General features: G+C 42.2%; 2 protein-coding genes across 5 annotated transcripts; one reads left to right on the top strand and one right to left on the bottom strand.

Moving 5' to 3' along the window:
- Window positions 1-71,886: 71,886 nt before the first annotated feature.
- LOC118398366 (sorting nexin-3-like) lies at window positions 71,887-105,884 on the top strand. Of its 3 annotated transcripts, XM_035793632.2 has the most exons (5): window positions 71,888-72,305; window positions 102,486-102,581; window positions 102,709-102,833; window positions 104,154-104,236; window positions 105,059-105,884. In XM_035793632.2, exons 1-4 carry the CDS (start codon window positions 72,144-72,146, stop codon window positions 104,206-104,208), a joined length of 438 nt encoding a protein of 145 aa, XP_035649525.1. In that variant the 5' UTR covers window positions 71,888-72,143; the 3' UTR covers window positions 104,209-104,236; window positions 105,059-105,884. The 3 variants fall into 3 exon arrangements, with proteins under 3 accessions (XP_035649526.1, XP_035649525.1, XP_035649524.1); XM_035793633.2 differs by lacking the exon at window positions 104,154-104,236 and having other exon boundaries at window positions 71,887-72,305; window positions 105,166-105,884; XM_035793631.2 differs by lacking the exon at window positions 104,154-104,236 and having other exon boundaries at window positions 71,902-72,305.
- Window positions 105,885-107,112: 1,228 nt separating this feature from the next.
- Window positions 107,113-119,933, bottom strand: LOC118397772 (nuclear receptor subfamily 2 group E member 1-like). Of its 2 annotated transcripts, none has more exons than XM_035792650.2 (9): window positions 118,966-119,933; window positions 116,302-116,447; window positions 115,657-115,744; window positions 115,159-115,394; window positions 114,643-114,789; window positions 114,335-114,431; window positions 113,941-114,090; window positions 112,639-112,747; window positions 107,113-109,060 (listed from the first exon to the last, which is right to left on the bottom strand). In XM_035792650.2, the coding sequence occupies exons 1-9, from the start codon at window positions 119,021-119,023 to the stop codon at window positions 108,898-108,900; spliced, it is 1,194 nt and encodes a 397-aa protein (XP_035648543.1). In that variant the 5' UTR covers window positions 119,024-119,933; the 3' UTR covers window positions 107,113-108,897. The 2 variants fall into 2 exon arrangements, with proteins under 2 accessions (XP_035648543.1, XP_035648544.1); XM_035792651.2 differs by having other exon boundaries at window positions 112,639-112,744.
- Between the last annotated feature and the right edge of the window lie 24,246 nt (window positions 119,934-144,179).

Raw genomic sequence — 144,179 nt, 5'->3', positions numbered from 1 at the left:
GGAAGTTTACATGAATTAGTTTTAATGACTCCAAACTAAGTGTTTCAACCACTCCACAAATGTCTTGTTAACAAACTATAGTTTTGGCAAGTTGGTTAGGACATCTACTTTGTGCATGACACAAGTCATTTTCCCAACAATTGTTTACAGACAGATTATTTCACTGTATCATAATTCCAGTGGGTCAGAAGTTCAGATACACTACATTGACAGTGCCTTTAACCTGTTCAGGATACCACGGTTTACTGCCCCTTCTGGAGGATTTGGGTACCCATATAAAACATGATACATTTTTGTCAAAAGTTGCTAATATATGCAAATAAAAAATATTATCGAATAGAAAACACTCTAAAGCTTTTAAAACCGTTTAAATTATGTCTCTATGTATAGCAGAACTCTCAAAATCTGCATTTTCCCAAAATATCTCTTCTCATCTGAAAAGTTGGGTCACCTTTGACCTCATCGCAAACACCCTTCCGAAACAGTCACAGCACCCGGAAGAGTCTCCACGTGTTCAGCGTGATCTCAGCTTTCAATGGGACTTCTCATTGTGAGAATCGCCTGCTAGCAGTTTGAGCACACGGTAAGCTCTCAGTCACTCAAAAAAACCTTTGCGCAATGGTCAAGTCCTCTCTCTTTTCCAAGATCGATTGAACAGTGCTTGTGTTTCTGTTTGTTCTCAAAATTGCTGTACACCTTTATAACATGTTAAAGCTTGATTATGAAGTTAGTTTGACAAGTTTACTCGACATATTATATATTCTTTCGAAGTTTTGGTGCGCAACCACTTCAATTTTGACTACATTTTTACCAAAATCAGGCTATTTTGAGAACCGAAAGACGCAGACTTGAAAACTGAACGCTAATTTGGTGAGTATAATCCCTTACAGGTCGTTTGATGGAAGAATAACAAAGGTAAGGGAATATTTAATGTATTCATTTTGGGTTTCTGTCGACTCCAAGATAGAGGAGTCATTATGCTACTGTGGGAGCGCCGACTCCATATTATAGTCTAGTCAATGCAAAATGTAACGTTAAAATTAAATGTAACAATGCAATTGCATTTAGAAGAAGTGTATCTTGCTATACATATGTAAAACATGCATATTTAGTCAAAGTTTATGATGTGTATTCCTTGTTAGCTGACGTTATCTGCCGGGGCTATCGTCATTTCTCAGGACATTTGGGTAGCATTTTTTGAACGATGCATCATTGTAAACAGAGATTTATGGATATATATAGCATATTATTGAAAAAAATGAATGCACTGTGTAACATGTTATATTACTGTCATCTGATGAAGATTTCAAAAGGTTAGTGAAATGATTTTTCTTTTAATCCTGCGTTTGTTGATTGCATATTTTTTCCTACTTGGCTATGCTAATGAGCTATGTCTGCGGTGGTGGTTTGACATAAATATGTGCTATGTTTTCGCCGTAAAACATTTTAGAAATCTGACTTGCTGGCTAGATAAACAACTTGTTTATCTTTCATTTGAGCTATTTTACTTGTTAATGTGTGGAGGTTAAATATTTTTAGGAATATTTTTGCGCATTGTGCGTTATGGTAATGAGCTTGAGCTGTAGTCACGCTACCAGCAGAGGAATAAAACTCCCGAGCTGGTTAAACAGATTGGAAAATTCCAGAATATGATGTCATGGCTTTAGAAGCTTCTGATAGATGATTTCAATTAGACTGAGGCAATTGGAGGTGTACCTGTGGATGTATTGCAAGGCCTACCTTCAAACTCATTGCCTCTTTGCTTGACATCATGGGAAAATCAAAAGAAATCAGCAAAGACCTCAGGGAAAAAAAATGTAGACCTCCACAAGTCTGGTTCATCCTTGGGAGCAATTTCCAAATGCCTGAAGGTACCACGTTCATCTATACAAACAATAGTACACAAGTATAAACACCAAGGGACCACGCAGCCATCATACCGCTCAGGAAGGAGACCGTCTTTGGTGCGAAAAGTGTAATCAATCCCAGAACAACAGCAAAGTACCTTGTGAAGATCCTGGAGGAAACAGGTACAAAAGCATCTATACAGTATCCACAGTAAAACGAGTCCTATACGACATAACCTGAAAGGCCGCTCAGCAAGGAAGAAGCCACTGCTCCAAAACTGCCATAAAAAAGCCAGACTGGTTGCAACTGCACATGGGGACAAAGATCATACTTTTTTGAGAAATGTCCTCTGGTCTGGTGAAACAAACACAGAACTGTTTGGCCATAATGACCATCGTTATGTTTGGAGGAAAAAGGGGGAGGCTTGCAAGCCGAAGAATACCATCCCAACCGTGAAGCACAGGGGTGGCAGCGTCATGTTGTGGCGGTGCTTTGCTGCAGGAGGGACTGGTGAACTTCACAAAATAGATGTCATCATGAGGAGGTAAAATTATGTGGATATATTGAGGCAACATCTCAAGACATCAGTTAGGAAGTTAAAGCTTGGTCGCAAATGGGTCTTCCAAATTGACAATGACCCCAAGCATACTTCCAAATTCGTGGCAAAATGGCTTAACCTCTTGCTCCTACCTGACACGCAGGCGTCGCATCTAGACATCTGGAAATGCAAATGCGCTACGCTAAATGCTAATAGTACTAGTTAAAACTCAAACGTTCATTAAAATACACATGCAGGGTATTGAATTAAAGCTACACTCGTTGTGAATCCAGGCAACAAGTCAGATTTTTAAATTGCTTTTCGGCCAAAGCATGAGAAGCTATTATCTGATAGCATGCAACACCCCAAAAGACCCGCAGGGGACGTAAACAAAATAATTAGCATAGTCGGCGCTACACAAACCGCACAAATAAAATATAAAACATTCATTACCCTTGACCATCTTCTTTGTTTGCACTCCTAGATGTCCCATAATCACTATTGGGTCTTTTTTTCGATTAAATCGGTCCATATATAGCCTAGATATCGATCTATGAAGACTGTTGTCACGTTCTGACCTTTATTTCCTGTGTTTTGTATTTAGTTAGTATGGTCAGGGCGTGAGTTGGGTGGGCAGTCTATGTTTGTTTTTCTATGATTTGGGTATTTCTATGTTTCGGCCTAGTATGGTTCTCAATCAGAGGCAGGTGTCATTAGTTGTCTCTGAATGAGAATCATACTTAGGTAGCCTGGGTTTCACTGTGTGTTTGTGGGTGATTGTTCCTGTCTCTGTCTTTGTACCAGATAGGACTGTTTTGAGTTTTCACATTTCTTGTTTTTTTGTAGTCAGTTGTTCATGTGTACCTTAACGTATTAAAAAGAACCATGGACACTTACCACGCCGCGTATTGGTCCTCTGATCCGTTTCGCCTCTCCTCTTCGGAAGAAGAGGAGGAAATTCATTACAACTGTGTGATAAACTGAAAAAAATAGCGTCTTATAACGTAACGTCATTTTTTTTAATTAAAAAAGTTGACGATAAACTTTCACAAAAGACTTCGAAATACTTTTGTAATGCAACTTTAGGTATTAGTAAACGTTAATAAGCGATCAAATTAATCACGAGACGAAGTGTATTCTATAGGGGTACGTCTGGAAATAATGTCCGGGTAAATCTCAACCAAAATATCCGGTCGGAGACCTGAAGAAAAAGCCTGTCTCTTGTTCGTTTGACCAAGAAACAAAGACTAGGCAAATGACAAGACTGTTGACATCGTGTGGAAGCTGTAGGTACTGCAACCTCAGCCCCATTTAATGTCGTTCGCCTATAACAATGGGTTGAAGTGGCGGATGGATATATTTTTCCATTTTCAGTGATCAGATTTTCCTGCACTTTTCGATGAAACACACGTTCTGTTATAGTCACAGCCGAGATTTAACCAGTTTTATAAACGTCTGAGTGTTTTCTATCCACACATACCAATCATATGCATATACTATATTCCTGGCCTGAGTAGCAGGGTGCTGAAATGTTGCGCGATTTTTAACAGAATGTTCGAAAAAGTAGGGGGTAGGAGTAACAGGTTAAACAATGTAAAGGCAATGCTAAAAAATACTAAATGAGTGTATGTAATCTTCTGACCCACTGGGAGTGTGATGAAAAAAAAAAAAAACTGAAATACATCATTCTCTATACTATTATTCTGACATTTCACGTTCTTAAAATAAAGTTGTGATCCTAACTGACCTAATACAGGGAATATTTACTAGGATTAAATGTCAGGAATTGTGAAAAACTGAGTTTAAATGTATTTGGCTAAGGTGTATGTAAACTTCCGACTTCAACTGTATGTGGACCTAGCTCGAGGCTAGCTCAAGGCGAGTTGGTGCTTGCTTCAGGACAGAGGAGTTAGCTAACAGTAGCCACTCATTTGCAGCTAGGTAGCTGCGATGATCCGGTGTAATGATCCAGAGCGTGAAAGTGAAATTAAGATATACACGAAAAAGACCAGCTATTTACATGGGATAAGACACGGGATAAGACAACGACAAACACACATGTCCTACTGCTACTCCATCTTGGATCATAAATCAACTTTTAGTTGATTAGCTTGAACACATGGTTACAATATACTCTATTCCATTCTAAAAGATAACAGAGAGGTGAACTCTCAATTCATATAATGCACATGCATATATTAAGCATCCTATCAAGTCAATTGACCAAGTAGTGAACATAAATCATTACTACGTAGAATTGCAGGATTTTCTTTGGTGTGGTGTATTCATGAATCTCAATAAACTATAACCTAAATGCATTATTACCTCCAACTTGTCCCAATTCACATTTTCAATTGCCCACCCTGACATACCAAGCTAGAACAGGCCCTGCATCTCAACTAATAGCCAATTTAGGCTAAATATCCCAAGCGGGGCTACAGCAACTTCCAGAGAGGGTCAGTCTCCTCGGACTTTGCAGTGGCCGCTCTGGTTCGGCAGAACCAAGTGGTCTCACTTCGTTCTGGGTTCCACTGTGCAAGAGTAGAGAGAGTAGAGAGGGGGGCAGTAGAGTTTTATGAACATCAAGGCAGAGACACAGTGAATTTAGATTGTTTTTCTGTGTTCTGAATTGCCAAAATGGTCAAGCCTTCGACAGGCCTCCGCAGTGTCAACACATAGACATAGCCTATATAGTTCTTCATCATTCTCGCCACGGCCGAAGAGAAGACGATGAAGAAACGACCATTTACCTACCTCTAGGCTGCTATACATATTTATTTGGTTTGTCATTGTAGACAGTTGCTATGGCGCCAGCGAGAAACCTTGATGAGACCGCACTTCCTGCTTGCCTACAGACTTTCTCTCCCTGCTTGACCACCTCCATCAAATGACCACTCAAGCCATTAACTTTCTAATGACTGTCCATCTCATGATGTTGTTTTTCTAAATTACTTTTTTTGTGTGCTTTGAAGAGCTGAGATTCTTTGAAAAGCGCTTTATAAGTTGAATAATAATAATAATGTATTATACTATATTGTGTTTCATGGAATTTTAGTGCTAATTAAATATATATATAATTTATCAAAATATATTTTCCCAAAATAATTTTACCAGCTCCGTGTATTCTCAAATTGAAAAAAGTAAGGGAGAGCCGCTCTTGTTTGTGTGTGTGTTTGTGTGTGCGTATAGGTCAACACATGACAGCTGATTAGCGTCTTGAGTCATTTCTATTGTCTCACCCTGGCCATGGTCATGGTCATGGTCATGGTCACGCAACGCACGCACGCACGCACGCACGCACGCACGCACAACCATCATCAACAACAATCCCTCGAGGTTGAGGATGATCACTTCTTCACAGGTTTTTTGGGTGGCGTGCTTGTTGTGGATCCTGCTGTGGTTCAGCAGGCCGATAGTGGAGCCACAGTAGTCGCCAGGTGGATCTGTTTATGGAGTGGAGTTCCCAGTTTGTGTTTATGTAGCATTTTTTTAGGTTCGATTTCAAGGTGTCTTTTTATCTTGTCTTTTGTCCTCCTTGTGTCCCCTCTGCCAGTTGGTCACAGATCAGTTGTTTGGGCAACCTTGAGTCACGCTCGCACACACCACTACACCTGACTGCAAATGGTCACAATGCGGATTTCTGTCGAGGATAAGTAGCTAAGCCAACGTGGTGAAGCTGAGCTAGTCAATTAAACAGACTGAGTGAAGATAACGCCAATAAAAGCGAGAGAACGAGAGAACGAGAGAATGAGACAGAAAGAAAAGAAAAACAAAAAATGTAAGCAATATGAATTCGAACAGGGGCCACAATGGCAAACAAAGCAACTCCACAGATGGCCGCACACAGGTGTCTGAAGTGTGTGTGATTGTGTGTGATGGATGTCACTTTGTGAAGAGGGCCCTGACAGCATTATTGTCCACGAGCTGCTGCTGGCCCACGCAAGTACTCTACAGTCATTATCTATTAGCACTATGGAACAGCTGCCCTTTCCAGCTCCAACACTGAAAACTGCATGGCAGTACAGTGAATCAATCAACGCATCATGTCAAGAGGACATTGACAAACATATGAGCAACTGATTGAATGACTATCTTGCCAAAGAGTAAAACTGTACTGTATTTCCATTCCCCCCAATATCTCTATGATCATTATAATCCATCTCCTTGGTCAAATCCACTCTAATGTATTTAATTAGGAATGAAGAAGTCCATGTAGAGAATTACAGTAGGGTTGATGAACTTGTTGTGGATAAAAGGAAGGGTATTCCTTTCATCTTATGGTCCCCCCCTCCTTTACTGTCCCTCTCTTTTCCTCTCTTTTACTTCTCCGGTTTCATACAAACACTTATGACTGCCATACCCACAGCAGAAGCTGCCTTTCTTAGCCTGGAGTGTCTTCCGCTTTCGGATGATAACCCCTCTGCCCTCTGCCAATAGTACATTAGCATCTCAGCTAAAGCCTTGATTTTGCTACAGGGCAGCAAGGGGCACTCTCCTTACAGCAAATTAAGGTGTGTCTGTGTGTGTGTTACATCCACATAAAACGAAGGTGCTGGGCCCTATATACTCACTGAATAGGCCTAATTTCCTCCAGCCGCTGTTTTTTATTTTCATTTCAAAAGAATCATCTAATTATAACCTTTTATCAAACCTGTATTTGTTTATTCATGGGCCCTAAACACACCGCACACTCCAAGGGCTGATTTTGATTGCTGAATATGAAGAGAGAGAGAGAGAGAAAGGTTTCCAAGAGAAAAAGGGGGGGCATACAGCACTTGTGCAACAGAAATTTGGTGTGACTGCCGCCGTAACCGCTGTCGATATTTAAATGAGCATCCAATTACTCTAGCGGGGAGTCAGTTTACTGCAACATCGCACTTGGGTGCCAAATTAAGCTTCTTTTGATCTTACACCCCTTTACGTACACAACAACACAACCTATAAGTAAATTTCACAAATAGGCCTCACTGACTGGGGGTCTGAGACAATAAAAGCCTGAAGCGCTTTCTTCCCACTCTCTCACTCTTTTGTCTCTCTTCTCGGTCTCTTTCGCTCCATCTCTCCATCCCTCTCTCCATCTCAGGCCTCCTTCTCAATGGACAGTATTCATTAGGGAGACTTGGAGGGGGGCAAAAGTGGGGAAGGCTACAAATTACTGATAATGGCGCGGTGCTAATGAAGAGAATGCAGAAATGTCATTAGCATTTAAGAGGATAAGATCCATCTGACCTGCTGCCGCCGCCAGTCGCTTTCCAGTGCCACTCACTTAAGGAAGCAGGAGAGTGAGACTGATACCCAGATAGCCTCATTTGCATGGCTGAGTGGAGGAGGATGCTGATTGGTATGGACCCTCAACCACCCCACCTTGTTCCCCCCTCCTTCCCTCCCTCTCGCCATCCTCTTGTTTATGCATCACAAACAATGTCACACGTGTGCGTTGTCCATATTCGCTGGTAGCAACTGTCGACAAGCAAAGAAAGCAAAGCAGGATGCAAGAGAAGAGAGAGAGAGGAGCTGCATGTGCGGCAGTTTAAAATGTGAAAAGGCAGAACAAAAGGAGATGCTCTTGATCCACACAGATGCACCCTGAGAGTGATTAGAGAGACAGTGCCTATGGTGACCTTTGACACCCCATCCTCCATAAGGATGAATGAAAGTAATATTGTCACTCACTGAGAAGCAAGGCTATATGTCTCTCAATGTAGATGGAACCTAGCTAGCATGTCAATGAGCTAAAGAGCAGAGTTGTGATCTTATTTGTCCCAGTGAATAAATCATTACTGTTAGAATTGTTGGGAAGGCAACAGCAGTTATTTTAATGCTTTTAAGAGGTGCACATGATCCACAGTGAATATGTGCGGTTGCAGCTTCCTTTATATAATGAATAGCCATGTTAAAGGAGCAGTGCAGTCAAATAAGCAATTGTTCTGTGTTTTCCCCCTACACCGTGTCCCTGTTTCCCCCCCCCCCCCACACACTGTGACATTATGATAATGCACTTTAGGTGTAAGAGCTGTTTGAAAATACTGCCTAAAGTTTCAGCTTTTTTGGCTGGCTGGGATTTTGGACCACCTGTTGATGTTAATATACCAATAACAAAGTTGGTCCTCTTTTCTGCCAATAACAGCTAGTTTTCAGGTTACACATCCCTCCCATTAGGCTCCTCCAATTAGCCCCCTCGCTCAGACCACTCCCAGACAGCCCTGGCAAAATGTTTGCTAAGAAACTTTTTCTGGTTATTTTTTTACCCTTTTAATTGAAAACAATCACAGTAAGGTACTTAATTGTTACTCAGAAATGATGTGATATTGAGATAAAAACAGCTGCATTGGACCTTTAAACATCTCTGTTTCAGTGCCTGGTTGTGCCTGAGTATGTTCTCACACGAACCGCTAGGTGGCTACAGACCTGTTTATGTGAGTCTGAGGAGAACCATTACTCAGCCCTCAGATGGCTCTGTAAGTAACAGGAGAACATGAAAACATGCTTCAGAGCCATTAGCCTGAGTATTATAACCTCCTGTTCATTAGTATAAATGAGATGTTAATGTTTTGAAGGATCTGACAATTCTGTCTACATCATCCCCAATAAATGGCACATAAAACTCCACAGATGAATTCTTATTAGTTTGTGCAGTTCATAGTTGTGCTGTTTGTTACCTACTATATAGCTTGTGTCCAAAAACACCTGCTTGAGTTACCTCAAGTCCTCCTTCACACACACATGCGAGCTCACCTGAAACTGTTTAAACACAAGAGGCAGGTTTCATTGCTGATCTCCATATGGTAACCGGCTAAATGGGGTCATAGGTGAAAATTTTCCCTAGCCTTTGTTGAGGAGTGCTTCGGTGGATCCCTTTTTACCATGCTGCATAAGCGTCAGACAAACATCTTAAAGCACACCTGCATCTGAAACGTATCTGCGGCAATTTAATTTATATGCACAATCAGAGTTAGCTAGGTTACTTTCTAAATGTAATACACTACAGTTACTAGTTACCGGTCCAAAAGTGTAATCCGTAATGTAACTTTTGGATTACATTCAGTTACTTTTAGATGACATTCCCCTTAAGAGGCATTGGAAGAAGACAACAAATTATGTTACCAATTGAACAACATCTGTTGCAAAATAAATCAAATCTAAAGTTTACAAAGCTGGCCGTATATGGGATGTAAAATTTTACTTTATGGGTTGGTTATGTAGGCTTCTTCTAACCCATCGCTTTCTACTACATGTAATAATATGATTAAATTATATCTTTACATTAATAACCAAAGTCTATCAGAATTCCAGTCATTCCAATAAATGTTATACTCCTTGATCTTCAAGAATAGGATTTGGAAATATGGAAGTATAGATTAACCAAATTGTTTTACCTGACCATGACCCCAAAACTAAGGACTTATTAGCCAGCTCTACTCTGTTGTTTATGATTTTATTGTCATGGAGGACTGACTGGGCTCACTGATTCGAGTTCAAAAATAAATGCTGCTCTCATGGAATGGCATACTTTGAGCACTACTGAAAAAGTGCTATTTACATGTGAAAAATGAAAGTAATTTGATTTAGGACTATTGTTTACCTTTTTGTTGGTGACACTTTGATATATTGACAATATACAGCTATTTAAAGGGCAAATCCACAGATGAAATAATAAAAAAATGTTCGCCCCACCTCTGTTTTGGTAAAAAGCTGAGGAATGGGTCTGGAGAAATATTACCACTCTCAGATTAATAGACAGAGCTATGGATGCAAGGACTGACCATCCATGATATCAAAATTATAGTTTTAACCATGTTTTGTTTGTTTGCATTTACTTTGTTTACAAACATTGGAGTAAAAAAAAGCTAAGATTTTGGGTTCTCGTGGAGAACTAAGCTCATGACGATTTTATAAGTTACTTTCGTCAAGAATCAATGGATATATATATATATATATACAGTACCAGTAAAAAGTTTGGACACACCCACTCATTCAAGGGGTTTTCTTTATTTTTATTATTTCCTACTTTGTAGAATAATAGTGAAAACATCAACACTATGAAATAACACATATGGAATCATGTAGCAACCAAAAAATTGTGAGATTTAAAGGAATTTTAATTATTAGACTTCTGTTGTTTTGAATTTGGCGCCCTGCAATTTCACTGGCTGTTGGAGAGGTGGGACTCTAGCATCCCGAACGATCCCAGAGAGGTTAAGGAGTGAAAGAGACTGGGTCCTCCTAGGCCTGGACTAAAGCATCCGCCAACTCCTGGACAGTCTGTGGTGCAACGTGGCGTTGGTGGATGGAGCGAGATATGTGGTCCCAGATGTGCTCATTTAGATTCAGGTCTGGGGAACGGGCGAGCCAGTCCATAGCATCAGTGCCTTCCTCTTGCAGGAACTGCTGACACACTCCAGCCACATGAGGTCGAGCATTGTCTTGCATTAGGAGGAACCCAGGGCCAACCGCACCAGCATATGGTCTCACAAGGGGTCTGAGGATCTCGTCTCGGTACCTAATGGAAGTCAGGCTACCTCTGGCGAGCACATGGAGGGCTGGAGGATGTTGCAGGCAGCAGAATGTTCTCCACGACGTCTCCAGACTGTCACGTCTGTCACATGTGCTCAGTGTGAACCTGCAGAAGGCCTTAAGAGTTTGTTTAAATCATTAGACATTTTATGTGGTTTTATTTTTAAATAAATGCACGTTTGATGTCGTCTTATTCTGGAATGGAATTCTAGAATGGACGAAAGGAAGGGTCACAAAGAATTGGTATAGGGCTTACCAAACCTAAAATGAACCTATACTTTTTTGTATGGTGTGGTGGTTATGGAGAACATGGGGAAAAGGAGACCAGTGAATCGTTAGAATCGGAGGAGAGACACTGTCGCTGTGTTGTGGGATTTGTTGGATGGGATCTTTTCAATTCAGTTAAATTGGGTATGCAGTAGGATGGAAATGTTTTGAAGAGCTATTTGAAGGGCTTCCGAAGGACAGGAAAGGGAAGGGAGAGGAAATATTTTAATGGTGTAGAAAGTCCTGAATTCAAAAACGTCCTAATGAGAAATGATCACCGTCATTAGGAATTGACAGAACAGGGGGATTTCATTATAAAATTAATGAGAAACACCATTCTCTATCCAAATTTTACCATTACTTTAGGATATTATTATTATTTCCATAGGGAGTTATGAAGAGTTGTAGTTCTAAGTTGATTAGTTATTTGAATGTTTACTTTTTGATGTAACAGGTTTTTGTTTAATCACGTGTTTGAAAGGGGGAAAGTACCACTTCCCTGAGGTCCTGGTCTTCGGGGTACTTATACAGTGGTACTGTTTTCAGGCTACAGAGAGAAAGGAAATATATGTTAATAAAGGATGACTGTTACTTCAAATGGATTGTGATATATGTATTGCTGATTTCAAATTGTGTTTTTATTTTTTAGAAAAATATCACCAGATTGGGATCCTGAAGTGGGAATTCTGCGAGGGGTTAGAGTGCTATCTTCAGGATCTGGTAACTCTTCCTAGAGGACGCCAGTAGAATACGGAGTAAGGAATAATTTAGAATATGGGTTTAGCAGTAACAGTATGTTATGCTTTTTGACATTAGTTTTAGAGATGTTATTAAGAAAAGGTTAATGACATAATTCATCATATTGTCAATGTTAGTCTGGTTCGCCTGACACAGAATGTAAAGACCTTAACTTCTTGGTGACGGGGCAATATTTTCACGTCCGGATGAAATGCATGCCCAAATTCAACTCCCTGCTACTCATCCCCAGAAGATAAGATATGCATATTATTAGTATATTTGGATAGAAAATACTCTAAAGTTTCTAAAACTGTTTGAATCATGTCTGTGAGTATAACAGAACTTATTTAGCAGGCAAAACCCCGAGGGCAAACCATTCAGATTTTTTTTTGAGGTTACTCTTTTTTCAATGACTTTGGCAGTGGTTAAGGGCACTGTACCGCAGCGCCAGCTGTGCCACCAGAGACTCTGGGTTTGCGCCCAGGCTCTGTCGTAACCGGCCGCGACCGGGAGGTCCGTGGGGCAACGCACAATTCGCCTAGCGTCGCACCAGCGACTCCTGTGGCGGGCCGGGCGCAATACACGCTAACCAAGGTTGCCAGGTGCACGGTGTTTCCTCCGACACATTGGTGCGGCTGGCTTCCGGGTTGGATGGCATTGTGTTAAGAAGCAGTGGGGCTTGGTTGGGTTGTGTATCGGAGGACACATGACTTTCAACCTTCATCTCTCCCGAGCCCGTACGGGAGTTGTAGTGATGAGATAAGATAGTAGCTACTAAATAATTGGATACCACGAAATTGGGGAGAAAAGGGGTAAAATTCAACAACAAAAAAGAAAGGCAAAAGTAAGCACTGAAGTCAGTCATTCTAAAATTTGGGTTGGATAATTTATAAAATGTTTTAGTTGTGATTGGGATACAGGGAGAGAGAATTGTTAAAGCACGATCAGGGGTGGATGTGCTGCTAACATTTATTTGGAAGAGAGAGTCTCCAGAAACGTATCTCTAATTGTCATCCTGAGGAGAGGTGGTTTGTTTGGAGGAATCACTGGATGATAGTTTGGGACAACCATGAAAGTTTTTTTTTTGTTTTACCCTGTATTCAGAGTTTTTATGTTACATCGCATCAACATATGGTGCTAAGTTATTGTACATGTACTTTGTTTCTCTGTTCAAGTCAATATATTTTTAGGTTTCGTGGAACATTGTTCCAGAGGAGGGAATGATGTATATTGACTAACTGATTTGCGAATGTGTTAGTATGTTTATAACTGTACAAAATGCATTAGGAGTATAGTGAGTTATGGGTTAGATGTAATGAGAGAGGAGTATCATTCCCAGAGACTGTATATTTACATTTACATTTAAGTCATTTAGCAGACGCTCTTATCCAGAGCGACTTACAAATTGGTGCATTCACCTTATGACATCCAGTGGAACAGCCACTTTACAATAGTGCATCTAAATCTTTTAAGGGGGGTGAGAAGGATTACTTTATCCTATCCTAGGTATTCCTTAAAGAGGTGGGGTTTCAGGTGTCTCCGGAAGGTGGTGATTGACTCCGCTGTCCTGGCGTCGTGAGGGAGTGTGTCCCACCATTGGGGAGCCAGAGCAGCATATATATAAGCATACATATAAGTATATTGTTACAGGAGAGCAGCTAACTGTACACAATATGGTGATTTAGTTGACCATTACACATACCTAGATCATGGTAAGAGTAGCAGAGATAGTAGTGGTATTTCAGACACTATGGTAAACTTTCAGGACACCCTGTGAATCAGAGTTTTGTTATCCTTTTACGGCTGCTGTCCTTGTACAGGGACCAAATCAGCGGAAATTTCAGAGCGCCAACTAATAGTACTCGATACAACTCAAACGTTCATTAAAACACACATGCAGGGTACTCAATTAAAGCTACACTCGTTGTGAATCTAGCCAACATGTCAGATTTGTAAAATGCTTTTCGGCGAAAGCATGAGAAGCTATTATCTGATAGCATGCAACCCCCGAAATAACCAAAGGGGACGTAAACAGAAATAATTAGCGTAGCCGGCGCTACACAAAACGCAGATATAAAATATAAAACATTCATTACCTTTGACGAGCTTCTTTGTTGGCACTCCTATATGCCCATAAACATCACAATTGGGTATTTTTTTTTATTAAATCGGTCCATGTATACCCAAAAATGTCAATTTATGAAGCATGTCTGATCCAGGAAAAAGCACCTTTTCAAAACGCAACATTATTTTTTTTTTATTAAAAAAGTTGCCTATAAACTTTGACAAAACACTTCAAACTACTTTTGTAAACCACCTTTAGGTATTAATAAATGTTAATAATCGATAAAATTGATCACGGGGTGATCTGTATTCGATAGCAGCAAGTCTTGAAATCCTCGTCCATTTTCTCCCTTTCATAACTTCCTTCGGTGTACCCCAAGACAGGAAGTGCCTATTCGTCATCCCACCAAGGATAAACGAGAACTGAATTGCCAGTACTGGCGACATCGTGTGGAAGCTGTAGGCATTGTAAACGGGACTCTATCTATTTTCCCTGGCCATAGACAATTCAGAGACTGGCGGATGGATATTTTTTTGTGTTTTTTGTGAACAGTTTTCCTTGGGATTTTGACTCCTAAACACGTTCTGTTATAGCCACAGACATGATTTAACCAGTTTTAAAGACTTCAGAGTGTTTTCTATCCACACATACTAATCATATGCATTTACTATATTCCTTGCATGAGTAGCAGGATGTTGAAATTTTGCGCGATTTTTAACAAAAAGCTGCGAAAATTTGCAGCCTCCCTATTCCCAACTCATACATTTTTCTTCAATTTCTAATAGCCGGCGATCATTTGACAGATTACATGCAGGAAGTATTCTCACAGCAGAGGCTGTAGGGACAGTTTTTCTTTTTTTATTTTATTTTACCTTTATTTAACTAGGCAAGTCAGTTAAGAACTAATTCTTATTTTCAATGACGGCCTAGGAACAGTGGGTTAACTGCCTGTTCAGGGGCAGAACGACAGATTTGTACCATGTCAGCTCGGGGGTTTGAACTAGGCTACCCTGCTGCCCCTGCCGCCCCAGTAACTGAAGGAGCAGTATTAGTAGCGAAGGATGCTATATTGATAGCATGTAATTGGGCTACTGCGCACATTAGGGGTATTGTGAGACTATAGTTATGGGCCATGTTAGAAGTAGCAATGGTTACTAAGTAGCAATGGTTACTTTAGTAGTATTGTTGGGATATCAGTTTATGACGACTCATGTCACACGGATTGGTAACTGGTAACTGGGGGACCGATAGGAAGACAAGGGCTGCGGTTATTCAAATATCACAAATTATGTTGTCAGGAAATGACCCATGTTTTGCGGGGTGTATATCCTCAGGTGGAATCAGAGATATAACCAAGGGCACAGCCTGAATTGTGGAGATTGAGTGTACATCAAGAGACACTAAGTGGGGGTGTTGAGACACTAGGCGGGGGTGTTGGGACGGCATTGGTTTGGGACACACACTACTACGTACAGTACCTGCAGCGGTAAAGATCGCCATGTCTCTACTTGGGGGGTGCATAGTTCTCACGTGAAGTGAGGTCCAGCGACATAATGGGTGAGTAAAGACACCATGACAAAGGAAGCGGAGTGAGAGAGAGAGACTAGATTCCACTGTAAGACATACAGATGGGTTGGGTCTGAGAGCTACTATAAACATCATAGTTGGGGTTAGCTGCATCATATGATAGAGGATAGAAGGGTCATTGTACTCTGAGCAAAATGTTGAAGGCATTGATGTGAAAGCATATACAGTGCTGAGTTACCTCAAGAGGATGTAATGTTGATTAGGGATACTCACTTGCATATCAGGTGACATGCCTATCAGGTGAAATGGAGGAGATGGGGAACCAAATGAAAATGACATGACTCTCGGAACCTGGGGCCGAAAGACTGGGCGTAAGCATGAGGAAGCTTTTTATAGCTTTAATTTTTTGTGGTACTCAGCAGGAAAGTATCCGGGAGGCATAGAGTCAGGTGAAGAGAGAGTGGGAATTTTCAGGGTCTCAGATTTTGGTTTTCATACATATATAGCATGCATAGCTTATCACAGTGTTAATACTGTTATGTTTTGTGTGTTTTTTTGTTGCTTTCCAAGTCTAGAACCAAAAGGGGGAAGTGGAGAAACCAAAGCCGCTCCATCTGACATTGAACGAGACCACAGATTCAGCTGGAATGGCATTTTGTTGTGTGATCATAGTTCGGAGGCCATAAGTCTCTGAATTGGTACACCTCGCGGTGACTGTTTATTCATTTGTTTGTTTGTTTAATTCTTGTTTTATAATCATTTGTTCATTTTTTTAAATTCATGTTTTATTATAATTGTTTATACATTTATTAGTCATTTCCATGTTTATATGAATTGAACATTAGGATGCTATTGTTCAAGAGGAGGGACTGTTGGAGTCGACATTTTGAACATTGAGATATTAAAGACATGATAGATCTGACGCATAGTATATTAAGGAGTGAAAGAGACTGGGTCTCTGTAGAAAGACAGATAGCTGTAGAATGTATTGGGTGACAAGAGGAGAGCGATGTGTTGATACAGGGGAGACAGATGGACATCTGTGGATTAGATGAAGGAGGGGTTGAGGTCAGGAGTTGAGGACAGATTCTCTTAAGGGAGTAAAAAAGATTTGGTATCCTATTACCTTGTTTAGTCTCTTCCTGTAGAACCATAAAATGTAAGGATTGGAGAGAAGGAGGAGTGTCTTAAGTGGGATATATATATATGGATGGGAGAAATGTTGAGTTGTCTGAATTACAGCTGTACAGAACCTCTGGGAAGAATTAAACTTGGTTAAAGCTTATCTAGTGTCCATGAGTTATTTACTCTGAAAATTAAGAACCTAACAAGGCCTATGGACTTTTTTGTTATCAGCATAAATAAATGCCCCACTTTTATTCCAAAGGCATGGATCCAAACTATGCAGCTGTTGCAAGAGCGCATTTTTTCTCTGGCTGTCCACTGGTTTCAAAAACAATGATTGATAAGCAGCTTAAACTTCTTGAATTCAACCGTTATTGGGTTCAAATACACATTTAAACAACCACAATCCGCAAGGCGTAAATAGCTAAATGAGAGAGCACTTCACATCAATGCGCTTTGGAGATATCAATAATAAGTGATATCCGTATCGCCGTAGACTACACCACTGCTGTAATCCTTTCCTCCAAGCGTTTACACATGACTGTAAGTCGCTTTGGATAAAAGCGTCTGCTAAATGGCATATATTATTATTTATATTATAATCTTCTGATGCCGACAGCAGTCGCACCATTGGAATACATAGCTTGGACAGTAGCCTAAAAAAGTGTCAAAGATTTTGCAAACATTCTATCTGAAATTAAAATTAATTGTCAAAGTAATCATCTAGTTTTTCAAAAGTATCTGTAATCTGATTACAATATTTTTGCCGGTAACGTAACGGATTACAGTTACCGGTTTTTGTAATCCCTTACATCTATTTTTATTATTTGTATTATAATACTTCACCTTTATTTAACCAGGTAGGCCAGTTGAGAACAAGTTCTCATTTACAACTGTGACCTGGCCAAGATAAAGCAAAGCAGTGCGACACAAACAACAACACAGAGTAACACATGGAAAAAACAAACGTATAGTCAATAACACAATAAAAAAATCTGTGCAAATGAGGTAAGATTAGGGAGGTAAAGCAAAAAATAGGCCTTAGTGGCGAAGTAATTCAAATTTAGCAATTAAACACTGGAGTGATAGAGGTGCAGAAGATGAATGTGCAAGTAGAGATACTGGGGTGCAAAGGAGCAAAAATATAAATAACAATATGGGGACGAGGTAGTTGGATGGGCCATTTACAGATGGGCTATGTACAGGTGCAATGATCTGTGAGCTGCTCTGACCGCTGATGCTTAAAATTAGTGAGGAAGATATGAGTCTCCAGCTTCAGTGACTTTTGCAATTCATTTCAATCATTGGCAGCAGAGAACTGGAAGGAAAGGAGGACAAAGTAGGAATTGGCTTTGGGGGTGACCAGTGAAATATACCTACAGGAGCACGTGCTATGGGTGGGTGCTGCTATGGTGACCAGTGAGCTGAGATAAGGCAGCACTTTACCTAGCAAAGACTTATAGGTGACCTGGAACCAGTGGGTTTGGCAACGGATATGAAGCGAGGGCCAGCCAACGAGAGCATGCAGGTCGCTGTGGTGGGCAGTATATGGGGCTTTGGTGACAAAACGGATGGCACTGTGATAGACTGCATCCAATTTGCTGAGTAGAGTGTTGGAGGCTATTTTGTAAATGACATCAAGGATCGGTAGGATGGTCAGTTTTACGAGGGTATGTTTGGCAGCATGAGTGCGAAATAGGAAGCTGATTCTAGATTTCATTTTGGATTGGAGATGCTTAAAGTAAGTATGGAAGAAGAGTTTACAGTCTAACCAGACACCTAGGTATTTGTAGTTGTCCACATATTCTAAATCAGAACCGTCCAGAGTAGTGATGCAGGACGGGCGGGCAGGTGCGGGCAGAGATTGGTTGAAGAGAATGCATTTAGTTTTACTTGCATTTAAGAGCAGTTGGAAGCCATGGAAGGAGAGTTGTATGGCATTGAAGCTCGTCTGGAGGTTAGTTAACACAGTGTCCAAAGAAGGGACAGAAGTATATGGAATGGTGTTGTCTGCGTAGAGGTGGATCAGAGAATCACGAGCAGCAAGAGCAACATCATTGATGTATACAGAGAAAAGTGTCGGCCTGAGAATTGAACAATGTGGCACCCCCATAGAGACTGCCAGAGGTCCGGACAACAGGCCTTCCAATTTGACACACTGAACTCTGTCTGAGAAGTAGTTGGTGAACCAGGCGAGGCAGTCATTTGAGAAACCAAGGCTGTTGAGTCTGCCGATAAGAATGTGGTGATTGACAGAGTTTGAAATCCTTGGCCAGGTCGATGAATATGGCTGCACAGTATTGTCTTTTATTGAGGGCAGTTATGATATTGTTTAGGACATTGAGTATGGCTGAGGTGCATCCATGACCAGCTCTGAAACCAGATTGTATAGTGGAGAAGGTACGGTGGGAATCGAAATGGTTGGTGATCTGTTTGTTAACTTGGCTTTCGAAGACCTTAGAAAGGCAGGATAAGATAGATATAGGTCTGTAACAGTTTGGGTCTAGAGTGTCTCCCCCTTTGAAGTATTTGGGGATCTAAGACAATAAGAAAGAGGGGTTGAACAGGCTAGTAATAGTGGTTGCAACAATTGCGGCGGATAATTTTAGAAAGAGGGTTCAGATTGTCTAGCCCAGCTGATTTGTCAGGGTCCAGATTTTTCAACTTTTTCAGAAAATCAGCTATCTGGATTTGAGTGATGGAGAAATGGGGGAGGCTTGGGCAAGTTGCTGTGGGGGGTGCAGGGCTGTTGACCGGGGTAGGGGTAGCCAGGTGGAAAGCATGGCCAGCCGTAGAGAAATGCTTATTTAAATTGTCAGTTATTGTGGATTTATCGATGGTGACAGTGTTTCCTAGCCTCAGTGCAGTGGGCAGCTGGGAGGAGGTGCTCTTATTATCCATGGACTTTACAGTGTCCCAAAACGTTTTGGAGTTTGAGCTACAGGATTCACATTTCTGTTTGAAAAAGCTTGCTTTTGCTTTCTTAACTGCCTGTGTATATTGGTTCCTAACTTCCCTGAAAAGTTTCATAGCGCTGGGGCTATTCAATGCTAATACAGTATGCCAGAGGATGTTTTTATGTTGGTCAAGGTCAGTCAGGTCTGGAGTGAACCAAGTGCTATATCTTTTCCTGGTTCCATTTTTTGAATTGGGCATGCTTATTTAAGATGATGAGGAAAGCACTTTTAGAGAATAACCAGGCATCCTCTACTGACGGAATGAGGACGATATCCTTCCAGGATACCCAGGCCAGGTCGATTAGAAAGGCCTGCTCGCTGAAGTGTTTTAGGGAGCGTTTGACAGTGACGAGGGGAGGTCGTTTGACCGCGGACCCATTACGGACGCAGGCAATGAGGCAGTGATCACTGAGATCCTGGTTGAAGACAGCAGAGGTGTATTTAGAAGGCAGGTTGGTCAGAATGATATCTATGACGGTTTACGGATTTTGGGTTGTATCTGGTAGGCTCATTGATAATTTGTGTGAGATTGATGGCATCTAGCTTAGATTGTTGGACGGCCAGGGTGTTAAGCATGTCCCAGTTTAGGTCACCTAACAGTACGAGCTCTGAAGATAGATGGGGGGGAATCAATTCACATATGGTGTCCAGGGCACAGCTGGGGGCTGAAGGTGGTCTACAACAAGGTTGAATCCGGCTCGAATTGATTGGGCACAGCCCTGGATAGCATGACAGAACTCTGCAGGCTATCTCTGCAGTAGATTGCCACTCCGCCCCCTTTGGCAGTATTATCTCGTCAGAAAATGTTATAGTTAGGGTTGGATATTTCAGGATTTTTGGTGGCCTTCCTAAACCAGGATTCAGACACAGCTAGAACATCCGAGTGGGCAGAGTGTGCTTAAGCAGAGAATAAAACAAACTTAGGGAGGAGGCTTCTAATGTTAACATGCATGAAACCAAGGCTTTTACGGTTACAGAAGTCAACAAATGAGAGTGCCTGGGTAATAGGAGTGGAACTAGGCACTGCAGGGCCTGGACTAACCTCTATATCACCAGAAGAACAGAGAAGGAGTAGGATAAGGGTACGGCTAAAGGCTGTAAGAACTGGTCGTCTAGTGCGTTCGGAACAGAGAGTAAAAGGAGCAGGTTTCTGGTGCGCGGAAGAATATCTTCAAGGCATAATACACAGACAAGGGTATGGTAAGATGTGAATACAGTTTAGGTAAACCTAGGCATTGAGTGACGATGAGGTAGGTTTTGTCTCCGGAAACACCATTTAAACCGGTTGAGGTCACCACGTGTGGAAGTTGGAACAAAAGGCCTAGCTAAGGCATATTGAGCAGGGCTAAAGGCTCTACGGTGAAATAAGACAATAATCACGAACCAAAACAGCAATGGACAAGGCATATTGACATTAGGGAGAGGCATGCGTAGCCGTGTGATCATAAGGACCAGTGAGTAGCTCGGCGAGCTGGAGACACAGCGATTCAGAGAGATAACCAGCTGGGGCTAGCAGAAGGGCCTTAGGGGGACGTCACAACGGAAGAGCCTGTTGAAACCCCCTCGGGCGGATTACATCAGTAGACCAGTCGTGATGGATCGGCGGGGCTTCGTGTTGGCAGTAAAAGGGGTCCGGGCCAATTGGCAAAATAGGTATATTTTGTAGCCCAAGGAGTGGCTGATGGATCTCTTCAGCTAGCCGAGAGATGGGCCTAGCACGAGGCTAGTTCCAGGCTAACTGGTGCTTGCTTCAGGACAGAGACGTTAGCCAGGTTCAAAGCATGCGGAAGGAATCCGGAAATGTGTAGATTTGATGGAGAAAAAGCAGTCTGGTATGCTCTTGTTTGAATCCCGCTGTGCAGACTGGCATTAAGTTGACCGGGCTAAGGTTAGCTGATGACTGCTAGCAGTGGCTCACTGACTACTAGCTAGTAGCTAGTTAGCTGGCTAGCTTCTGTTGGGTGTTCTGGTTTTAAAGTATAGAAAATAGCAGATCCATACCACATGTAATCCGTTACTTCCCAATCCTGTTTATAACGGTACACAATTTTAGTATTACATTAGGACCAACAGAGAGTGAGGTAATGATAGAATACAGAATGCATGGGAGGTGATTGACTTGCTCAAAGTCAAGCCTCTGATAGCTGTATATGATAGCTGTATATAATGAGATAGGAGGTAATATACTAGGATAATAAAAACGTTTCTGGATGTCCAACATGAATCTGTTGAAATGGACCCTTTTCTTACAACCATTATCCACATGAGAGTAGAACATATCCATGAGCATGGTCTTTCCTGTCCCTGGAATTCACCTAAAAAAAGAGACAAGAAAGAAACATATGGATCATAAAATATAGCTAACAATATCTGAAGAAAGCATGAAACAACATGGCAATAACACAAGTAGTCAGTAGTCACAGGGTCAGCATCAAACAGAATGTAAGTAAGTGTTAGAACTGTCAGATAATGTGTTATAACCTGTAGATAATGTTTTAACTGGCCGATAATTTGTTATAACTTGCGGATAATGTGTTATAACTTGCAGATAGCTTTTTAACTGGCAGATAATTAAGTGATATTTCCCGAGAAGCCGGTGTTTGGAAGATATATTGGAACAGGTGTTGTTAGGTCTGAGCCGAAGGCTCAGTCGTTTTTTTCTGCATCTATAGACGAGACCCAGTCGTTCTGTCTTTTTGTTCTGTATCTGTTGACACAACCCAGTTGTTCGCTCTAAATGTTCCATTGCCATGCTGGCTGGCAACATTCTTGTCCCTTGGTTGCTAGCTAGCCAACTACGGGTAAATTACTGTCACTTTAAACAGTGCAGCCAGAATAACAGCAAAGTAACTGCATTTTAGTTTGTTTAAGCTGTTTTCTAGTGACATTTATTTGGATACATCCATAAATAGAGCTAATGAGGCACTATTTTGCCTAGCACAGAAAATGTGCTCTCTCGTCAGGACACTATTGTTCAGAGGAGCTAGTTAAGAACACAGCTAACACAATGACTTCAAATTGAAGCTGGAAATACAGCAAACTTGCTGCATTTCATTCAGTTTAACCTGTTTTGTATTAATATTTCTTTGTATATATCCATAAACATTATGTTGATTCATGATTTCGACTGGCTGAAAAAGCTGCCTGCCTGCCTGTCTCATCCCGACTCCTGACACCTTCATTACTATGTGACAGCTGGAGATAGAATTTGAATATTGAAACAATGTGGCAAATGTTGGAGACAGAAAGCAATGTTTATACAAATCTCCGCTGTTGAAAAGTCAATGTTAGTCTAAAAGAAATGTGAGATAATGTCTAGATGCTTTTTATAGCGGAGATCAAGTTTATAAATTGCCTGGCTGCAGCTGGATTGCGCAGTCAAATGGAACAGAGAAAATAGGCATTTTAACATCATAGATTTAAACAGTGGTAATTTGTGGAATAGATGGCTAGAATGCGGCTTTAACCAATCAGCATTCATGATTAGACCCACCCATTGTATAACGTGTTATAACTTGCAGATAATGTGTAATAATGTATCTTACCAGCATCACCATGGATACAGAACCCTCTGGGGGGTTTGAATGAGAAGGGTCATATCGAGAAAGGGGATCACTGAATATATGAATGAATGAATTATTGTTTAATCAAATTACATTAATAATTATAGGCCTATGTGACATAGACTATTCATTAACATATCATTGTTTTTATCCATAATGAGTCAGGGCATAAAGCCACTGACTACTAAAGTATGGATTCCAGTTCTCTAGACAACTAGCCAACTGCAGCTGAGCAAGACAAAGGACATCTAATCAACAAAACAAGACAGGTTTCCCATGAAGAAAAGCATCAGCAGAACAATTGGGGGATGTGTCAGACAAAACAGGGTTTGGACTGTAGAGAGAGGTTAATATGAGGTCTAGTGGACTTCAACAAACTCACTGGGTTGAACTGGTTAATTGTGATACTATGTTGAAGTGGTGTGACGGTGGCAGTTTTCAGTCATTCCTGAATTGTCAGGATTTTATCTAACAATCCCATAGTAATCAGCCCACCATTAATTTGTCACGATGTCCCTGTTTGGTACTAGGTTGTTATGAAAAAAATAGATTTTGTTGTCCTCAGTAAACTACCTCATAGATAAATAAAGTTCCTTTTGACCTGAAAATGGTTTTGGAGTGGATTGAATTTTGTCTGCAATTCAGCAGCTACATTAGTCTGTGTCAACCCTCCCTCCGTTTCCTCCACCTATTTTCACCTGGCCCGTTCTCATCCTGCACCGGCCCTGGAGTGGAGATTAGCTCACGTGCAAAGAGTACACGTCAACACATTAGTGTCGGAGGTTGGGCTCTTTGTTGTAGACCCTGTTTTTACATCAATGAGGAATTTTATAATGGTTGGAACAACTGGTAATACTAACCAAGGCCTAGTAGAAAGGACAACCAGTCCACGAGGGCCAATCTGACTTCAAAGGGGGTGGATCCTTCATAAAAACACTGTGCCATTGATTGCCACTACAAAAAACAAGACACATTGGGTCAATACTAAAGGAGAATGGAAATACTAGGATTTAGAACAGCAGCTAACAAACTGTAATTTGCCAGATTGGCATTGTTACATCACTGGCAGGAACAAACATTTTGGAACTCCTAAAAATGGCTGAATTTACCGAGTAGCTCCGAGTCTGAGAATGAGTTTATTACAGGGAATTAAATCATGTTAGTTAGGGAGCCAATAAACCTACTGAAGCCGTTCATGTTTGAGCCGATCATTGCCCCAGATCAAAGAGTTCGTTCTAGTAGCAGTAACAACACAGACATGCAGCCTGAAACACCTCAGCTAGAGGGTCGGCATGTGTGTTGTAGAGAGATGGTGGCGGTACAGCACAAAATCCCAGTTGATGGTGACTATATTACATCCAGTCAGAGGCTCCTGTTAGTCTGTCTGGATGGCAATGTATTTATTGGAGGTGTCACTAATCCTCATGAAGGACTTCTTGGTAGAAGAGGTTACTCGACCGGTCAGCAGCCAATATGCCAGCTAAATAATTGGTAACATTTTGCTAGATTATATATTGTTTAAGGTTCAAATCAGTAGTGGGTATACAGATGAAGTCGGAAGTTTACATACACCTTAGCCAAATACATTTCAACTCAGTTTTTCACAATTCCTGACATTTAATCCTAGTAAAAATTGCCTGTTTTAGGTCAGTTAGGATCACCACTTTATTTTAAGAATGTGAATATGTCAGAATAATAATAGAGAGAGATTTATTTCAGCTTGTATTTCATCACATTAGCCTATCATCACGTATTTCATCACATTCCCAGTGGGTCAGAAGTTTACATACACTCAATTAGTATTTGGTAGCATTGCATTTAAATTGTTTAACTTAGGTCAAATGTTTCTGGTAGCCTTCCACAAGCTTCCAACAATAAGTTGGGTGAATTTTGGCCCATTCCTCCTGACAAAGCTGGTGTAACTGAGTCAGGTTTGTAGGCCTCCTTTGCTCGCACATGCTTTTTATTTTATTGGATTGAGGTCAGGGATTTGTGATGGCCACTCCAATACCTTGACTTTGTTGTCCTTAAGCCATTTTGCCACAACTTTGGAAGTATGCTTGGGGTCATTGTCCATTTGGAAGACCCATTTGTGACCAAGCTTTAACTTCCTGACTGATGTCTTGAGATGTTGCTTCAATATATCCACATAATTTTACTTCCTCATGATGCCATCTATTTTGTGAAGTGCACCAGTCCCTCCTGCAGCAAAGCACCCCCTCAACATGATGCTTGGTCATTATGTTCATTATGGCCAAACAGTTCTATTTTTGTATCATCAGACCAGAGGACATTTCTCCAAAAAGTACAATCTTTGTCCTCATGTGCAGTTGCAAACCGTAGTCAGGCTTTTTTATTGCGGTTTTGGAGCAGTGGCTTCTTCCTTGCTGAGCAGCCTTTCAGGTTATAGGACTCGTTTTACTGTGGATATAGATCATTTTGTACGTGTTTCCTCCACAATCTTCACAGGGTCCTTTGCTGTTGTTCTGGTATTTATTTTCACTTTTCGCACCAAAGTACATTCATCTCTAGGAGACAGAATACGTCTCCTTCCTGAGTGGTATGATGGCTGGGTTTTATACTTGCGTACTATTGTTTGTACAGATGAACGTGGTACCTTGGAAATTGCTCCCAAGAATGAACCAGACTTGTGGAGGTCTACAATTTTTTGGGGCTGATTTCTTTGGATTTCCCCATGATGTCAAGCAAAGAGGCACTGAGTTTGAAGGTAGGCCTTGAAATACACCCACAGGTTCACCTCCAACTGACTCAAATGATGTCAACAACCTCTCTCTCAACGTGATCAAAACAAAGGAGATGATTGTGGACTACAGGAAAAAGAGGATCGTGCACGCCCCCATTCTCATTGACGGGGCTGCAGTGGAGCAGGTTGAGAGCTTCAGTTTCTTTGGTGTCCACATCACCAACAAACGAATATGGTCCAAGCACAACAAGACAGTCGTGAAGAGGACAAAACCTATTCCCCCTTTAGGAGACTGAAAATATTTGGCATGTGTCCTCTGATCCTCAAAAAGTTCTACAGCTGCACCATCGAGAGCATCCTGACTGGTTGCATCACTGCCTGTATGCCTGTATGGCAACTGCTCGGCCTCCAACCGCAAGGCACTTACAGAGGGTAGTGGGAACGGCACAGTACATCACTGGGGCCAAGCTTCATGTCATCCAGGACCTCTATACCAGGCGGTGTCAGAGGAAGGCCATAAAAATGGTCATAGACTCCAGCCACCCTAGTCATAGACTGCTCTTTCTGCTATCGCATGGCAAGCGGTACCGGAGCGTCAAGTCTAGGTCCAAGATGGCTTCTAAACCCAAGCCATAAGACTCCTGAACATCTAGTCAAATGGATACCCAGACTAGTTGCAGTTCCACCCCCCTCACCCCCTCTTTACACCACTGCTACTCTCTGTTGTCATCTATGCATAGTCATTTTAATAACTCTACCTACATATACATAATACATCAACTAATACCAGCATGGGCTGATTCAAACCAGTGTAATTGTATAAGAAGTCTAGTCAGTGTGTATGTGTGTGTGTGTGAGAGGCAGACTGAGAAAGGATGAAGATGAGATGGAGTAATGGGAACCCAACACCCTAGAATGTTCAGTCCAGAATCAAAAGAAAATAGGGGAAAATGTACTATACAAAATGTACTAGACAATGCACTAGATTCCTTCATTATGAGAGAGGGAGCAGAGAACCGGGGCCATCGAAAACATCTCATCCTATCCTGCTCCACCATCCCATCCTAAAAAAACACAACTGCATTTCACACAGACCAAACACACACACAAGCTATTTCATGATCGGACAATGGCGATATATAACGGTGTATGACTACACCTAATAATGGTGTTGTGTCACTGTCACAAAGGTGGCTCTTCTCCCTGGTCGGGCCTCTCCCTGTTTTTTGTTTGTTTTGTTTTTTACCTTTATTTAACTAGGCAAGTCAGTTAAGAACAAATTCTTATTTTCAATGACGGCCTAGGAACAGTGGGTTAACTGCCTGTTCAGCGGCAGAACGACAGATTTGTACCTTGTCAGCTCGGGGGTTTGAACATGCAACCTTCCGGTTACTAGTCCAACGCTCTAACCACTAGGCTACCCTGCCGCCCCGTTTGGGCCCCATGGAGTTAGGAGGTGCTGCAGCGTGGGCGATCGGAGGAGGAGCCTGCACTGTGTGGTCGGAGAGGGCACACTGCCGACCGGTGCTGGAGGACCACGGACCACGGTGTCGCGCATAGGTTAGGGATTCCCCAAGGTTCAGATGGACAAACCATTCCATGTGCACTCCCTAGATAGTCGACCATTAGGGTCAGGGGTAGTCAGGGAGTCCATGGCCCCACTGGACATGGTTACGCAGGAGGGTCACGAGGAGAGAATTAGTCTTTTCCTCTTGATTCACCTGTGTTTCCGGTGGTGCTGGGGTTTCCCTGGTTGGCCCTTCACAACCCCACCATTACGTGGCAACAGAGGGCTCTAAAGGGGTGGTCAGAGGAGTGCTCAAGTAGGTGTGTGGGAGTTTCCATCGGTGTGACGACGGTGGAGAGTCCAGACCAAAGCTCCACCGTGTGCATTCCCCCAAGTATGCCGATTTGGCAGTCGCTCTCTGTAAAAATAGGGCAACCCAATTACTACCCCATCGACGAGGGGATTGCGTGATAAACCTCCAGGTAAACGCCGCACTTCTCAGGAGTCACGTGTATATCCTGTCACAGGAGGAGACGGTGGCTATGGAAACATATGTCTCTGAATCGCTGAGGCAGTGGTACATTCGGTCCTCCACCTCACCCGCCTCCTCAAGTTTCTTTTTTGTGAAGGAGGGAGGTCTGCATCCATGCATTGACTACGGTGGGGTACAGTTACCCGCTACCTTTCATCGCTACGGCGACTGAGTCATTTCACGGAGCACGCTTCTTCACAATACTGTATCTCAGGAGCGCGCATAACTTGGTGCGTATCCTGGAGGGAGATGAGTGGAAGACAGCGTTTAGTACCACATCCGGCCTTTATGAGTACCTCGTCATACCGTATGGGTTGAAGAATGCCCCAGCAGTCTTCCAATCCTTTGTAGATGAGATTCTCAAGGACCTGTACGGGCAGGGTGTGGTGGGGTATATCGATGACATGTTGATATATTCCGCCACATGCGCCGCACATGTGTCTCTGGTGCGCAGATTACTTGGGTGACTGTTGGAGCATAACATATACGTCAAGGCCGTCTCCTTGTGTGAGTGTGATTGCATTGCAGCCGGTCGTAATTGGCCGACTCCCACCACGGTAAAGGAGGTGCAGCGGTTTTTAGGGTTTGCCAATAACTACCGGAGGTTTATTCGGGGTTTTGGGCAGGTGGCTGCTTCACTGTTCCGTCTGTATGATACAGAGGAGCGGTCCATCGATCCCACCCCTATACTTCCGGCATCTTGTCTGGTGGCGCCGGTGGTATGGGAGGTGGACGCAGACATCGAGCGGGCATCTCGGTCAGAGCCTACCCCACCTCACTGCGCAGCTGGACGTAAGTACGTCCCGCTTGGTGTCTGTAATAGGTTGATTCGGTGGGCGCACACATTACCCTCCTCTGGTCATCCGTGTATTGATAGGACGGTGCAAAGCCTTAGGGGGAAGTACTGGTGGCCCACTTTAGCTAAGGACGTGAGGGTTTATTTCTCCTCCTGTTCGGTGTGCGCTCAGTGCAAGGCTCCTATACACCTGCCTAGAGGGAAGTTACAACCCCTCCCCGTTCCACAGCGGTCTTGGTCACACTTGTCTGTAGACATCCTGACTGATCTTCCTCCGTTCCAGGGTAACACCACGATCCTGGTCGTTGTGGATAGGTTTTCTAAGTCCTGTCGTCTCCTCCCTTTGCCCAGTCTCCCTACGGCCCTACAGATTGCGGAGGCCCTGTTTACTCACGTCTTCCGGCACTACGGGGTGCCTGAGGACATAGTTTCTGATCAGGGTCCCCAGTTCACATCCCGGGTGTGAGGGCATTCATGGTGCGTCTGGGGGTCTCGGTCAGCCTGACCTCTGGTTTTCACCCGAAGAGTAATGGGAAGGTGGAGAGAGTAAACCAGGATGTGAGTAGGTTTCTGCAGTCAGGACCGGCCAGGGGAGTGGGTGGGGTACGTGCCATGGGCAGAGATTGCCCAGAACTCACTCCGCCACTCCTCAACTAACCTTTCGCCCTTTCAGTGCGTGTTGGGGTATAAGCCAGTCCTGGTACCGTGGCATCTGAGCCAGACCGAGGCTCCTGTGGTGGAGGCCTGGGTGAAGCGCTCGAAGGAGATCTGAGGGGCCGTGCACGAGCACCTGAAACGGGCCAAAGGGCAGCAGAAAACTAGCGCTGACTGCCACCGCAGTGAGGCTCCGGTGTTCGCACCGGGGGACCGGGTCTGGCTCTCGACCCGAAACCTGCCCCTCCGCCTGCCCTGCCGGAAGCTGGGTCCGCGGTTTGCGGGGCCATTTAAAGTCCTGAGGAGAATAAACGAGGTGTGTTATAGGTTACAGCTCCCCAGTTATTACCGTATTAACCCCTCGTTTCACGTTTCTCTCCTCAGGTCGGTGGAGGCTGGTACGGGAGGTGGAGCTGAGGTACGGGAGGTCCCTCCGCCACCCCTGGACATTGAGGGGGCTCCGGCGTACACAGTACGATCCATACTGGATTCCAGGCATCGGGTGAGGGGCCTGCAGTACCTTGTGGATTGGGAGGGGTACGGTCCGGAGGAGAGATGCTGGGTGCCGGTGGAGGACGTCTTGGACCCATCTCTGCTGAGTGAGTTTCACTGCCTCCATCCGGATCGCCCTGCTCCTCGTCCTCTGGGTCATCCTCGAGCTGTGGGAGCCGCGCATCAGGGTCGGGGGGGGTTTACTGTCCCGACTTCCACCGAAGGTGGCTCCTCTCCCTGTACGGGCAGTGCCCGGCAGTCGTCGTCGCCAGCCTACTAGCTGCCACCGATCCATTTCTCCTTTTCGTTTGTGTCTGTCTATATTGTTTACACCTGTGTCTTGTTAGTTGATTTCGGTTGGTATATTTACCTCCGCTGCCTGCGAGTCTTTGTGCGGGATTGTTTTCTGTGGTGACGTTATTTAGGGGTGCATGTCTGCACCACAGGGTTTCTTTTCTCACGGCAGTTGTACCGTTTTGGTATGGAGTTTAATAGTAGAGGTTTCTCCTCCGTGTGTGTTATGCTTTATTCCCTGTGTGTGTGGCAATCTCGTTTTGGGCGTATTTATGTCCCATGTTGTAGTTGTGTTGGGACTGCTCATTAAACTTTTGCCCCTGGGATTTCTTTGCTCTCCTGCTCGTGATTCCTGCACCTCCCTCTGTTAAGAGGCACCTTAACAGTCACGTGTATAGTATTTATGGATCATTGAACCAAGGGTAGTTCCATTTGATTTCAATCACTTTTTCACCACAATCATTTTGATTTGAACTAAACTTCCCATACATATTTTCCCATGATAGAAGTGGTCAGAAAATGTTCTTTTTGTACCCGTTGTCAAAACATTTAGCAGATATGGGTGCTCAAAGTTTACCCAATTTGCATACCCCACCTCACCATGCGACATCAATTTTTTACTAGGGCCGGGACGATACCAGTATCGCAATATTTTTTCTATGGCAAACATGAAAACATGAAGCATACCAAACTTTTTGGTCCTTTAAAATATTTTTTTTAATAAAAAATATTGTGTGCTATAGCTTGGACCTGTGCCGTTGCTATCTCGCATAGCCAGTCCCATTGTTTAGAATTCCTCCTCATTTATGGAAAGAGTTATGGAATATTAGAATCCACTTAACCTTTGTCATCTTCATCCTAGCTTTGCTCCAATGGGACACTCAAATTGGCTGCCAGTTCACCCATTACGCCACCATTGACTTAAATAGGGATGTCCATACTAATTCATCCTATTTCTGTGGTTCCAAGCCCGTTCTAACAAAAATATAAATGCAACATGTAACGATTTTACGTAGTTACAGTTCATATAAGAAAATCAGTCAATTGAAATAAATTAATTAGACTCAAATCTATGGATTTCACATGACTGGGCAGGGGCACAGCCCTGGGTGGGGCTGGGAAGGCATAGGCCCACCCACTTGGGAGCCAGATCCATCCACTGGGGAGTCAGGCCCAGCCAATCAGAATACGTTTTCCCCACAAAAGGGCTGTATTACAGACAGAACTACTCCTCAGTTAAGACGTCGAACTGCAGTCAGGTCAAGACCCTGGTGAAGACGACGATCACGCAGATGAGCTTCCTTGAGACGGTTTCTGACAGTTTGTGCAGAAATTCTTCAGTTGTGCAATCCCTCAGTTTCAACAGCTGTCTGGGTGGCAGGTCTCAGACGATACCACAGATGAAAAAGTTGGATGTAGAGGTCCTGGGCTGGCTTGGTTACACATGGTCTGTGGATGTGAGGACGTACTGCCGAATTCTCCAAAACGGCATTGGAGGCGGCATATGGTTGAGAAATGAACATTAAATTCTCTGGCAACAGCCCTGGTGAATCAAATCAAATCAAATTTATTTATATAGCCCTTCGTACATCAGCTGATATCTCAAAGTGCTGTACAGAAACCCAGCCTAAAAGCCCAAACAGCAAGCATTGCAGGTGTAGAAGCACGGTGGCTAGGAAAAACTCCCGAGAAAGGCCAAAACCTAGGAAGAAACCTAGAGAGGAACCAGGCTATGTGGGGTGGCCAGTCCTCTTCTGGCTGTGCCGGGTGGAGATTATAACAGAACATGGCCAAGATGTTAAAATGTTCATAAATGACCAGCATGGTCGAATAATAACAAGGCAGAACAGTTGAAACTGGAGCAGCAGCATGGCCAGGTGGACTGGGGACAGCAAGGAGTCATCATGTCAGGTAGTCCTGGGGCACGGTCCTAGGGCTCAGGTCCTCCGAGAGAGAGAAAGAAAGAAAGAGAGAATTAGAGAGAGCATATGTGGGGTGGCCCGTCCTCTTCTGGCTGTGCCGGGTGGAGATTATAACAGAACATGGCCAAGATGTTCAAATGTTCATAAATGACCAGCATGGTCGAATAATAGTAAGGCAGAACAGTTGAAACTGGAGCAGCAGCATGGCCAGGTGGACTGGGGACAGCAAGGAGTCATCATGTCAGGTAGTCCTGGGGCATGGTCCTAGGGCTCAGGTCAGTTGAAACTGGAGCAGCAGCATGGCCAGGTGGACTGGGGACAGCAAGGAGTCATCATGCCAGGTAGTCCTGGGGCATGGTCCTAGGGCTCAGGTCCATCCTGAGACAAGGCTGAGTATAGCCCACAAAGATCTCCGCCACGGCACAGCCCAAGTGGTGGGGGGCGCCAACCCAGACAGGATGACCACAACAGTGAATCAACCCACTCAGGTGACGCACCCCCTGCAGGGACGGCATGAGAGAGCCCCAGTAAGCCAGTGACTCAGCCCCTGTAATAGGGTTAGAGGCAGAGAATCCCAGTGGAAAGAGGGGAACCGGCCAGGCAGAGACAGCAAGGGCGGTTCGTTGCTCCAGAGCCTTTCCGTTCACCCTCCCACTCCTGGGCCAGACTACACTCAATCATATGACCCACTGAAGAGATGAGTCTTCAGTAAAGACTTAAAGGTTGAGACCGAGTTTGCTTCTCTGACATGGGTAGGCAGACCGTTCCATAAAAATGGAGCTCTATAGGAGAAAGCCCTGCCTCCAGCTGTTTGCTTAGACATTCTAGGGACAATTAGGAGGCCTGCGTCTTGTGACCGTAGCGTACGAGTAGGTATGTACGGCAGGACCAAATCAGAGAGATAGGTAGGAGCAAGCCCATGTAATGCTTTGTAGGTTAGCAGTAAAACCTTAAAATCAGCCCTTGCTTTGACAGGAAGCCAGTGTAGAGAGGCTAGCACTGGAGTAATATGATCAAATTTTTTGGTTCTAGTCAGGATTCTAGCAGCCGTATTTAGCACTAACTGAAGTTTATTTAGTGCTTTATCCGGGTAGCCGGAAAGTAGAGCATTGCAGTAGTCTAACCTAGAAGTGACAAAAGCATTGATTAATTTTTCTGCATCATTTTTGGACAGAAAGTCTCTGATTTTTGCAATATTACGTAGATGGAAAAAAGCTGTCCTCAAAATGGTCTTGATATGTTCTTCAAAAGAGAGATCAGGGTCCAGAGTAACGCCGAGGTCCTTCACAGTTTTATTTGAGACGACTGTACAACCATTAAGATTAATTGTCAGATTCAACAGAAGATCTCTTTGTTTCTTGGGACCTAGAACAAGCATCTCTGTTTTGTCCGAGTTTAATAGTAGAAAGTTTGCAGCCATCCACTTCCTTATGTCTGAAACACATGCTTCTAGCGAAGGCAATTTTGGGGCTTCACCATGTTTCATTGAAATGTACAGCTGTGTGTCATCCGCATAGCAGTGAAAGTTAACATTATGTTTTCGAATAACATCCCCAAGAGGTAAAATGTATAGTGAAAACAATAGTGGTCCTAAAACGGAACCTTGAGGAACACCGAAATTTACAGTTGATTTGTCAGAGGACAAACCATTCACAGAGACAAACTGATATCTTTCCGACAGATAAGATCTGAACCAGGCCAGAACATGTCCGTGTAGACCAATTTGGGTTTCCAATCTCTCCAAAAGAATGTGGTGATCGATGGTATCAAAAGCAGCACTAAGGTCTAGGAGCACGAGGACAGATGCAGAGCCTCGGTCCGATGCCATTAAAATGTCATTTACCACCTTCACAAGTGCCGTCTCAGTGCTATGATGGGGTCTAAAACCAGACTGAAGCATTTCGTATACATTGTGAACATTCCTGCAGTCGGTATGCAAATTGTACGCTGTGGCATTGTGTTGTGTGTCAAAACTGCACATTTTAGAGTGGCCTTTTATTGTCCCCAGCACAAGGTGCACCTGTGTAATGATCATGCTGTTTGATCAGCTTCTTGATATGCCACACCTGTCAGGTGGATGGATTATCTTTGCAGGGGAGAACAGGGACCTAAACAAACATTTTAGAGAAATAAGCCTTTGTCCGTTTGGAAGATTTCTGGGATCTTTTATTTCAGCTCATGAAACATGGGACCAACACATTACATTTACATTTACATTTACATTTAAGTCATTTAGCAGACGCTCTTATCCAGAGCGACTTACAAATTGGTGCATACACCTTATGACATCCAGTGGAACAGCCACTTGCATCTAAATCTTTTTTTGGGGGGTGAGAAGGATTACTTACCCTTACTTACCCTATCCTAGGTATTCCATGTTGCGTTTATATTTTTGTTAAGTATATTTCTATGGTTTCATCAACATTCTTTCCAAAGCACATAGGGCCATCATGTTTTGAGGTCAAGGCAGATGTCAGGAACATTATAATCAAGTCACTAATTGTTTCAAGGGCTTCTGAGTGGAGCAGCAGTCTAAAAGTGCTAGAGGTGTCTCTACAGACCCTGGTTCGATCCCAGGCTGTATCATGATCGGGTTAGGGGAGGGTTTGGCTGGGGTAGGACGTCATTGGTTTTAATTTTGATATTCAAAATAACGCTACGTAAGATCTCATGGCCTTGCAATACAATAAGGAGAACCATTCAACACACAATTATGTGTTGCATTAGTACATCAATCAAGTGATCCATACCGCCCCTGTGTAATCATCTTCCCCTTCCAATTTTCTCAGTTTGGGTTCTTTTACTTTATGTCGCTTTGCGTTACTATCTTTTGCCTCCACTTTTGTCAGGGTGGGGTCAGGTAGATGCTGGAATAGCTTTTAAGGGTTTTCTGCAGTTGCCCCAACTGATGTAGAGCATCTCTTTGCTGAGTGTCCTCCTTTCGCGAGCCACAGTGGATGAGACTATCATAGTGCTGGCTTGGTTCAAGGGGGTCAATGGTGACGCAGATGGATTACCTGTGCTTGTTGAGTAGCCAATTTCAAGTTTCAAGGGATAGGAATAGTATACATCGTCCAACGAAATGCTTACTTTTGGAAGTTCCTTCTCGACAATGCAACCATAAGAAACAAGAAATGTTAAGATTACGAGCATAAAGTAAATGGCTCAGTGGAATAGAATAAACATTTTAGCATAAATATAGTTGACTGTACATTTGTTTATTGCATGTGTAACTTTATGTTATTGTTTGTGTCGCACAGCTTTGCTTTGTCTTGGCCAGGTCGCAGTTGTAAATGAGAACTCGTTCTCAACTAGCCTACCTGGTTAAATAAAGGTGAATAAAAAATACAGGTGGACAGTCCAGTTAAAGATTTCAGCAGTCTGATGGTTTGTAGATATACCTGTTGGTATCAGACCTCATGCTCTGATACAGTCTGCTTGATGGTAAAGGAGAGAGCAGCTTGTGGCTGTGGTGTGTGGAGTCCTTGATGATGCTGCGTGCCTTCATCAGGCACTGTTTCGAGTAAATGTCCTAGATGGGTGGGTGGGATGCACTGGGATGTTTTCATCACTCGCTGGAGGGCCTTGCGGTCATGAACAAAGAAATCCAAGGAACAGGCCATGATGCAACCGGTCAGGACGCTCTCAATGGTGCAGCGGTAGTATTTTGAGAATTTCTTCAGCTGCTTTAGGAAGTAGAGACACTGTTGCGCCCTCTTAACAAGAGTGGTGGTGTTGGTCAAGTCCTCAGTGACGTGGACGCCAAGGAACTTAAAACTCGTGACTCTCTCTACTGTAGTCCCATTGCTGTGGATCGGTGCATGTTCCCTCCTCTGCTTCCTGAAGTCAACAATCAACTCCTTTGTTTTGCTTATGCTGAGGGAGAGGTTGTTGTCATGACACCACAACGCCAGTTCACTTACCTCCTCCCTATAGGCTGAATCGTCATTGTTGGTCGAGCAAAGCCACACAGTTGGTGTTGTGTAAAACCACGCAATCGTGGATGAACAGGGAGTACAGACACACCCCTGGGGTGCCCCTTTGTTAAGAGTCAGTGTGGAGGAGGTGTTGACGCCAATCCTTACAGCCTGTGGTCTGGTAGTCGAGGATCCCTTTACATAGGGTGGTGTCCAGACCCAGGGATCTTTTTTTTTGCGGGAGGGTAGATCGACTTTAATATTGTAGATAGATTGTAGATTATATCCATGTAATTGTCTGAATCACTTCTAAATCCTCATATATGTTTTTGTAAATATTTATAAAAATACACAACCGGTAAAAGTATTAGAACACCTACTCATTCAAGTTTTTTTTTTTTTACTATTTTATACAGTGTACAATAATTGTGAAGTCATCAAAACTATGAAATAACACATATGGAATTGTGTAGTAAACAAAAATAGCCACCCTTTGCCTTGATGACAGCTTTGCACACTCTTGGCATTCTCCCAACCAGCTTCATGAGGTACTCACCTGGAATGCATTTCAATTTACAGGTGTGCCTTCTTAAAAGTTAATTTGTGGAATTTCTTTCTTTCTTAATGCGTTTGAGCCAATCAGTTGTGTTGTGACAAGGTGGTGGTGGGAGGGGGTATACAGAAGATAGCCCTATTTGGTAAAAGACCAAGTCCATATTATGGCAAGACAGCTCAAATAAGCAGAGAAATGACAGTCCATAATTGCTTTTCATCATTGTCAGTTAACACAAAAAAAATTGGAACTTTTAAAGTTTCATCAAGTGCAGTTGCAAAAAACCCTCAAGCGCTATGATAAAACTAGCTCTCATGACGGCCGGGACAAGAATGGAAGACCTAGAGTTTCCTCTTTGCAGCGGATAAGTTCATTAGAGTTACCAGACTCAGAAATTGCAGCCCAAATAAATGCTTCTCAGAGTTCAAGTAACAGATACAACTCAACATAAACTGTTCGGGGGAGACTGTGTGAATCAGCCGTTCATGGTCGAATTGTGCAAAGAAACCACTACTAAAGTACACCAATAATAAGAAGAAACTTGTTTGGGTCAATAAACACGAGCAATGGACATTAGACCAGTGGAAATGTGTTCTTTGGTCTGGAGTGCAAATTGGAGATTTTTGGTTCCTTAAAACACATGCAGAGATCATTCCTCTCCTTCAACCACGCTGCGTCTCACAAAGACACAGCGTGGTAGAAGGGATGATCTCCGCATGTGTATTTCCCACCGTAAATCATGGAGGAGGTTTTATGGTATGGGGGTGCTTTGCTGGTGACACTGTCTGTGATTTATTTAGATTTCAAGGCACACTTACCACAGCATTTTGCAGCAATACACCATCCTATCTGGTTTGGGCTTAGTGGGACTGTCATTTGATTTTCAGCAGGACAATGACCCAACACACCTCCAGGCTGTGTAAGGGCTATTTGACCAAGAAGGAGAGTGATGGAGTGCTGCATCAGATGAGCTGGCCTCCACAATCCCCCAACCTTAACCATGTTGAGATGGTTTGGGATGAGTTGGACCGCAGAGTGAAGGAAAATCAGCCAATGTGGGAACTCCTTCTAGACTGTTGGAAAAATATTCCAGGTGAAGCTGGTTGAGAGAATGCCAAGAGTGTGCAAAGCTGTCATCAAGGCAGCAGTTAGCCTAGTGGTTAGAGCGTTCGGCCAGTAACCGAAAGGTTGCTAAATCAAATCCCTGAGCTGACAAGGTAAAAATATGGCACTTATGCCCCTGAACAGGGCAGTTAACCCACTGTTTCTAGGGTGTCATTGTAATAAGAATTTGTTATTAACTGACTTGCCTTGTAGAATAAAGGATAAATAAAACATTTAAGGCAAAGGGTGTTTGGATGGTGTTCTTTGGCTTGCAAGCCTCCCCCTTTTCCTCCAAACGGTTATTATGGCCAAAAAGTTACATTTTTGTTTTCATTTGACCAGAGTAAATTTCTCCAAAAAGTACAATCTTTGTCCCCATAAGCAGTTGCAAACCGTAGTTTGGCTGTTTTGGCTGTGGCTGTTTTGGAGCAGTTGCTTCTTCCTTGCTGAGCAGCCTCTCAGGTTATGTCGAAAAAGGACTTGTTTAACTGTGGATATAGACACTTTTGTACCTGTTTCCTCCAGAATCTTCACAAGATCCTTTGCTGTTGTTCTGGGATTGATTTTCACTTTTCGCACCAAGTTACGTTCATCTCTAGGAGACAGAACGCATCCCCTTCCTGAGCGGTATGTCGGCTGTGTGGTCCCATTGTGTTTGTACTTGCGTACTATTGTTTGTACAGATGAACGTGGTACCTTCAGGCATTTGGAAATTGCTCCCAAGGATGAACCAGACTTGTGGAGGCCTACAATTATTTTTCTGAGGTCTTGGCTAATTGTATTTGATTTTCCCATGATGTCAAGCAAAGTTTGAAGGTAGACCTTGAAATACATCCACAGGTACACCTCCAATTGGCTCAAATTATGTACATTTACCTTTCAGAAACTTCTAAAGCCATGACATTATTTTCTGGAATTTTCCAAGCTGTTTAAAGGCACAGTCAACATAGTATATGTAAACTTCTGACCCACTGGAATTGTGATACAGTGAATTATAAGTGAAATAATCTGTCTGTAAACAATTGTTGGAAAAATGACTTGTGTCATGCACTAAGTAGATGTCCTAACCGACTTGCCAAAACTATAGTTTGTTCACAAGAAATGTGTGGAGTGGTTGACGAATGAGTTTTAAATGGCCTCCAATTATTTAAATGGACGAGATCTTTCTTTTTCCCGCTTGTATCCTATTTCAGTAATAATGAAATCAGACCTTGTTGAGTATCTGATATCCACCATTTACATAGGAGTGGTTAAAACATGCGGTACTCTGAGTATATGCGGTACTCTGAGTATATCAAACAATGTTTACTATTAAACAAAGTCTGGAGTTTCCCAGACTTAAAGGCTTTAATTGCATCAAGAAATTTCTTCTCTGTGTTTACGCCTTGACATGGTCTTTCTGTACGGCTGTTATTTTTACAGTATTAATAGAAAAAAATCCAAACAATTAGCTTTGTTTGGAGGTGTTGGAGGAGACTGAAATGAAAACATATGTTTCCTATTACAAAATATAATTTGGGAATCATGGGTGACTCCGTAATTTGTTTCAGTAAATTATTTTTGGTTGCATTTCTATGTTCAAGATTTTTTTTTAAATGTGCGCATTTTTCCCCATATTCCCATCCTGTTTGTTTAATTTCATAATATATTAAACTTGATCTTTCTTGAATAAGTTCCTCCATTTCTTATTGTTTTTCCTCTAGCTTATTCTGAGGCTCTATGTTACAGTTTATTTATTTATCTGTTCTGTTAGACCCTCCATTTCCTTTGTTTAGTGAATGCACCAATTTGTAAGTCGCTCTGGATAAGAGCGTCTGCTAAATGACTTAAATGTAAATGAACTCTTGACCTAAATTGCTCTTGTTTTAGAGATGAGTACTGAATGGCCTCTAAAGGAACATTTAAAAGTGTCTCATACAATAAGAGGATTTTCTGTACCTATGTTATGTCTGAAAAATTTATTTATAAAGGTCTCTGTCCTAGTTAAAAACAAGTTATCATCCTATAGGCTTTGATAAAAATAAATATTTAAAACATGGTTCTACAGCTGCACCATCAAGACCATCCTGACCGGCTGCATCACTGGTATGGCAAATGCTCGGCATCTGACCGTAAAGGCCCTACAGTACATCACTGGGGCCAAGCTTTCTGACATCCAGGACCTATATACTAGGCGGTGTCAGAGGAAGGCCCAAAAAATTGTCAAAGACTCCAGTCACTCAAGTGCTTTTACTCGCTGTAACTATGCATAGTCACTTTGCAAATTACCTTGACTATCCTGCGGGGGTGCACATTGACTCGGTACCGGTACCCATTGTTGTTATGCAAATGTATGTGCTACTTTTTGATTGATAAAAAAATATATACTTTAGTTTATTTAGTAAATATTTTATCAACTTTTTTAAAGACTTTTGGTGCCAACGAGAATGGCATAAGAAAGTAGCCAAGATGACTAGCTTGATTGAGCCTCCACCATGTATATCTCACTAAGTCAGGATATTTAAGCCTCCATGTATCCACTAGTTCCAATATATATATGACATTCATGATTTCCTTAAGAGCATGAGGGTGATAGTTTGTAGTGTGATTTCCTTTACATTGAGGTATTAATTAAAACAGTATCATAATCTCCCACCATAATAATAGTCTTGTATTGCTTGCAGGGTTGATAATTTATTATATATATTTTCAAAGAAGCGTGGATCATCACTATTTGGACCGTATAGGTTAATGAGCCATATCTGTATATGGTCCAATAACATATATAAAATCATCCATCTTCCTTGCAAATCTGTTTGGACAATTTGCGCATTCAGATCAAAATTACTGTTAATTAATATCATCACCTCTTTTGAGTTTCTTTGCCCATGGGAGAAGTATATTTCACAACCACCCCCAGTCCTTTTTCCACACAACTTCGTCTAAAATGGTTGATTGAGTTTCCTGTAAACAATAGATATTATATTCCTTCTCTTTGAGCCAGGTAAATATTGTTCTTCTTTTCTTGTTATCTGCTAAGCCATTACAATTATAACTGGCTGTACTTATTTCACCATTTACCATAAAGTTTCAAATCTATTTATCATAATATATGTTTGTAAATGTACCATTAAAAAGTAGCATAGTGATTGAGTGTCCATATAGCTGTACCATGATATTTGCATTGCTACTAAGTAACCCTCCAATTGTTCTCCACTATCCCACCTGCTAAAGCCCCTCCCCATCCCCAGCTGGGTTGTCATCCCAGTGACCGGCAGACCCCTCCCCCCCCGTCCCCCGGATACCTAGGCCTCCCGAGAGGCCAGGATCAATCCTTTGAAAAGAGCACACAATGCCACCCACTGAACAGAAGCAGATCAACTGCTAAAAGTATTTACAATGCTCTCCCCTCAAATTGCTATATATACAGTGGGGAGAACAAGTATTTGATACACTGCCGATTTTGCAGGTTTTCCAACTTACAAAGCATGTCTGTCATTTTTATCATAGGTACACTTCAACTGTGAGAGACGGAATCTAAAATCAAAAATCCATGATTTTTAAGTCATTCATTTGCATTTCATTGCATGACATAAGTATTTGATACATCAGAAAAGCAGAACTTAATATTTGGTACAGAAACCTTTGTTTGCAATTACAGAGATCATACGTTTCCTGTAGTTCTTGACCAGGTTTGCACACACTGCAGCAGGGATTTTGGCCCACTCCTCCATACAGACCTTCTCCAGTTCCTTCAAGTCTCGGGGCTGTCGCTGGGCAATACCAACTTTCAGCTCCCTCCAAAAATGTTCTATTGGGTTGAGGTCTGGAGACTGGGTCTGGAGACCCAGACTAGGCCACTCCAGGACCTTGAGATGCTTCTTACGGAGCCACTCCTTAGTTACCCTGGCTGTGTGTTTGGGGTCGTTGTCATGCTGGAAGATCCAGCCACGACCAATCTTCAATGCTCTTACTGAGGGAAGGAGGTTGTTGGCCAATATCTCGCGATACATGGCCCCATCCATCCTCCCCTCAATATGGTGCAGTCGTCTTGTCCCCTTTGCAGAAAATCATCCCCAAAGAATGATGTTTCCACCCCCCATGCTTCACGGTTGGGATGGTGTTCTTGGGGTTGTACTCATCCTTCTTCTTCCTCCAAACACGGCGAGTGGAGTTTAGACCAAAAAACTATATTTTTGTCTCATCAGACCACATGACCTTCTCCCATTCCTCCTCTGGATCATCCAGATGGTCATTGGCAAACTTCAGACGGGCCTGGACATGCGCTGACTTGAGCAGGCGCTGCAGGATTTTAATTCATGACGGCGTAGTGTGTTACTAATGGTTTTCTTTGAGACTGTGGTCCCAGCTCTCTTCAGGTCATTGACCAGGTCCTGCCATGTAGTTCTGGGCTGATCCCTCACCTTCCTCATGATCATTGATGCCCCACGAGGTGAGATCTTGCATGGAGCCCCAGACCGAGGGTGATTGATTGTCATCTTGAACTTCTTCCATTTTCTAATAATTGCACCGACAGTTGTTGCCTTTACATTTACATTTTTACATTTAAGTAATTTAGCAGACGCTCTTATCCAGAGCGACTTACAAATTGGTGCATTCACCTTATGACATCCAGTGGAACAGCCACTTTACAATAGTGCATCTAAATCTTTTAAGGGGGGTGAGAAGGATTACTTTATCCTATCCTAGGTATTCCTTAAAGAGGTGGGGTTTCAGGTGTCTCCGGAAGGTGGTGATTGACTCCGCTGTCCTGGCGTCGTGAGGGAGTGTGTTCCACCATTGGGGAGCCAGAGCAGCGAACAGTTTTGACTGGGCTGAGCGGGAACTGTACTTCCTCAGTGGTAGGGAGGCGAGCAGGCCAGAGGTGGATAAACGCAGTGCCATTGTTTGGGTGTAGGGCCTGATCAGAGCCTGGAGGTACTGAGGTGCCGTTCCCCTCACAGCTCCGTAGGCAAGCACCATGGTCTTGTAGCGGATGCGAGCTTCAACTGGAAGCCAGTGGAGAGAGCGGAGGAGCGGGGTGACGTCAGAGAACTTGGGAAGGTTGAACACCAGACGGGCTGCGGCGTTCTGGATGAGTTGTAGGGGTTTAATGGCACAGGCAGGGAGCCCAGCCAACAGCGAGTTGCAGTAATCCAGACGGGAGATGACAAGTGCCTGGATTAGGACCTGCGCCGCTTCCTGTGTGAGGCAGGGTCGTACTCTGCGGATGTTGTAGAGCATGAACCTACAGGAACGGGCCACCGCCTTGATGTTAAATGAGAACGACAGGGTGTTGTCCAGGATCACGCCAAGGTTCTTAGCGCTCTGGGAGGAGGACACAATGGAGTTGTCAACCGTGATGGCGAGATCATGGAACGGGCAGTCCTTCCCCGGGAGGAAGAGCAGCTCCGTCTTGCCGAGGTTCAGCTTGAGGTGGTGATCCGTCATCCACACTGATATGTCTGCCAGACATGCAGAGATGCGATTCGCCACCTGGTCATCAGAAGGGGGAAAGGAGAAGATTAATTGTGTGTCGTCTGCATAGCAATGATAGGAGAGACCATGTGAGGTTATGACAGAGCCAAGTGACTTGGTGTATAGCGAGAATAGGAGAGGGCCTAGAACAGAGCCCTGGGGGACACCAGTGGTGAGAGCGCGTGGTGAGGAGACAGATTCTCGCCACGCCACCTGGTAGGAGCGACCTGTCAGATAGGACGCAATCCAAGCGTGGGCCGCGCCGGAGATGCCCAACTCGGAGAGGGTGGAGAGGAGGATCTGATGGTTCACAGTATCGAAGGCAGCCGATAGGTCTAGAAGGATGAGAGCAGAGGAGAGAGAGTTAGCTTTAGCAGTGCGGAGCGCCTCCGTGATACAGAGAAGAGCAGTCTCAGTTGAATGACTAGTCTTGAAACCTGACTGATTTGGATCAAGAAGGTCATTCTGAGAGAGATAGCGGGAGAGCTGGCCAAGGACGGCACGTTCAAGAGTTTTGGAGAGAAAAGAAAGAAGGGATACTGGTCTGTAGTTGTTGACATCGGAGGGATCGAGTGTAGGTTTTTTCAGAAGGGGTGCAACTCTCGCTCTCTTGAAGACGGAAGGGACGTAGCCAGCGGTCAGGGATGAGTTGATGAGCCTTCTCACCAAGCTGATTGCCTATTGTCCTGTAGCCCATCCCAGCCTTGTGCAGGTCTACAATTTTAACCCTGATATCCTTACACAGCTCTCTGGTCTTGACCATTGTGGAGAGGTTGGAGTCTGTTTGATTGAGTGTGTGCAGAGGTGTCTTTTATACAGGTAACGAGTTCAAACAGGTGCAGTTAATACAGGTAATGCGTGGAGAACAGGAGGGCTTCTTGAAGAAAAACTAACAGGTCTGTGAGAGCTGGAATTCTTACTGCAATAAAATGCAAATTAATTACATAAAAATCATACAATGTGATTTTCTGGATTTTCTGGATTTTTTCTTAGATTCTGTCTCTCACAGTTGAAGTGTATCTATGATAAAAATTACAGACCACTACATGCTTTCTAAGTAGGAAAACCTGCAAAATCGGCAGTGTATCATATACTTGTTCTTCCCACTGTACATAGCTATTTAAAAAAAATAAGTATGTATTAAAAATACAATGCTTTTAGTTTTGGAAATATTTCTGACAAATGTATTCCTTGCCACCCATTCTGAAACACACTGCAGCTCTTTGATAAGTGTTGCAATGATTTCACTCTCTGTAGTAGCTGATGCGTATAGTGTTGAGTCATTCGCATGCATAGACACACTGGCTTTACTCAAGGCCAGTGGCATGTTATTAGTAACGATTGAAAAAAGAAAGGAGCACAGCAGCAGCTACTCTTCCTGGGGTCCAGCAACATTAACTTCTCATGGTATAGGGGACGCTTGCGTCCCACTTGGCCAAAAGCCAGGGAAAAGGCAGCGCGGCAAATTCAAATAAAATGATATAAAATCAAACTTTCATTAAATCACACATGTAAGATACTATATTAAAGCTACACTCGTTGTGAATCCAGCCAACATGTTAGATTTTCGGTTTTCGGCGGAAGCATAAGAAGCTATTATCTGATGACAGCACAACAGTAAACAAAGAGGGTAGCATATTTCAACCCTGCAGGCACTACACAAAACGCAGAAATAAAATATTAAACATGCCTTACCTTTGATGAGCTTCTTTTGTTGGTGCTCCAATATGTCCCATAAACATCAAAATTGGTCCTTTTGTTTCGATTAATTCCGTCCATATATTTCCAAAATGTCCATTTATTTGGCGCATTTGATCCAGAAAAAAACAGCTTCCAAATTGCACCACGTCACTACAAAATATTTCAAAAGTTGCCTGTAAACTTTGCCAAAACATTTCAGACTACTTTTGTAATACAACTTTAGGTAGTTTTAAATGTTAATAATTGATCAAATTGAAGACGGGTCTAATTGAAGACAACAAACCAAGCTACTTTTCAAGTCTTGCGCAACTCTCAACAGTGTTACGCAGTTCCTAGATGGCCTTACTTCTTCATTGCACAAAGGAATAATCTCAACCAAATTCCAAAGACTGGTGTCATCCAGTGGAAGCGGTAGGAACTGAAAACAAAAATAAAAATCTGAACGGTTAGTCCTCAGGGTTTTGCCTGCTACATAGATTCTGTTAAACTCAAAGACATGATTCAAACAGTTTTAGAAACTTCAGAGTGTTTTCTATCAAAATCTACTAATAATATGCATATCTTATATTCTTGGCATGAGTAGCAGGAAGTTGAAATTGGGCACGCTATTTATCCAAAAGTGAAAATCCTGCCCCCTATGAATTATTAAGAAGTTAAGGCAATTCATACAAATTTAAAACATTACAAAACATTCATAGATTCCACAACTCACTGTGTACCCTCAGGCCCCTACTCCACCATTACCACATCTCTACATTACTATATCCATGTGCATGTATAGTGCGTGTGTGCGTGCGTGTGCGTGTGCGTGTGTGTGTTGCTTCACAGTCCCCGCTGTTCCATAAGGTGTTTTTTTAATCTGTTTTTTTTTCAATCAAATTTTACTGCTTGCGTCAGTTACTTGATGTAGAATAGAGGCCCATGTAGTCATGGCTCTATGTAGTACCGTGTGCCTCCCATAGTCTGTTCTGGACTTGGGGACTGTGAAGAGGCCTCTTGTGGCATGTCTTGTGGGGTATGCATGGGTGTCTGAGCTGTGTCTGAACTGTAGCTCTTTGTTGAGTGTTGAAAAAAAGCAAGGGGCCTAAACAGAATTCCTGATTCTAACTGGATTATATTTGATAGGCTTCCATTAACCCTTTCATGCGTGAGTTCTAAATATCTCTAATGGTCACCCCAGTGTGGGTTTTTATATGCACATGATGTTAGAACGTTCTCTCCATTCCAGAATGTGATTGTTACGCAACAGTACATTTAATCCGCACTGCCGTCAAAACAAGGCACGCCTGTTATTTATTTATAGGCTGTTTTCAACTTTACTATGTCTTTGACATCTTTGACATTTCTTTGACATTTCTGACCCGGACAAAATTCCCCAAACACTTCCCAATTGTTTATACAGTTCAAGTCTGCAGACATTTGCTCATCTCCCGTCTTGCACATACGTGTTCACATTTTTTGTTTGTTGCCTGTATAGTAGTCAGTTGTTTTCATTACCAATAATAACTTTGGAAATGTGTGCATTTCTATCAAAGTATGTTTGATTACATTATAATAGTTTCTGCATGTCGTGTTCTGTTGTTTCTACTATAGCATCATATTTTTGTGTATATTCCTTATGACTGCGGACACGCGAGGTATCGTTACTTATTTCATTACCTTTATGGTGTTATACTCAATGCTTAGATAGCGAGCTACATTATTCTATTAGCTCTGGAAAACACTGCTAATTGCATCAGAGAAGTACTTGAACATGTGCTATATTTTGAAGCTACCCTGGTCTTATTACTCCCAAGTGGCACAGCTGTCTAAGACACAGCGTCTCAGTGCGAGAGGCGTCACTACAGACACCCAGGTTCAAAGTAAGTGCCTTATTACATTAGTTTCTGTATGTGATTTGCATGTGAACTGTATGTCCAATTACAAAAAAATCCCTTGTTCAGTAATCATCTATGGCTCAGCGTGGGAGTGAGAGGTTAAGTGATTGACTTCCTGCATGCACCATTTGTATCAATAAATCTCTATCAGAAAATGTTTTGTGTGGTAATTATTGATATATTTACTGTTTTATTCACATGTTTTTCAAGTACCGGTGATAAATCGTGCATTCCGATTCTTGCATAGATGGTAATGGGTAATATTATGTGTGTAAAATACTTTTTGAAGGTTGTACTGATTATGATGTGTGGAGCTATGTTTGTTGACATACAATGCATTCTGGGTTTCAAGTAATCATCTGTCGGACCAAAGATGCTAAAACAAAATGAGGTGAGTAAGGGTTCACTAATTTTTTGAGAACTTCAGGAAGTGAATGGTGGGATATGAATGATGGTAGACGACACACACCTTCAACATGTATACTATGAACAGACCAAACTCATCTTGTCTTCTCTTATTATCTTTGGTTTCTGTGAGGAAAAAAAGGATGGTGGTGCGCTGAAACTAATCATTTTTGGATTACTTTCAATTTCTAGAAAATGTTTTAGACAATTATTTCAATCAACGGTGAGCTCACCTGTGATGTGATTAATTATAAATAGTAATTGCTATTAGCTCATTCATATTGTAGTTTATGTCAGCCGAGAGTTATAAAATATGACCGCTTGTGTTGCGTCAATCTTTCCTCAGCTAGCGCTAGGACAAATGTAGCCTACATTTTTCTGGTTTGGATGATTGTGTTATACTATAGATACTTCTGTGAATATCTGCCTTCTGTAATATCCCTGCCTGTGCCATTAAACCCCTACAACTCATCCAGAACGCCGCAGCCCGTCTGGTGTTCAACCTTCCCAAGTTCTCTCACGTCACCCCGCTCCTCCGCTCTCTCCACTGGCTTCCAGTTGAAGCTCGCATCCGCTACAAGACCATGGTGCTTGCCTACGGAGCTGTGAGGGGAACGGCACCTCAGTACCTCCAGGCTCTGATCAGGCCCTACACCCAAACAAGGGCACTGCGTTCATCCACCTCTGGCCTGCTCGCCTCCCTACCACTGAGGAAGTACAGTTCCCGCTCAGCCCAGTCAAAACTGTTCGCTGCTCTGGCCCCCCAATGGTGGAATAAACTCCCTCACGACGCCAGGACAGCGGAGTCAATCACCACCTTCCGGAGACACCTGAAACCCCACCTCTTTAAGGAATACCTAGGATAGGATAAAGTAATCCTTCTCACCCCCCTTAAAAGATTTAGATGCACTATTGTAAAGTGGCTGTTCCACTGGATGTCATAAGGTGAATGCACCAATTTGTAAGTCGCTCTGGATAAGAGCGTCTGCTAAATGACTTAAATGTAAATAAATGTAAATGTAAATCTGAACATTGCATCCAAAAATAAACTGCTTACATTCTGGACATACCTTTGTAAGGACTGTGTTTCTGTAAATAGTTTCTGAAAAAAAAGTGTGGCCAGCTCAAATGCTGATTGTCGCGTCATTCGAAACTGGCCGTTTTAAAAAAGTATTCGAAATAAGCGTTCTAATCACACGGGTGTGATCGTACGCTTCAGGGTACACTGTAGAACAATCACACCTGTGTGATGGTACCTGTGAAAGGGTTAAAGAGCACACTCTGTGTTCTGTTAGACAAGTAACTCTTTATCCACATATAGCAGGGGGTGTAAAGCCATAACACATATGTTTTTCCAGCAGCAGACTATGATCGATAATGTCAATAGTTTTTTCAACACAATCATTTTTTTCATTACTTTCTCTCAGCCAATCATCAGTTATTTTTTCCAGAAGTTTACTAAGGGTTGGTAACAAGCTGATTGCTCTGCTATTTGAGCCAGTAAAGGGGGCTTTACTCTTCTTGGGTAGCGGAAACACTTTAGCTTCCCTCCAGGCCTGAGGGCACACACTTTCTAGCTGGCTATTATCCTCAGTAATTTTCCATCCAAGCTGTCAGACCCTCGTGGCTTGTCATTGTTGATAGACAACAATTTTTTCACCCCTTCCACACTGACTTTACAGAATTCAAAAGTACAATTAGTTTCATTCATAATTTGGTCCGATACACTTGGATGTGTAGTGTCAGCATTTGTTGCTGGCATGTCATCCCTACGTTTGCTCATCTTGCATATGAAAAAGTAATTGAAGTAGTTTGCAATATCAGTGGGCTTTTGTGATGAATGAGCCATCCGATTCAATATATTAAGGAGCCGAGTTGACTTTTTTTTCCAACATTTTTATTTAAGGTGCCCCAAAGCTTTTTACGAGCATTCTCTATATCATTTATCTTTGTTTCATAGTGTAGTTTATTTTTATTTTTATTTAGTTTAGTCACAAGATTTTTAAATTTGCAGTGCGTTTGCCAATCAGTTGGGCTGCCAGACTAAATTGCCATACTTTTTGTCTCATCCCTCTCAACCATTTTTTTTTTATTCCTCACCAATCGAAGGGAACTTAATCGTTTTTACAGTCTTAATGGCTTATTAGTAACTGGAATAAGTAGTTTCATAAATGCATCAAGTGCAGAATCTGGTTGCTCCTCATTACACACCCCAGACCAGTAAATATTATTTATATCATCAACATATGAATCACAACTGTTCTGTTAGACAGGTAACTCCTTATCCACAATATATCAGGGGTTGTGAGCCATCAGCAGACTATGATCGACAATGTCAAAATGTCGCACTGAAGTCTAATTAAAACAGCTCCCGCTGTCACGACTTCCGCTGAAGTTGGCTCTCCTGCCTGTTCGGGCGGTGCTCGGCGGTCGTCGTCACCGTCCTACTAGCCACTACCGATCCCTTTTTCGTTTTCTGTTGGTTTTGTCTTATTAGTTTCACCTGTGTGTATTTTAGTTTAATTAACATCCTTATATGTAGTAGGTTGTCCCGCCCTTGTTTTGTGCGGGATTGTTTTTGTATTCATGTCATTTGGTGTAGTACTTGTGTTTTATTCTCCGGTCTATTTTGATCCTGTGTTGGATTATTCACCCTGTGTGTTGGGTTGACCGTGTTTTTTGTGCGCCGGAGAATAAACTGTCGAATCACTGAAACCTGCTCTCTGCACCTGATTCCACCCACCTTGATAAAACGTGACACCCGCAATCTTTTCATCATCAATTTCTCTCAGCCAATCATCAGTCGTTTGTGTAAGTGCTTGTTGAACGTCCTTCCCTATAAGCATGCTAAAAATATGTTGTCAATTTTCTTACAATAAAGGAGCATTGTATCTGGTCAAACACAATTTTTTCCAAAAGTTTACTAAGGGTTGGTAACAGGCTGATTGGTCAGCTATTTGAGCCAGTAAAGGGGCTTTACTATTCCTGGGTAGCGGAAATACTTTAGCTTCCCTCCAGGCCTGAGGGCACACACTTTCTAGCTGGCTTGGATTGAAGATATGGCAAATGGTAGCGGCAATATCATCTGCTATTATTCTCAGTAATTTTCCATCCAAGTTGTCAAACCACAGTGGCTTGTCATTGTTGATAGACAACAATCGTTTTTTCACTGCTTCGACACTTACTTTACGGAATTCAAAATTACAACGCTTGTCTTTCACAATTTGATCAGTTATACTTGGATATGTAGTGTCAGCATTTGTTGCTGGCATGTCATGCCTAAGTTTGCAAATCTTACCACTGAAAAAAATCTTTAAAGTAGTTGGCAATATCAGTGGGTTTTGTGATGATCAATTAATGATGGAGCTGAATTTGCCTTCTTGCCCAAAATTGTATTTAAGGTGCTCCAAGGCTTTTTACTATCATTGTTTATGCCAATTATCTTTGTTTCATAATGGAAACACATCTTATTTTTATTCAGTTTAGTCACATGATTTCTCAATTTGCAGTACGTTTGCCAATCGGTTGTGCAGCCAGACTTACAGTGCCTTGCAAAAGTATTCATCCCCCTTGGTGTTTTTCCTATTTTGTTGCAGTACAACATGTAATATGTATTCACTCCCTTTGCTATGAAGCCCCTAAATAGGATCTGGTGCAACCAATAACCTTCAGAAGTCACATAATTAGTTAAATAAGGTCCACCTGTGTGAAATCTAAGTGTCACATGATCTCAGTATATATACACCTGTTCTGAAAGGCCCCAGAGTCTGCAACACAACTAAGCAAGGGACACCACCAAGCAAGCGGCACCATGAAGACCAAGGAGCTCTCCAAACAGGTCAGGGACAAAGTTATGGAGACGTACAGATCATAGTTGAGTTATAAAAAATATCCAAAACTTTGAACATCCCATGGAGCACCATTATATCCATTATTAAAAAATTGAAGAATATGGCATCACAACAAACCTGCAATGAGAGGGCCACCCACCAAAATTCACGGACCAGGCAAGGAGGGCATTAATCAGAGAGGCAACAAAGAGACCAAAGATAACCCTGAAGAAGCTGCACAACTCCACAGCAGAGATTGGAGTATCTGTCCATGGGACCACTTTAAGCCATATACTCCACAGAGCTGGGTTTTACGGAAGAGTGGCCAGAAAAAAGCCATTGCTTAAAGAACAAAATAAGCAAACATGTTTGGTGTTCGCCAAAAGGCATGTGGGAGACTCCACAAACATATGGAAGAAGGTACTCCAGTCAGATGAGACTAAAAATGAGCTTTTTGGCCATCAAGGGAAACACTATGTCTGGCGCAAATACAACACCTCCCATCACCCCGAGAACACCATGCACATAGTGGTGGCAGAATCATGCTGTGGAGATGTTTTTCATCAGCAGGGACTGGGAAACTGGTCAGTATTGAAGGAATGATGGATTGCGCTAAATACAGGGAAATTTTTGAGGGAAACGTGTTTCAGTCTTCCAGAGATTTGAGACTGAGATGGAGGTTCACCTTCCAGCAGGACAATGACCCTACGCATACTGCTGAAACAACACTTGAGTGGTTTAAGGAGAAACATTTAAATGTCTTGGAATTGCCAAGTCAAAGTCCAGACCTAAATCCAATTGAGAAACTGTGGTATGACTTAAATTGCTGTATACCAGCGGAACCCATCCAACTTAAAGGAGCTGGAGCAGTTTTTCCTTGAAGAATGGGCAAAATTACAGTGGCTAGATGTGCCAAGCTTATAGAGACATACCTCAAGAGACTTGCAGCTGTAATTGCTGCAAAAGGTGGCTCTGCAAAGTATTGACTTTGGGGGTGAAGTTATGCCGCTCAAGTTCTGTTTTTTTTGTCTTGTTTCCTATTTGTTTTACAAAAAAATATTTTGCACCTCCACAGTGGTAGGCATGTTGTGTAAATCAAATAATACAAACCCCACAAAAATCTATTTTAATTCCAGGTTGTAAAAGGCAACAAAATAGGAAAAATGCCAAGGGGGGTGAATACTTTCGTAAGCCACTGTATTTAACATTCCTTTTGCCTCATCCATAAAATGGTTAATTTCCTTATGAATCCATGGGTATTTAACAGTTTTTACAGTCATTTTCTTAGTGGGTGCATGCTTATTAGTAACTGGTATAAGCAATTTCATAAATGTGTCTGGTTGCTCCTCGTTACAAACCACAGACCAACAAATATTCTTTACATCAACAACATAGGAATCACTTCAAAACATCTTGTATGAACTCTTATACACTATATTTGGCCCAGCCTTTGGAACTTTGGTTTTCCTAGATATGGCTACTATATTGTGATCACTACATCTGATGGATTTGGATACTGCTTTAAACCCATTTTCTGCAGCATTAGTAAAGACATGATCGATACATGTTGATGATTTCATTCCTGTGCTATTTGTAACTACCCTGGAAGGTTGACTGATAACCTGATCCAGGTTGCATGCACTAGTTACAGTTTGAAGCATTCTTTTGAGTGGGCAAGCCTGATGAAAGCCAGTCAATATTCATATCAAACAGAAAATATACCTCTCTGTCTCAACACAGCATTATAATGCTGTGAAAGGATCCAGGAACCTAAATTATTTGGGTGGATCCCATCCTCCTTATAAAACAAGCTTTGTTTCCAGAAGGTATCAAAATTGTCAAGAAATGTTAGATCTGCAATAGTCTTGTAGCCAGTAATAAAGGGCTAAAAGTCTACTGAAACATTCAATGCCACGATTTAGGGAGGGCAGAAGACCAGATATTATGGGGCGTTTGTTGGTTTCAAGCAGTGACCCAATCAGTTCTTTAAAATCTATCTTCAGATGTTCTGAGCTGCCATTCATAATGTCATTGAATCCCACATGAACTAAGAAACTCAAATTCCTAATGCTGGTTTAAAATGTTTAAAATGAGAGCAGCTTATTGATGTCCTGTACTCTTGCTCCCGGATAGCACAACGTTTTTGCTCCAGACATTTCTCACCAATGACTGCCTAATACAACGGCCGGAGAAGGGAATGGAGAAATCCGCCCATTCCTTACCCCTCACACAATTCATTGAACCTTTCACGGGCGCACGATAAGCAGGATAGCGTACGCCCGCTGCTCCCAGCTATAAGTCCAGACCTCCCACAGCAGGCAGTGCCCCGTCAGATCCAGAGAGAGGGAACAGAAGCAGCTGATGGAGTCAGCACCACTGTCACAGACACAGCCACAGATCAGGCACCAGTGCAGCGAAGCAATTCCTGATGTCAATCTGCTGCAAACCTCTCGAGGTCACTCCCGTCCACTTAACAGCATGCCGCTGCCTTCGGTTTCCACGAGCACTGATTGTTCCAATCTTCTTGCTGTTCTCTACTTCACTACAGGATGGAGAAGAGGAAGCAGATGGAGATGACTTCCTTGGCAGGCAAGTTCCAGGTAGCACAGGCCATTCGGATAGGGACAGATGACAAGGCAAGGAAACATCCATCAGGCCTGAGCGGCATCCAGCCATAAGAGTTGAGTTTGAGCAGAAATAAGATTTGCTTGCTAAGCATAAGCACTTCATTCCTGTAATCCTCCTCTAGCAAATAATTTCCGCATTGTTACTCCGGACTGTCAATATTGTACCGAACAAGAGCGTAATAAACACAGCTTCTACAGCGCTGGAAATGTTTGTTAGCTATTCCAGGCAAAGCAGGCTCTGGGATGCTGGCCTTCTAGGCAGAGTTGCAAAGAAACATACATATCTCAGACTTGCCAATACAAATAAAAGATTAAGATGGGCAAAATAACACGGACATTGGAGAGAGGAACTCTGCCTAGAAGGCCAGCATCCCTGAGTCGCCTCTTCACTGTTGACGTTGAGACTGAAGTGAACTTTGTTCAATAAAGCAGCATCCTAACATCATCTTGTCTGCACTCAGACTTTAGGAAACATTTAAAACCTCTTAAGGTTCTGCCCAATTTTTTTTTAATGTTCACCTATAATGACCTACCCAAATCTAACTACCTGTAGCTCAGGTCCTGAAACAAGGATATGCATATTCCTGGTACCATTGGAAAGGAGACACATTGAAGTTTGTGGAAATGTGAAAGGAATGTAAGAGAATATAACACATTAGATCTGGTAAAAGATAATACAAAGAAAAAAACAACCATCATCTTTGAAATGCAAGAGGAAGGCCATAATGTAGTGCAAACTGCCCAGTACATCACTGGGGCCAAGCTTCCTGCCATCCAGGACCTCTATACCAGGCGGTGTCAGAGGAAGGCCTAAGAATTGTCAAAACTCCAGCCACCCTAGTCATAGAGTGTTCTCTCTGCTACTGCACTGGGTGGTTGAAGATTATGGGGATATATATGCTGACTGGGTAATCAGAGATGCTTGGCCCATGTTGACTGACCTCTGATGTTTGGTATTCATCCGAGACAAGGAACTCAGTGTCATCATCATCATCATCCTCATCCTCATTGTGAGACCCATCACTCAAAGGCTCAGAGATTTAAATGTCTTCAAACTCTTGAATGGCTTAATTGCAATATAGAAACAAAACTTGGGTAGCTTGACTGTCTCAGATTGTGCCAATGGAAACATCAGCTGGAATTGTGTTTTGCTTGAAGTCCCACACCTCAAACACAAAGTCAGTCTCAAGGCCTTTGCTGCATTGTCCTTTGGGGAAGAAAATAACCCTTTCCACTTTTACTGTCTCGGTAACTCCTGCTCTGCAGTCCGTAACTACCTTTCTGGTGCCTCCTTCTTGCTTTGCTCTGACTTGTTTGGTCTCCTTGTTATCAATGTGAATCCACCCTACTTCAATACTGTGAGTGTGTGACGTAGAAGTCCGTCACTGGCCGCGGGCAGCATTTTGTTCTTTAACGCACACACATATTCATCACTCCTCCCTGCGCCATTATAAGATAAGTTAACAATGTGGGTCGACACACAAATTAACTTCTGTCTTGGTGCATGCATTTCACACTTGTCAATGTTCATATTTGAGAGATACAATAATTATGATACTTATCAATGTTGTGGATGAGCGCATTGTTTGTTTGTTCTGTTCCTCTCTCTCCATCTCTGTAGCTTCCGGGTAAGCTGGAAAAGGACCCGAGCTAAGGGAATTGGGTTGGCTTTATAGTGCCTGTCCCAAATGGCTCATTAATGCATATGGGCATATTGAAAGATATTGTCAGTAGTGATGTAATGTTGTAAATGTTATGTTGTGATATTGTTTAAAACCGTGTTGCAATGTATATCCTTTAGTATGTTTAGTTCATGGAAAATGTAGGTTTGTATTGTTAATTGATTAATTAATTAGGGTTAATTGTTCTGAGGGGAGGGGCTAGCCCTACAAAAGGAGCCTCTCTTTCAGTCATAGAAGGTTATTTTGGATTGAGCTGTGGATGGGGCAGCATTGTTTTTAAGCTGTCCCATAAGGTAGACGTTGATGGCAGTACTGTTGTTTTTTTGTTCCGGAATCACTTGTAAATAAACACCTTTGCACAGAAGAACTTTTGCGGCTCAGCCATCTTTTTATTTTGATAGAGGTTAGGTTATCCAGTTTAGCCTTCTGGCCTACTCTACGTGACAGAGTGCTTGATCTTACTCTGGTCTGCCTCTGGTCTGCTTCCTTTGAGTTGAGAGGGTTGGGGATCCTCTTCCACATTGCTTTCTTAGTTTCAGCTTTTCCTTAAGTTTTTCAGCTTTTTCAAAAAGCCAAAATTGTTATTTTGAGACTGGCTTTTGACTTCGGCAGAAATTGACGAGCAATCCTGTCTCCAAGTGTAGATGGCCATATCTGAATCTTTCATGAGCAGGACAACATCTTTGTAAATCTGTGGAGAAAGAAAATATGATATAAAATTCTGTAGTGTACATTTTTATTTCATTATTTTATCCTCATTACACTGCCCTGATGTGGATAACTGCATAGAAAACAACTTCTGAAAGTAAAATTTGCTTTGAATACTGACAACACAGTAAATCCATGGCATAGGTCATTTCAGCAGACAAGAACAACGAACCAAAACTGACTGTCTTACATTATTATCATGCAGCAGGCGGTGACAATACAGTTTTTACCATAACATTAACTCATAATTAAGAACCCTTAAAGCAACTATATCCCTCCAAATTGTTTAAAATGTGCAATGGTGGTTATCTTAAGTTAAAGGTAAAAATGTTGTTTTTTTTAAGTTAAAGAAAATGCAGAAAGAACAAGTGGCAAGAACATTCCACTAGATGGCTTCATAATTATACATAGCTGTACATAAACAAGGTGCTTAATTATAATGAAATTCAAGTACTTTATATGGTGGTACTTTATACAGTGGTGTAAAGTACTAAAATACAAATACTTTAATGTACTAAATAAGTAGTTATTTTGGCGTACCTGTATTTTACTATTTCTTTTTTTGACAACTTTTACTTTTACTCCACTACATTTTCCCTCACACCAAAAAGTACTTGTTACATTTAGAATGCTCAGGCAGGACAGAATTATGGTCTAATTCACACCACATATCAATGTAATGCGTTGTCATCCCTACTGCCTCTGACTCACTAAACACAAATACTGCACTCATAAGTGTTGGAGTGTGCTGGTATTCTGTCACAATTGAGTACTTCTTCCACCACTGTACTTAAAGGAAAAATTATAATAAGGTTGGTAGCATCATGTAAAATTGTTTTGGAAATCTGTTGCAGCTCAGGTTATCTGCAAAATCCAAAGTGCAATGATCTCTCTATAGGCTGGCTGACTAAATAGCTAGTAAGAAATAAACCAAACGTAGCTACATGCAATAGTTCCTCTGTGGAGATGGGAGAACCTTCCAGAAGGACAACCATCTCTGCATCACTCCACCAACCGCGTGACGCAGCTTGACAACATGAACACAATTGGACTACAGTCTGCTGGTTTTGGCATTGTACTTTCTTTCATTCACTGTAATTCTATCTCCTTTCAATAATATCTCTGGCAACAGCACCATGCAGTGCACCCTGGACTAAAGAGGCAGACAAATAAGAGAAATGTGCTAGACCCTCTGTTAAATTACACATTTCTAAAGGTAGGAATTTGTAAAAAAAAAAATATCAAGGGTTCATTCAAGAGAAGACATCCTCCCAAGTTATGACATCAGCCAGAATTGAATTCTGACATGTATGAAAGACATTTTTGCGATCTAAAAGTCGTATTCCTATTAACTTCCAGTGTAGTGATAGCGACTTTATCACAGTGCTATGTCATACCAGATGGATTTCGGCCTGCCTGAACACCAATAACTCAGCTACACATGAAAACATGTAATAACACTAGGAATCGATAGAACTTCACTCGGAGATGCACAAAAACAATATAACATTCAAATGGGTGAACCTTTCCTTTAAGTACATTTAAAAACAGTATTATTTTACAGGGTGACTTCTACTTTAGTCATTTTATATGAATTAAGGTATCTTTACTTTTTCTGAAGAATGACAATTGAGTACTTTTTCCACCAGAGTGTGTGTGTGTGTGTGTGTGTGTGTGTGTGTGTGTGTGTGTGTGTGTGTGTGTGTGTGTGTGTGTGTGTGTGTGTGTGTGTGTGTGTGTGTGTGTGTGTGTGTGTGTGTGTGTGTGTGTACACTGAACAAAACTTTTAACGCAACATACAACCATTTCAAAGATTTTACTGAGTTGCAGTTCATATAAGGAAATCAGTCAATTGAAATAAATTCATTAGGCCCTATTCTATGGATTTCACATGACTGGGAATACAGATATCCAACTGTTGATCACAGATACCTTTAAAAAAAAGTAGGGGTGTGACCACTATTTGCCTCATGGTGCGCGACACATCTTCGCATAGAGTTATTCAGGCTGTTGATTGTGGTCTGTGGAATGTTGTCCCATTCCTTTTCAATAGCTGTGAGAAGTTGCTGGATATTGATGGGAACTGTAACATGCTGTCGTACACGTCAATCCAGAGCATTCCAAACATGCTCAATGGCTGACATCACGTTGGAGGCAGTTTATGGTAGAGAAATTAACATTCAATGAAATGTTGTGCACTGAACATTTGCTATCTAACTGAGAGTCTCCTCATTGAAAACATCCGAAGTTCTTCAAAGGTAAATGATTTTATTTGAATGCTTTTCTTGTTTTTGTGAAAATGTTGCCCACTGAATGCTAACGCTAAATGCTATGCTAACTATCAATACTCTTACACAAATGCTTGTTTTGCTATGGTTGAAAAGCATATTTTGAAAATCTGAGATGACAGTGTTGTTATGGCGTTTAAATGTCTTACTCATGATTTTATTTGAATGCTTTTCTTGTTTTTGTGAAAATGTTGCCCACTGAATGCTAACGCTAAATGCTATGCTAACTATCAATACTCTTACACAAATGCTTGTTTTGCTATGGTTGAAAAGCATATTTTGAAAATCTGAGATGACAGTGTTGTTAAGGCGTTTAAATGTCTTACTCACGTTTGCCACGGAGAACGAGAGCCTACAGTCCTTGGGTGCGGGATGCGCCGGAGACACTGTGTTATCCTCAATGCGGGCGAAGAAGCTGTTTAGCTTGTCCGGGAGCAAGACGTCGGTGTCCGCGACATGGCTGGTTTTCCATTTGTAACCCGTGATTGTCGGTAGACCCTGCCACATACATCACGTGTCTGAGCCGTTGAATTGCGACTCCACTTTATCTCTGTACTGACGTTTTGCCTGTTTGATTGCCTTACGGTGGGAATAACTGCACTGTTTGTATTCAGCCATATTCCCAGTCACCTTGCCATGGTTAAATGCGGTGGTTTGTTTCGACACATTCATTACTATAGGACAGCTGGAGATCGATTTTGAATCCAAATGTCGGAGACAAACTGCAAGGTTTACTCAAATCTCCTCTGTTGTAAAATAAATGTTAGTCTAAAAGAAATGTGAGATAATATTTTTATTATTTTTATAGTGGAGATGAAGTTTATAAATTACTTGGCTGGGCTGTTGAGACAGTGGATTGCGCAGTCAGATGGAACAGAGTAAATAAGCATTTTAATGTCATAGATTTAGCCTGTGGTAACTTATGGAATAGACATTGGCTGGAATGCAGTTCTAACCAATACAAATTTGATTTGTCATATGCGCCGAAATATAATACCTTACGGTGAAATGCTTACTTACAAGCTCAAGCCAACAAAGCAGTTAAAAAAATACCTAAAAAAAATAAGAATAAGAAATAAAAATAACAAATAAGCATTCCGGATTAGACCAACCCTGTCATGTCTTCTACTACTCCCCCTCGACGTCGCTGGTTTACTAATCACTGGCCCTGACAACCATCATAACGAGCACCTCCGCCTCATTATGAGATTTACCTGGACTCCGTCAATTCACTGATTACATCCGATTGTATCTGTCACTCCCTTAGGTTCATTCCCCAGGCAGTATTGATTATGTGTTTCATGTCAAGATGCTACTACTGTTTTGTATCGTTCATTGTTTTGTTAAACTGACCACCTGCTTCTTGACAATTTTTTCTTGGGTCACTTTAACTATATCTATTTTGCCAATTGGATTGATCCCCTGTACCACACGAAACCCCACTAATCTACCGACGGAAACCCATGAGGTGGCTAAAAACAGACCTCCATCCTATGCTAGCTTGCAACCGATGGCCCGGCTAGCTGTCTGAATCGCCATTACGCCAACCACCTCACTACTCACTGGACCCTTATGATCACTCGACTAAGCATGCCTCTTCTTAATGTCAATATGCCTTGTGCATTGCTGTTCTGGTTAGTGTTTATTGGATTATTTCACTGTAGAGCCTCTAGCCCTGCTCATTATATCTTATCCAACCTTTCAGTTCCACCACCCACACATGCGATGACATCACCAGGTTTCAATTATGTTTCTAGAGACAATATCTCTCATCATCACTCAATATCTAGGTTTACCACCACTATATTCACATCCTACCATACCTTTGTCTGTACACTATACCTTGAAGCTATTTTATCGCCCCCAGAAACCTCCTTTCACTCTCTGTTCCGGACGTTCTAGACGACCAATTCTCATAGCTTTTAGCCGTACCCTTATCCTACTCCTCCTCTGTTCCTCTGGTGATGTAGAGGTGAATCCAGGCCCTGCAGTGCCTAGCTCCACTCCTATTCCCCAGTCTCTCTCTTTTGATGACTACTGTAACCGTAATAGCCTTGGTTTCATGAATGTTAACATTAGAAGCCTCCTCCCTAAGTTTGTTTTATTCACTGCTTTAGCACACTCTACCAACCCGGATGTTCTAGCCGTGTCTGAATCCTGGCTTAGGAAGACCACCACAAATTCTGAAATCTCCATCCCTTACTGCAACATTTTCAGACAAGATAGAACGGCCAAAGGGGGCAGTGTTGCAATCTACTGCAAAGATAGCCTGCAGAGTTCTGTCCTACTATCCAGGTCTGTACCCAAACAATTTGAACTTCTACTTTTAAAAATCCACCTCTCTAAAAACAAGTCTCTCACCGTTGCCGCCTGCTATATAGACCATCCTCTGCCCCCAGCTGTGCTCTGGACACCATTTGTGAACTGATTGCCCCCCATCTATATTCAGAGCTCGTGCTGCTCGGCGACCTAAACTGGAACATGCTTAACACCCCAGCCATCCTACAATCTAAGTTTAATGCCCTCAATCTCACACAAATTATCAATGAACCTACCAGGTATCACCCCAAAACCGTAAACACGGGCACCCTCATAGATATCATCCTAACCAACTTGCCCTCTAAATACACTTCTGCTGTTTTCAACCAAGATCTCAGCGATCACTGCCTCATTGCCTGCATCCGTAATGGGTCAGCGGGCAAACAACCTCCCCTCATCACTGTTAAACGCTCCCTGAAACACTTCAGCGAACAGGCCTTTCTAATCGACCTGGCCGGGGTATCCTGGAAGGATATTGATCTCATCCCGTCAGTAGAGGATGCCTGGTTATTTTTAAAACATGCATTCTTCACCATCTTAAATAATCATGCCCCATTCAAGAAATGTTGAATCAGGAACAGATATAGCCCTTGGTTCTCTCCAGACCTGACTTCCCTTAACAAACACAAAAACATCGTATGGCATTCTGCATTAGCATCGACCAGCCCCCATGATATGCAACTTTTCAGGGAAGCTAAAAACCAATATACACAGGCAGTTAGAAAAGTCAAGACTAGCTTTTTAAAGCAGAATTGTGCTTCCTGCAACACAAACTCAAAAGTTCTGGGACACAGTAAAGTCCATGTAGAATAAGAACATCTTCTCCCAGCTGCCCACTGCAATGAGGATAGGAAACACTGTCACCACTGATAAATCCACTATAATTGAGAATTTCAATAAGCATTTTTCTTTGGCTGGCCATGCTTTCCACCTGGCTACCCCTACCCCGGTCAACAGCACTGCACCCCCCACAGCAACTTGCCCAAGCCTTCCCCATTTCTCCTTCTCCCAAGTCCAGTCAGCTGATGTTCTGAAAGAGCTGGACCCCTACAAATCAGCCGGGCTAGACAATCTGGACCCTTTCTTTCAAAGATTATCGGGTGAAATTATTACTAGTCTGTTCAACCTCTCTTGCGTGTCGTCTGAGATTCCCAAAGATTGGAAAGCAGCTGCGGTCATCCCACTCTTTAAAGGGGGGGACACTCTTGACCCAAACTGCTACAGACCTATATCTATCATATCCTGCCTTTCTAAGGTCCTCGAAAGCCAAGTCAACACGCAGATTACCGACCATTTCAAATTGCACCATACCTTCTCCACTGTGCAAACTGGTTTCAGAGCTGGTCATGGGTGCACCTCAGCCACGCTCAAGGTCCTAAACGATATCTTAACCGCCATCGATAAGAAACAATATTGTGCAGCCGTATTCATTGACCTGGCCAAGGCTTTCGACTCTGTCAATCACCACATCCTCATCGCCAGACTCTATAGCCTTGGTTTCTCAAATGATTGCTCGTCGCCAAACCCACTGGCTCCAGGTCGTCTACAAGACCCTGCTAGGTAAAGTCCCCCCTTGTCTCAGCTCGCTGGTCACCATAGCAAAACCCACCTGTAGCGCGCTCCAGCAGGTATATCTCTCTGGTCACCCCCAAAACCAATTCTTCCTTTGGCCGCCTCTTCTTACTGTTCTCTGCTGCCAATGACTGGAACGAACTACAAAAATCTCTGAAACTGGAAACATCTCCCTCACTAGCTTTAAGCACCAGCTGTCAGAGCAGCTCACATATTACTGCATCTGTACATAGCCCATCTATAATTTAGCCCAAACAACTACCCTCTCCCTCCACTGTAATTATTTATTTATTTTGCTCCTTTGCCCACCATTATTTATATCTCTACTTTGCACATTCTTCCACCGCAAATCTCCAATTCCAGTGTTTTACTTGCTATATTGTATTTACTTCGCCACCATGGCCTTTTTTTTGTTGCCTTTACCTCCCTTATCTTATTTGCTCACATTGTATATAGACTTGTTTTTCTACTGTATTATTGACTGTACCTGTATGTTTGTTTTACTCCATGTGTAACTCTGTGTTGTTGTATGTGTCGAACTTGTCAGGACCCGGTTACGAACCCGGGTCTTCGGAGTGAGAAACAGTCACTTAACCAACTGAGCCACGAATAGTCGGCAGAACCCAGAAGATGAGGCAGACACAGCAGTACTTGAGACAGTGTATTTAATGAAGAAAAAAGTGAAGTTCTTCAGGAAAACATGTAACTCCACAACCTCAAAAGGAATTCCATAAGAACAAAGGTAATCCTCCAAGACAAAAAGGTAAATCCACAAGGTGGAAGGTATAGCACAAAAAGCCTCAAAAGATACTCAAAAAACAAACAAACAAGAACAAAAAACAGAATTCCACAAGAGAGTCCACCGGGATCACCAAGAGTACACAGAGTACTAGGGCTGGGTGCTAACATACAAACACAGAGCACAGAACTGAGGAAAACAAAGGGTTTAAATACAATCAGGGGAAACAAGGCACAGGTGCAAATAATAATGGGGATCAAGGGAAAACAAAAAGGTCAAAAGGCACAATGGGGGCATCTAGTGACCAAAAACCAGAACAACCCTGGCCAAATCCTGACAGAACTGCTTTGCTTTATGTTGGCCAGGTCGCAATTGTAAATGAGAACTTGTTCTCAACTAGCCTACCTGGTGAAATAAAGGTGAAATACAAATAAAATAAAATTACACACCCGTTGTATAAACACACAAATATATATATTTACTGTATGCACTACCCTCTGTAATGCCTTGCAGTCGGAGACCGAGCAGTTGCCATACCAGACAGTGATGTAACCAGTTAGGGTGCTCTCGATGGTGCAGCTGAATAACTTTTTGAGGATCTGAGGACCCATGCCATATCTCTTCAGTCTCCTGAGGGGGAATATGTTTTTTCGTGCCCTCTTCACGACTGTCCGGCGCCGACAGAGATGGCCGCCTCGCTTCGCGTTCCTAGGAAACTATGCAGTTTTTTGTTTTTTCACGTGTTATTTCTTACATTGGTACCCCAGGTCATCTTAGGTTTCATTACATACAGTCGAGAAGAACTACTGAACATAAGAGCAGCGTCAACTCACCATCAGTATGACCAAGAATATGACTTTCGCGAAGCGGACCCTGTGTTCTGCCTTTCACCCAGGACAACGGAATGGATCCCAGCCGGCGACCCCAAAAAACAACTTTGAAAAAGGGGAAAATGAAGCGGTCTTCTGGTCAGGCTCCGGAGACGGGCACATCGTGCACCACTCCCTAGCATTCTCCTCGCCAATGTCCAGTCTCTTGACAACAAGGTTGATGAAATCCGAGCAAGGGTAGCATTCCAGAGGGACATCAGAGACTGTAACGTTCTTTGCTTCACGGAAACATGGCTCACTGGAGAGACGCTATCAGAGACGGTGCAGCCAGCTGGTTTCTCCACGCATCGCGCCGACTGAAACAAATATCTTTCTTCTGGTAAGAAGAGGGGCGGGGGCGTATGCTTTATGGTTAATGGGACGTGGTGTGGCCAAAACATACAGGAACTCAAGTCCTTCTGTTCACCTGATTTAGAATTCCTCACAATCAAATGTAGACCGCATTATCTACCAAGGGAATTCTCTTCGATTATAATCACAGCCGTATATATTCCCCCCCAAGCAGACACATCGATGGCTCTGAACGAACTTTATTTGACTCTTTGCAAACTGGAATCCATATATCCGGAGGCTGCATTCATTGTAGCTGGGGATTTTAACAAGGCTAATCTGAAAACAAGACTCCCTAAATTTTATCAGCATATCGATTGCGCAACCAGGGCGGGAAAAACCTTGGATCATTGCTATTCCAACGCCCCGCCCTCCTTTCGGAAAAGCTGACCACGACTCCATTTTGTTGATCCCTGCCTACAGACAGAAACTAAAACAAGAAGCTCCCGCGCTGAGGTCTGTTCAACGCTGGTCCGACCAATCTGATTCCACACTACAAGAATGCTTCCATCACGTGGACTGGGATATGTTCCGTATTGCGTAAGATGACAACATTGACGAATACGCTGATTCGGTGTGCGAGTTCATTAGAACGTGCATTGAAAATGTCGTTCCCATAGCAACGATTAAAACATTCCCAAACCAGAAACCGTGGATTGATGGCAGCATTCGCGTGCAACTGAAAGCGCGAACCACTGCTTTTAATCAGGGCAAGGTGACTGGAAACATGACCGAATACAAACAGTGTAACGTATCCCTCCGCAAGGCAATCAAACAAGCTAAGCGTCAGTATAGAGACAAAGTAGAATCTCAATTCAACGGCTCAGACACAAGAGGTATGTGGCAGGGTCTACAGTCAATCACGGATTACAAAAAGAAAACCAGCACTGTCACGGACCAGGATGTCTTGCTCCCAGGCAGACTAAATTACTTTTTTGCCCGCTTTGAGGACAATACAGTGCCACTGACACTGCCCGCAACTAAAACATGCAGACTCTCCTTCACTGCAGCCGACGTGAGGAAAACATTTAACCTCTTGCTTCTACCTGGCACGCAGGCGTCCCATCTAGAGCTCTGGAAATGCAAATGCGCTATGCTAAATGCTAATAGTATTAGTTATAACTCAAACGTTCATTAAAATACACATGCAGGGTATTGAATTAAAGCTACACTCGTTGTGAATCCAGGCAACAAGTCAGATTTTTAAAATGCTTTTCGGCGAAAGCATGAGAAGCTATTATCTGATAGCATGTAACACCACAAAAGACCCGCAGGGGACGTAAACAAAATAATTAGCATATTCGGCGCTACACAAACCGCACAATACAATATAAAACATTCATTACCTTTGACCATCTTCTTTGTTGGCACTCCTAGATGTCCCATAATCACTATTGGGTCTTTTTTTCCATTAAATCGGTCCATATATAGCCTAGATATCGTTCTATGTAGACTTTGTGATAAATGGAAAAAAATAGCGTTTCATAACATAACGTCATTTTTTAAAATTCAAAAAGTCGACGATAAACTTTCACAAAACACTTCGAAATACTTTTGTAATGCAACTTTAGGTATTAGTAAACGTTAATAAGCGATCAAATTAATCACGAGACGTAGTGTTTTCTATAGGGATCCATCTTGAAATACTGTCCGTCTATTTCTCAACCAAAATATCCGGTCGGAGACCGGAAGAAAAGGGCTTGTTCGTTTGACCAAGAAACAAATCCTAGGCAAATGACAAGACTGTTGACATCGTGTGGAAGCTGTAGGTACTGCAACCTCAGCCATATTTAATGTCTTTCGCCCATAACAATGGGTTGAAGCGGCGGATGGATATATTTTTCCACTTTCAGTGATCAGATTTTCCTGCACTTTTCAATGAAACGCACGTTATGTTAAAGCCACAGACGTGATTTAACCAGTTTTATAAACGTCTGAGTGTTTTCTATCCACACATACTAATCACATGCATATACTATATTCCTGGCATGAGTAGCAGGGCGCTGAAATGTTGCGAGATTTTTAACAGAATGTTCGAAAAAGTAGGGGGTAAGCTTAACAGGTTTAAACGTGTCAACCCTCGCAAGGCTGCAGGCCCAGACGGCATCCCCAGCCGCGCCCTCAGAACACGCGCAGACCAGCTGGCTGGTGTGTTTACGGACATATTCAATCAATCCCTATCCCAGTCTGTTGTTCCAACATGCTTCAAGAGGGCCACCATTGTTCCTGTTCCCAAGAAAGCTAACTGAGCTGAACGACTACCGCCCCGTAGCACTCACTTCCGTCATCATGAAGTGCTTTGAGAGACTAGTCAAGGACCATATCACCTCCACCCTACCTGACATCCTAGACCCACTCAAATTTGCTTACCGCCCAAATAGGTCCACAGACGATGCAATCTCAACCACACGGCACACTGCCCTAACCCATCTGGACAAGAGGAATACCTATGTGAGAATGCTGTTCATCGACTACAGCTCGGCATTTAACACCATAGTGCCCTCCAAGCTCGTCATCAAGCTCGAGACCCTGGGTCTCGACCCCGCCCTGTGCAACTAGGTACTGGACTTCCTGACGGGCCGCCCACAGGTGGTGAGGGTAGGCAACAACATCTCCACCCCGCTGATCCTCAACACTGGGGCCCCACAAGGGTGCGTTCTGAGCCCTCTCCTGTACTCCCTGTTCACCCACGACTGCGTGGCCACGCACGCCTCCAACTCAATCATCAAGTTTGCGGACGACACAACAGTGGTAGGCTTGATTACCAACAACGACGAGACAGCCTACAGGGAGGAGGTGAGGGCCCTCGGAGTGTGGTGTCAGGAAAATAACCTCACACTCAACGTCAACAAAACTAAGGAGATGATTGTGGACTTCAGGAAGGAGCAGAGGGAACACCCCCCTATCCACATCGATGGAACAGTAGTGGAGAGGGTAGTAAGTTTTAAGTTCCTCGGCGTACACATCACAGACAAACTGAATTGGTCCACCCACACAGACAGCATCGTGAAGAAGGCGCAGCAGCGCCTCTTCAACCTCAGGAGGCTGAAGAAATTTGGCTTGTCACCTAAAGCACTCACAAACTTCTACAGATGCACAATCGAGAGCATCCTGTCGGGCTGTATCACCGCCTGGTACGGCAACTGCTCCACCCACAACCGTAAGGCTCTCCAGAGGGTAGTGAGGTCTGCACAACACATCACCGGCTGCAAACTACCTGCCCTCCAGGACACCTACACCACCCGATGTCACAGGAAGGCCATAAAGATAATCAAGGACAGCAACCACCCGAGCCACTGCCTGTTCACCCCGCTATCATCCAGAAGGCGAGGTCAGTACAGGTGCATCAAAGCTGGGACCGAGAGACTGAAAAACAGCTTCTATCTCAAGGCCATCAGACTGTTAAACAGCCACCACTAACATTGAGTGGCTGCTGCCAACACACTGACTCAACTCCAGCCACTTTAATAATGGGAATTGATGGGAAATGATGTAAAATATATCACTAGCCACTTTAAACAATGCTACCTAATATAATGTTTACATACCCTACATTATTCATCTCATATGTATACGTATATACTATACTCTATATCATCTGCTGCATCCTTATGTAATACATGTATCACTAGCCACTTTAACTATGCCACTTTGTTTACATACTCATCTCATATGTATATACTGCACTCAATACCATCTACTGTATCTTGCCTATGCCGCTCTGTACCATCACTCATTCATATATCTTTATGTACATATTCTTTATCCCCTTACACTAGTGTCTATAAGGTAGTAGTTTTGGAATTGTTAACTAGATTACTTGTTGGTTATTACTGCATTGTCGGAACTAGAAGCACAAGCATTTCGCTCGCACTAACATCTGCTAACCATGTGTATGTGACAAATAAAATTTGATTTGATCGGCTACGGAGTGCTCTGCTACTTTTCAAGGGGGGCTACTGTGAAGAATCTCAAATATATTTTGATTTGTTTAACACTCTTTTGGTTATTACATTATGTGTGTTATTTCATAGTTTTGATGTCTTCCTTATTGTTCTACAATGTAGAAAATAGTACAAATAAAGAAACTCTGAGTAGGTGTGTCCAAACTTTTGACTAGTATTGTATTTACTAAGTCAATTTCAACCCTTACACAAGCACACTTGGATGATTTAATGTATATCAGTGCTTGTCCAGCCCAATCAGTGGACTGGCACTTATCCACATGGTGCCTATTTAGCAGACACAATATTATTATTATTATTGTTTGTATTTTATTTTAGCCCCTTTTGTTCTCCCCAATTTCGTGGTATCCAATTGTTAGTAGTTACTATCTTGTCTCATCGCTACAACTCACGTACGGGCTCGGGAGAGACGATGGTTGAAACTCATGTGTTCTCCCAAATACATCCCAACCAAGCCGTACTGCTTCTTAACACAGCGCGCATCCAACCCGGAAGCTAGCCGCACCAATGTGTCGGAGGAAACACCGTGCACCTGTCGACCTTGGTTAGTGTGCACTGCACCCGGCCCGCCACAGGAGTCGCTGGTGTGCGATGAGACAAGGATATCTCTACCGGCCAAACCCTCCCTAACCGGGACGACGCTAGGCCAATTGTGTGTCGCCCCACGGACCTCCCGGTCACGACTGGCTGCGACAGAGCCTGGGCACAAATCCAGAGTCTCTGGTGGCACAGCTAGCGCTGCAGTGCAGTGCTTTAGACCACAGCACCACCCGGGAGGCCTGAACAAGATTATTTTGTTCACAACTGAAGATAATGTCCCTTCAAATATGAAATATCATGTTTGAGAAGCAGTGATGGCAGTGTCTGACTTTTTAACTTACAAAGACCAACTAAATGTTCCAATGTAAAATTTGAATAAATATGGGTTACATTTGAAGCATAGAATAGCATAAATGCTGATGGTAAATAGCACCGGGAGTATATGCTAGTGGTGGTGAAGAACAACTGCATATATACTCTAATAACCAATTTGCTGGAATTATTGTTGAGAGAGTACTCCATGTCCATGCAAAAATACTTCACCAATGTAGCACCTAACCACGGACATGTAGGGCGGAAGTGTTAGCCGACTTCCACTTTTACCTGATCCATGATCTGTTGATAAATTATGAACCTGTAATCTGGATAACAAGTTTGGTTGCCATCGGTTTGAGGATGCATCAAGTCAGGAACAACATTCTTCATGCAAACAACGAGCAGATCTCTGCGCGATTCTCCTATCCCTATGAATGGCACTACTATTAACCCACCGCACCACCTCCACAACCCCCCTTTTGCTCCTCCAACTTTGAGAGGACCTCTTCTGTGACTCCACGTTCATGCAGGAAATCCGACATATTGATGATTGACATCTTCAAGAAGCTGGACCGTTAGCTACAAACTGGACTGCTGGATGTCCTGTGTAAATAGTCGTGATGAACCCAGTCATTTTGAATGGAGACTGTTTAGTCTAAAATACACAAGACCTAGAAATGTGATGCCATTGCTAAAGTAGGCAAATATTTAGTTGGATACAACTTTGCCATCTTTTTCAGGTCGTCTAATTTACTTTAGACGTGACGATGTTGTCATTAGTGAGCAACGTTCATTAAAAATAGTTATAAATGCTAACATTAGCTAGCTATCTAAAATCCACCGGTCTCCCCTCAATCTAGCTAGCTAACATTATACTGCATCTAAAGTCAGTCTGGCGACATAAAATTGATGACAATGGTTTTCCTACTAATTATTTGCCTCCTTTTAAAATGTAATTTTCCAAGCACTAATGAAAAAACTAGATTTACAACTCTCCTGTGTACCAGCTGGCTGGGCTGCCAGTGGTGGTGTAACGACAGTATGACCAGCAGTCGCATGTGATTATGGCTGTGAAAAATGGTTGCCTAATGTACAGAAAATCTCAAAAGTTTATCTTTATTCAAGAAATGTTATTTTGACTTTATTCTCTAAATATTGCCACTTGCAAAAAAAAATGTTTTCCAAGTACCACAACCCATGGCTGATATTTTTTTCTATGTTAATTTGGCCCTAATAGTTTTTGGAACCTGAACAGCAATGACACAAGTTAACCCGGACAAGTTCTTGAAGTGCAGCTCACGCACAGAGAGAAGTGGGGGATTGTTAATCTAGGAGTTACCTTGCACCTTAGGACCGTGAGATGGGGAAATCAGAAGTTTTTGAAGCTGAAAGCGCGTTGAGTACTGTTAGCGAGAAAGACGTGTCACGTTCGCCGTATGAATCGGACCAACGCGCAGCGTGGTATACGTGCATTATTATTATTATTATTATTATAAGAATGAACACTAACCAAAAAAACAACACGTGACGCTATACAAATAAGTGTTGACAGGCAACTGCACATAGACAAGATCCCACAAAACACAAAAGGGAAATAGGTATCTAAATATGATCCCCAATCAGAGACAACGATAAACAGCTGTCTCTGAATGAGAACCATATCAGGCCAACATCGAAATACAAAAACCCCTAGACCTACAACAACCCTAGACAGTACGAAAACTAGCGTACCCACCCTAGTCACACCCTGACCTCACCAAAATATCAAGAAAACAGAGATAACTAAGGTCAGGGCGTGACAAGATGAGTGGACAAATTCTTGTGGTAAATGAGTCTGATGAATCATTCCTTGTTGGAGTATATTTTTTGGATAATGATGTTTACTTGGGAAACCCTTTTGAAGTCACGAGGATGGTGAAGAAGGCATTGGGAAAAGTGGATGCAATCAAAGTAACCAGGAATGGTATGATGTTGATATCATGTGTATCTAAATAGCAAAAGGAGCGTGCATTGTGGCTTGCGAAAATATCGACACATGAAGTGAACAGCTTTGATTTTCGCAGCAGGGCACCAGTAAAAGGTGTTATTTCTGGCGTCCGGTTGGACATTGATAATCGATATCTTAGGCAAAAAAATCCAGGAGTAGTTAATGCATGTCGCATGACCCGCATGGAGAATGGGGAAAAAGGAGCAAAGTATATATGTATATAACGTTCGTGCAAAACCCAATGCAATGCAAGAAGTGTAAAAAGTTTGGCCATGTGTTGTGTTTGCAGACAGACGGAATATGCTATTGAAGAGTCTTTGAATGTAAAATGTTGCAACTGTGGTGGGGATCATATTTCGTAATTCCACGAGTGCCCTGTTAGGATGAAAGAGGTTGAGGTGTCAAGGATCAGGGTTGTACAGCAAATCTCCTATGTGGAGGTGGTGAAGAGTGTTGAAGGGGTAAAAGGCCACCGTTCTATAGAAGATATGGTGGTGGATGCACCAGTTGCAAAGGTTATACTTCAATCAAGTGATCTGGATACACTTATTGTGAAAAAGGTGGATGTTGTAGTATTTATAGCCACAGTTATTAACAAGTGTCCAAAAAGTCCAAGAAGATGGACATCATTATATCTGCAGCTGAGACATTTTTGGGCCTCCAATACTTAATGGAAGAAGCACTGCAAGGACTACTGTCGCCTGGAAATGTCCCGCCATCACAGGATCCTTCTGAGCCTGGGTAGGGACCTGATTAAAACAGAAAAGCAGGCTGATTTAGTTTAATTAACATTTCGTAATTTGTATGACATTTTTGTACATGTATTTTTTACTGCACATTGTTTTCCTTTTTAGGATCCTTATTATCCACCCGTACAGTAGGTGGCGGGAATGCACATATACATGTTGCGAACGCCATTATACCAAAGAAGAAGAAATAATAAACGTAATTTCCCTTGTAATTAACTACGTTATGGGCGAGTTATAAAGCCAATAAAAAGGTTTTACATGGAATATGTGTTCCGTAAAGTGTATTTTGGTATACGTATGTGGCGATTTAGTTTAGTTTGTGGGGAATCAAATGCAATACTTTACACAGCGCATTTAACTCTGATTGGTCAATATTTCAGATAGTGCACTTAATCAGCCAATGAAATGCAAATGCACTGAGACAGAGGTAGTAAACAAAACACAAGGAAGGTGCCTATTGTCAGCTGCATCTCAGCTGATCGGAAGTGGAGCGCGCAACCCCAAACCATTGAGGCTAACTTAGCTAGCTAGCGAGTGAGGGAGAAATGACTGATACCATAGCTGATACAAGGAGGCTATTCTCCAAGCCTCAGAACTTGAATGACGCGTATGGACCGCCTAGTAACTTTCTAGAGATAGACGTGAGCAACCCGGAGACGGTCGGTGTCGGCAGGACCAGGTTTACCACGTATGAAATCAGACTAAAGGTGAGCATACCATTATCTTGCTCTTTAGGGCAATGAACCTGGTCATCTTTATAAAGGGGATTGAGTTTAGCTAGGGTCACACTAAGGGATTTGTACCAGTCAGACACTGTCAAATCAGTTACAGTAGCTAACGTTAGCATAATAGTTAGCCAACTACCAGGTGGTTTAATTAAACTAACGCGTAGTTATAGGGACCTTTTACCAATGCAGCTGTATATTAAAACAATTCAACCCATTCTGGTGAGGTTGTCAAAGTATGGATACATTGTATCATTGCATGGGCCTCCAGTTATTGTCGACAGCCTAGCCAACTTTCTTGCTAATTGTTAGCTAACTAGCTAGATGTTATCTTAAGGAATGTGACGCCAATGGCAAGTTAGAAATATGTTGTTGAAGGTGGGGGACTTGTTTGTGTCTTGTTTGTAAGAGCTCCATGTCAAAACGTCAGGGAGCCATGTAGTTAGCTACAGAAGCGCATTTGTATGATCTAGGCTATATTTATATATATATATCTAGGCTATGCTAGGCTATATTTACTAAAGTAAACGAACCGTTAACAAATCTTTGTGCGCCAGCCACACCCCTGTCATCGGGTGTTAAGGGTAGATAATGGTATTTGTCACACACAGAAGTAAAGAGCTTGAAAAGGGCGTATTTAAACAGTCAATGAGACGTTAATTTAAAGTCTCTACCTAGAAACAGAGCTAGAGCTCAGAGTCCAGCTCCCTCACTCAGTGAAGAAATGTCTCTTCTCTTATGCCCCTACTCAGATATTGAGCAATACAGATTATCCCAGTGTTTTCCCTTCCCCTCTGTTAGTCAGAGTAATACTATTCCAGTGAAGGGTCTCTGTGTAAAGTTCAGTGTGTTGAAATTGTACTGGTCAGCTTCTCTGGAATGAAGACCTGATGTTGAGCAGGCTCAGCATCAGCAAGCCCCACGGAACTCTCATTCGCCCCAAGCATTTCCTTCCTGCTCTGCTGAGTAAAGGATGGGGAGGTTAAACAGGACAAAATGTATGTCGTCACAAAGCCAGACCTCTGGTCCTCCAATTCTCTTCCTGCTTCCCACTGGTGGGGAGAGGACAGTTGGATTGGAATCAAAGAATGTTTTTTGACATTCATCTTTGGTTTGATCCATGTCTTATAAACTGCACTATTAAAGTCACTCTTCAACAACTGTTGAACCCTCATAGGCTGAAGGTGCCCTTGAGTGCTTGTACAGAAAACAAAGTTACTCAAAGTATCATCATGACAATTAAGATGAGGACAGACAATGCATGGGGTATAACACAATTTTAAGAAAATATATATTTTGAACATGTCTGGTGCTTGTTCTCATGTTTTTATGAAAACCTAAGCAAACCAACTGAATACGGTTACCAATGCAAAAATACTTTTTTATAGAATATACTCTGTTTTTCATCCTCTGCTTTTATCCTATATGTTTCACACCACTCTTTCCGCCACCTACACAATGTGCAGAATAGAAAACAAATGTTTTTTGCATTTGAGGCAGTACATCAAGAGCTATGCATGTTATCACCGTATGACCATCAAGCCTGTCTGATTCTGGGCTGTCTCTCTGTTGTTGTTTGCCTCTGTGTCTGTCTGAAGCCTTGACTGATGGCCCTCATGGTTATTAGAGGTGTAGTGGTTTAGCCCCGAGCAGTCCTGTAGTATTTATAGCTTTCCTACCTAAAGAAGCCAGAACGAGAGAAGCCTGTCTGTAGGCATTATGTCTGAATATAAGGCTACTGTACTTGATTAGGGTGTAATAATTAGCATATGCGTGTAATCAGCATTAATTGTGTGCTTCGTAGCCCTCCTTGACCCTGCTTTGCATAAGAGGATGGAATAAGAGGAGCATCCCTCACTTCTCAACAAATGTAGTCTCAACTTTTCTTCGCTTCCCTCCTCATTCTTTTCTTTTCCCTTTCTTTAGAAACTTTACTCCTGATTCTAAAGGTGTTTCAGCTATAGCGAAAGGCCTGTCTGGTACCTTGGTGAGCCTGGAATGATTTGCAGAGTTAGTGTTTCAGGTTCCCTCACCACTTAGCTATAATATTATTTGGATGCCCCCCCCTGTCTCCACTCTCCCAGTACAACCCCCCTCCCCCAATATGGCCATACTGAGAGAGCCTTCTTAATCCCCTCATTGAGAGGGGAGAAGAATGGATCAGGCCGGTGGGTAGGGGAAGGCCCCCCCTGGGAGGCCACAAAGACACTCCCTCGCTCTTCATCTACCATATCCCTCCATCTCCAACGTCCCTCGCCCACCCTTCCTAGTGGAGAGAATAGTCACCTTGGCTCATGATGACTCTTCAAAGTCTCGTGGCAGGTGAAATGTGTGCTGTACCTGCACCAGCAGAGTCAGGGGTCTGGCAGGCCACCTCTTCACTGCAATGCCTATAGGCTAGCTTCTTTAATACTTTGAGTTCATGTTTCTTTGGTTCATACTACTCATTCTAGGTCTCTGTCCCAACTTCAGTATCTGTGGTAACTGTTGCACAACTCTTTTAGACAAGTAGTAGGCCTACTCTACCCTAAGTAACAATCATTGAATGTCTTTGTTTGGTAGTATACATTTTTTGTCATTACAGTTTTCACTGATATGGTCATGTGACATTTCTTTCATAATCAGTGCAGTGGTCATTTTATGGTCACTCGCGTGGTGCATTTCATGATGATAGGTGACTTATGGTCACGTGACAAAAAGTCATGGTGAGAGCGTGTGTGGTCAGTTAGTGGTCGTTTAGGCCTATCGTTTAGGCCAGTTTCTCAAGTTAACCTACAATTCGCATGTCCAGACACGTAAACCTGAGAAATATGGTCTTGCAAAAAACTATGGAATTTCATCTTTGGTCTTTACATTTGTCATTTGTTATATTTGAAGTGTGCCTTCTGCCTATCATATGTAGTTTAAATAATCCCCCAGAAGGCTAATAGAATAGAAGGCTATTGCTTATAGGCCTACATTTTGTGGACAACATGTTGGATAGCCTAATTTTAGTTTGCTTTCCAGTTAGTTCATCCTCAGGATTTAGTTGTTTTATTATTATAATGTTGTTCATGTCTTGAATGCTGAGGGGATGCTACATAATCCTGATGTCTCTCAAATGGTTTTCAGTTGGGTGAAAGGACTTTTCTCTCTCTCTCTCAACAGAGTAGTGTATTTGATTTTTATCTCAACAAACAGGGGAGGGGGGTGGAAGCTTCGCCACCAACATTAGACCTTGCCTTTGGTAGCCTCCATCTCCCCCTTCAGAGAGCAGCACACACTAGAGAGAATGGACTTTGGGATCTCACTTTATTTATGGACAGACAGGAGCATATAAAAAGGCCTCTTACTACAGCTCTCTCATATCCTCTCAACTCCCATAGCCTCCCCCTCTTTCTTTTTATCTATCTATCTATTTGGGGGGGGACTTTTTGGCCATTAATAAAATGGGGAGGGGTGTGGGTGTCTTGTCAGGCACAGTCGAGTGTAATCCAAAATCTACAGGATCATATCTGACAACTATTTGAATGGAAATGGGGAACATATTGTATCAAGGCTACCATGTCCGACTTGAAATGACAGTATCAAAAGTGGGAGTTGATACTATGGCAACAAAGCAGCTTTCTGCCAGCGAGTCGGGGAGGAGGCTGTCGAGCTGTAGGGGCGAGAGAGAGTAAGTGAGAGTGCACAGAGAAAATGATAGTGAGACCGACGGACCCAATACCATTATTCCCAGGGGGGTAGGGATGTGGCACTCACGAAGTTTACTTAATCCATCCTACTAAAATCTAATGCATAGGCGGCCTTCAACCATTCTCACATGAGAGGAGAGACCTCTCTCTTCCCCCTCCCAGTTTATAATTACCTATGGTGTTGTTACTTAGAAATGTCCTTGTTTTTAAAAGAAAAGCAAAAATTGTCCATTTAAAATAACATACAATTGATTAGTGATAAAGTGTAGACATTAATGTTGTAAATGACTATTGTAGCTGGAAACGGCAGATTTTTCATGGAATATCTACATAGGCATACAGAGGAACATTATTTACATTTACATTTAAGTCATTTAGCAGACGCTCTTATCCAGAGCGACTTACAAATTGGTGCATTCACCTTATGACATCCAGTGGAACAGCCACTTTACAATAGTGCATCTAAATCTTTTAAGGGGGGTGAGAAGGATTACTTTATCCTATCCTAGGTATTCCTTAAAGAGGTGGGGTTTCAGGTGTCTCCGGAAGGTGGTGATTGACTCCGCTGTCCTGGCGTCGTGAGGGAGTGTGTTCCACCATTGGGGAGCCAGAGCAGCGAACAGTTTTGACTGGGCTGAGCGGGAACTGTACTTCCTCAGTGGTAGGGAGGCGAGCAGGCCAGAGGTGGATGAACGCAGTGCCCTTGTTTGGGTGTAGGGCCTGATCAGAGCCTGGAGGTACTGAGGTGCCGTTCCCCTCACAGCTCCGTAGGCAAGCACCATGGTCTTGTAGCGGATGCGAGCTTCAACTGGAAGCCAGTGGAGAGAGCGGAGGAGCGGGGTGACGTGAGAGAACTTGGGAAGGTTGAACACCAGACGGGCTGCGGCGTTCTGGATGAGTTGTAGGGGTTTAATGGCACAGGCAGGGAGCCCAGCCAACAGCGAGTTGCAGTAATCCAGACGGGAGATGACAAGTGCCTGGATTAGGACCTGCGCCGCTTCCTGTGTGAGGCAGGGTCGTACTCTGCGGATGTTGTAGAGCATGAACCTACAGGAACGGGCCACCGCCTTGATGTTAGTTGAGAACGACAGGGTGTTGTCCAGGATCACGCCAAGGTTCTTAGCGCTCTGGGAGGAGGACACAATGGAGTTGTCAACCGTGATGGCGAGATCATGGAACGGGCAGTCCTTCCCCGGGAGGAAGAGCAGCTCCGTCTTGCCGAGGTTCAGCTTCAGGTGGTGATCCGTCATCCACACTGATATGTCTGCCAGACATGCAGAGATGCGATTCGCCACCTGGTCATCAGAAGGGGGAAAGGAGAAGATTAATTGTGTGTCGTCTGCATAGCAATGATAGGAGAGACCATGTGAGGTTATGACAGAGCCAAGTGACTTGGTGTATAGCGAGAATAGGAGAGGGCCTAGAACAGAGCCCTGGGGGACACCAGTGGTGAGAGCGCGTGGTGAGGAGACAGATTCTCGCCACGCCACCTGGTAGGAGCGACCTGTCAGATAGGACGCAATCCAAGCGTGGGCCGCGCCGGAGATGCCCAACTCGGAGAGGGTGGAGAGGAGGATCTGATGGTTCACAGTATCGAAGGCAGCCGATAGGTCTAGAAGGATGAGAGGAGAGAGAGTTAGCTTTAGCAGTGCGGAGCGCCTCCGTGATACAGAGAAGAGCAGTCTCAGTTGAATGACTAGTCTTGAAACCTGACTGATTTGGATCAAGAAGGTCATTCTGAGAGAGATAGCGGGAGAGCTGGCCAAGGACGGCACGTTCAAGAGTTTTGGAGAGAAAAGAAAGAAGGGATACTGGTCTGTAGTTGACATCGGAGGGATCGAGTGTAGGTTTTTTCAGAAGGGGTGCAACTCTCGCTCTCTTGAAGACGGAAGGGACGTAGCCAGCGGTCAGGGATGAGTTGATGAGCGAGGTGAGGTAAGGGAGAAGGTCTCCGGAAATGGTCTGGAGAAGAGAGGAGGGGATAGGGTCGAGCGGGCAGGTTGTTGGGCGGCCGGCCGTCACAAGACGCGAGATTTCATCTGGAGAGAGAGGGGAGAAAGAGGTCAGAGCACAGGGTAGGGCAGTGTGAGCAGAACCAGCGGTGTCGTTTGACTTAGCAAACGAGGATCGGATGTCGTCGACCTTCTTTTCAAAATGGTTGACGAAGTCATCTGCAGAGAGGGAGGAGGGGGGATTCAGGAGGGAGGAGAAGGTGGCAAAGAGCTTCCTAGGGTTAGAGGCAGATGCTTGGAATTTAGAGTGGTAGAAAGTGGCTTTAGCAGCAGAGACAGAGGAGGAAAATGTAGAGAGGAGGGAGCGAAAGGATGCCAGGTCCGCAGGGAGGCGAGTTTTCCTCCATTTCCGCTCGGCTGCCCGGAGCCCTGTTCTGTGAGCTCGCAATGAGTCGTCGAGCCACGGAGCGGGAGGGGGGGACCGAGCCGGCCTGGAAGATAGGGGACATAGAGAGTCAAAGGATGCAGAAAGGGAAGAGAGGAGGGTTGAGGAGGCAGAATCAGGAGATAGGTTGGAGAAGGTTTGAGCAGAGGGAAGAGATGATAGGATGGAAGAGGAGAGAGTAGCGGGGGAGAGAGAGCGAAGGTTGGGACGGCGCGATACCATACCATCCGAGTAGGGGCAGTGTGGGAAGTGTTGGATGAGAGCGAGAGGGAAAAGGATACAAGGTAGTGGTCGGAGACTTGGAGGGGAGTTATTATCAGCAACCATCACTCCTGTGTCCCAATGGCATGTTCTGTTAGCTAATCCAAGTTTATCATTTTAAAAAGGCTAATGGATTAAAAAGGAAGCTTCATTAAATAGTACCCGCAAAACACCAGTCTCAACGTCAACCGTGAAGAGGCAAAAAATGAGCTTTTCCTTAAAAATCAAGGACATTTTTAAGTGGGCAAAAAAATGTCTATATAATATTTATTTTTTACAATAAATGCATAATGTTGGTTTAATGCTGTAATACAAAATAAAACAATTAATAAAAGCCCATTACTGCTAATCACTTACTAACCTTAATTTAACCACACTAGGGCAATTCTACATTAATAGAGTGAAATATGTAATGTTTTCTGTAGAAATTGTCAAAAGTAGTCCTTGTGCACAGAGTTGTATGGTTTGTTTAACTTTGAAATTGCTTTTTGTTTGACATCCATTTAAAGGGAAACATCTGAGTGTGTGTGTGTGGAATTATTTTAATTTAATGACTCTTTTTTTCATTCAAAGGAAAGTTTGTTTCCCATTAGTAAAATTCTTGTTAAGGTTGTCACTTCACCTTTTGGGGGGAACAATGTTTAAAGGGGAACTGCACCCGCTGATTTGGCCTTACGTTTTGGCTTGCTCCTCAATAAATGCTGGCTGCCACGACAGAAGTCAAACATGAGATTGCTTGGGGTCAATTTAATAATGTTTACGTACTGTTTTACCCACTTTATATGTATATACAGATCCTCAAAAAGTTCTACAGCTGCGCTGTCGAGAGCATCCTGACCGGTTGCATCACCTCCTGGTATGGCAACTGCTCGGCATCTGACCGCAAAGCGCTACAGAGGGTAGTGCGTACTGCACAGTACATCACTGGGGCCAAGCTTCTTGCCATCCAGGTCCTATATAGTAGGCGGTAGAGGTCGACCGATTAATCGGAATTGCCGATTTTCAAGTTTTCATAACAATCGAAAATCTGTATTTTTGGATGCTGATTTTGCTGATTTAAAAAAATATATATATTATTTTTTTAACACTTAACTTAACTTTAACTAGGCAAGTCAGTTAAGAACACATTCTTATTTTCAATGACGGCCTAGAAACAGTGGGTTAACTGCCTTGTTCAGGGGCAGACAAATTTTTACCGTGTCAGCTCAGGGATTCAATCAACTTTACGTAATTATGACATAACATTGAAGGTTGTGCGACGTAACAGGAATATTTAGACTTAGGGATGATATTTTCTGGATTTGACCATATTAATGACCTACTGCTCGTATTTCTGTGTGCTATTATGTAATAATTAAGTCTATGATTTGATAGAGCAGTCTGACTGAGCGATGGTAGGCACCAGCAGGCTCGTAAGCATTCATTCAAACAGCACTTTCGTGCACTTTGCCAGCAGCTCTTCGCTGTACTTCAAGCATTGCGCTGTTTATGACTTCAAGCCTATCAACTCCTGAGATTAGGCTGGTGTAACCGATGTGAAATGGCTAGCTAGTTAGCGGGGTGCGTGCTAATAGCGTTTCAAACGTCACTCGCTCTGAGACTTGGAGTAGTTGCTCCCCTTGCTCTGCATGGGTAACGCTGCTTCGAGGGTGGCTGTTGTCGATGTGTTCCTGGTTCGAGCCCAGGTAGGAGCAAGGAGAGGGACGGAAGCTATACTGTTACACTGGCAATACTAAAGTGCCTATAAGAACATCCAATAGTCAAAGGTATATGAAATACAAATCGTATAGAGAGAAATAGTCCTATAATTCCTATAATAACTACAACCTAAAACTTCTTACCTGGGTTAATTGAAGACTCATGTTAAAAGGAACCACCAGCTTTCATATGTTCTCATGTTCTGAGCAAGGAACTTAAACATTAGCTTTCTTATATGGCACATATTGCACTTTTACTTTCTTCTTCAACACTTTGTTTTTGCATTATTTAAACCAAAGTGAACATGTTTCATTATTTATTTGAGGCTAAATTGATTTTATTGATGTATTATATTAAGTTAAAATAAGTGTTCATTCAGTATTGTTGTAATTGTCATTATTACAAATAAAAGAAAAAAAATGTCTGATTAATCGGTATCGCCTACTTTTTGGTCCTCCAATTATCGGTATCGGTGTTGAAAAATCATAATCGGTCGACCTCTAGTAGACTGCGTCAGAGAAAAACCCCCAAAATTGTCATGGACTGTTCTCTCTGCTACCACACAGCAAGCAGTACTGGAGCGCCAAGTCTAGGACCAAAAGGCTCCTTAACAGCTTTTACCCCCCCCCCCAAGCTGCTGAACAATTAATCAACTGGCCACTGGACTATTTACATTGCCCCTCCCCTCTATTTGTTTTGTACACTGCTGCTACTCGTTGTGGATTATCTATGCATAGGCACTTCACCCCTCTACCTACATGTACAAATTACCTCGACTAACCTGTAACCCCCCACATTGACTCTGTACCGGTACCACCTGTATGTAGCCTCATTATGGTTACTTTTATTTTTATTTTTTTAAAACTTTATTTGGTAAATATTTTCTTAACTCTTCTTGAACTGCACTGTTGGTTCAGGAATTGTAAGTAAGCATTTCACGGTAAGGTCTACACTTGTTGTATTCGGCACATGTGACAAATAGTTTGATTTGATTATACTGTATTCTAGTCATGGCTCATCCTATATAATTACTGTTGTGCACAACTTTTCTATTCATATTCTATCCATACACACCATCATGTGCAATACAGCAATACAGTGCCTGAGGAAAGTCTTCAGACCCTTTGACTTTTTCCAGATTTTGTTATATTACAGCCTTATTCTAAAATAAATTTTAAAATCCTCAGCAATCTAATCACAATACCCCCATGATGACAAAACAAAGGACATTATTTACAAAAGTATTCAGACCCTTTACTATTAGACTCGCAATTGAGCTCAGGTGCATCCTGTTTCCATTGATCATCCTTGAGATGTTTCTACAACTTGATTGGAGTCCACTTGTGGTAAATTTAAATTGATTGGACATGATTTGGAAAGGCAAACACCTGTCTATATAAGGTCCCACAGTTGACAGTGCATGTCAGAGCAAAAACCAACCATGAGGTCGAAGGAATTGTGAAACTGGAGCAGCAGCACGGCCAGGTGGACTGGGGACAGCAAGGAGTCACCATGTCAGGTAGTCCTGAGGCATGGTCGTAGGGCCCAGGTCCTCCGAGAGAGAGAAAGAGAGCGCACACAGGACACCGAATAGGACAGGAGAAGTACTCCAGATATAACAAACTGACCCTAGCCCCCCGACACATAAACTACTGCAGCATAAATACTGGAGGCTGAGACAGGAGGGGTCAGGAGACACTGTGGCCCCATCCGAGGACACCCCCGGACAGGGCCAAACAGGAAGGATATAATCCCACCCACTTTGCCAAAGCACAGCCCCCACACCACTAGAGGGATATCTTCAACTACCAACTTACGATCCTGAGACAAGGCTGAGTATAGCCCACAAAAATCTCCGCCACGGCACAACCCAAGGGGGGGTTGTCATCAATGTCATCCATTGAGCACGTTTGGGATGCTCTGGATTGACGTGTATGACCGCATGCTCCAGTTCCCACCAGTATCTAGCAACTTCGCACAGCCATTAAAGAGAAGTAGGACAACAGGCCACAATCAATAGCCTGATCAACTAATTCCAGAGGAGATGTCGCATGAGGCAAATGGTGGTCCCACCAGGTACTGACTGGTTTTTGGTCTGGATTTTAGTGATCTTATTACTGTTTTGGTTAGCGATTGTATTACCGTCATGGCATTGCTCCCCGCCTGCCCTGGTCTGTCTCCTCCAGTCTGGTACAGGTGCCCCCGGGGAGGGATCATACACTGCATACTTTTTACTGACCTGCTGTTGGACTAGTTGATTAGGGATTCTTGCTATTATTATTTAGGAATGCTTTCATATGAAGTCTACCCTTGGCTTTCACAATGTTGCCGATACTTTTTATAGCCCTTTGCTCTGTGAATGGGGAAAAATGCATCTCCCAATGCCTTGGGAGAAATCACACGCTTGCTCTATAAATGCACGCGTGAACTTTGCACATTTCTCCCAAACAACAATGGGGAAATCGGACTCTTTCGCTTACATGTCAGGACTGTTCTCTTGGTACTTAACCATGTCTCTGGACTTTACACATCTCATGAAAAATGTGGTGTTAAACCGGAGACTGGATTGTCATTCAAGTGCTGTCTGTAAATCCAAATGTTGTAACCCCTGATCTAGATGTGCCATTATCTCGCTGCTTCTACTGTCTGGAAATGTGCAATCTAACCCAGGTCCTGCCAACACTACTGTATTTATGCTTTCTGAAACCTGGTTCAGAAAATCTATTAGACAAAAATATTGGTGTAAATGGTTAGTGTTTTTTGTGCAGATCGTAAATCTAAGGGTGGTGATGTTGCTGGACTGTGTACGTAAAATACAAGTTCTCGTGGCCGTTCTGATTTCTGTTAATTAACCTAAGCAATTTTAATCTGTCTTTGAACCTAAACCTCAGCTCATCTTGAAATATTGTTGTATCTTGTTGTTATAGACCTCCCATCTGCTACTGCTGGCTCTCTGGATTGTGTTTTTGAATTATCACAGCATTTCAACTCTGAGTTTGTGTTGATGTGTGATCTGAATCAAGTCTGGTTATCATTAGCTCTGATCAACTAAAAAAATATGCGATAACTATAATCTCACTCAGATTGTCAACAGTGTAACTAGGTTGAATATAATGTATCCTCTGAAATCCTCTTTGATGTATCTTTTTTTAGTTGTTTCAAATGACAAGTGATCATTGTGCTCTTGCCTATGTGAGAGATGGTCAAATTCCTAAGCGATCTCCACGTGTCATTACGAAAAGAAATTGGAAACAGTTTGATATTCAAGGTTTTTTACATGATGTACAGTTGAAGTTGGAAGTTTACATACACCTTAGCCAACTACATTTAAACTCAGTTTTTCACAATTCCTGACATTTAGTCCTAGTAAAAAATTCCCCGTCTTAGGTCAGTTAGGATCACCACTTTATTTTAAGAATGTGAAATGTCAGAATAATTAGTAGAGAATTATTTATTTCAGTACATTCCCAGTGGGTCAGAAGTTTACATGGCAGCGTTGCCTTTTACATTTGTTTAACTTGGGTCAAACGTTTCGCCTAGCCGTCCACAAGCTTCCCACAATAAGTTGGATGAATTTTGACCCATTTTCCTCCTTGCTCGCACACGCTTTTTCAGTTCTGCTCACATTTTCTGTAGGATTTGAGGTCAAGGCTTTGTGATGGCCACTCCAATACCTTGACTTTGTTGTCCTTAAGCCATTTTGCCACACCTTTGGAAGTATGCTTGAGGTCGTTGTCCATTTGGAAGACCAATTTGCGACCAAGCTTTAACTTCCTGACTGTCTTGAGATTTTGCTTCAATATATCCACAATTTTACTTCCTCATGATGCCATTTATTTTGTGAAGTGCACCAGTTCCTGCTGCAACAGGGGCACCCCCACAACATGAAGCTGCCACCCCCGTGCTTCACTGTTGGGATGGTGTTCTTTGGCTTGCACGCCTCCCCCTCTTTCCTCCAAACATAACGATGGTCATTATTGCCAAACAGTTCTATCCAGCATCTTCACAAGGTCCTTTGTTGTTCTGGGATTGATTTGCACTTTTCTCTTCAAAGTACTTTAATCTCCAGGAGACAGAATGCGTCTCCTTCCTGAGCGATATGACAGCTGCATGGTCCCTTGGTGTTTATACTTGAGTACTATTGTTTGTACAGATACACGTGGTACCTTCAGGCGTTTGGTAATCGCTCCCAAGGATGAAACAGACTTGTGGAGGTCTACCATTTTTTTTTCTGAGGACTTGGTTGATATTTATTTTTAATTTCCCATGATGTCAAGCAAAGAGACACTGAGTTTGAAGGTAGGCCTTGAAATACGTCCACGGGTACACCTTCAATTGACTCAAATTATGTCAATTAGCCTATCAGAAGCTAATAAAGCCATGACATTTTCCAAGCAGTTTAAGGCACAGTCAACTTAGTGGACATCTGCCCCACTGCTGCCCCACTGGAATTGTGAATTATAAGTGAAATAATCTGTCTGTAAACAATTTGTGGAGTGGTTGAAAAACTAGTTTTAATGACTCCAACCTAAGTGTATGTAAACTTCTGACTTCAACTGTATTTAGCATTGAATGGAATAGAATTGAATTAGCATTTTCTTACTTCCACAACGCATTCCAGGAGGTATGCAATAGGCATGTCCCTTTCAAAAAAATACAGGATTAAATGTAGAGAACCCTTGGTTTACTGATGAACTTGCTAAAATCATAAGGGATCTAAATGCAATGTGGGTTATAGCAAGAGGCTCTTAAGTCTTCGAAATATGGGTGTGGCTATGACCCGAAAGCAGACTACTACCTTAAATCTACTTCAGATAATTTAAATAATTCTTCTACATTTTTGCAAGTACTGAAAGGCAAGGCTTGGAGAGCAAAAAAGATGCCCAGCTTCCCAAACAATTGTTGATAAACCCACAGCTTATAACTGAGAACCTATATTATATTACTATATTACTTTTATAGATATAGGTAGTTTATTTGAAAATGTCTAAATGAGCCCTTTGTGAATTTACCAGATGCCCTTATGCACTCCTTCGCCATGTTCTCTTTCTCATCCGTCTCGGTTTCAGTGCGTAAAGCCCTGAAGGAAATTGATAGAAAGAAATACCCTGGCCCTGAAGATCTAGACCCCCGCCCCCTAAACCTAGCTGCAGACATCATTGCTCCCCCTTAACATGTATTTTTAAACTTACGCTTGATGAAAATCCCAAGGTTATGGAAATCTGCTACTGTGCTGCCTCTCCTGAAAGGTGGTAATCTTTCACTACCTGACAACTATCGACCCACATCAAAATTTTCTGTACTGTCTAAGATACTTTAGTCTTTAGTTAGTAGGCAGCTGAAGGCCTACATCCAAGAAAACAACATCTTAAATGGAATGCAGTCAAGTTTGTTTTGGCCACAGCACTGTTTCGGAAAAATTGAAGGTTATAATTGACATACACTGTGTTCTTGACAAGAAGTTACATTATGTGTCTGTCTGTATTGTTTTGTCAGCGGCATTTGACACGGTGGACCATACTGTGTTGGTGCAAAGATTAAAATGTTGTGAAATTACTGGTCATCCTCTACATTGGTTTATAAATTACCTATCAACTCGTACACAATGTAATGGCGGATGGTTGTAAATCTGATGGAGAGTAGAGTACTCCATAGAGTTGTGCTCAGGTGTTCCGCAATGTGCTATTTTGGGCCCAATGTTTGTTTTGTATATCAACAACATTTGGGAATCATATTGAAATAGTGGATGTTCATTTTTATGTAGATGATACCCTTCTTTGTTCACGTGGTAGCAGTTTCTTTAGCTTTTCAAATGCCCAAAGAGCATTTAACACCATACAACATAATCTGCATGATTTGAAGCGGGTTCTGAATTTGGGTGAAACAAAATGCGTAGTATTTTCAAATGCCAGGCATGTTACTAATCATGTAATTGCTACATTGGTGTTTTTTCACTTACACAGCTCGCTAATTTAGCATACTCAAACACCCAGTTCAAACTGATGAATGCTATTTATGTTGGCTAGCTGGCTAAGGCACTGGAACTCTTCCAAGTCAAGGTAAGCGTTCGGTTTTATTAATGCATTATCAACGGGGCCTGCCGGTGTAACTGCTAAACTTCTTTCTGTACACTACCTCTATTGTAGCGGGTTTACTAACATTTGTTAGTTCTCATAGCAATGTTCACTATGACTTTAGCTAATATGGTGACATTGACAATGATGTAGGCTGTATGTAGTGGTTAGCGGTTATGGTATAAAGGTTTGGCCAGGAAAGGTCTTTAATTTTGTTTGCCTGATCAGACAGCTGTTGTGTTGTCCACTGAAAAGGTGAGGAGCGTGCTTAGATGCGAGAAGGAATTATACAACAAGCAAAGTGATTATGCTGTTTGTATAGTGTATTCCGACCCCCTTGAATTGTTCTAAATTGGATTAAAATAATAATTCTCAGTGACCATCAGGTTCTTGGTCACCTCCTTGACCAAGGCTCTTCTCTCCCGATTTGCTCAGTTTGGCCAGGCGGCCAGCACCAGGAAGATTCTTGGTGGTTCCAAACTTCTTCCATTTAAGAATGATGGAGGCCGCTGTGTTCTTGGGCCTTCAATTCTACATATTTTTTTGTACCCTTCCCCAGATCTGCGCCTCGACACAATTCTGTCTCGGAGCTCTACGGGCAATTCCTTGGCTTAGTTTTTGCTCTGAGTCAACTGTGGGACCTTTTATATAGACAGGTGTTGCCTTTCCAAATCAAGTCCAGTCAATTGAATTTAACACAGGTGGACTCCAAGTTGTAGAAAGGATGATCAAGGGAAACAGGATACACCTGAGCTCAATGTTGTGTCTCATAGCAAAGGTACTGAATACTTATGTAATTAAGGTATTTCTGTGTTTTTTTCAAATACATTTGCAAAAATGCACTGTCATTGAGGTATTGTGTGTGTGTGTATTGATGAGGGAAAAATGATTTAATCAATTTTAGAATAAGGTTGTAACGTAACAAAATGTGGAAAAGGTCAAGGGGTCTGAATACTTTCCGAATGTGCTGTACATTGAGCTGGTTAAATGGAATATGAGTGACAGTAATTGAATATGCTGTAATAGAAGGCCCATTAAAAAATATATACAGTAGTCCTCCCTAATCTTAAACGGTACTGACTATGAAAATGATATATTCTGAGTTAGGGGAGGATGGACAAAAGTCCACAGCTTTTTTTCGTTGTTGAAATGTCCAGTTTTTTTTTTGCTTTCATTCTTGAATAGTTTATTTAATTTAAATGAAAAGAATCAAAAATATCTATCAATTAATTCTAAATTGTTATCTAAAACATACTCCAGTCTCTCAAATCAAACCTATTTGGGTCAGTATCAATGTGTGATATCACACCAGTAAGACAGTCTGGACATGCAACTCTCCATGCAAACAATGGGAGAAGATGTCACTACTGGCCTATTCGGATAACTCTGCGTAAGATTATTTTTGACCTTAACATGGAAACAGGCTGAACCATCCCTTTTAATATTTATTAACGATTGATCATTTTTGCGAGAGTGAACGCCACCATTATTTTGCTTGAGAGGTGAGTGTACTAGGGACGGTGCATTACAGAGATGAGCTGCTATTCGTGCTGAGCGATTACCCACATCTTTTCCCCCGCGATGTTATTAAACAACTAATTGAGTGATGTCGGTTCAATTACTTGTAATTCCATTAATTAGGGAAGACAAACTTATTTTTAAGATTTCCGTTATATAATTAATCAATAAATCAAAGTATGTTTTTGGGTTTGTTCTGTAGTCACTTTGTGTAGCTATTGACGATTGAAAGCTGGAAGATACACATGATTGATTTTTATTACATATTTCTATTTGTCTCTATCCTCCACTGATTCAGAATATACCATCTTCTTAGAGGTTATGCCAACATGGCCGTAATCGTATCCGTAAATTGACAATTGATAGTCGGATCGGATTATTTTATTTTTTATTTCACCTTTATTTAACCAGGTAGACTAGTTGAGAACAAGTTCTCATTTGCAACTGCGACCTGGCCAAGATAAAGCATAGCAGTGTGAACAGACAACAACACAGAGTTGCACATGGAGTAAACAATAAACAAGTCAATAACTTGGTAGAAAAAAAAGGGGAAAAAATAGTATATACATTGTGTGCAAACGGCATGAGGAGGTAGGCGAATAATTACAATTTTGCAGATTAACACGAGTGAAATTATCAGATGGTCATGTGCAGGTAGAGATACTGGTGTGCAAAAGAGCAGAAAGGTAAATAAATAAAAGCGGTATGGAGATGAGGTAGGTAAATTGGTTGGGCTATTTACCGATGGACTATGTACAGCTGCAGCGATCGGTTAGCTGTTTGAAGTTGGTTAGGGAGATAAGTCTCCAACTTCAGAGATTTTTCAATTCGTTCCAGTCACAGGCAGCAGAGAACTGGAAGGAAAGGCGGCCAAATGAGGTGTTGGCTTTAGGGATGATCAGTGAGATACACCTGCTGGAGCGCGTGCTACGGGTGGGTGTTGCCATCGTGACCAGTGAACTGAGATAAGGCGGAGCTTTACCTAGTATGGACTCGTAGATGACCTGGAGCCAGTGGGTCTGGCGACGAATATGTAGCGAGGGCCAGCCGGACTAGAGCATACAGGTCGCAGTGGTGGGTGGTATAAGGTGCTTTAGTAACAAAACGGATGGCACTGTGATAAACTGCATCCAGTTTGCTGAGTAGAGTATTGGAAGCTATTTTGTAGACGACATCGCCGAAGTCGAGGATCGGTAGGATAGTCAGTTTTACTAGGGTAAGTTTGGCGGCATGAGTGAAGGAGGCTTTGTTGCGGAATAGAAAGCCGACTCTTGATTTGATTTTAGATTGGAGATGTTTGATATGAGTCTGGAAGGAGAGTTTACAGTCTAGCCAGACACCTAGGTACTTATAGATGTCCACATATTCTAGGTCTGAACCATGGTGATGCTAGTCAGGCGTGCGGGTGCAGGCAGTGAATGGTTGAAAAGCATGCATTTGGTTTTAATAGCGTTTAAGAGAAGTTGGGAGCCACGGAAGGAGTGTTGTATGGCATTGTTTTTTTACGAAATAGGGCTATCTTCTCTATGCCAATCCTACTTTGTGACAACACAACTGATTGGCTCAAACACATTAAGAAGGAAAGAAATTCTACAAATTAAAAAGGCACACCTGTTAATTGAAATGCATTCCAGTTGACTACCTCATGAAGCTGGTTAAGAGTGCCAAGCGTGTGCAAAGCTGTCATCAAGATAAAGGGTGGCTACTTTGAAGAATCTTGAATACAAAATATATTTGGATATATTTAATGACTTAACACGTCAGCTACTACAGCGACTGAATTGACTCCGACACTTAACTAAGAACCGCAGTTAGTTTCAGAATGGGTGGCAAGGGTTAAGTTAGCCCTAAATAAAAAATAAAATCATTGTATCATTTACCAAATCCTAAACCTCAACTAAATATTGTAATGAATAATATGGAAATTGAGCAAGTTGAGGTGACCTAACTTCTTGGAGTAACTCTGGATTGTAAACTCACTGTCAACATATTGAAACAACAATAGCTAAGATGGGGAGAAGTCTGTCCATAATAAAGTGTTGCTCTGCCGTAACAGCACTATTAACCAGGCAGGTCCTACAGGCCCTAGTTTGGTCAGGTGCCACAGATGGACTTTTTGCAAAATTGCAATTGGCTCAGGACAGGGTAGAACGGCTGGCCTTTAAATGTACACAGAGAGCTAACATTGATAATATGCTTGTCAATCTCTCCTGGCTCAATGTGGAGGAGAGATTGACTTCATCACTACTTGTATTTGTGAGAGGTATTGACATGTTGAATGCACCGAGCTGTCTGTTTGAATTACTGGCACACAGCTTGGACCCGTATGCACACCTCACAAGACATGCCTCAAGAGTTCTCTTCACAGTCCCCAAGTCCAAAACAGACTATGGGAGGCACACAGTACTACATATAGCCATGACTACATGGAACTCTATTCCACATCAAGTAACTCATGCAAGCAGTAATATTTGATTTTTTTTTTAAACTGATAAAAATGCACCTTATCGTACAGCGGGGACTGTGAAGCTACACAGACATTGGCACAGACACACACACACACACAATAACATACGCACTATACATACACATGGATTTAGTACTGTAGATATGTGGTAGTGGTGGAGTAGGGGCCTGAGGGCACACAGTGTGTTGTGAATGTATTGTAAAGTTTTTTTAAATTGTATAAACTGCCTTAATTTTGCTGGACCCCAGGAAGAGTAGCTGCTGCTTTGGCAGCAGCAAATGGCATCCATAATAAATATAATCCATTGAATTGGCACCAGGGAAAGCAAGGTGTCTTATTTGTGATAAAGGTGTAAGTATGTGGTCAGCAATTGCTAAATCAAAAAATACCACCAACCTGTGGAATCACCTTAAGAACACCCATCCAAAATCCCATAAGGAAGCAATGATGAAAATAGCAAACGCAAATTCTTCAGAAGGAAAAAGTTATACAGACACGTCACAGACATTGCAGGTTACAATCTTACAACTTTTTTAATAAACAAGTAAAATGGCAGGACAACGACCCAAGGGCCAAGAATATGGATGAAGCAATTATTGAGATTGCCACTGACAACCAGCCATTCACAGTGGTGTCTGATGTTGGTTTTCAGCGGCTGATTACTCTTGCTGAATCCCGGTACAGGATCAAAGATTAAAAATTATACTGCACAGAAATACTAGATAAAACATATGAAAGAGTTGTGAAGAATCTGGTGGCACCGGTGAATGCTCCACACATGGCAATCACAACTGACTGCTGGTCAGGCACTAGAGTCCCTGATTTAAATGTTTTTATTTAACCTTTATTTAACTAGGCAAAGTCAGTTAAGAACAAATTCTTATTTACAATGACGGCCTAGGAACAGTGGGTTAACTGCCTTACTGGACAAGAAAGCAGGTTGTGCCAAATGTCAAGACTATAACTGGATCACACACAAGAAACTACATCAGAGAGATGTTTTTGACCATGTTGGAATACTGGGAAATCCACACAGAACGTGTAGTGCTGGTCCTCGGAAGGTGGGGCAAACATGGTGAAAGGTATAAGACTGGCGGAGCTTCCAGACTTCAGCTGCCGTGCACACACCCTACAGCTTGTAATCAATGATGGACTATCCAGTCAGAGAGCTGCGCTAGACATTATTGCCATGTTGAAGAGCTGTGCAACTCACTTTGACCATTCCGTACTGGCCAAACAGAGGCTGAGGGCCATTCGGGAAGAGCTTGGCCTTCCCAAACACAGCATCATCCAAGCAGTTCAAACTCGCTGGAACTCAACACTACACATGTTGCAGAGGATGTTTGAACAGAGGCATGCACTGAATGTGTATGCAGGTGAATACAGACACATCAGCAGTTTGTCTGCTGCACAGTGGGACATTGTCTAACCTAATTGAGAGACTGGCCCCTATGGAGGAGGTGACACTGGAGATGAGCCACTCCAACTCTACAGCCGCATGCATCATCCCCAGTGTGTCTGTGCTGAAGATGATGCTGCAGCAGGAGGGTTCTTTTACTCAAGGCATCAACTTTACGGAAGACCATGTTGGACAGTCTGACAAGGCAGTTCTCCAAGGCCGAGGAGACAAAGTTCCTGGTGCTGGCAACTGTCCTGGATCCACGTTACAAGAGCTACGCCTCACCTCAGGTACAGCACTAGAGAAAGCAAAAGGGCGGCTGAATCTGACATACTAAGGAAACTAAATCCCAGAGCCACAGCAGAAGGGACTAGTGAAGAGGAGGACGCAGATTCCGGTGCAAATTGGCAAAGAGTTCCGGTAGATCAGCCACCCAGTCTGGTGGACAGCCTCTACGCTAGAATCCTTGGAAGCCAAGAGGGCAAGGCTGACGTCCAGTGCAGTTTTGAAATTGAGTTGGAGCGTTACCTCATAGAGCCATTGACAGAAAGTGACTTGCCTTTGGAGTGGTGGAAGCAGAATGAGGACAGACTTCAAATCACTTACTCCACTGGCAAAGACGTTTCTCTGTCCCAAGCGAGATAGTGTTCAGTGATGTGGGGATCATTTATGATAAGCAGAGGAGCAGACTGACAGGGGAACATGCAGACAAGCTCTGCTTTTTGCTCTACAACCTAAAACTTCTTAACTGGGAATATTGAAGACTCGTGTTAAACTTTACCACCAGCTTTCATATGTTCTGAACGTCAGCTTTTTTTACTTGGCACATACTTGGCACACTTTTACTTGCTTCTCCAACACTGTTTTGTTGCATTACTTAAACCAAATTGAACATGTTTCATTATTTATTTGAGACTACGTTGATTTTATTTACACTACCGTTCAAAGGTTTGTGGTCACTTAGAAATGTCCTTGTTTATTAAAGAAAAGCATTTTCTGTCCATTTAAAATAACATCAAATTGATTAGAAATACACTGTAGACATTGTTAATGTTGTAAATTACTGTTGTAGCTGGAAACATCAGATTTCTTTGTACATGTATGTAGATATTCCATAGAGGCCCATTATCAGCAACCAGCACTCCTGTGTTCCAATGGCACGTTGTGTTGGCTAATCCAAGTTTATAATTTTAAAAGGCTAATTGATCATTGCCATAGTTGTCTAATGATCTTAGCACAGCTGAAAACTGTTGTGCTGATTTAAAGAAGCAATAAAACTGGCCTTTAGACTAGTTGAGTATCTGGAGCATCAGCATTTGTGGGTTCGATTTACAGGCTCAAATGCTGAATTGTCTAATCGTCAAGTGCGTGTGTATTGTTGTGCAACCTTTTTAAATGTGTTGTCCAACTCTAGCGCCTGAGTGTCCACATACAGAGTTATGCTCCTGTGTGTGTTGGGCCTGATGAGATTAGCTGTAACCATGATCTGTTGTCGTGGGGATTAACTTCCCAGCATTCCGTGAAGCGCTCCATGCTGTGAAGTACCAGAACACTGGGGGGCAGCCCACTGAGAGGGGTGAGAGCAGCTAAGAGCTGACGGGCGCTATAAAGTTAGGCTAATCCCCTTCTCCTGTGACCTGAGAGGAAGGGAGGGGTGGGGGGCTGACAACCTCACCTGGTGAGAAAGGGAAATGGGGAAGGAAATAAAGAGTAAGAGGAGAGAGAATGGCTGGATAGACTAACAAGAGCGGAAGCCTACTACTTCAGAAAGGGGGAGAAAGGAGATAACAAGAAAGAGGGTACTGAGAGGAAGGATGAGAGGGGAAAGAAAGGAGGAGCAAGACAGGGGGGAAAAAAGTTTGTTCTAGGAGCCACTCAGACAGACTTGTCTCGACCTTGTTCTTTAAGTTTTTTTCCCTCTTATCAACTGTCAGAACCCCCACATTAGGCACAGTTTTCTGTCTTCTCTTTCATTTTACATTCACATTTTAGTCATTTAGCAGACACTTTTATCCAGAGCAATTTACAGTATTGAGGTCATGAAATTTCCATTAAAAAAATAATCTATACTGGTCCCCCATGTAACCCTGGCATTGCAGGTGCCATGCTCTACCAACTGAGCCACATGGTTACTTGTAATTCATTTTCTGATATTAATAATTGACTTCATTGTATTTTTTGTGGTATTAAAAATGGAGTGGCTGCGGTTCTGGATTTTCTGGAACCCGACTTGCTGTGTTTAATGATAGATTTCTGTGTGTTTGTAGGATTTTTTTTTTATGTAGCTGCTGCCCACTCTGCTGTCTACGTAGCGTCCCCTTCCTTGACATGGAAGCTAAAATTCATGTAGTACACTAAAGACTTAATTTTTTACAGTCTATGCTAAAGATGTCAACCACATGTTCAAACTATGCATTCCATGTCTCAAGCGCGATTTCCTGTTCTTTTTTCAGAATAGGTGTTAGGCTACATGTAGCTATCATGTTGTACACAAGCGATATGATCAACATGTTTGTACAAACTTTGCAAACATAAGTGTGACACAAAGGCACTCTAGCGATTTCATGTTCTGCTTAGCTGCTGAGTTGCATGTAGTCTCAGAAACCCGACCCTAGGAAACAGTGACTAGGGTCTGGTTTCAATGATAGACTCTTTTGGCATAGAGGAACTACAGTGGGGCAAAAAAGTATTTAGTCAGCCACCAATTGTGCAAGTTCTCCCACTTAAAATGATGAGAGAGGCCTGTAATTTATCATAGGTACTACACTTCAACTATGACAGACAAAATGAGAAAACAAATCCAGAAAATCACATTGTAGGATTTTTTTGTGAATTTATTTGCACATTATGGTGGGAAGCCATGCTCTGGTACTTGGGAAACAAAGTATTTTTTAAACCTCCCACTTTGGGATGGATGTGTTAATGTGTAGCTCACACATGCATACATAATCTATGAGCAGTTCTGTTTTACCTCAATTAGCCACGAAGTCCCTTGTTTGAAAGCGACTGTTTTCTTGAAGCTGAGCTATGCCATTTTCCTACATTTCCCCCCTACATGGGCCAGCCCCCTAGCAACTCAAGTTCTAGCCCATGAGCTCCAGCCCCTCACATTTAAGTGACAGCTAGCAAGAGGTATGCCCAGCAATATCCAATGAGGATGCAGGGCAGGCCCAATGGCTCAATGGACACAGCATTAAAAGATCGAGAGAGGGCAATGATGTAGTGTGCAATTTTCAGGGACCACTTTTGCTTGCATGTGCTACTTTCAGAACTACTGGCTAAAAAGTATACAAAAGTACTGCAGAATCTCTTTAACTAAAACCACTGCAAAGGTTTTGCCAGCAAACTTGGGTGTTAATTCACAACGTTCTGGCATGTCTGCCTTGTGATTTGTTGGGAGTGTCCCCAGAATATTTTTTTATTTTATCGACAGGCAGTGACGTAGTTCCTCTATGCCAAAATAGTCTATCATTGAAACCAGACCCTAGTCACTGTTGTGTTCCAAATGCAAAGTAGCCAGTCTTCGGCCCTAAATCCAATTGAGGGATGATGATGAATGGCGTGGCAACGTCTTTGGTGGAAATATTGAAGTTGAGCTTCAGCTACTGTTACCTTTAGCTGGCTAGCAGTTTTGTATAGTTTGGTCCTTTTATTCTGAACTCCCCCCAAAAATGTTTTTTTTATTAGCACCTCACTATGAGTCCGAGCCACTTTGCATCATTCCGATTTGCCAATGCTAAAGTCAATGTTATTTTTTTTTAAATATATCCAGCCGTGTTGAGTAAATTTCACACTTTGTGGCTACCGGACTTTGACACGTGACTACAGATTGCATTGAATTGTGGGCTAGATCAACCCGGCAAGTGATCGAAGTTGTTCACTCGCTCCCTCAAGCTATAAAGAGGGCAGAGGAGGTAATTTTTGTGAATTGGACCTCCACTTAAGATGGCAATCAAACTGCGTCCTGTTTCGAAGGGGATTCCCCTGAGGGAAACTGGCTAGCACGGTCTAAGAAGTGGTAGATCTGTTCTGTGCGCTATTTCTATGCTTTTCATTTTGCGTCTAACTTTCAGGTTTGTACATCAGCTTCAAACAACTGAAACTGTAATATTTTTGATTATGGAAAATGTTTCACAGTGGTTTAAATGGTACAATGACTCTATACATTATACTTCCTTGTTTTGTCACACAAACTGAAATTAGGAAAATTATTATAATTTTTGCAACCAGGAAATGGCGAAGAGATTTCTGCATAGTGCATCTAAAAGAAATAGCAATTGTTATTGTCAAATAACTTTGATTTGTTGTTATGAAAGCCTGCCAAAAGATTGCTCCCTCTCCTATAATAAGATTTCCCCCCCCTCCTATAATAAGGCAGTGTTTTGCCCTTGAGACCCCTCTTGAGTCTTTTCACTGTGAAATACACAGGCCATTCTCTCCTCTTCTGTCCTCTCTCCCCCCATTTTTCCTCCCTCGATCCTCCCCTTCTCTCTTCAAAATCCATAATTTTTCTCTGCATCCATCCAACTAGATAGCAAGCTGTCATGGTCAAAACATTTAGACTCAATGATTGCTAAAATGGGAAGAGGTCTGTCTGTGATAAGGCGTTGTTTTGCCTTCTTGACAGCTCAGTTGACCAGACAGGCCCTAGTTTTGTCGCACCTGCTGTGTGGTCATGTGCGGCAAAGAGGAACAGGTTAGTTGCAATTGGTCCAGAACAAAGCACTTAGATGTACACAGAGGGCAAGTGTCAGTAATGTGCATGTCAATCTCTCCTGGCTCAAAGTTTAGGCAAGATTGACTGCATCACTGATTTTAGCATGTAAATCTTGGTGGGGCAAACTCAACAACAAAAAAATGCATGCCAGCAAAGACACAACTACAACACTAACAATACATTAATTGCACTATAACGGCGACAAGTGGTGCCCACAAACTGTTAGGGCCTACATAAAGCTGTACCAACAGCAGAGCTTTCTTTCCAGCACAATGGAGTGAATCTTTACCACTGCTACACCTGGCTATCAGCAGAGCCTTGTTTGGCAGCGAAACAATTAATTCAGCCTAGTTTACTGCCTTTAAAAAAAAACAGCTGTGTGGCTGACTTGCTTAAGCAAATGTGGTTTCTATTGACAATTGAGATGTACAAACTATGGCATAAGGGAACAAGTGAGCGGATAAGAGGCATTTCGATTAAGACAATGGCGTAATCAATATAACTATGTGTACAGCACTTGTGAAATGTACAGCCACAGAATGCAGAGCATGGGTGGCACGGCGGTCCTTTGTGGGCAAATTTTGTCTTCAAAGTCTGGCATTTATGGTGGAAACTCTTGGGGGGGGCACAGCAACCCTATTGAATAGCAGGCAACTGGTTGTTTTGCAATGCTTGCAGTTAGCCACTGATTCCCATGGACCCAAAATATTGATGTTTTGTTCCCCGAGCCACTTAGTTATCACTTTTGCCTTATGGCAAGGTGCTCCATCATGCTGGAAAAGGCATTGTTCATCACAAACTGTTCTGGATGGTTGGGATAAGTTGCTCTCAGAGGATGTGTTGGTACTATTCTTTATTCATGGCTGAGTTCTTAGGCAAAATTGTGAGTGAGCCCACTCCCTTGGCTGAGAAGCAACCCCACATGAATGGTCTCAGGGTGCTTTACTGTTTTACTGGCATGACACAGGACTGATGGTAGCGCTCACCTCGTCTTCCCCGGGCAAGCTTTTTTCCAGATGCCTCAAACAATCGGAAAGGGGCTTCATCAGAGAAAATGACTTTACCCCAGTCCTCAGCAGTCCAGTCCCTGTACCTTTTTCAGAATATCAGTCTGTCCCTGATGTTTTTCCTAGAGAGAAGGGGCTTTGCTGCCCTTCTTGACACCAGGCCATCCTCCAAAAGTCTTTGCCTCACTGTGCATGCAGATGCACTCTTACCTGCCTGCTGCCATTCCTGAGCAAGCTCTATACTGGTGGTGCCCCGATCCCGCAGCTGAATCAACTTTAGGAGACGGTCCTGGCGCTTGCTGGACTTTCTTCGGCGCCCTGAAGCCTTCTTCACAACAATTGAACCGCTCTCCTTGAAGTTCTTGATGATTCGATAAATGGTTGATTTAGGTGCTATCTTACTGGCAGCAATATCCTTGCCTGTGAGCCCTTTTTGTGCAAAGCAATGATGACAGCACGTGTTTCCTTGCAGGTAACCATGATTGACAGAGGAAGAACAATGACTCCAAGCACCACCCTCCTTTTGAAGCTTCCAGTCTGTTATTCAAACTCAATCAGCATGACAGAATGATCTCCAGCCTTGTCCTCGTCAACACTCACAGCTGTGTTAACGAGAGAATCACTGACATGATGTCAGCTGGTCCTTTTGTGGCAGGGCTGAAATGCAGTAGAAATGTTTTTCGGGATTCAGTTCATTTGCATGGCAAAGAGGGACTTTGCAATTAATTGCAATTCATCTGATCACTCTTCATAACATTCTGGAGTATATGCAAATTGCCATCATACAAACTGAGGCAGCAAACTTTTGGCCATAACTGTACATCAAATGCTCTGGCAAACAAGCAGAGACCTGAAAACCCCTTCCAACCTGGAGCTGAGTGAGTAATGCTTTGTCTGGAGCAATTTTTTTTACTTTCAAAGGCCAAGAAGAAAAATACATCACAATTATATATTTTACTTAATAAGGACTGAATGATCAGGCTACCAAGCTTTGCTAGGACAAAGAGATTCCATTCACACGTCAGTGCTAATTGAAGTTGTGAGGTGCCGAAGTCTTTTGAGCCCAACAAATGGCATGCTATCCCACCCAGATCCAGAGGCCTTGAAGCCCCCTTTATTTTTGAACCATTCCATTGTAGATTTTGCTTTATGTTTTGGATCATTGTCTTGTTGGAAGACAAATCTCTGTCCCAGTCTCAGGTCTTTTGCAGACTCCATCAGGTTCTTCCAGAATGGTCCTGTATTTGGCTCAATCCATCTTCCCATCCATTTTAACCATCTTCCCTGTCCCTGCTGAAGAAAAGCAGGCCCAAACCATGATGCTGCCACCACCATGTTTGACAGTGGGGATGGTGTGCTCAGGGTGATGAGCTGTGTTGCTTTCACGCCAAACATAACGTTTTGCATTGTTGCCAAAAAGTTCAATTTTGGTTTCATCTGACCAGAGCACCTTCTTCCACATGTTTGGTGTGTCTCCCAGGTGGCTTGTGGCAAACTTTAAACAACACTTTTTATGGATATCTTTAAGAAATGGCTTTCTTCTTGCCACTCTTCCATAAAGGCCAGATTTGTGTAATATACAACTGATTGTCTCCCACCTCAGCTGTAGATCTCTGCAGTTCATCCAGAGTGATCATGGGCCTCTTGGCTGCATCTCTGATCAGTCTTCTCCTTGTATGAGCTGAAAGTTTAGAGGGACGGCCAGGTCTTGGTAGATTTGCAGTGGTCTGATACTCCTTCCATTTCAATATTATCACTTGCACAGTGCTCCTTGGGATGTTTAAAGCTTGGGAAATCTTTTTGTATCCAAATCCGGCTTTAAACTTCTTCACAACAGTATCTCGGACCTGCCTGGTGTGTTCCTTGTTCTTCATGATGCTCTCTGCACTTTTAACGGACCTCTGAGACTATCACAGTGCAGGTGCACTTATAAGGAGACTTGATTACACACAGGTGGATTGTATTTATCATCATTAGTCGTTTAGGTCAACATTGGATCATTCAGAGATCCTCACTGAACTTCTGGAGAGAGTTTGCTGCACTGAAAGTAAAGGGGCTGAAGTTACTTTAAGGAGCAGTTCCCTCTCTCTGTGGGTCTAACCCCAAGAAGTTCTGGAAAACGGTTAACTTTTTGCGTTGAGCCAACCCGAATCCGGGATCATGACTACAGCCTCAAGCCCATTACCATAACGCAACGTTAACTATTCATGAAAATCGCAAATGAAATGAAATCAATATGCTAGCTCTCAAGCTTCGCCTTTTGTTAACAACACTGTCATTTCAGATTTTCAAAAATTTTCTTCTCAACCATAGCAAACTAGCATTTAGCGTTAGCATTAGCAGGCAACATTTTCACAAAAAACAGCAAAAAGATCCAATAAAACATTTACCTTTGAAGAACTTCGGATGTTTTCAATGAGGAGACTCTCAGTTAGATAGCAAATGTTCAGTTTTCCTGAAAGATTATTTGTGCAGGAGAAATCGGTCCGTTTTCTGCGTCATGTTTGGCTACCAAAAAAAAAAAAAATTCATCCAAACGCCAAACTTTCTTCCACATTAACTCCATAATATCGACTGAAACATGGTAAACGTTGTTTACAATCAATCCTCAAGGTGTTTTTCACATATCTCTTCATTATATATCATTCCTGGAAGTCTCCTCTCTGTCTCAATCACATGGATGAATGCGAGCAGCTTGGAGATTACACAACAATTTCAACAAAGGACACCGGGCGGACCCCTGGTAAATGTAGTCTCTTATGGCCAATCTTCCAATGATATGCCTACAAATACGTCACAATGCTGCAGACAACTTGGAGAAACGATAGACAGGGCAGGCTAATTCGTGGCGCTTTCACAGCCATAGAAGGAGACGATGAAAAACAGAGCGTCAAAAATCCTGCTCATTTCCTGTTTGAAGTTTCATCTTGGTTTCGCCTGTTGCATCAGTTCTGGGGCACTCACAGATAATATCTTTGCAGTTTTGGAAACGTCAGAGTGTTTTCTTTCCAAAGCTGCCAATTATATGCATAGTCGAGCATCTTTTCGTGACAAAATATTGCGCTTAAAACGGGCACGTTTTTTTATCCAATAATGACATAGCGCCCCCATAGGTTGAAGAGGTTAAAGACCTGAAGAATAAACTCTCCTTCACAGCTGCCCATGTCCCTTAAAGTTGATGATGTGGTGGTTACTGACAAGAAGCACCTGGCTGAGCTCTTTCATCACCACTTCCTTAAGTCAGGATTCCTATTTGACTCAGCCATGCCTCCTTGCCCATCCAACATTTCCTCCTCTCCAATGCTTCTCCCTCTTTTTTCCCCTGCCCTGCTACAAAGTGTCTCCCTACATGCAGTCACTGAGTCTGAGGAGCTCCTGAAACTTGACCCTAAAAAACTGGTCATCTCTTTATACCCGTCGCAAGACCCACTGGTTGATGCTTATTTATAAAACCCTCTTAGGCCTCACTCTCCCTCACTCCCCCTATCTGGGATATCTACTGCAGCCCTCATTCTCCACATACAACACCTGTTCTGCCAGTCACATTCTGTTAAAGGTCCCCAAAGCACACACATCCCTAAGTGGCTCGTCTTTTCAGTTTGCTGCAGCTAGCGACTGGAACAAGCTGTAACAAACACTCAAACTGGACAGTTTTATCTCAATCTCTTAATTCAAAGACACTCATGGACACTCTTACTGACAGTTGTGGCTGCTTTGTGTGATGAATTGTTGTCTCCACCTTCTTGCACTTTGCTTTTGTGCTGTGCCCAATAATGTGTGTACCATGTTCTGTGCTGCGACCATGTTGTGTTGCTACCATGCTGTGTTGTTGTCTTAGGTCTCTCTTTATGTAGTATTGTGTTCTCTCGCTTGTCGTGATGTGTGTGTGTGTTGTCCGATATTTATAGTTTTTTTTTTTTTTATCCCAGCCCTGTCCCCACAGGTCTTTTTGCCTTTTGGTAGGCAGTCATTGTAAATTTGTTCTTAACTGACTTGCCTAGTTAAGTAAAGATTAAATATATATATTTTTTTTAATACAGTATTTCCAATTTAATTTCTATTTGTATGGCTCTTAACAGTAATTTTCCACAGAGGGATTCACACAAGGCTCGGCCCAAACGCCAAAATGGCAAGCATGGGTCATTCACTCTGCATCTACTCTCCACTCTCATAGCTAGTGTATGGTGAGTGTCTCTGGCACAAAATGGCAGCTGTGATTCACTCAGGTTAATAAAGCTAAGCCATTTTAGACAGGAAACCTGAGTGTTTGAATTAGCTGATATTGCAACAATTCGATTCCTCACTCTACTTTAATATCGCGGTGTATTTAGTTGGCCAGTTTCTGAACACACATCCTCTGTTTGCCACGTGTACTATGTGCTTGTGTTTCTTTGTGACATACTGTTGCTGTAATGTGTTACTCACTATGCATGTCTGTTTTCTGCTCGCCTCCCGCCACCCCAAGCCTCCACCTGCCTGCTTTTGTTTCAGTCGGTGCGATTGGTATAGCTATACCGCGCTCACTGCCTGTAGTTTGTTATTATGGTAATGAGCTTTGCTATGGCTGTGAGCGAGCCTGAAGCAGCGGAGCCAACCGCCAAGACCTAATGTATTGTCATTTTCTTTCTAATAAATGGTTGAAAGTAATACGTGGTGTTTTTCTGACTGAACTACTCATTGGTTGTGGATTGATAGATGGTACCATACAGTGTACTGTGAGTGAGACCGAGTGAAAGAGCTTTATAAATGTTTAGTATCAATATAATTTGTCACTGACTTATACTTGACTCAATCTACAATGTAGCCAACTTTCCACTCGATAAGATCATGGTTTTGTTCAAGTGTTCTTTATACTCTAACTCTGTCTTTATTTTACCCTACAATTTATACTACCCTTATACAGTATGTTAGCTCTGGTGCCCCTAAGTCTGATTTCTCTCTGTGTTTCAGACCAACTTGCCCATCTTCAAGTTGAAGGAGTCTCGTGTGCGGAGACGGTACAGCGACTTTCAGTGGCTCAGAGGGGAGCTAGAGAGAGACAGCAAGGTGAGCCCTCTGGGGCTTTACAAGTCTCAATACACATTACACAAGAATAATTTAATCAAACCTGAGAGATAAAGACAACAATATAACTAACTAGATGTTAACTTGTTAACATGTGTGTCCCTCTCAGGTGGTGGTACCCCCTCTCCCAGGGAAGGCTCTTTCCAGACAGCTGCCGTTCCGAGGGGACGATGGGATATTTGACGATTCTTTCATCGAGGAGCGGAGAGCTGGGCTGGAGCAGTTCCTCAACAAGTGAGTCGACACAGACAAGATCCTCTGCTTCCTAGAGCCAGGATGTTGTGTTTGGTTGTGATATTACTACTTTTTGATGTCAGGCGTGTGTGTTTGTTAAACATTTCATTTGCAGCCACTCTTAGCTCAATCTTTACCTTAGGAGCCTATGAAACACTTAACATGAATCAGATTTTCTCTCGTCTTTCTTGGTGTCGTTAACCGACTGAACACATACAGCAGGACGTCTACTCCTTCGTTCTCCTTCATAATTGCCTAGTAAAGGAACAAGAACAGCCAAAGAGGCCGCAAAGTGTGTACTTGTTTTTTCTATATGTGTAATTTATGATAATTGAGTCTCAAGTTACAGCGAACGGTTCCTCGATGGGTGGTGTGTGCACGCACCCCTGCTTATTTTTTTACCCAAGGTGTTCTCACTCCCACGTGGAGAACAATAAAAGTTAGTGGGCCTGTTATTATTTGCTTTGATTGCAGACTTGGCTATTATCTTTGTTTCATGTGCAAATTATACCTGTTAGAATATTAAGTATGCCTAAAGACTAGCGAGATGAGAAAAAAATAGTTTTTTTGGAAAGAGCGAAGAATGTGTTGGTAATTAAGATTTTTTTTCCTCGAATTAAACGCTACTGTTGATCATGGCATTGTTCACACTTAATAGCTGCACAGCGGAGTGGAGTTGGTTCGCTCTGCTGTTATGAACTGTGATTGAGTGTATTGTGGAGAGGAAAACCATTTACCTAGAGGTAAACATGGTTATCATTTCTAAACAACCCAGCAGAGGAGGAGAGAACAGCACAGTGAAGTTTAAAGGGAAGTTTGCAGGCGATATTGTTTAAAAACAAAAGGCGAGAATATAGTCGGAGTTAGGATGGAGGAGTGGGTACAGGGTTAGATGCGATCAGGGGCCAGCTTATTTACGGTTTTAATTCAACTCCAATAAAAAAAATATAAATGTCCGTTTTGATTGAGTCATGGAGTGTCAGGAGGGGGGCTCAACTTGCTCATCTAATGGCAAATGGAAGCCTCCTCAAATCCTCCACAATGTTTCTGTTGTACATGAACCCTTGGGGTCATGCTTGCCCTTCAGAAATATTTCCCTTTTAAGAATGTAGCTGAGTACATAGGATGATGAGAGTACGTCTGTCATTGGAAATTGGTCTGTTAAGAGAAAGTATATTATTTTTGGTCTCAGGTGCCCTTTCACTTTTTTGCTCTCTTTCTCCTCTTCTTTCCCCCTCCATCTTTCTCTTCTCTTTCTTTCTTCTCTTTTGCTTCAATCTCTCCATCCCTCTCCCTGACCTTGATGGTAATTATGAGCAGGTTTGCAGAATCCTTTCCTCTTCATCAAATTCACTGCCTCCTGCTTCAGATGTAACATGGGGACTTTATGAATTTAAAGACAGGTCAGTGGTCTTCTAAATTACATCGGACCTGATCATTTGGACACTGAAAAAATTGAAAACGTGGGCATATTTTGATGAACTTTTGACAACACTTTTCACAGTACTTTAATGCTGTCCAATTATGGTCAATCTCTCTCGTGGCACTCTCATGTAAGCCTTATGTTCCACATAGCGGGCCTGGCCGTGCTGGTTGCTCCAGTTTCAACTGTTCTGCCTACGGCTATGGAACCCTGACCTGTTCACCGGACATGCTACCTGTCCCAGACCTGTTGTTTTCAACTCTCTAGAGACAGCAGGAGCCGTAGAGATACTCAATGATCGGCTATGAAAAGCTAACTGACATTTACTCCTGAGGTGCTGACCTGTTGCACCCTCGACATCCACTGTGATTATTATTATTTGACCCTGCTGGTCATTTATGAACATTTGAAGATCTTGGCCATGTTTTGTTATAATCTCCACCTGGCTGTGCCACCCCTCTTAGCCTGGTTCCTCTCTAGGTTTCTTCCTAGGTTCTGGCCTTTCTAGGGAGTTTTTCCTAGTCACTGTCCATTGCTTGCTGTTTGGGGTTTTAGGCTGGGTTTCTGTACAGCACTTTGAGATCTCAGCTGATGTAATAAGGGCTTTATAAATACATCTTATTTGATAGGAACGAAGAGGATTAAGTAAGGGTGTCGTTATAGTAAAAAATGTATTTTGAGATTTCTTTCCAGGAAGAAAAATATGTACCATGTATTTTGTGGCCATGTCAGACAGACTGTAACAACAACATATATTCATAACCACTTGTAAACCTTTGTCTCTCCCTGTTTTGTGTTTCAGAGTGGCTGGTCACCCCTTGGCCCAGAACGAGCGCTGTCTGCACATGTTTCTACAGGACAAGTCTGTGGACAAGACCTATACCCCCTCCAAAATACGACAAGCCTAAGAGAAGCGGGCCACCACGCGGCCCAGCCCCGGCCAGGCCCCGCTCCACAACCCAAAGCTCTCTGTTCTGCTAACGGTCCTGCTCTGCTCCGACCACAAACACTTGTATAATCTTCATTCTTCTTTTGTTTGCAATCACTTTCTTTCTTTGTCTTTTATATCCGTGTTGATTAGTGATCTCATTTAGTGCTCGTTTTCAACTCTCGATTGGATCAAACTAGGAAATGGTCTACATGTAAAAACTGTGGTTGAAAATAATATATCATTGTTTTTGCTGTCTCAATGACACTACCTTATTTTACAGTATGTTATCTATATTTATCAGTGAGGTATGTCATGGATATTCATTTTTAAAGAAATATAAAAAAAAAATACCTTTCCATGTATGCAAACCTCATGTTAAAACCCCATACATTACAGTGTTTTTACTCTATGTCCAATTGGAATTATTGTCCTTGGCACACTTTGTCCCTGACTCTGAAAATCACCCTTTGTGGACGGTCCATCACCACCATGAGCTGAAGCATGTGTGTGTCTGTGTACTACCAGCCAGCACTTCCACTGTTCGTTAGCCTGTAAATTATTTTATAATGAGAAAAAATGCACCAGAGAGGGGAACCCCACAGCATTTCTACCAACTGACCATGTGTTTATGAAATGTGTATACTGCTGTGCCATTTTGTTATTTTGAACATTTTCCAATAAAAATAGGTCAAACGCATGAGGTGATGTCATGTTTTTCCTGAGTAAAGATTTCAGTGAATAGACACACACGTTGGTCCATGCTGCTTCTGATATACAGCAGTTAGAACCACCTGTCAATGGCAAACACATTAATGTTAATTGTGCGTGAGGTTTTTTAAATCATTATACTAAATATGAAACTCAATTAAAGGTAAAGCCCTTGATTCATCAGAAAATACTTGAAACCCCTGTGAAAATGTATTGCATTGGCCATGGCTCAATGTGTACTTTACTGCAGCCTAGCTTTAAAACCTATGGCATTTGTTCTCACTGCAATTTCAGGGTAACGTACCCTTCGCTCTGGGTCACGCTCAAGTGATTTTAGATTCCAAAACTGCCTTGTACAGTGCTTCTACTTGTTCCACATTGTTATTTTGACATGAATTTTAACTTAAGATTGTGTCACTGATCTACACAATATACACCATAATGTCAAAGTGAAATTTTGTTGGTAGAAAATGTGAGAAATGAATACAAAATTAAAATCTGAAATGTCTTGAGTCAATAAGTATTCAACCATTTTGTTATGGCAAGCCTAAAGTTCTGGAGTATAAATGAGTGTAACAAAGAGCATAAGTTGCATGGATTCATTCTGTGTTCAATAGTGGTTAACCTGATTTTTTTTTAGTTTTTTTAATTACTACACCATCTCTACCCCACACATACAACTATCTGTAAGGTCCCTCAATCGAGTAGTGAATTTCAAGCACAGATTCAACCACAAAGATCAGAGGTTTTCCAATGCCTCGAAAAGGACACCGATTGGTAGATATGTCAAAAAATAATAATTAGTGGATATTCAGCATCTGAATTTGTCTTTGAAGTTATTTAGGCTTTGGATGATGTAATGCACCCAGCCACTACAAAGATACAGGCATCCTTCCTCACTCGGTTGTCGGAGAGGAAGGAAAATACTCAGGGATTTCACAATGTGGCCAGTGGTGATTTTAAATAGTTAAGAATTTAATGGCTGTGATATAAGAACTGAGAATGGATCAACATTGTAGTTACTCCACAATTACTAACCTCAATGACAGAGTGAAAAGAAGGAAACCTGTACATAATTTTTTTTGAATATTCCAAAACATGCATCCTGTTTACAGCAAGGCGCTTAAGAAATACTGCAAAAGATATGGCAAAGAAATTTGTCCTTGAATACATAGCATTATGTCTGGGGCAAATTCAATCACAGAGTACCACTCTTAATATTTTCCAGCATAGAGGAGGCTGCATCATGGGTATGCTTGTCACCAGTAAAGGACTAGGGATTTTTTTTGTAGTACAACAAAATGTGGAATAAGTCTAGGGTTATGAATACTTTCTGAAGGCACTGTACCTGAGAGAACTGGATAGCATATTTAGTCAAAAATGAAATGTAAATCAATTTCCCAAAAAATGTGGTATAAGGTAACTAAATTACAATTTGGGACACACATATTTCAATATTTATTCTTCTAATATATTTCAGTACAACTCTCACAAGAATAAAACTCCCACTTTGTACAACAGAGAAAAATATTTACAGCCAACAACAAAATCCACAAATCCAAGTGCTGAATATTTGTTTCCAGTGTTAATGTCTAACTTCCTACTTAATACTTCCCCACACATACTGACACACAAACGCAAACAGGTGACATTTCTTTCACTCAGCCTTTGAACACTAAAAACTGCACATACCAAAAGTCGTTTTATTTCTCAATTCCTTCTGCCTGTCATTCATCGCTTGTATGGGATCATCACATGAGCTCCTAGAGGACAATCAGCATTCTCCTACCTTGAGGAGGTGGCCCCTCCACTTCATGCAGGCAGTTGTGACACTTCACACCCTTTGGTTTCAGTATTGGGCAAGGGGGCAACGACCCTATAGCACATCTGACCGTGGATCATGCTGTGCATCATCTTTTTTGGTTTCTTCCTGTCGATCAGATTGAACATGGCAATAAAAGATTGAAAGGGCATTGGTCGTAAAGCTTATTGGTCTTTGAGACACTCAAAAACATCTCTACGTTTTAAAGGTTCACCAATTGCACACAGATGGCTCATTTCAACTAAAGATGTTCCTTATTTTGTGTAAACCAGAGATTGCAGTATTTAGCGAAATTGTAGCAATCTTAAATTGGCTAGACAATTCTATTATTATACTGAACAAAAGAATAAATGCAACATGCAATAATTCAATGATATTACTGCGTTATAGCTCATATACAGAAATCAGTCAATTTAAATAAATTTCACATGACTGTGCAGGACCACAGCCAATCAGAATGAGTTTTTCCCCACAAAAGGGCTTTATTACAGACAGAAATACTCCTCAGTTTCATCAGCTGTCTGAGTGGCTGGTCTTAGACAATCCCGCAGGTAATGAAGCCGGATATGGAGTTGTGAAGCCGTTTGGATGTACTGCGAAATTCTCTAAAACGACGTTGGTATGGTAGAGAAATGAACACTAAATTGTCTGGCAACAGCTCTGGTGGACATTCCTGCAGTCACAGCATGCCAATTCCAGGCTCCATCAAAACTTGAGACATCTGTGGCATTGTGTTATATGACAAAACTGCACATTTTAGAGTGTTTTTTTGTTGTTGTCCCCAACACAAGGTGCAGCTGTGTAATGAACAATCGGCTTCTTGATATGCCACACCATTCATGTGGGTGGATTAATTTGGCAAAGGAGAAATGCTCAGACAGGGATGTAAACAAATTTGTGCACCAAATTTGAGAGAAATAAGCTTTTTGAGCATAAGGAAAAAAATCTGGGGTCTTTTATTTCAGCTCATGAAACATGGGACCAATGCTTTACATGTTCTGTTTATATTTCTGTTCAGTATACATCCTCAAAACGTAAGCCTAACCCAAAGATTTGTAAAATCAACGTTTTTATGTTCTTCAAGTTCAATTTGTCACGTGCTCATTAGAATGTTTGTGTCTATGAGCCTTAACAGACACTCTTGGCTAGTGAGCGTAATGTTGATATGGCGGAAATAAACTCATATATCGCTTGATTTGTACATGTCAGAGAGGAGCCTTGTGATGGGCACGTTCCCGATGGTCTTCTTGAAAAATACTTCTTCTATGGTGGATGGGCTGACTGACAGCAGAGCTGGTAGAAGTAGGAGCAGCTTCCCAAAGCGGCAGGGCTGAGTTGGATATCTGCAAATAACAAGAAAGATGCAGAGGTTTAGGTTGTCAACCCACTCTGCCCAGACGTGCTTTGGTGATAAAATTTCACATCCCTATGTTTCAAAATGCAATCAAACTATGATTGTTCTTGTTCTGAATTGTTCAGGGTGTTCTTTCTCTAACATAACATTAACATTTTATCCAAAAAGTCAGATTTGGTAACGTAATACATCTGATAATAAGCACCAAGCTCTGTTGAGGATTTATATTTTGTGGTGGTCATCTTCAAAGTTGTTTCCACAGGTTACAAAAAGCTAAATTAGTATGACACGAGCTGAATTAAAATAAAAAGCTTGGTATAGTGCTCCTTGAGAAATCTTCGAATAAGAACAGGAATTTCGAAAAAAAAATATGAAAAGTGCAGAATCAAGCCTAGGTGACATGATAAAATGTTCCTGTTTTTTTACAACTTTTTTTCTCTGGCCATTGATTTAGTCACCCTAATTCTGGCCTTCCTACAAGTGGACCATGGGTTTTCTTAGAAGATTATCTACACAATTAACACATTATTTTACCCGTTGGACAAAATATGCTTTTTGATTAGACACTGAATTCTTTCATCACCTTTAAATTTCATTTGAGACTTTTGAGTAATTGCACAGTGACTCCCTCAACATTTTGTGCTTGTAACTGTTTATATGAATTGAACAAGTACCCAGCAAACAGGGGACGTCCTAAGGACATTAGGTGACGTTCCCATTAGCTCCCTTTTAGGGTTTCGGCGAAACTTTATCCCACTGACGTTCTTAGATCATTCGGGAACATTAAGACATGATTGGGACCATAAAAGGATATTCATTACATGTCCCGGTTTTGTCACAGTATAACGTTATAATAAGGTATTTTGATGTCCACTAGCGACCATTACAAATAGGTTCCTATTAGATTATGACATTACGTTATGCTCGGGACATGTCATGACCGCAATGGGACGTTTCAGACAGGTCCTGGTTTGCTACCGACAGAATGTTACGATAAAGTATTTTCATGACCATTAGGGAATGTCCCTTTTGGCTCTGACAGGACGTTCTCCTTATGACGACCACAAAGGGATGTTTTATACAGGTCCTTGTTTTCTCACGTTAGGACGTTGTCATGGTCCAAGAGGGCTCTATCTAGTTCCCAGTACGTTCCGGGAATGTCATCAAGGACGTTTTTAAGACGTTCTCACAGAGCTGGCGATATGGACAAAAAGTAACACATTATGTATACAAAACTATGTGGACACCCCTACAAATTAGTGGATTTGGCTATTTCAGCTACACCTGTTGCTGACAGGTGTAAAAAATAAAAAATTGAGCACACGGCCATGCAATCTCCAAAGACAAACATTGGCAGTAGAATGGCTTTACTGAAGAGGTCAGTGACTTTCAATGTGGTGCTGTCATAGGATGCCACCTTTCCGCCCTGCTAGAGCTGCCCCGGTCAACTGTAAGTGCTGTTATTGTGAAGTGGAAACATCTAGGAGCAACAGTGGCTCAGCCGCGAAGTGGTAGGACAGAAGCTCACAGAATGGGACCACTGAGTGATACGTGTAAAAAAAAAAACATCTTTCATCACTTGTAGCACTCACTACTAAGTTCCAAACTGCCTGTGGTAGCAATGTCAGCACAATAACTGTTTGTCGGGAGCTTCATGAAATGGTTCCCATGTTCGAGCAGCCTCACACAAGCCTAAGGTCTAATGCAGGCGTTTCTATCTCAATATCAAATCATTTCTGGGTAACAATTAAGTACTGACTGGGATTGTTTTCAATTAAAATTGCAAAGAGAAATGACTCAAGCAATAACTTTGCTAGGACTGTCTGGGAGTGGTCTGAGGCGGGAGGGGAAAACTGAATACTAGCTGTTATTGGTTTATTAACTACATTTATGTCACCAAGCAGGCCTAAACGCCATTCCACTAAAACAGGCTGAAATTTCAGACGTTCTTTTCAAGCCATTCTTACACTTAAAGAGCATCATCATCATTTTACAATTTCACAGTATTATTCCAACCTCATAGTGTGGAAATATATATTAAACACAGGTAAATCACGTTTATGACTGCACTGGGACTTTAACACAATATGTATGGCAGTAACCCAACTATAAGAGGCAGATGATCTCCCTTCCGGCTGCTTCATGTATGTAAGTTGTCCTTCTACGTCATAATAATTATATGTCTGCATAGCAAACTCCAGTCACCACGTCAGAGACTGTTCTCAAATGGCCACCCGTAGTATTTACATTGACCCCCCTTGTTTTTACACTGCTGCTACTCGCTGTTTATTATCTATGCATGGTCACTTTACAAATTACCTCGACTAACATGTACCCACACACATTGACTCTGTACCGTAGGGCTACAGACGAAACAATTGTACTGTATTGTACTGTATTAAATGTACTGATAGATTCATCAACTACATGGCTATTTAGCAACTATATCACATTTAGAGATAGCAATCTAGCTCATTTGTTGTGAGGTCCCACATCCTCAGGGGGTGTCGCATAGGCCTATAGATTAGGCCAATATGCGAAAACATAGACGGCTATCTAGTAACAAAATCATATTTAGAGGTAGCAATCTTGCACACACTAAAAAAAAAGGTTTCCTTAAAGGACCAAAAAGTGTTCTATCGCTTTCTTCACATAAGGAACCTCTAAAAGTTCTATATAGAACTCTTTAATCAAATAGAATATGTTGTTTGTCACGTGATTCAACAGGTGTAGTAGCCCTTACCGTGAAATGCTTACTTTACAAACCCTTTAACCAACAAGAATTAGAATTAAGAAAATATTTACTAAATATACTAAAGTGAAATAAATAATATATATATATATATATCTTAAAGTTACGCAAGAAAATTACATAACAATAACAAGGCTATATACAGGGGGTACTAGGCTACTTGATGTGTCCAATGCAAAAGGTGCGCTACTCTCTGCGGGCGCATAATTTCGAAACCATATTAGCCTACATACTGGGATGTAACGTGCTGCCATTTGTTCAATATTGAGAGTTGAGAATTAATACTCACATAAAGCTTAGGCTCTCCTCTCTTTATCAAAGTTGCTTTACAAACTGTGTTTTCCCCACAATTGCAATGTTGAAATGTTGCGCAATCATCGTACGCTTGCGTTTATCAGAATTAATCTTTCCCTCTACTTTGTGCGCACAGGTGGGAAAGGAAGTGAAAGCTGGCAGCGAAACAGGGACAGGGCATATACTTTCATTGCATAGATTTGAATAATGCACATTACTGTTGACCAAATAGTGGTTTTACAACCCCCCAAAAATACCATATATATCCACAAACCTCCAAAGCACAATGACACAACGTCCAGATGACTTTAGGCAACCATTTCGTGATGTTCTGGGGATGGCCTAACGACTAATTTTGTTTACAGGGTAACCTATCTTGCTGCATAATAGCCTATTGTAGATACAGTAAATATGGCTATATTGGCTATATTGGCCACCTGTGTGGTAAATGGAACACATAGCTGAATTAAACAAGAGCATATCTGTTTAGACAAAAATAACTATTTGTTTTTATGTCTCACCTGGTGTGTATGTAACTGTTTAGGGTGAGCTGTGCCTCATCCTGGAGTGCAGCAATGGCACTGGCGTTGCGGAAACTCCTCAACTCCGACCCGTCATGCGTTGGCACTGCTTGAAGGGAAAAGGAATAAACAGCATGGTTACTGACTGCCATTATGTTCACGCTGCACCTGACAAATGCATTGTTTTCAATGGACATGTTCATACACGAAAAAAGTATTCAAAAATGTGCAATTGTAATGTTAAAAAAACATGTCCTTGACTATTCTACCTTTTTCACCTTTTTTCCTGAACTATTGGTGACCTCGCAGGGTTGGGGTCAATTCCATGTATTTATTTTATTTTATTTTACCTTTATTTTACTAGGCAAGTCAGTTAATTTTCAATCAATTCAGAATGTACTCCAAATTCCAATTCCAAATGTTCATAATTGAAAAGCATTGAAGAGAATTGGAATTGGAATTTCAGTGTGCTTCCTGAATTGAATGGAATTCAAAAAGTTGTGTAGGCACGGATGGACGGGCCAACCCAGTGGGGAGCCAGGCCCACCGAATCAGAATAAAAATAAAAATATGTTTTTTAAATGCTCTCTATTTGCCTGAGTTTCAAACGGGACATTAATATTTACCTTTTTACCTAAACATGCAAACATCATCAAATATAATTCTTATCATCATTATTCACGATTCAGGCAGGTTTATCCCTAATAACACATTAATGTAAACGTGTTTAGAAACATTATTTTCTTATTTTACAATAAATGTGACTCCAAAATGACACAACATATTATTTACCATTCATTTATATTGACCCAAAATAATCTGAAAAGCAACCAAAACAAATAGCAAATGCATCTAACAAATTGGTAGAGTCACAAGCTTGATGTAGTCATTGTGTGCTATGAATATGGGACCAAATACTTAACTTTTTACTACTTTAAAACACATATGTGAATTTGTTCCAATACTTTTGGTCCCATAAAATAGTGGGACTATGTACAACAAGACAGTTCATAATCCAGTTTCTTTATCACAGTCAACACAACTATATTTTAGCTTTAAAGATGCAAAGATTTATCTCAGCCTAATGGCAAAATGTGTGCAATAGCATGAGATTAGCTGTAAAAGCTGCACATTTGTATATTTCCCCCATGGCTAAATGTGTAGAATTTCTGTCCCCCCACTAACGAATGTCTGACTATCTTACTGAAATGTAATTACATTGACCCCAACGCTGCCTTCTTATTACTTTAGTGAGGATAATTTCATTTAAAATAAATGTTGAGTACCCCCTCTTCAACTCACCAGCTTTAAACGTGACGATGCACTTCAAACAGGCGAACTCAGTTGCGTCCAGGCGCAGCTGTCTGAACCAGGTAACGACCTCTTGCAGGGTTTGTATTTCGGAGATTATTTTATTCATCGGCTGGGACTCTGTGTTGTCTGTATTCATACCTTCATTGGGGGAGGGGGGCAATAACGATATTAGCTACGAAACATATGCAGAAACATTTACAAAGTTTTGTTACATTGTATTGAGGATATTGTGAATATTTCGAAAAACAGAAAAGGAATGCAAAATATGTCTCCACTTTCGTTCTGAAAATTGAAACTAAAATAATCTAAACAAAACCTAACGATAGTAAGTAGCCTAAGTACAATAAGTAGAGTTAACCTGATGATCATATAGGTTACATACCGGAAACAGCGAGCAGGGTGTTGGAGTCCACCGGAATGGCCCACTGCGCTATGCCCAGAACAAACAGTTCTCTCCAGGCTTCCTCCAGGAGGATCAGCTGCAAAACGGATTACAAACCTCAGTCAGCCCCCATGAGCATGGCTAATATACTTTTGAGAAAATATAGATAGGGATGTATGCTTTGCACACATTTGTCATATTATTCGATTAATGGATTTAGGCCTATGGAATTGCAACTTTTCTTTTTGGAAAGGGATAGCTTAATAAAGTCGCCTATAATATCCATATACTGAATATAGTGGCTTAACCTGGTCAGGTAAGGGGAGCGTGGAGAAGGCGGGCACGCTCTTGGCCCACTTGATGCTCATGAACAGCAGGCGCGCGGCTGACTCACACACCGACTCAGTAGCAACCTCATAGAGATACATGGGCGTGCCGCCGACCTCGTGAGGGTACTGCAATGCAAGAGGTCAATAAACAAATGGCGCCTGTGGGTGCTATTTGAATAAAACATAAATATTGTGTTATAGGACTAATAAATAACATGCTGCACGTTGGTGACAAATAGGCCTGTGTGTGTATCTCATTAAAAAAAACGAAGATGTAGGCTATAAACTCATGTTGCCTGCGTTGGATTTAGGTGAACACATGAATGACATATTGTGTCCCTCGAAGCTGTTGAATCAGGACGGGAATATCAACTTCTAAACCGCTTAAAAGTGGAGAAAATAAATAACTTTGCAACGTGCAGGCCTCGTTGACTCATTGCCCACATAGCGCTGCTCCGTGAGTGAAGTGCGAGCGGAGGACAGAGGCTTGCTTACCTTCGGAGTGGGCTGGGCCAGTCCCACGATGGCCTGCCTCTCCGGAGTGCAGGCTACTGTGCTCATCTCCAAGTTAGGTGGCTCCAGTTGTGTGACCGTAGTGAACAATGGCGGCCCCGGTAGGCTCGAACCCGGGAAGTGGGTCGATGAACCGTTCACCTCTTTGTTCCCCCGGAAATATAGGGCGACCTGCTTGCGTATGGTGGACGTCCTGGGACCCCTCTCGTGCTGAACGGCTGAGAAATGGAGAGCATGGACAAGACTCTTTAGTAAAATAATGGTCTGTGAATGCCTTATTTAAAAATGTTTTTATTTTGTTCGAAGATTGGTAAGGTAAAAGGCTTAGCCTCTCATGATAACTTTAAGAATACGTCCACTGTTTACCCAGCTCTCAGCTGATTCCGTTAAATACGGGGTTTCCATCAGATTTGGCCACATTAAACCGAAATGTCATAGCGGGCGTATAGCCAAAATAATAATTTAATTAAGCCCGTTTACCATCTTTATTCATGTTCACTTCGAGACACTTTATCAAGCGGCACGCTCGGCATTGGTTTCTGTGCGTTTTGTCCACGGGGCATCCTCCCTATGATGGAAAAGAGAGAGGGGGAGAGAGAGACAGACAGCGAGAGGGGGGAAGGAAGCGAGAGAGAGACAGAGCGAGATGGGGGGAGAGAGAGAGAGAGAGAGAGAGAGAGAAAATCACAAGAAAATTAACACGTTTGAGGGAAGAGAAAATCTACAGGTGAAGGATGTGTTATAATCGATCCCCCGCGGCTCAGCAGCAGTCTTATCCCCGAGGATAAGTAGGGCTATCCCGCCCACTGCTGGCTAAATCCTCGGGTTAGTGTCATTACATTAGATTGGATTACACCTGATAAATTAATGCAGGACTGTGTTTAACGCCAGTCAATGACCCTGGTAGGTGATGCAATTAGGCCTTGCCGTGCCCTGCATCGCTGGGCCCTCTCAGAGACACATCTCAGGGGAGATTCAACCCTGCAGACTCAAGGCTGACCAATAACGTAAGACGTGTAAAAATGTGCAGTGTGTGCGCCAAAACTACAGGTCATATTTGCATACATTTAGGACCCCCTGAATTGAAAATAGATTACCATGAAATCCAGAAACACTGCCTACTACCTGACAGCCTGATTTACAGACGTATGTTCTGTTTCTGCGGATGCTCCTCTTGAAGAAGCCAGAGCAGCCGTCACACGCATACACGCCATAGTGTTTCCCAGAGCTCCGGTCCCCACACACTTTACACGGGATATCCAAGATACGACCTGGATAAAAATGAATACACATTCATTAATTGATCTTTATTACTTTTGATAGTTAGTGTACTTTGTGCCTCAAAATCAAGAATCAGAAATGTGTTTTACGCGTCATCAAAGGCTTGGAAGAGCACCCATCAGAATAAATTCTGTATTCAAACTCATGCACTGTACCCCCTCCACCTCATCACCCCCTCCCTTTTAATGAGGGACGACAAAACTAAATACACAACGTGACAATGGGCAGCGTCCCGTGCCTTAATAGGTCGCCCGGTCATGGGCATGTACACGCGCGCGTATCTTGTGAGTTCGTGGGAAGCGTCATATCTGACGTCTCTAAAGACAATGCCCGGGGGCACACAATGGAGACATTAGGGAAAGTGTTAACTTAATGATTTTCCCCATTGAACCTCGTCTGACTGCCCCGATCTCGACAAGCTGCCAACTCCCCCTCATAATGGGAATCGACAGCTGCTTTATCCCGCAGGTCTATAGGCCTGCGGATTAGGGAGTGACACCGCACAGAGAATAATGCGCACCAACTCGTTTCACCAACTCAAATGAAGTGTATGTAAATTGACCCGGGAGTAAATGAAACAACATTGATTTCTATAAAGATTTGTATTCAAATCCATTTGAAAGAATTATATTTGTATGTATATGAGGGAGTATTTTTATGGCGGGATACGCCGGCTATGTAATTACAGTGACGTTTCGCCACCTGCTCATTGATTCACCCATCAAAAATCAAAAATCAGTGACCCATCAAAAAAGGGTAGCATGGGAATTCGAATACAACCCCATAACGACAGAGCAGCAAAAACAATCGACTTCGGCGAGGAGTTGGGACTTCAACACACCAATTGTACAAAGTGTCTCAAGAGTGGTTGTCTATTAGGCTACATTTCTATATCACGTGGTTAAGGATTTTTTTAAAATCCAGCATACATCTAAATTATTTAGAAAAAATATTTGATGCCATGGCTACAAAAACAAATAAAATAGGCGTAAACGAAGTGACTCAAACTATTCGTTAAAAAATAATGACTGTATAACCTTAAACAATTAATACAAGTTGACAATAGCCTAATTGCGCATCTGAAACTATTATGGGCATAGAAGTAGGCCTATATAACGAATGAATCCAATATAACAAATGTTTTCCTCACTGAACAATTATAATTAGGCCTACGCACTAATAAAGGGCAGAATTAATATAATGCTGTTGGAGGAAAATAAAATTAGCTTGATTTTGGTATGAGTGGGAACACGTCTTAACTTCTCTTCATGGGGGTCCCAGTCGTCGCCATTGTGTGCCGTAATTGTTTAAAAATATATGGCATATTCCATTACTGATTACCATCAGTCCCAAAACCTGCTGAAAGAAGTTAGTTTTACTGACTGAGCGAAAGGTTTTTGTGACCAGCCACAATGTGTGCAATGAACTTGGAGGAAAGCAATAGGCTATAATAATGATTGTGATGTTGATGTAAATTATTCTAATTAAAAGCTATTTGGAAGTGAATAATTGTAGATTAGGCTACTGCCTGAAATTTTCCAAGGCCTAAATAGCAACCAACCAGGCGAAACGAATAATAACCTATGGGTTTTAGGCACATTTCGTTTGGACGTGCTTTCAGTTTAGCAACACTTTATGTAAGAATACAAATACATGCAAGCTAGTACAGAATATATAATATATGGCCAATTGTTGTCTCATTCATCCAGTTATTTGCACACACATTCTGTATTTCAACCTTCACACACACACACACACACACACACACACACACACACACACACACACACACACACACACACACACACACACACACACACACACACACACACACACACACACACACACACACACACACACACACACACACACATCAAGACTAAGTTGTTAATCAATAAATTAGCTGACTGGGCTATCATGCAATGGTGGCACATTGGCCCATTGTCCTACCTCGATAACCCTCACTATAGACTTCGAAGTGCAGGACTTTAATTGGAAACAGCAAGAAACTGTAGCCTATAGTTTGTGTTCTTATTCAGCGTCATGTAGGCTTAGATAGTATGTGTCTTTCGCACACTATTTCAGGAACATTCTAACCCTAACTAACCCCTTCTCTCACCTCCTCAGTCTTGTAACTCACTGTACTTGCAGTGTAATTTTCCATGAGATATTAATGCAATAATACTTAACAACAAATAACTAGAATTAAACAGGTAATTAATCAGCGCCTTATCTTGTACAGTGCTCAATGAGTCATATTTGTGGGGAGTATGCCTAGGCTACCATTCTCACATTGAAAAAAAAAATACAATTTTATGGGTTAGCAGATATAGCTTACAGCAACTCCAAGGTAAACGCAAATTGTCGCTGACTTTATTTCGGAATGTTTCAACCCTTTTCACATAATATCCTATTACTTTTCGAATAATACATGTTTGAAGTAATAATTATAAATACATGAATACCTAATTATATGTGAAGGACAAATATGAACTGTAGCCTACTTACTTGATTTAACATTCAGAATATCCAAACACCCACTTGTTGAACAGGTGGCTTTGCTCATCGTGGACAGTGTCGTTCTACACTGTTTTATATTTTAACAATCAAAATCCACTGTCGGTGCAAAAGTAACAGCTGAAGAATATCAAAAAATGAAATATAGCCTACAGTTTTCCTTAAAACAATTAGATTTCTGTAATGTCGCCCAATTTGATATTTTCTAAGGATTACCAAATTCTAGTTACCAAGATGGATTATGGAGTATTTGCAAATCTTGGACGTTGAGTCACACAAGGTCCAGGCAGTGTGGACAGTAGCGCGAAAACCGGATAGAGATCCGTCTACAAGCGGCGAGTGGCAACAGCTCCACCGTTGCTCGGAGCTCAACACCGCGCACAAAGTTGTTTAGAAAACTGCCGGATCGGTGCTCCTGAACAGACGGACTACCCAGTGAGTCCAGTCTAAACCAACAAAAAAACAAGGCTCTTCTTAACTGTAATATTTACGAGAAGTGTCAGAAAAGGCGGAGGGTGGAGAATTCCGCTTGCTTCACCCACTTAGCTTTTCCATGCTTTCTACTCCCAACTTCTGTGTGCCAGCATGACGTCACCCGGCTCACAGGACTCGCTTGGAGGCAAGTGAAGTGGGAAAGAAAACACTGGGCTGTTTAGATGCGACTATCGGTGAATTAATATTACGGGGTGTAATCGCTATTGAACTCTTCTCTCTATTTCTTAACATTCTTTCTGACTGCAGCGTCTATAATGTTTTAGTGAAAATGTTTCAATAGGTGCAACTTCTTCAACGGCTAGTTAACATATTTGAACACAATTGAATGTGCACCTGTTGCGCTTAGTGCATTCACTTGAACGTGAGTTGTTACTGGTATTGTCTAAAACGAATGTCGATCAATTATCATCGAGAGAGGGTGAGTTATGGATTTCGTCAACCGTAGACCGTTTGGGCATGAAAGACAGCGGTTCCCACAGACCTTTTGTAGTCGGCAACGAAGCAGGGGTTCTGGGTCGGGGACTCACACGCTAATGTAGCCTAAACTAGAGCAGTGTGGTGGTCTCTCTCTCGCCACCTTTGCCCACTTGCCGGGGCGGAAAGATGCAGCTTCGTCTGAGGAGCAGGGAGTGCAGGGGCGAGGGAGCCGCGCCCGTAGACCCATCATTGACTCACTGACCTTGACAGCTTGTGACGCTTGTAACTCCAGAAATCGATAATTCTGTTTCTAATTTTGAACATTCCCACGGTAGCCCAGAGGTCATATGAACGTTTAAAGTGTCGATTTAAACAGACAAGGGCGGGGTACAATGGCGTAGTTAATTGCAATTAGTCGTTGTCATGTTTTTCACAAAAATGCCTTAATCATGGCTTGCTTGGTTGAGTCAGATTTGAGTATGCTCGAGCTGGTCCAAGTATTAAATTCTCCAAGTATGTTATAAATAAATACAACGAAAAGGTTAAAGCTAGAATCCTTAACTGAAACAATAGCAACGCGGGCATCCGCCTCTATTTTGGTTTTTGGTAAAAACCTGAAAGATGTGCCTGGAGAAATGTAACCACTCTCAAATTCATTGACATAGCTATGGATGCAAGGACTGACCATCTATTATAACTACAAAGTTATAGAGTTGGTCTTTTTCTCTGGTGAATCAGTGTCTTTTCCTCCCTCCTACCCATCTCATTTACACATTTCATAACCAACCAATCCCCCCCCCCTACCCCTCTGTGGGGAAAGGTCACACAAGTACACAAAGTTTGCAAAGGCTAACCATAACCATGTTTTGAGTCTATACATTGTTTGTCTACATTTACATTGGAATAAAACAAGCTTATATTTTGGGTTGTGATGGGGTACAATGGGTGAACTAATCTCAGGAGGCATTTAGGCCATATTTAATATTCTTCAACAATCAATGGGTATGTCATTAATACATTCAAAAATGGATGTAGCAACTAAGGATTCTAGCTTTAATGAGCAAACTACACAAGTTGATATACACAGGCTACAAGTGCAAGTGCCTCATATACTGTCTAAAAACAAAAATATATTTTAGTAAACTTTTTTTTGTTTTACATATGAAGGAAATAATTACTTTCCCAATTTTTATGATATTCCATATTTAGTACAATGAGCTTTATTTCACACAATTGTTTCTATGCCAGGCTATGCCAGGAAGGGGGGCTGAATGTGCGAGATCTCCCTAATCCTCATCATTCACTGATAGCCTTTACACAAATATAACCACAACATCATTGTTGCCCGAATTGCTTGCTTTAACTTTTTGTTTTAGAACTCCCTTCATCTCCAGCAGTCAATGAAAAATCGTGAACAAAGGACAGTGGATTGTCTAGGGGCCTATCTGTTTTTTGCTTGACGGAATCAATATGCATCTATACTTACTGTAAATTGTCTTTGAAATTTCGAGTAACTTATTGGAAGTCATTATAACCCTATACGCTATAGAATGTAGATATTACCACCGTGAATTGTTCCACTATGACAATCAAGGACGAAGACGAATTGTCGCAACCGATCTTAATAGGCATATACATTATTAAAGAAATCATAAACAGGAAACATAAGTCTGTGAAAATGAAATGGGCTATTAAATAACAAAATAAGGTGAATAAATTCAAATGTTCTAGTTTTGAAATATGCTAATCTCAAATTCTACAGCATCACAAATTAGAGTCAATAACGGATGGCTAAATAACGAATGGCTAGACTACAATAGTAAACAAGTCAAATTTCATCACCATGGACTGCACCGATGAAGAGTCGACAAAACATGAGAGACAGATACCTGGCGTTGAGGACTGACCGTGGGTTGGGATGAGGGGTGAGGGTAGAAGCAATCACCCAGACCTTGCCCAGTGTCCCAGTTTCCTTACCACTACTGATCCCAGACAGCCAGAGGGATGGCACACCCCCTTGACCTGTTGAATGATGGGTGGCCAGACAACCATCCCTGGCCCACTACCCTCCATTCCTCCCTCCTACCCCTCTCCACCCAACCATTCCTGAACCACTACTCCACCCACCCACCTTCCTCCACCAAACCTGTCAGGGGGTCAACCCAGGGCATCCCTCTTTCTGTCTGGGTCTTTGGGATTGGTACAAAGAGGAAGAAACACCCAGCCTCTCATAGACTTCGACTCCCTGGTCGAACACACATGCACACAGCACACACTAACAGGCACATCTCCTATCCCCCAGACACATCTACACCCATCTACCTGTACAACACACCTGGCTACAGTTAACCAAATTCACCTAATAGGAACCTTCCAACAGCTCATTATGCCAGAACCCAAAACTGCCACAAGTCGGTGCCGTACGGTGTGGTCAGTGCGGTAGGATTCTCATTTGATAAATCTATTTGGGGCAAATTGTCAGTGAGAAACTTCCGCTCGAACTGTCTCGGACAAAACTGGCTGTTGGTGAGAGCAAATCCTGCTGCATGAGGGTGGGGACAATGGGATTGAATGTGTTGATGTGCGGCCGGTGGCTGGGGAGGGACAATGGGCGGATTAGTCCGTCCCCTGGCTCACTGATTTGAGATGGCTCCTCTCGGGCCCTCACTGTGGGGAGTCCCATTGTCCACCTCCTGATTCCCACTTCTCACAAACTCCAAACAAAAGTCAATCTCTTTCTCAAGGGGGAAAAAAATATCGACCCGGGCCATATTACCCTCTCCACTCCGGAAAGTGACTCAAAACATTATTTGCCAGGGATGACTAACTCTGCTAACTTCTTCAACTTTTCTAATTTTCCCCTCTTCTTCTTCTCCCTCTCCTTCCTTTTTTTTAGGGTTTCTATCTGAGGGTCCATGGTGGGTAGTGGGAAGGTTCTATACCCCTCCTTGATCTGAAGGACTCTCAGCTGGTGTTTTCCGAGTGAAGTGGAGCTGTACACCTGTTGGAGGCTTAGGCCTGCAGCCTGCAGCTTTGCGGCCCGTGGTCCATTAATATTAATATATAGCTACAGAGATTCCATCACGGGCTGCTCTGAAATCGGTCTGATGTCGCCCCTGGGTTCCCTCTGGACCGACCTCTGCTTTCAGTCACTCGTGAAGAGCCCCTTCTTTTCTTAATTTTTTCCCGTCTTCGCTTTTTCTTTTTTTTCTATGAAAAGGCTCATTAACAAATTATGACAGCTGAGTAGAGAGGCTTAGGCCGTTCACACTGCAAAGACAAACATGTTAGAGCCCAGGAGGCCGGAGAGCAGGCTGCAGTATAGCAGAGTAGAGCACTGTTGGGCTGGCTGTTTATAGCCGCTGCATGACTTCGTTGATCTATCTATGCATCCATCCAAACATCTGCTGTGTACAGAACAAACTGTCTACTGTATACACACACTATGTATAGTGTGAGGCATTTGGTTATGATTATGAAAAGTAGATTTGACACTAAGCAGAGGCTTATGTTAGACATTTTGGATTCCTTAATGTTCTGAGTTCAAAGACTTGAATAAAACAGGGTGAAATACAATATTCTAAGGAAGTACAATAACTATACCTAATAACTAACTAATAACTGAAAATTAATTTCAGGCTCAAGACAAAATAGCATTAAAGGAAAGTGTATAATGAAACAAACACACACAGTCTAAATGCCAGCACTAACATTCTATCATGTCTGTGAACGTCAAATGGATTAGTTAAACAATGGTCGTCATTAGGTTTGACCACAACAATGTTCGCGGTCATCGTTGGGTTCAACTGCGGTCACCATGGTAGAGTGAGAATCATTATACTCAAACCACTCATTTTGTTGTGGTTGCAGTCCTCAGACAATCAGTTTAAAGTCACGGTCGACCCTCAGGTGCAACAGAGCTCCATTCCCAAGTTGGCTGACCAGGCCTGTGTACAAAATGGCATCCTAGTCCCTTTACTGTATAGTGCACTACTTTTGACCAGGGCCCATAGGTAAGTGCACTATACAGTATAGTAAATAGTCTGCCATTTCAGACGCTGCCCAGGTTAAACTGTCATAGCTTGGGGTCATGATCCCGCCTGTCATTGACCCCATTTCACCCTACAGCATTAGAGTTGTCATCAAGACCCTCACAGTCACTTAGTGTGTCGTAATACAGAGCAGACCAGGTGGCTGGGTGATACTGGGGTCTGGCTTCTGCACACAGACAGTCACTGATATTGCTGTTCCTACTCTTACTATTGCTGGTGATGTGAAAGTTTCTGAAAAAGAAGAAGCTCTGTGAATACTCACAAACAAGATCCATTCCATCGCTTGTGGAGAAGTCTAGAAATACCAGTGTGCTGGAGAATATTTTTCAAATATTTGTTTTCCACCATGCATGGAACTATGCTACAGGTGTGAACTATTCTTTTTTCAACACTACAGCATCAATCAATCCTTACCTTGACTAGATTCTCACTGCTGAATGCTCAGTGATTGCTGGTCTAAATCTGAGGAAATAGAAAATGGGACATCATTTCAAAAGCACCTACAAATTCATCGGTATACAGTAAAGTAATTTTGTTGTGTTGTTATTTTAACCCCACCCCATCCCTTTACTCAACACTCAATTACAATTTCCACAACACATGTGCAATTATGCAAATCATTATTATATAACAAATAAACAAAGAAAGAAAAAATAACTCATAAACCACACAAGTTTAAACTAAAAATTTATATTCTAGATACTTTTAAAACAATAATGGATAAAAAGCACATGAGGAGGTAAAAAGCATATTGAATTCAAATCTTTTCAAAACTGAAAGATGAACATTATCATTGTGATGTGTGTAGGCTACTGTGGAAAGATCATACCCCGGTCATTATGTGAGGGAGGCTTGTGTCTGACTAGGGGGGCACAGGGTCAGTAGGGATAGTGAGGTTAATGCTATTGTCTTTCAGAGAAAAAACACACTGGTTGTGTTGTTGTGGGGACTCAGGACTGTCCTCTCTTTGACCGGGTATGTTGTTAGGCCAATGCAACCTCCAATGACCCAACTGCTGGGATGCAGGGAATTGGGTCACTTAGTTGGGTTGTTTTATTTAAAAAGAGCAAGGTTGGGTTTTTGATTCTGGTTATTGATGCTGGGTTGTTGAGATATGAGTGGAGGCATAGCTTAGTAGGGGTGTGGCTTTTAGCTAGATCTTTTTGGTCACCCGCGATAGTAAAAGTAATTCCGGTTTATCTGTTCTGTTGTATTTTTATCACAAGTTAAGGTTGAACACTGAAAATCTTGTCGTTTTAATTAGGCTTACAGTGTATGAGTTCCTCAAGAGCCTATGCATATCTAAATGTTTGTATAGTTACTTTGTTGCAATAAAATAACATTATTCATTTTATAATAAAATATGTAATGTGCAAAAATATTGAAAGAAAATTGAAATTTGCAGTGTACAAATTTAACATCATGAACAGGAATTAAATTTACCTTCATGAGTGACCAAAAATAACTATCTGAAAGCTACACACCTAATAGGCTATGCCTCCTGAATATAAACTATGTATTACTTAGAAAAAAAGGCACAGCTGCTGGGTCAACCCTTGAAAGTGAATAAAAACTCAATTGACGGTTAAATTAAAGTAACCCAAACAACCCAACATGTTGGGTTATTTACACAACCTAACTGACTGGGTCAAAATAACCCAAACGGGGTTGTTTTTAACCCAGCATTTTTTAGAGTGAAAGCACTATGATGATGATTTGTTTTACGACTACTTCATATTTTTTCTAGGAAGGAGGAATGGGGCAGGGGGTAAACGATTGGGGGGGCTTCGTTCTTATAAAAATTCTCAACAATAATGTTGGCAAAGAGGTATGTCTGTTTCTAACATTCACCTATTTTTTCAAGTCGGTGCAGTGTCTTTCCCATCCTTTAATTCCCCCACTAAAGTTACAGATGCAAACAAACACACAGATGCTGTCCTTTAGCCCTTACGCCCCTGCCTCAACCAAGAACTATGATTCATAACCTTTCTGTGGTGCGAGAGAGCGAGAGAGAGAGAAGCTTATTTAGAAGACTTCCTTTATTGGAACATGTGCAGGCAGTTCAATCACAAAGGACTTAAATAGGATATTTTCTGTTCCCTATAGTTGCTTTCCCCTTTTAAGTGCGGAGAGGGAAAAAAGTAAGTTTACAACTCCCTCCTCAATGGGGGCTCTTCACTCTCAGGTTTCTGAGACCTGAGTGACCTACGAAAGTTAATTAGGAGGTTAACAAAGAGTGAGCCAGAGCAGAATGCCTCCCCTCTCCTCCAGCCAAAGATGTCATCCATTAATTAGGAAAATCTTTAAGGTGGCCTTATTGAATTTACCGAAAGCCCGGCAGTTGGAGGGCAACAGTTTTTTGATCAAGCCTTCCCCCAAACAATGTTTTTTCTGGGGGTTAAAAAAGAAGAACAAGAAGAAGAACAAGAAAAATAAAAAGGGAGGAGATTGATAGGGTTGGAGGAGAGAGTGTGAAAAAGAGAAGAAAAGAAAGGAAGAAGAAAAATAATAAATGTATGGGTTTCCAGTGCAGTACAGTTTAATGGGGGTACAGCTCAGAATTACATGGGTATGGGGGGCATACTTCTAGGATGATGTCATGCAAAGGCAACCTGGGGGCTTGGGAAGAGGGAGAGGGAGGAGGCAGCATGGGTGTATGAGGGTCGTAGGAGGGCTCAGCATGCTCAAGCCACAGGGGCCACTCAAAGTTAACATTGCTGTCTGCATCTGGGCCAAGTCCTTTTCATTTGCAGATCTAGGAGAGGCTTTCCTCAGCACACACCCTGCACCACCACCCTCCTTTTGCAAATCAGAGCAGCGCCTTCTTTACAAATATCTCCTAGTTAACTAACTGCTGAAATTCAGGGGGGTTAAAATAATCATGTAAGTTAACAAATTAGTGAGTAAATTCACACACATCAGGTATGCTTGCTTTCAATTCAGTGTTATTTACTTAAATACACCCATAACCGGGTAATGCATAATTAAGTCAAAGTTAACATTCCTCCCGCAACAATAAAGCATGTTTGAATTAACATGTAGTGAAGTTTTTTTTGATTTTGCAAAGTAATAATTTTTGTTGACTTTTATGAGAATATGAGTGAAATGTCTCACAATAGGATATGCCTGGGCCTGTCCACAAGCTCAAAGTAACCAATCACAGAGGTCGAGTAGTGAATGAGGTGAGCCCCCTCTCCTCCATAAAGGGATCCACTCGCCCACCAACTGGTCATTATCGAGCATGCCTCTCTTCCTTGTGCTCTCACTCATATTCTCATAGAGCCGGTTCTATTTCAAATACTTGTTTCGATGTCTCACTATGGGATATAACCAAGTCCCATAACGCAGACATGCTCTCCGAAGCCCGGGTACTTCCAACAGCATTACCCAACAGAGGCTCTGACGCTAATTGAATATGCCCCCCCCAAAAAAGTTGCAGTGACAACCAGTCGGTAAAGACCTCATAAAAGTATGAGGGGTGGCCCCATAAGCCAAAATGCAAATCCCCCATCAGCAGATGCCTTAGAACAATGCCCAAGAGGTAGCCATATTTACATTTACATTTACATTTAAGTCATTTAGCAGACGCTCTTATCCAGAGCGACTTACAAATTGGTGCATACACCTTATGGCATCCAGTGGAACAGCCACTTGCATCTAAATCTTTTTTTGGGGGGGAGAAGGGGGGTGAGAAGGATTACTTACCCTTACTTACCCTATCCTAGGTATTCCTTGAAGATGTGGGGTTTCAGGTGTCTCCGGAAGGTGGTGATTGACTCCGCTGTCCTGGCGTCGTGAGGGAGTTTGTTCCACCATTGGGGGGCCAGAGCAGCGAACAGTTTTGACTGGGCTGAGCGGGAACTGTACTTCCTCAGTGGTAGGGAGGCGAGCAGGCCAGAGGTATATCTCTGGTGGAACGAGCCCTTCAGGGCTGTAACCCCTTGCTATTATATTTTCCAATACAATAGCCTCCACTATCCAAAAATAGCCATTGACGAGGTAGGGGGCCTCCCATTTCAAAGATAGCCATTAACAAGATAAGGGGCCTCCCCAAAAAATGCAGGGGTTGTAGCCGCTGAAGCGCAATACTCTCGCTTTCATCTAAGAAAATGTGCAAGGCACATGCTGGACACAAACAGTGGAGTGTAACCACTAACTCCAGGGCGCAACAACACAGAGGCCACTGACCCTACGAATAAAGGTGTGGTTTGTGTACCAAGGTTTCCAGGAGGACACCGGGGAAAACTGAAGGCACAAGCGGTGGGCTGACAGCACATGCAGCCCACTCACTCACTTTGCAGGTATAGGGAAAAGCGGGTTAGAGAAATATTACCTCCCTGCTTTTCTATGGTTGGTGTGACACAATTGTGGAGTCTCTGGAGGCACGCAGAGGCCAAATTGAGCGCCGTACCACATTGCTGTGCGCCTCTGACATTTTGTAACAATGCGGAGGGCTCCGTATAGCTCTGCATTGACATGCTTGTTTGACTGTAGGTGGGGGCGGGAGGTCCTGTATAAACACAAACTCACTTCCTTGACAACTTCCTTCACAACAGCTCTGCACTGCTCCGCAAAGCGCAAGAAGTATCAATGCCCTGACTTCTGCAGAGGCTATATCACCGTAAATGCTGGGACAGCCAATGCAGACAAAGGATTGACTACGCAGCGCCTTTAAGCCTTATGGGCATTTGTTCATATTATTCAGCTATATGTTCTCAATTTAAAAACAATACCTGTAGACAATATATATGAAGCTAATCATTGTGCTGACATTTGTGCGTGAAAATCCAACCCTTGTAATCTAGGTGGTGAAAATGAATGTCTGAAAGCAGGAGATGGGATCCTTAGCTTAAAACATACTGTAACGTGTATGCTAAGAATTGGGAAGCAAGTACAGGGAGTGAATTTAATAAATAATGGCACATGGACGAAAACAACACAAGTCGGTACAGACATAAAACACAGGACAGATATAGAGGAGGTCATCAGGGAGGTGATTGAGCCCAGGTGAGTGTCATGAGGTGGTGCGCGTAACGATGGTGGCAGGTGTGCGTAATGATGAGACAACTGGCGACGTCAAGCGCCAGAGAGGGGGAGCGGGAGTAAACGTGACACATACACAACTACTACTACCAAGTTCAATGCCAGATGATTTTATTGTAGAAGGTCTGAGTGGCACTTGGAGGTGCCACTTGTGATAATGAAGATGGTTTGCCTAAGACTACTACAACAATTACATTGTCTATGCTAAATGTGCTAAAATTGTAAAGAAAGAAAATAATTGGGCTGTAAGAAATATATGTTTTATTCAATGGGGCTAGGGAAAGCAGAGATGACAAAATACTTTTCATTACACCCATACTCAAATGGCACAACAGAAACGTTCAGAATTACCAAAGCACGGCTTGTAACAACCATCTCGTATAATCATATCTGGAAAAGTACAAAGTAGTTAGAAGTAGAAACTGATTCTGCAGCAGCATTGCTCATCTTCACAGTGGGAATCCAGTCAAAGGTTGCAAGTTCAAATCCCCGAGCAAAATCTGTCGTTCTGCCCTTGAACAGGCAGTTAACCCACTGTTCCTAGGCCATCATTGAAAATAAGAATTTGGTCTTAACTGACTTGCCTAGTAAAATAAAGGTAAAAAATAATAATAATAATAAGTACATAAACAAATGAAAAGCACACCTGAATGTTAGAATATCACTTTCTTCAGGTCACCTATACTATCAGGGCTCTTAATTGTTTTGTTTAATTCAAAAAATTGTTTTAGTGTCATAAAGATTCAATCTATTGTTGGGCTGGAACAACTAATAGTCAACCTAGCAGTTTGTCCTATCCCATTGAGGCCTTTGATCTGATGCAATGTCCATTAATGTTCCCTCTAACGAAAAAAGTACTCAATCAATTATAATTTGGTTTTCATATGAATATATAATAACGACGGGAGTTTTTTTCCGGACAAGAATGTCCTCCAGGCTATATGGACGCCATTGTACAATTTGCGTCTCCCCTTTTTATTTAAAAAAGATTCTGCTAATTTCTCCAGTCAGTGGTGGAAAGAGTACCCAATTGTCATACTTGAGTAAAAGTTAAGATACCTTAATAGAAAATTACTCAAGTAAAAGTGAAAGTCACCCAGTAAAATACTACTTGAGTAAAAGTTTAAAAGTATTTGGATTTAAATATACTTGTGTCAAAAGTTAATTTAATTGCAAAAATATACTTAAGTGTAAAAGTACAAATAATTTCAAATTACTAATGTTAAGCAAACCAGATGGCATACATTTCTTGTTTTTTATTTATTTACGGATAACCAAGGGCACGCTCCAACACTCAGACATCATTTACAAACAAAGCATGTGTTTAGTGAGTCCGCCAGATCAGAGGTATCAGGGATGACCAGAGATATTCTCTTGATAAGTGTGTGAATTAGACCATTTCTTGTCCTGCAAAGCATTCAAAATGTAACGAGTACTTTGGGTGTCAGGGAAAATGTATGGAGTAAAAAGTACATAATTTTATATAGGAATGTAGTGAAGTAAAAGTTGTCAAAAATATATATAGTAAAGAAAAGTACAGATACCCTACTTAAGTAGTACTTGCAAGTATTTTTACTTAAGTACTTTACACCAGTCATATAACGTGTAGTAGAATTGCATGAAATGTTTATCAAAGGCCCATTCTAAGGAAATGTCTCTGATATAGCCTATAAACCACTACAGGTTTATTAATAGCCTAAATTATGACTATCCAATCTACTCATAACATTTGGAATAAATAGTAGGCTTACATTTGTCTGCAAATGCGATGACAGAGGCATGCAATTCTTTACTATAAATATGCATTTTTAATGGTGAAGAATTGCTTCCGCAAAACTTTAAACTCACATGCTAATTGCTAGACTACAAGCTATCTACAGTAGCTAGCAAATTTTGGCTAACTTAGTGTTGTTATTAACACCTGGTTAGCATAACAGCTACACTAAACTTGAAATCGATCAGACTCATCTTACCAGTGATGAAATGATCATTACGGTCTGGGTTCAGGTCTTGACGGGCAAAACGTTCTCTTAGCTTTTTGGACAGTTCTTGAGTCTTATCTTGCTTTCACCAATGGCATTGCATGATTGCAGGGAATCTGTAAACATATTTTTTCCAGTTTTCTTTCCTGCTTTGTTAGAGCAGCCAAATACTCTACCGAAAATGACCGTGGTGATGAATCAACTAGTTTTACGTACTGTTATCATGCAGTTTGGGGTAGCCACTCGGCTGTTGTGGTCAGAAGAACGAATGCGGTGGTCTTCCAACATGGCAGCCAGGAGGCGTCGTACGCCAACTGCAAGCCCTCTATACAAGGTCCCATAGTTCCAGCTGGTATTAGATAGAAGGTCGTGACCCTCCTCACCTGTGGGGAAAACAACCTGTGGTTACCTACGTTACCCCATTTTCTCACAGCAAAAACATAATCTTTTTCAAACGCTATTTTCTTGTTGTCCACTTGTTTCATATTTAAAAAGTACAACATTTCCAAAGATTATGTTTCAACATTGCCTGCTCCCAAGTGTTCTCACTACTTAGAAAAACATAATATTGTAGGGTTTCCCTTATGCCTCTTTTCATGGCAGTGCTAGCAGCCACATGAGTGAGTGCTAGCTAGCTACCGTCCAGAACACTAAGCTAGCTAAGGCAAACAACACAAACAAAACGGACAATACAGCTACAAGTAATGAGTGAAGTTACAAATAGACTATACTAAACAAGCTTACCTTTGATTAAATGTTTTCTACACACATAGCTGGGTGTAGCCTACTTGGACACCGGGTCCCCACATTTCCCACTCTACCATGCCGATTAGCAGGCTATATTTCTATACAATATTTGATCTGGTAACATTTACACAGCAGCTTTTTGACATGTTGTTTTTTCTGTATCTTTTTTGTTTTTAATAAATACTTTAAAAAAATGTTACATCGACAAAGAAGTTGGCTCTTTTACAATGGGGGTCAATAGGAAAGAATGTTTCCCCAATTTGTGGGCGTGGTTGAGGGGAATTCTTAATTATTACGTGAAAATCGACTTGGTGTCTGTGACGGGATAAATCAAATCAAAGTTTATTTGTCACGGGCGCCGAATACATCAGTGCATCTTACAGTGAAATGCCTACTTACAGGCTCTAACCAATAGTGCAAAAAATAAAAATAAAAACAATAAAAGGTGTGTGTGTGTGTGTGTAGGAAAGTAAAGAAATAAAACAACAGTAAAAAGACATTTGAAAATAAACGTAGCAAGGCTATATACAGACACCGTTTAGTCAGACTGATTGAGGTAGTATGTACTTGTAGGTATGGTTTCAAAGTGACTATGCATATACGATGAACAGAGAGTAGCAGTAGCGTAAAAAGAGGGGTTGGCGGGGGGTGGGACACAATGCAGATAACCCGGTTAGCCAATGTGCGGGAGCACTCGTTAGTTGGGCCAATTGAGGTAGTATGTACATGAATGTGACTATGCATATATGATAAACAGAAAGCAGCAGCAGCGTAAAAGAGGGGTTGGGAAACGGGAGGGGTACACAATGAAAACTATGTTCAAGAGTCTTATGGCTTGGGGGTAAAAACTGTTGAGAAGCCTTGTTGGCACTCCGGTACCGCTTTCCATGTAGTAGTAGAGAGAACAGTCTATGACTGGAGTGGCTGGGGTCTTGACAATTTTTTGGGCCTTCCTCTGACACCGCCTAGTGTAGAGGTCCTGGATGGCAGGCAGCTTTTCCCCAGTGATGTACTGGGCCATACGCACTACCCTCTGAAGTGCCTTGTGGTCGGAAGCCGAGCAATTGCCGTACCAGGCAGTGATGCAACCGGTCAGGATGCTCTCAATGTTGCAGCTGTAGAACCTTTTGAGGATCTCAGGACCCATGACAAATTTTTTTGTTTCCTGAGGGGGAATAGGCTTTGTCGTGCCCTCTTCACGTGTTTGGACCATTCTAGTTTGTGGGTGATGTGGACACCAACGAACTTGAAGCCCTCAACCTGCTCCACTACAGCCCTGTCGATGAGAATGGGGGCATGCTCGGTGCTCCTTTTCCTGTAGTCCACAATCATTTCCTTAGTCCTGGTTACGTTGAGGAATAGGTTGTTATTCTGGCACCACTTGGCCTATAGGCTGTCTCATCGTTGTTGGTGATCAGGCCTACCACTGTTGTGTCGTATGCAAACTTATTGATGGTGTTGGAGTTGTGCCTGGCCATGCAGTCGTGGGTGAACAGGGAGTACAGGAGGGGACTGAGCACGCACCCCTGGGGAGCTCCAGTGTTGAGGATCAGCGTGGCAGATGTGTTGCTACCTACCCTCACCACCTGGGGGCGGCCCGTCAGGAAGTCCAGGATCCAGTTGCAGAGGGAGGTGTTTAGTCCCAGGTTCCTTAGCTTAGTGATGAGCTTTGAGCGTACTATGGTGTTGAACTCTGAGCTGTAGTCAATGAATAGCATTCTCACATAGGTGTTCCTTTTGTCCAGGTGGGAAAGGGAAGTGTGGAGTGCAATAGAGTTTGCATCATCTGTGGATCTGTTTGGGCGGTATGCAAATTGTAGTGGGTCTAGGGTTTCTGGGATAATGGTGTTGATTAGAGCCATTACCAGCCTTTCAAGCACTTCATGGCTACGGACGTGAGTGCTACAGGTCTGTAGTCATTTAGGCAGGTTGCCTTTGTGTTCTTGGGCATAGGGACTATGGTGGTCTGCTTGAAACATGTTGGTATTACAGACTCAATCAGGGACATGTTGAAAATGTCAGTGAAGACACCTGCCAGTTGGTCAGCACATGCCCGGAGCACACGTCCTGGTAATCCGTCTGGCCCCACAGGAGAGCGTGATCACACAGTCATCCGGAACAGCTGATGCTCTCATGCATGCCTCAGTGTTGCTTGCCTTGAAGCGAGCATACATCGTCGGAGCCGATGTAGTATGATTCAATCTTAGCCCTGTATTGACGCATTGCCTGTTTGATGGGTCGTTGCAGGGCATAGCGTGATTTCTTGTAAGCTTCAGGTTAGAGTCTTTGAGACTGGATTTGCGTAAGCAACACGCACCGTCAAAATGACACAACCCTACTGTACAGATGTCGGATCTTAACTTGATCACTCTTTTGATTGCAGAGAATTTCAAATGAGACTCGTGAGTGGCTGAAAATGGGATCATGGCTTGCTATCAAAATTATGTTATTTCTTGCTCGCTCAAACGATAGGCCCTATTACTGCAACATTCAAATGTACATTTTTGTCTTCTGATATGCAGCGGTACACATCAACAGTCATCGTTTTAAATAGCTTAATAACACAAAATAGATATTGGTCTCCACTAGGCTATGATATACAAGTGTCTAGTGTATCCTAAGGTTATGAATGAACTCAGCCCAAACAAATAGAACAACCGTATGGGCTTGGGTTCAATTCTGGCACAAGACCTTCTGGCACAAATAACTCAATCCCCCGATTGACTTGACGTAGTTATACATTTCAAATATGGAATTTTTGATGAGGAATTACCATACCAGACACTTTTGGATAACATACACTACCGCTCAAAAGTTTTAAAACATCTATTCATTTAGTGCCAAGAGTTTGCAAAGCTGTCATCAAAGCAAAGCTTGGCTATTTTAAGAATCTCAAATATATTTGGATTTGTTTAACACTTTTTTGGTTACTACATGATTCCATATGTATAATTTCATAGATTTGATGTCGTCACTATTTTTCTACAATGTAGAAAATAGTAAAAATAAAGAAAAACCCTTTAATGAGTACAGTGGTTCCTCCTTTAAAAGTTGTGAGCTTACACTGCGGGACTTAGGAGGTACCCAGCGACATGGCTTCATTGCTCCTGACCACAACAAGGGGGAGATAGAGCACTCATTATGCATTTGGATCCCAATGTTTTTACATGACCAATCATATTGAATGGTTCCAATTACGAATTTGACGTGAGCCACCTGTCCCTGGGTGAAGATGGCTAACAAAACATTACAGTGGAACCACATGTAAGTAGTTATAACATCATAACGAGTCAAGCAAAAAATGTACAATTGAGAGGAATGTTAGTTAAATGTTTGTGCATATTTTTAATTTACAAAAATTGCTCTTTAGCAAGTTATGACTAGCTAACATTAGCCAGTTAGTGTTATGACATGGGAATGAATTTGTAATTCGTGCTGTTCACTGTTTTTCACACAAGCTATCGTTTTGTGAAACTGTGGATGTAAAGAATCTAGCCAGCTAAAGCATTTACTGCAAATAAAATGTATTTTCAGGACCCTTGTCACCGAGGAGCTTGAAGATGAAGATAAAGCCTGTAACCTCGCTCAGTTATAGTGGAGGGTGTCAGGCCTAGGAGAGAGAAAATACCTAGGGAATTCCCCTTGAGAGGGTGTGCCGGTGCTTCCATCCCTAGTGGTGCATAACACAAAATAGGGACAGGGTCTCCAAAACCCTAATAGGGTTGTTGCTACTACCAGTCTGTCTTTCTGGATAGATGTGTAGGGCGGGCTCTCAGAAACTCGTTGAAATAATTGCGAGTGCCTCATGCACACCCCAGGGCGTTATAACATCACCGGGGAGGGCATAGAGTGTGTCCCATTGCTGGGATATCCTCATAATGCGTCTGAGGCATGTGGGTATAATATACCTGATCCTGGCTCCTGGGGGTAAGAGTGCACATCCCCCATTTTCCCATGTGAAAGAACACTGCTACTGTAACGTCTGAAGAGTGATGGGTGTGGAGTCAGGCAAAGAGAGCAGAAGATTCAAGGGAAAAATGCTTTATTGTCCAAAGTAACCAGGAACAGGTACAACAATGGGTGAAGCCAAAACACAGGCGCAAACACAACCCAAGGACCACTTGTAAATAAACCGGACAGCGAAAACCCAAATAAACAATACACCTCTTACGTACAACGACAACAAGCCCGCACAAACACAAGCGGGCTAAACTAACTTAAATAATACCCACCCCAAAACACCAACAAGGAACCGGTGAAAACAATTAGACAAAAAAGAACTAAAAGGAAAAAGGGATCGGTGGCAGCTAGTAGACCGGCGACGACGACCGCCGAGCGCCACCTGAACAGGAAGGGGCGCCACCTTCGGTGATATTCGTGACAGCTACACAGGGAATAGGGTTCTTCTCCCAATGTAGACATGCCTCCACACGGTCACGTGAGGCGAAAAGGGGGAGGGACGGCTTATTTTAAACCTGAGAAAGAGAGAGAGAGCGCAAGAGAGAGAGGATCGGGCAATGAAGCTGGAGGCTTTGCACACTATCCTCCTCTGCCACATAGGGCTAAGCCTTAGGTTGGCCGACACTACCTGCTTCCTTTCGGGATTAGGAGGGCAGAACTTTGCTGCGGCCACAGCAAAGGACTGTTTAACTCCAGGTCTGCCTTGGTTCAGGGGCTTGGCCTGGGTATTGGAAGTCTGCTGAGTAGCCGGGGGTCTTGAGCCCCCAAAGCCAGCTTGTTGCTGGTGTAGTATGATTCAGTTTTAGCCCTGTATTGACGCTTTGCCTGTTTGATGGTTCGTCGCAGGGCATAGCAGGATTTCTTGTAAGCTTCCGGTTTAGAGTCCCGCACCTTGAAGGTGGCAGCTCTACCCTTTAGCTCAGTGCGAATGTTGCCTGTAATCCATGGCTTCTGGTTCGGGTATGTACGTACAGTCACTGTGGGGACGACGTCCTCAATGCACTTATTGATAAAGCCAGTGGTGTACTCCTCAATGCCATCGGAAGAATCCCGGAACATACTCCAGTCTGTGATAGCAAAACACTCCTGTTGTTTAGCATCTGCTTCATCTGACCACTTTTTTATAGATCAAGTCACTGGTGCTTCCTGCTTAAATTTTCGCTTGTAAGCAGGAATCAGGAGGATAGAGTTGTGGTCAGATTTACCAAATGAGGGCGAGGGAGAGCTTTCTACCCGTCTCTGTGTGTGGAGTACAGGTGATCTAGAATTTTTTTCCCTCTGGTTGCACATTTAACATGTTGATGGAAATTTGGTAGAACCCTGCATTAAAGTCTCCGGCCACTGGGAGCACCGCCTCTGGGTAAGTGGTTACTTGTTTCCTAATTTCCTTATACAGCTGAGTGCGGTCTTAGTGCCAGCATCTGTCTGTGGTGGTAAATAAACAGCCACGAAAAGTATAGCTGAAAACTCTTGGCAAGTAGTGTGGCCTGCAATTTACCCCCTGTCCTGTTGGTATGATATTCATGGTGTACCTTCATGGTGTACCTCGTCTAGTTTATTGTCCAATTATTGCACGATGGCGGGTAGTATTGATGGTAAAGGCAGCTTTCCCACTCGCCTTTTCCGGGTCCTGACCAGGCATCTGGCTCTTTGTCCTCTGTACCTGCGTCACTTCCTCTTGCAAATAATTGCTGTCCTGACATCTAGAAGCTCTTTTTTTCTTCGTAAGATAGTTGCAGAAACATTATGTACAAAATAAGTTACTAATAACGCAAAAAACAAACACATAATAGCACAATTGGTTGGGCGCCTGTAAAACTGCCGCCATTGCTTCCGGCGCCATTTTGTCAGCTTATATTTAGCGTGTGGGGTGGAGGTGGTCCATGGGAGGGTTCCATGCATGTTCATGCTCGGGAAGCCCCTATCAGAATATTGCTCGTAAGGGGCTTATCCTATGAGCTCCTAGCCTCTCTGAGGCAGGCTGGGACTACATTAAGCAGAGCAGTTGCTTATAGCGGGGACTATGCAGGATGGGAGTCTTTTCCCAGGTCCCTTTCGGGGTCCAAAGTCTAGGAGACCCACGAGAAAAATCCTGTCCTTGTCATCCCATAGCTACGTCATACAATGAGGAGAGGGAATCGAGGCTATCCATAACCTCGCCCCAGCTGAGCTCGGTTGTGGGGGGTTGAGCCTGTCTCAACCGGTGGCTGAAAGGGAAGGGACAGAGTAGAAACAGTGGAGCGTTTTAGCCTCCATTTCAAACCGGCTCTAGAGAGCAATTTACGATGCTTACAGGACTCAGGGTTGTCGAGCATGTTCTCTTCCCAGACAATTAATGCACAGAAGGCCTTCCCAGCAATCATGGAGCCACAAACACAAGAACGTGATGGTTCGAGTGCTGTGCTAGACTCGTCTAGGGATGAGGCAGCAGTGGCCATTGCATAGAACAGGGATATGCTGAAAACACTTGTTGCAAAAACAATGTGTAAGCTCTGGGCTTCAGTTAGGTATAGGATAACTAGTAGAAGCCTTGCAGTTCAAGCTAGCTGGGATGTTTGGGAAAGCTACAGCTGCGAGGCTAGTGATGCATTACCTGCTATGTTGTGTTGTAGCTAGCACCGTGTTGGCCGAAGGGGACCGTGTGTGGCAGTTTGACTTCGAGTAAATGTCTTCCCACAACCGTAGAGCCGTGAGGCTAACAATAGATCTAGTTTATACGAACAAGTAAATGAAGGTTTGAACTAGATGAGAGAAGAGAGCTAGCAATAGTACCTTGTTGCAGGCAAAAATGCTGGTGTGGTTAGCATGCTTGTAGCTAGCTAGCTGTTTTAGATTAATCCTTGCAGCGAGAGCTAGCCTTTTGTTAGGGTGGTTAGCTTGCTTTGCAGATAGTTAGCCAAGTTAGCTAAAACCTTACGGCATGTGCTAACCTAGTCACCCGAAACTTTGCGGGCTAACTGATCTGTTAAATGGTCAAATTGTGTGGAAATGTTCCACATTTAGGTTGCTCTAAATAACAGAAAAGCTCAAATATTTTGATAGCATTCAATAGGCAGGATAGCTAGCCATATGGCATTAGCTAGACAGAGGCTGACTGACAAGTAGAAATTAAGGTTTCTCAAAGCAAAAACCTTTCGATTGCTACTCAACTATCGACAGGAGCTGAAGTTCGGCAGTGTTAACCTCACAGTTCACCTGAGAACAGAACAGTCAAGCTGAGGAGAACCTATTGTGAACGCAATCAATTCCGCAAGGAAGAGAGGTGAAAATTGGTGGGTGAGTAGCTCCCTTTATGGAGGAGAGGGGCTCACCTCATTCGCCCCTCGATCTGGCTGTCTACAAAAGATGCTGTGTGATTGGTTACTTTGAGCTTGTGGACACTCTCAGTTATATCCCATAGTGAGATATCTAAATCAGTATTTGAAATAGAACATGAATAGTTCTCTTGTGATACTATTTCACACCCCCTGCACCTGTTACAGTTATTGTGCAAGAGCACTATCCTGTCTATTGAATGCTATCAATTTTTTTTTTTTAGCTTTTCTGTTATTCAGAGCAACCTGAATGTGGAACATTTCCACACAATTTGACCATTTAACCTTTTTGGGATAAGGGGCAGCATTTACACTTTTGGATAAATAGCGTACCCAATTTCAACTTCCTGCTACTCATGCCAAGAATATAAGATATGCATATCAGTAGTAGAATTGGATGGAAAACACTGAAGTTTCTAAAACTGTTTGAATGTTGTCTGTGAGTATAACAGAACTTATGTAGCAGGTAAAACCACGAGGACAAACCACTATGATTTTTTTTTTAGGTCTCTGTCTGTTCAGTGCATTCTCATTGGCAAACAATATTTCTTAGGAACTGGTTTTCAGTTCCTACCGCTTCCACTGGATGTCACCAGTCTTTGGAATTTGGTTGAGGTTATTCATTTGTGCAATGAAGAAGTACGGCAATCTAGGAACTAGGTAACACTGTTGAGAGTGCGCAAGACGTGAAAATTACCATGGTTTGTTGTCTTCCTGTATTGAACACAGATAGACCCGTCTTCAATTTGATCGATTATTAACGTTTAAAAATACCTAAAGTTGTATTACAAAATTAGTTTGAAATATTTTGGCAAAGTTTATAGGCAACTTCTGAAATATTTTGTGGTGACGTTGCGATTTTTGGAAGCTGTTTTTTTTCTGAATCAAACGCACCAAATAAATTGACATTTGGATATATATGGACGGAATTAATCGAACAAAATGACCAATTGTGATGTTTATGGGAGATATTGGAGTGCCAACAAAAGAAGCTCGTCAAAAGTAAGGCATGTTTTATATTTTATTTCTGTGTTTTGTGTAGCTCCTGCAGGGTTGAAATATGCTCCCCTATTTGTTGAATGTTGTGCTATCATCAGATAATAGCTTCTTATGCTTTCGCCGAAAAGCCTTTTTAAAATCTGACATGTTGGCTGGATTCACAACGAGTGTAGCTTTAATTGAGTATCTTACATGTGCGATTTAATGAAAGTTTGATTTTTATATAAATTTGCCACGGTGCATCTTCCCTGTTTTTTGCCCAAATGGTCCCCTATACCATAAGAAGTGACCAGATCAGATTGCAAAATTGCGTATTCCATTAAATTTGATCCAGAACATTGCAGTTTTGCATCTTATCTGGAGCAACAAGTGAAATTTACATACAGACATTCAGGACAGACAGGATTAGTCTGACCCATGCAATGAGGATGATGATGAGTAGAAGGAAGAGGAGGATGATATTTATGATATGGTTCAGCTCATGAACCTTAGCAACCTCAGCAACTGTTTTATACCACAACGTAATCAAATCAAATCCCATTTTATTGGTCACATACACGTGATTAGCAGATGTTTTTGCGGGCTTGTGCTTCTAGCTCCGACAGTGCAGTAAACTCTATCAAGTAATATCCAACAAATTACACAACATATACACACACACACACACACACACACACACACACACACACACACACACACACACACACACACACACACACACACACACACACACACACACACACACCTAAGTAGGAATGAATTAAGACTATATTCATATGGACGAACTGTCAGAGCGGACTAAGATACAGTAGAATAGTATAGAATACAGTATATACATATGAGATGAGTATACAAGTAAGATATGTAAACATTAAGTGACTAATATACCACAGAATACAGTATATACATATGAGATGAGTAATGCCAGACATGTAAACATGATTAAAGTGACTAGTGTTCCATTCCTTAAAGTGGCCAGTGATATCTAGTCTATGCTTACAGGCAGCAGCCTCTAATGTGCTAGTGATGGCTGTTTAACAGTCTAATGGCCTTGAGATAGAAGCTGTTTTTCAGTCTCTAGATCCTAGCTTTGATGCACCTGTACTGACCTCACCTTCTGGATGATAACGGGGTGAACAGGCAGTGGCTCGGGTGGTTGATGTCTTTGGTTATCTTTTTTGGCCTTCCTGTGACATCAAGTGCTGTAGGTGTCCTGGAGGGCTGGTAGTTTGCCCCCGGTAATGCGTTGGGCAGACTGCACCACCCTCTGGAGAGCCTTCCATTGCGGGCGGTGGTACAGCCCGACAGGAAACTTTCAATTGTGCGTTTGTGAGGGTTTTAGGTGACAAGCCAAATTTCTTCCACCTCCTGAGGTTGAAGAGGCTGTGTTGTGCCTTCACCACACTGTCTGTGAGGGTGGTCCATTTCAGTTCGTTAGTGACGTGTACGTCAAGGAACTTGAAGATTTCCACCTTCTCCACTGCGTTCCCGTCGATGTAGATAGGTGGGTGCACCCTCTGCTGTGCGATTGAATACAGTGGCTTGTGAAAGTATTCACCCCCTTGGCATGTTTCCTATTCTGTTGCCTTACAACCTGGAATTAAAATAGATATTTGGGGGGTTATATAATTTCATTTACCCAACATGCTTACCACTTTGAAGATGAAATATATTTTTTATTGTGAAACAAACAAGATAAAAAAACAGAAAGCTTGAGTGCATAACTATTCATCCCCTGTCTCGTCCTGACCTTAGTTCCTTTTTTATGTCTCTATTTTGGTTTGGTCAGGGCATGAGTTGGGGTGGGCATTCTATGTTTTGTTCTGTGTGTTGTATTTCTATGTGTTTGGCCTGGTATGGTTCCCAATCAGAGGCAGCTGTCAATCGTTGTCTCTGATTGAGAACCATACTTAGGTAGCCTGTTCCCACCTGGGTTTGTGGGTAGTTGTTTTCGGTCTTTGTATTCTGTACCAGACAGAACTGTTTCGGTCTCGTTCAATATCTTGTTGTTTTTGTCATTCAGTGTTCAGTTAATTTCATTAAATTTACGATGAACACTTACGACGCTGCTTGTTGGTCCGACGATTCCTATTCAACATCAGACGAAGAGGAGAGTCGTTACACCCCTCCAAAGTCAATACTTTGTAGAACCATATTTTGCAGCAGTTGCAGATGCAAGTCTCTTGGGGTATGTCTCTATAAGCTTGGCACATCTAGCCACTGGGATTTTTGCCCATTCTTCCAGGCAAAACTGCTCCAGCTCCTTGAAGTTGGATGGGTTCCGCTGGTGTACAGCAATTTAAGTCATACCACAGATTTTCAATTGGATTGAGGTCTGGGCTTTGACTAGGCCATTCCAAAACATTTAAATGTTTCTCCTTAAACCACTCGCTCGAGTGTTGCTTTCGCAGTATACTTTGGGTCATTGTCCTGCTGGAAGGTGAACCTCCGTCCCAGTCTCAAATCTCTAGAAAACTGAAACAGGCTTCCCTCAAGAATTTCCCTGTATTTAGCACCATCCATCATTCCTGACCAGTTTCCCAGTCCCTGCCTATGAAAAACATGATGGTGTTTTCGGGTGATGAGAGGTGTTGGGTTGGCGCCAGGCATAGTTTTCCTTGAAGGCCAAAAAGCTAACTCATCTGACCAGAGTACGTTCTTGCATATGTTTTAGGAGTCTCCCACATGCCTTTTGTAATATTAAACATTCATGAAAATACAAGTGTCTTACATGGTCCAAAAGCTTAGAATCTTGGTAATCGAACTGCATTGTCAGATTTCAAAAAGGCTTTACGGCAAAAGCATAGCATTCGATTGTCTGAGAACAGCGCCTCACATTAGCATATTTTCCAAACCAGCACAGGCGTCACAAAATAACAAATAGCGATAAAATAAATCACTTACTTTAAGATCTTCCTCTGTTTGCAATCCCAAGGGTCCCAGCTACACAATGCTCATTTTGTTTGATAAAGTTCTTTATATCCCAAAAACACCATTTAGTTGGCGCCATTGAATCCAATAATCCACTCCTTCAACATGAATACAAAGGATTCCAAAAAGTTACCAGCAAAGTTCGTCCAAACGAGTCAAACAATGTTTTTCATTAATCCTCAGGTTGTCTAATATCTAAATAAACGATAATATTACAGACGGAGATTACAATGTTCATTAGGAAAGGAAATGAACGAAGAGTGCGCCCACGTTCACGCCCGCAAAAAGACTACATTTGCCCTGGCGCTCACCTTGAAAAAAACTACAAATTCTTAACATTTGAAAAAAACAATCCTATAACCTTGTATAAAGACTGTTGATATCTAGTGGAAGCCATAGGAACTGCAATCTGGGAGGCGGAAATTAGATCTTTCAATAGCATTGCATTGGAAGTCATTCGGAGCTCCAAAAAAACCCATTTCCGGATGGATTTTCCTCTGGTTTTCTTCTGCTATATCAGTTCTCTAATACTCAGTTTTAGAGACTTCAGAGTGTTTTCTATCTAATTCTACCAATTATATACATATCCTAGCTTCTGGGCCTGAGTAACAGGTAGTTTACTTTGGGCACGTCAGACAGGCTGAGGTTTTAAGCAATGGATTTTTCTGGCCTCTCTTCCATAAAGCCCAGCTCTGAGGAGTGCACGGCTTAAAGTGGTCCTATGGACAGATACTCCAATCTCCGCTGTGGAGCTTTGCAGCTCCTTCAGGGTTATATTTGGTCTCTTGTTTTCTCTCTGATTAATGCTCTCCTTGCCTGGTCTGTGAGTTTTGGTGGGCAGCCCTCTCTTGGCAGGTTTGTTGTGATGCCATATACTTTCCATTTTTTAATAATGGATTCAATGGTGCTCTGTTGGATGTTCAAAGTTTTGGATATCTTTTATAACCCAACCCTGATCAGTACTTCTCCATAACTTTGTCGCTGACCTGTTTGGCAAGCTCCTTGGTCTTCATAGTAAAGGAGAATGGCGCACATAGTGACGCTGGCTTGGTGGTGCCCCATACTTTGGGGTGTTGCAGACTCTGGGGCATTTCAAAACAGGTGTATATATACTGAGATCATGTGACACTTAAATAAAGTCCAGCTGTGTGCAATCTAACTAATTATGTGACTTCTGAAGGTAATTGGTTGCACCAGATCTTATTTAGGGGTGTCACACCCTGACCATAGTTTGCTATGTATGTTTCTATGTTTTGGTTGGTCAG

Source organism: Oncorhynchus keta, chromosome 19 (genome assembly GCF_023373465.1).
Source record: "Oncorhynchus keta strain PuntledgeMale-10-30-2019 chromosome 19, Oket_V2, whole genome shotgun sequence".
Taxonomy (NCBI): Eukaryota; Metazoa; Chordata; class Actinopteri; order Salmoniformes; family Salmonidae; genus Oncorhynchus; species Oncorhynchus keta.
Note: the sequence above shows the minus strand (reverse complement) of the source record. Positions and strands in the feature narration are given on the sequence as shown.

What these genes read in the sequence shown, in the direction of transcription:
- LOC118398366 (XM_035793633.2), top strand. Translation starts at nt 72,144, where the DNA reads ATGACTGATACCATAGCTGATACAAGGAGGCTATTCTCCAAGCCTCAG. An exon ending in CGTATGAAATCAGACTAAAG is followed by an intron (nt 72,306 to 102,485) that starts GTGAGCATACCA and finishes TCTGTGTTTCAG; the next exon opens with ACCAACTTGCCCATCTTCAA. An exon ending in AGCTAGAGAGAGACAGCAAG is followed by an intron (nt 102,582 to 102,708) that starts GTGAGCCCTCTG and finishes TGTCCCTCTCAG; the next exon opens with GTGGTGGTACCCCCTCTCCC.
- LOC118397772 (XM_035792650.2), bottom strand. Translation starts at nt 119,023, where the DNA reads ATGAGCAAAGCCACCTGTTCAACAAGTGGGTGTTTGGATATTCTGAAT. An exon ending in CGCTCCCCTTACCTGACCAG is followed by an intron (nt 114,432 to 114,642) that starts GTTAAGCCACTA and finishes TCCGTTTTGCAG; the next exon opens with CTGATCCTCCTGGAGGAAGC. An exon ending in CATCGTCACGTTTAAAGCTG is followed by an intron (nt 112,748 to 113,940) that starts GTGAGTTGAAGA and finishes TTTCCCTTCAAG; the next exon opens with CAGTGCCAACGCATGACGGG.